The sequence below is a fragment of the Zalophus californianus genome, chromosome 16 (genome assembly GCF_009762305.2).
Source record: "Zalophus californianus isolate mZalCal1 chromosome 16, mZalCal1.pri.v2, whole genome shotgun sequence".
Lineage (NCBI taxonomy): Eukaryota > Metazoa > Chordata > Mammalia > Carnivora > Otariidae > Zalophus > Zalophus californianus.
In genome coordinates, this window is record NC_045610.1 from 36,569,481 (window position 1) to 36,710,122 (window position 140,642).

At 48.2% G+C, this 140,642-nt stretch overlaps 4 protein-coding genes and 2 non-coding genes across 31 annotated transcripts; 3 read left to right on the plus strand and 3 right to left on the minus strand.

The window, feature by feature from the left end:
- Nucleotides 1–15,781: 15,781 nt before the first annotated feature.
- PHOSPHO1 (phosphoethanolamine/phosphocholine phosphatase 1) lies at nucleotides 15,782–23,406 on the plus strand. 12 transcript variants are annotated; one of them, XM_027625625.2, is made up of 6 exons: nucleotides 15,784–16,651; nucleotides 17,768–17,866; nucleotides 19,740–19,869; nucleotides 20,703–20,821; nucleotides 21,555–22,419; nucleotides 22,856–23,406. In XM_027625625.2, exons 3-6 carry the CDS (start codon nucleotides 19,825–19,827, stop codon nucleotides 23,270–23,272), a joined length of 1,446 nt encoding a protein of 481 aa, XP_027481426.1. In that variant the 5' UTR covers nucleotides 15,784–16,651; nucleotides 17,768–17,866; nucleotides 19,740–19,824; the 3' UTR covers nucleotides 23,273–23,406. The 12 variants fall into 12 exon arrangements, with proteins under 12 accessions (XP_027481431.1, XP_027481426.1, XP_027481425.1 ...); XM_027625624.2 differs by having other exon boundaries at nucleotides 15,784–16,540; nucleotides 17,638–17,866; XM_027625620.2 differs by having other exon boundaries at nucleotides 15,784–16,540.
- A 612-nt stretch (nucleotides 23,407–24,018) lies between these two features.
- ABI3 (ABI family member 3) lies at nucleotides 24,019–32,791 on the minus strand. Of its 8 annotated transcripts, none has more exons than XM_027625632.2 (9): nucleotides 32,649–32,769; nucleotides 31,155–31,272; nucleotides 28,405–28,572; nucleotides 27,203–27,379; nucleotides 25,771–25,856; nucleotides 25,544–25,639; nucleotides 25,197–25,351; nucleotides 24,533–24,670; nucleotides 24,019–24,208 (listed from the first exon to the last, which is right to left on the minus strand). In XM_027625632.2, exons 3-9 carry the CDS (start codon nucleotides 28,537–28,539, stop codon nucleotides 24,045–24,047), a joined length of 951 nt encoding a protein of 316 aa, XP_027481433.1. In that variant the 5' UTR covers nucleotides 28,540–28,572; nucleotides 31,155–31,272; nucleotides 32,649–32,769; the 3' UTR covers nucleotides 24,019–24,044. The 8 variants fall into 8 exon arrangements, 5 of the variants coding, with proteins under 5 accessions (XP_027481433.1, XP_027481434.1, XP_035580467.1 ...); XM_027625633.2 differs by having other exon boundaries at nucleotides 31,155–31,236; nucleotides 32,649–32,763; XR_004819693.1 differs by lacking the exon at nucleotides 31,155–31,272 and adding an exon at nucleotides 26,632–26,704 and having other exon boundaries at nucleotides 24,043–24,208; nucleotides 25,197–25,348; nucleotides 32,649–32,791.
- A 115-nt stretch (nucleotides 32,792–32,906) lies between these two features.
- Nucleotides 32,907–37,413, plus strand: GNGT2 (G protein subunit gamma transducin 2). 4 transcript variants are annotated; one of them, XM_027625637.2, is made up of 5 exons: nucleotides 32,907–33,048; nucleotides 33,300–33,458; nucleotides 34,472–34,581; nucleotides 34,958–35,456; nucleotides 35,859–37,413. In XM_027625637.2, the coding sequence occupies exons 4-5, from the start codon at nucleotides 35,373–35,375 to the stop codon at nucleotides 35,982–35,984; spliced, it is 210 nt and encodes a 69-aa protein (XP_027481438.1). In that variant the 5' UTR covers nucleotides 32,907–33,048; nucleotides 33,300–33,458; nucleotides 34,472–34,581; nucleotides 34,958–35,372; the 3' UTR covers nucleotides 35,985–37,413. The 4 variants fall into 4 exon arrangements, with proteins under 4 accessions (XP_027481438.1, XP_027481437.1, XP_027481440.1 ...); XM_027625636.2 differs by having other exon boundaries at nucleotides 35,351–35,456; XM_027625639.2 differs by having other exon boundaries at nucleotides 35,357–35,456.
- A 10,422-nt stretch (nucleotides 37,414–47,835) lies between these two features.
- TRNAQ-UUG lies at nucleotides 47,836–47,907 on the minus strand. The gene has a single exon. It is a non-coding gene; the product is annotated as a tRNA-Gln (tRNA).
- Nucleotides 47,908–58,260: 10,353 nt separating this feature from the next.
- Nucleotides 58,261–96,143, minus strand: B4GALNT2 (beta-1,4-N-acetyl-galactosaminyltransferase 2). 5 transcript variants are annotated; one of them, XM_027568305.2, is made up of 11 exons: nucleotides 94,909–95,009; nucleotides 80,390–80,534; nucleotides 79,450–79,587; nucleotides 73,201–73,307; nucleotides 71,926–71,963; nucleotides 70,162–70,342; nucleotides 68,925–69,011; nucleotides 64,871–65,058; nucleotides 64,008–64,148; nucleotides 60,957–61,176; nucleotides 58,261–60,476 (listed from the first exon to the last, which is right to left on the minus strand). In XM_027568305.2, the coding sequence occupies exons 2-11, from the start codon at nucleotides 80,512–80,514 to the stop codon at nucleotides 60,271–60,273; spliced, it is 1,431 nt and encodes a 476-aa protein (XP_027424106.1). In that variant the 5' UTR covers nucleotides 80,515–80,534; nucleotides 94,909–95,009; the 3' UTR covers nucleotides 58,261–60,270. The 5 variants fall into 5 exon arrangements, with proteins under 5 accessions (XP_027424106.1, XP_027424102.1, XP_027424105.1 ...); XM_027568301.2 differs by lacking the exon at nucleotides 94,909–95,009 and adding an exon at nucleotides 83,745–84,065 and having other exon boundaries at nucleotides 80,390–80,578; XM_027568304.1 differs by lacking the exon at nucleotides 94,909–95,009 and adding an exon at nucleotides 96,057–96,143 and having other exon boundaries at nucleotides 60,271–60,476; nucleotides 80,390–80,578.
- Nucleotides 69,453–69,559, plus strand: LOC113908433. The gene has a single exon (XR_003515495.1). It is a non-coding gene; the product is annotated as a U6 spliceosomal RNA (small nuclear RNA).
- Nucleotides 96,144–140,642: the final 44,499 nt, after the last annotated feature.

The window sequence follows — 140,642 nt, forward strand, 5'->3', positions numbered from 1 at the left end:
GCGGGGCTCCTCCCGACCCCGGGGCCGCCGAGAGGGCGTCGCGCCCGGGGACCGCACCCGCGCCGGGACGTGGCGCCCGCAGAGGCGTGCCCGGGGCTGGGCGGGGGCCGCTGCCCGCCGGACGCCGGGTCCCCTCCTTCCCGAACGTGACCGGCTCGGCGCCCCGGGCCACCCGCCCGGCGGGGGGGGGGGGGGGGGGGGGACGCCCGGCGGGAGCCCGGGCCGAGCGGGGCCGGGACCGTGCGGGCCGCGCGCCGAGCCGAGCGCCGGGAGGAAGGGCGGCCGTGGCCACCGGCGGGGACGGGCCGGGGGGCTGCGTGCGACACGCGCCTTTCTCCGCCCTGCGCCGCCCGCCCGGCCCCCCGCCCCCGCCGTCTGCAGAGCTGCTCTGATCCCCGCGTCGGGGCTGCTGATTGTTTCCCTCCCAGACTGGCTGGCTCGGTGCAATTTCCAGACGCCTCTTTGGGCCGGGCCCTGGGGGAGCGGGGAGGAACCTATTTCCCGGCAGCCAGGCACAGAACCCCTCCTCCTAGGCCCTCCTGGCCCGCGCGGTGGGGCAGCGGCGGTGACCCCATTTTGCAGGTGGCAAGACTGAGGGGCGAAGGCACTTGGCCAGAAGCACATCACGAGAACTTAACAGAACTAGCAGAAATGGGAGAACGCCTATCCGCCCCTGTCGTTCCTCGGCGTGAGGATCTGGGCTCAGGAGTGGACAATCTCCCTCTTTGGCCGCCTGCGTCCTCCGGTGAGGAAAGGGCAGTCTTCAAGGATCTGCACGCGTGAGGGAGGGAGGACCGAGGTCCTGGATCCTGTTCTGGGCTCCCGGCCCTCCTTTTGTAGGATGACACCACCCTCCCCCTCCTGTCTTGTCCCCCAGGCTCGACCTTTCCCTGCTTCACTCCGTTAGGATTGGGCTAAGAACCAACACTCCTATTTTCTCCTTAATAAATCCCATTAAAGATCGCTGGAGCCTTCCGACTGGTGGAACCTGGGCAAGCCCCTTCCGAATCCTGGCCTTAGTTTTGCCATCTATATGAGAGAAGCCTTCCCGCCCTCATATCCCTGGATACTTTCTCTGCAGGCAACGGCCTGCCATAAGGAGTTAAATGTTCTTCCTTTTCTCTGTATCGTCATTATACTTGCCTGCCCAGCACCTGTGGCCACAGGAATATGCTAAAAAAAAAGGTTATTAAATAAGCATGAAGGTATACCTTTGCCTGTTCCTCTCTCCTAACAAATTCCTAATAATAACCAAAGCGCCAGGAGAAAATAAGTGGGTTTATCAACCCTTTCCGAGTATCTCCGCATCAGTGATAAGGAGCAGCCGGCCACCTCCCCAGGATGATGGGGCAGCAGAAATATTTCAGTTCAGAAACTGGTCTGAACTGGGTCTCTGCCCCTCCCTTACTGCCTCTTTGAACCCCTGGATTCTTAGGTGTTCCCTGGCCTGTGGCTAAATCAGAAACCAGGGCTCCCCTTTGACAGATGACAAAACCAAAGAGGTGAAGTGGCTCAGCCAGAAGGACACCACAAAATACAAGATGGTAGACGCAAGACCGTTCCCTCAGGGTGATCGGGAGCCCAGTTGGCATGGAAAAGGCCGTGTGTAAGCCGTAAGCTGCAGGTGACCAGGTGCTGTTGGCCGCAGCAGCACCCCTCTGCTGGGCCGGGGGGCACGGGGAGCCTTCTCAGGCCTGTGCATCGGGGCGCAGGTGCTGGACACACAGGAGGAGCAAGACACGGGCTTTGCCTTGGAGGGACTGACACTGGAGGGAGGGAACAGCCCAGCGAGCAGATTAGCACCAACGCCTGGAGGCAGTTGTTCTGAAGTATATGCCTCAGGAGCCCGGGTGGTTTGCTGGTGTGCCTGTTCTGTCGTTTAGCACCTCTGCTATGGTTGGCAGCTCCCTCAGGGGAAACAGGATCACCCTTCTTGCCCACCTTCTGCTACGCCTGAGGGAGAGGTTGGTTGGGTGACTCCCCCGCCCCTCCTCTCACGATCCCCCCGTCACTGTCCTCCCAAAGGCCTCGGGAGCCAGTTTGCTGGCTTTCCCCGCGCTTCATTCCAATCTGCAGTGGGAACAAGGCGAGGGCTATATTCAGGGTGTTGGTTTTTTTACCTTGTACTTGAACCATGCTTTAAATGTTTTAAATTTATTTTTCAAAGAAACTTACATTTATTTATACATGTATGTGATTCAACTACACATGCATGTGGTACAGAATTCGAGAATACAATGGGAGTAAGTCTTCCTGCCTCCCCTGCCTTCAAGCCTCCCAGCTCTCCTCCCCAGAGGTAACCGCCCTTACTTGTTCCTTATAGAGCCTTCCAGAAATCATTCTTTTTTTTTTTTAAGATTTTATTTATTTGACAGAGAGAGCACAAGCAGAGGGAGAGAGAGGGAGAAGCAGGCTCCCTGCTGAGCAAGGAGCCCGATGTGGGACTCGATCCCAGGACCCTGGGATCATGACCTGGGCCGAAGGCAGCCGCTTAACCAACTGAGCCACCCAGGTGTCCCCAAAAATCATTCTCTTTTAGGAATTTTTTAAAAAAGCAATATTTGTCTCCCATCCAAGTACTAACCAGGCCTGACCCTGCTTAGCTTCCGAGATCAGAGGAGATCGGGCGCGTTCAGGGTCAAGACGTGGTGTACCGGTTACCTGAGTCAGAATCACCAGAGCGTCTGCTCCCCAGGTCACAAACATTAAAGTCAGAAAATCCTGCTTTGAGGAACATGACAGCTACCATCCCATGGTTGGAGAAATATTTCCATATGTTCCTCCTGTTTCTAGATGAGGAGGAGGCCAGCCCTGGTCAGATAACGCCAGCTCTTAGAGCCAGAGTCTCTTCTTTTCTTTTCTCTTTTCTTTTTTTTCTTTTCTTTTCTTTTCTTCTTTTCTTTTCTTTCTTTTTCTTTTCTTTTCTTTCTTTCTTTCTCTTTTTCTTTCTTTCTTTCTCTCTCTCTCTCTCTCTCTCTCTCTCTTTCTTTCTTTCTTTTCTCCCTTCCTTCCTTCCTTTTTTTTAAAGATTATATTTATTTATTTGAGAGAGAGAGAGAGAACAAGCAGGGGGAGTGGCAGGCAGAGGGAGAAGCAGGCTCCCCGCTGAGCAGGGAGCCCGATGCGGGGCTCGATCCCAGGACCCTGGGACCATGACCTGAGCCCAAGGCAGATGCTTAATGACTGAGCCACCCCGGCGCCCCTAGAGCCAGGGTTTCTATCACTTTCAGCTATATCGATGTTTTGCTCTGTGTGTGTGTGTGTGTGTGTGTGTGTGTGTGTCCTTAGAAGGAAATCATCTTTTGAAATGAAACCATCCCTGGAAACACACATGTAGAATAAATAAAAGCAGAGTTCCTCCCCCTGTCAGAGTGGGAGCGGGACAGAGAGATCTCACTGAGCCTCCCCTGCCCTACAGCAGCCCCTGGGACACCTTGGAACCCAGGGGTTGAAAGACCACAGTCTCATGTTGTGGGACATCCTAGAGGTGACAGGAATTTAGTATGCAGACGGTCAAGTCCAAGGTGGGGGAAGGGAATCAGAAATTCCAGCTCAACTCTCCCAGTGTGAGCCCCAGATCCCGCCCCCACCATGCTTGGTAACCTCCAGCCCTTCTTACATCCCTCAAGCCCATGGCGGGGGGGGGGGGGGGGGGGGCAGGGGGGGCTGCTGTACAAAGAAGGCTGCTTGGAGCCCATGCGTCCCCAAGAAGAGAGCTGGCCCGCGCTGAGCATCCACAGCCGAATCAATTCAAGCGTATTTATGGAGACCTCTGCGGTACCCAGTGCAATAAACTCCAAGCACTTAAAAAAATGAGTCCATCCCGCCCGGGCTCTCAGTCTAGCTGAGAGAGAAGATGCAGAAGAAGTGATAAGGACATTAGGTGTGTGTGTGCTGGGAGGAGTTAAGGCAGGTGGGTCAACCTTGGATGCAGGGGGCCGGGGGGGGGGGGGGGGGGGGCGGTAGCGGGAAAGGGCAGGGTAGGGGGCGGTGTGGAGAGGCAGAAGGAAGGCAGGGCCTGGGCAGGCACTCAGGAAACACTGCCTTCCAGGGGAAACTCAGCCACTCTCCCCAGAGATGTGAGATGAGGTTAGAGTCAAAGAAACAGCAAATCAGCACCTGAACCCTTAACCCAGCTTAATTAAACTAACTGGCTTGAGGGACTTGAGTTAGACTTTAGGAAAATATTCACAGCACTAAACTTCATGCTTCAAACCTGCTCCTCCCTGGATAATACCTCAATCCTTCCAGCCCTCCCCCCACCCCCCAGCTCACTCAATTCCATGCACACACTGGCCTCGGGCTGCTGCTTGTTTTCCTCTGCTGGAAGGCTCTTCCCCAGCTATCTGCACCACTGTGCCCTGCACCTCATCAGTGAGGCTTCCAACTGCCCTTGATTAAGGATCACCCCTCCCTCCCACTCAGTACCCTTCCCTGCTCTCTCTATTCCCTGTAACACATATCGCCTTCCGGGACTTGATATATTTACTTGTTGGTTGCCTCTCCCATTAGATGTGAGTTCCACAAGGGCAAAATTGTCTGTGCCCCTGGTGCCTAGAATAGTTCCAGATACATAGTAGGAATGCAATAAACATTCATACATGAACGAATAAGTGCGGGAGGGACCCTGTCTTGGTGATTCTCCACGGAATGCTCCCTAGGATAGACCTAGGAGTTGGCCAGGAGCTGTGATTTTGTGCATCGTGGTAGGAGCCAGCTACATCTGGTGCAATTTCACCATGTCAAGAGCAGTCCTAACAGCTCGATCATAAACCTCACCAGGAGGTACAGCGGCCAAGTAGACGTTGACGCTCCCAGAGCAGGGGAGGGGAAGACCCGACCTTGGAAAGGGACCACTGCAGGGCTGGGGATGAGCAGGTAGAAGGTGTGGTTCCCCGCTCCCTGCATGGTGCTTGGTCTCCACAGACACTGAGCCGGGGAGAAAGAGAGAGGAGACAGTCAGGCATGAGGGGAGTGTTGGTGAGGCTGCCAGACAGGTGTCACTTCCTTTTCCGGGACTCAGTCCCCTTAACCTGCCCTTGGCTCTGCAGATGAATCAGCAAGTTCTGGTCTCTGAGGTTCCTTGCGGCACTTCCCCTGGGGCAGACCAGGGGATCTTGTACGACATTAAGTAACACATGTGGGAAGGCAGGAGGCTCAGAGAGCCAGCAGTAGCCTGGGGACAAGGGTCATCCAGCCCAAACCTATGTCTCTGTATGGAAACCCCCCAGCCCAGGAAACAGCTGGTGCTGGGAACTTGGGGATTAGTCCTCAGCCTCAGCTGAAAATCAACACCTTGGGTACACCAGTTGAAGAAATACAGTTTCAAGGCATCAAATCTTCACCAATAAATACATAAATAAATAATAAAAAATTTTTTTAAATGCAGGTGTGCCTTGCTTTAAGCCACAACCTATAGGAAAACTGAGTATCTACCAAGGATAAGCAAAGGGATGATTCCTCATTTTATTTTAATTTTTTAAGTTTTTATTTATTTATGTAATCTCTACACCAAAAGTCATATGTTCCTCCAACCGAGCCAACCAGGTAAGCATCCCTGATTCCTCATCTTTTTTTTTTTAAGATTTTATTTATTTATTTGAGAGGGAGAGAATGAGAGACAGATAGCACGAGAGGGAAGAGGGTCAGAGGGAGAAGCAGACTCCCCGCTGAGCAGGGAGCCCGATGTGGGACTCGATCCCGGGACTCCGGGATCATGACCTGAGCCGAAGGCAGTCGCTTGACCAACTGAGCCACCCAGGCGCCCCCTGATTCCTCATCTTAAAGGAGGGTGTTCCAGGGGCACCTGGGTGGCTCAGTGGCTTAAGCATCCGACTCTTGATTTCAGCTCAGGTCATGATCTCAGGGTCGTGAGATCGAGCCCCACAATGGGCTCCACGCTCAGTGCGGCATCTGCTTGAGATTCTCTCTCCCTCTCCCTCTGCCCCTTTACCCACTCACTCTTTCTCTCTCTCTCTCACTAAATAAATCTTAAAAAAAAAAGTAAAGGAGGATGTTCCTTGGAGACGTTGTGAGCCCCCCTAGTGAACTGGAAATCATTGCCTTTGTAAATATTCTCCTTTCACATATTAATCCCTTGAAATGTGTCACTTTCCTGTCTACAATCTGCCTTCAAAGATATGAATACTTTCACACATATATATTCTCATTAGATTCTCCGAGGACCCTCTGAGTTACCTACAATGATCCCCATTTTACAGATGAGGAAACAGAGGCCTGCGGCAGGTAGACCACACAGTTCAGCCAGGCCTTTCGACTTGCAGCTCTTCCCAGCACACACACTGTCCCCATGTGATCCCTACAGCTCTGGGAGGCTGGTTCGAAGCAAGAGGCTGTGATCCATGAGAGAGATGAGAAAACCGAGCCCAGGAGACTAAGGTTTCCAACAGCCTCCCTGACGCTGAGTCCGGGTTTTGAAGTCAGACAAACCTGGGCTCGCATCTTAGTTTAACACTCCCTAGCTCGACTTGGCACATACTTGACCTCAATGGGCCTCGAGGTCCTCCTCTGTAAAATGGGTCTCATAATACCTACGTCACGGGGAGCCATGAGGGTGAACTGAAGTGATACATGTTATGGCTCAGAGCAGGGCCTTGCTCAGAGTTGCAGTGCTGATGCCCGCCATTCTTGGTGTTTTGTTTTTCTTTTAAGACTTTATTTTATTTTATTTATTTATTTGTCAGAGAAAGAGAGAGAGCACAAGCAGGGAGAAGCAGACTCCCTGCTGAGCAGGGACCCTGGGCCCATGACCTGAGCGGAAGGCAGATGCCTAACCGACTGAGCCCCCCCCCCCAGGCGTCCCCATTCTTGTTCTTTGTACAGGATCTCTCAACTTCTGTGAAATACTCACAGAGGTGTGTGACGGGGAGTCTCTTCCAGGGGCAGGCAAGACGGCACCCCCGCCCTCAGCCCAGCCCTGCCCTCCCCTCACCGCCCTCACCCCTTCCAGAAGGTCACACCGCGCTGGTTCTCTCCCAACCCCCAGGAGCCTCCCTGCCACCGCCTGGCTCCACCTCACAGCCGCGGCCCCGGGGCCACCCCAGCGCTGCCTGCGGCGCGGCCTGGAGCCCGGACAGGCCTGGCCCGCCGCCAGAACTCCCTCCGTAGGACGCCCCGCCCCTCCCTCTGGGCCCTTCTATTCTGGGAGCTGTAATTTAGACAGGCTTCCCGCCCCAATTGCTATATCTGTGGCAGCAGTCACGGTCCCCCGCCCCGGGCCTGCCCACCCCCTTTTCATAAACAGCTCCCAGGCTGCCCTGTTATCTTGGGTTCCGTGGCTCTGGGGCGGAGGCCCTGCCACCCTGAAGATACAAATAACCCCTCAGTCCGGGGGGCAGCCGGCCCAGTGTGGACAGAGGCGGGCTGGAACCCTCACCCACGAGAGCCCAATATAGCAGCGCTCAGAACCTGACCCTGAAGTCTGCTGAGGTGGGATGGGGTGCCGAGGAGAAGAGCCTGCCATTATCCCCCCTACACTCTGAGGACTGGGCTGGCCTGGGCTGTGGTCTCCCCACAGGCCCTTCTCGGCCACAGGGCCATGAAAAGAAGGAGGGGCGGCCAGTAACAGCAACAAAAGTGATCTTTCTAAAACACAGATGTGATTGTGTCAATCCTGAGCTCCAAACATGCAGTGGTTCCCCGTGGCCCTTAGGGATGAAGCTCACAAGACCCTCCGCCTTCTGCTCTTTCTACCACCTCTCTCGCCTTAAGGACCTTTGCACAAGCTCTCTCCCTGCCTGGGCACAGTTCTCTTCTTCTTCTCACTCCTACTCATCCTGCAGGTCTTGGGTTAGAAGGCACTTCTTGGGGCGCCTGGGTGCCTCCGTTGGTTAAGCGTCTGCCTTCAGCTCAGGTCATAATCCCAGGGCCCTGGGATGGAGCCCTGGGTCGGGCTCCCTACTCAGCGGGGAGTCTGCTTCTCCCTCTGCCTGCTGTCTCTGCCCCTTCCCCCACCTGTGCTCTTTGTCTCTCTGTCTCTCTCTCTCTCTAATAAATAAATAAAATCTTAAAAAAGAAGAAGAAGAAGGAGTCGCTTTTCATGGAACCTTCCCCTGACATCGACACACCTACACACTCCTCTCTGGTCCTCCCCTTGAACTGGGATGGGTGTCCCTCCCATGTTTACCAGAATCACCAGGCCCCTGCTGATGCACCTGTCTGTCTCCCCAGCAGACGAGAAGCACTCCCAGGGCAGGAACTCTGTCTTGCTTATATGGTTTCTCCAGCACCAAGCCCAATCCTGGCATACAGTAGGTTTAAGAAAAATTTGTTGAAAGAATGCATGAATGAATAAATGAACAATTCCTCTGCCCGCCCACCTCCCCCCCCCCCGCCCACCGGGGATGAGTGGGTCTCTTGGAGAGGTATTTGCTACTCTCTGCCCTTCATTCTCCCAGAAAGCCCCATCTTCAGCTCTTGTGTCTTTGTCTTCTACATATAACTTGAGGCTCACTGCACTGATCTGGAAAATACGGTTGCTATGGCCATGGGCCTACTCGTGGGGAGCCCTGAGAGGCTCTGAGGACGCACTCTAGGACAAGGCAGGCATCCCTGGGTTGAGAGGGAGGAGGGCAGAGAAAGAGGCAGTCCTCAGGCCTTATTAAGTAATAAATCTGTTACCAAGAAGCAAGGTGGCTGGGCATATCAAATGGGCAGCTTTGGGCACCTCTGCTATGACACAGAGACACACTTTGTATTTTGCTTGCTCCAAACTGTAAATGGCAAAAAATAACCCACGATTACAGCAACAGCATGGAGTTAGATGATTCTACCATTAAGCCAGGTACATTATCGGAGGACCTTTGAAATTGGAGTTTCTGGGTCCAAATTGCATTTCCTCCGTCATTTCTCTCATCCTGCAGTCTCACTTGGATTTGTCCCAGATCACCTGCCCCGACTGAAGGCTGGGAAGATCTGTCACTGTGGTCACTCCCCGGAATACAGCCATGGAGCCCAGGTCGAGGGCCCAAGCCTTTTAGGGAGAGAACAAGAGAGCAGTGGGGGCTCAGCGTGCCACCTCCCCACTCCTGGAGGCCGTAGGATGAGACGGTCAAAGACAGGCCTGGTGAAGACAATCAATCTAGTGGCCAAATAGACCAAGACTGTGCTCTGGGTGGGTGACATGATCGAGACATGCTTCCACCTCAGGGCCTTTGCATGTGCTGTTCATGCTGCCTGATGTTCTCTCCCCTCTGATTTCTATATGGCTCGCTCCCTCACGTCTTTGCTTAACTGGCCCCTGCTCAGTCAGACTTTCCCTGGCCACCCTTTTTAAATCGAAGCTCCCTCCCCCTCCCATTTCCCTGCTTTATTTGTCTCCATAGAACTTCCTGCTATCTGACATACTGAGTTCTTTCCCTCTCCCCCCACTCCCTTCCTTCCTTCCTTCCACTGGCTGCCTCCTTTATAACGGAATATGAGAACCATGGCAATTGTATTTACAGATCCATCTCTGGTTCTCTCTTGCTGTGTAAGAGATCACCCGAAAAACTCAGCAGCTTCAAACTAGCATTTATTATCTCCACAGTGTCTCTGAGCCAAGAGTCCTAACAAGATTATAGTCATCTCAAAGCCTGACTGGGGCTGGAGGGCTGCGCCCAAACTCACTCATGTGGTTGTCCTTGACGGGCCTTGTCTGCACCGGCTGACAAGCCGGCCTGAGGCTTCAGTTCCTTGCCTGTGAGCTTCCCCATGGGGCTGTCCACAGCCCGGCAACTGAGGGAGTGACCCCCAAAAGGAGGAGAGCAAGAAAGGGAGAGAGCGCCCAAGACGAAGTGCAGTCTGTCATAACCCACACGGGAAGGGATGTGCCTTCGCTTCTGCACCACACCACGGGTCACTCACATCCACCCTGGCACAGTATGGGAGGGGCCCGCAGGAGGGTGTGGATGCCACAAGGTGGGCAGCATCGAAGCCATCTCGGAGGCCAGCTACCAAGCCCCCACACACCCCTGGCATATAGAAGATGCTCAAGAAATCGTAGAAAGAATGAAGGTAGGAATGACTCCAGCAGAATGCGTCTAGGCTTCGTACCCACAGGGAGCTAAGAGCCCTGATCACTGCCCCATCCCTGAAGGATCTTAAACACATTGAGCTTTCCTCAACCCTCACCCCACATCCATGTCCATCTCTCCCCAGCCGGGTGACCTTGGGCAAGTTCCTCAACTCAGGGGCTTGCTCTGGGGATTTGAAAAGACAAGGAGGGGGGCACCTGGGTGGCTCAGTCGGTTGGGCGACTGCCTTCGGCTCAGGTCATGATCCTGGAGTCCCGGGATCGAGCCCCGCATCAGGCTCCCCGCTTAGCGGGGAGCCTGTTTCTCCCTCTGACCCTCCCCCTCTCATGCTCGCTCCCTCTCTCTCAAATAAATAAAATCTTAAAAAAAAAAATAAAAAGACAAGGAGGATGTTAACTAGCTAGAATTTAAATACAAATTTAAAAAATAAAAAAAAAGATGAGGAGGTAGGCATCATAGAGTCTGACACACACAAGTCCTCAATAAATGTCACCATTGTGGGCAGTACTGTGTGTTACTCATATTGGAGGGAAAAAAAAACCAAAGTAGCTCCCTGGAGTCAGGAGCAGTTTTAGAGCGGGGGATGGTGTGTGTGTGTGTGTGTGTGTGTGTGTGCGCGCGCGCACGTGCGTACGTGTGTGCACATGTGTGTGTTTCTATAGGGTTCTGTCCCAGGTTGGCGGTGCCAGCGGATGACTCATGTGGTCCAGACACCAGGTTTACCACTTGGGCCAGAGATGGTCACGTGCTGGGGCCTTAGTCACCCAAACGGGCAGGACTAATGAGCCCGTGGGCCACTGCCCATTTACACTGAGTTAGCATGTATGACCCCAGTGGTTCTTAAACTTTTTGCAGAGAGGGGAGGGAAGGATAGGTGGTGTCAGGGAACCTTTTGAAAGTTTACATGAAAAACGCACATTTACATGTAAACACAAAAGAGTACCTACAGCAAGCTCAGGCCGTTCACGGGAGGACCAGGGCTCCAGAACATTAGCTTTCCACTGCGGCCTCCCAGGAGGCAAGGCGGGGCCTGCGTCTCCTGAACAAATGAATGAATGCGTGCATACATGGACGAACGAATAAAAGACTGAAAGCCCCAGAATCTTGGCATCTTTGCTGGCTGGCAGTGCATCCTCTCCCCCTGTACAATGGCTTCAGAAAAACTGGCTGGTTTCGAAAAGAGCCGTGTTCAAGTTCTGCCTTAGCCACCTTGGACTTGTCCCCTGACCTCCCTCCGCTTCGTTTTCCTCATCAGGAGAATAATATGAATTGCAGACACTGTTTTGTAAGCTACAAAGCCTGCGGAACACACAAGGGACTCTCATTTTGGTTGGACTCTTATTCTGAGGGTGCTTCTCCAGCTCCCAACCGCACAGACCTGCCTTGGGGATGGGAAGGTTCCTCCGTGGGGCCAGTTGCTCAAGGGGAAGCTGTAAAAACCGGCTGAGCTGCCGGCCCTTCCTTCGTTAGCATATCCCCAGTGAGACAGCCCAGATTAAGCCAGGAAGCTTGCTATGGTGTCATTCCGGGCCTAAGGCCACACCCCACACAAGTAGCCGAGATTAAGAGTCTTGCAGTCATTCAGGTAACAAATATTATTTGAGCAACTACTTCAGATCAAAGCCTGCAGTAGGTGCTGGGGACACCATGGGAGCAAAGCCACTCTGGTCCTTATTGTCGCGGAGCTGACAGTCTGAGGGAAATAGATATTAATCGATCAGCCAGGAGGAGCCCAGGGTGCTGTGGAGGTGTGTCATGAGAGGGAGGGTGTCTGGGCAGGGCTAGTTTCCTTTTAGAAGTGACAGATGAGCTGAGCCCTGAACTCAGTGGGATGGATGCGGTGGGAAGTATGCTGGAAAGAGGCCATGGCAAGTGCAAAGGGCCAGTGGTAGCACATTTGAAAAGCTGAAACAAGACTTACACAGAGTGAGCAGGAGAGGGCTGCAAGAAGTAACCAGCGACACAAGGCAGGCAGAGACGAAATCACCTTGTTCTCTTTAATGTGACATTTGCGAAAAACGGAGGAAATGGAGTGGCAGATTTCAAGACTCTGAAAGCCATTACACAGGAGGGTGCCTTAGAAGCCAAATGAGAGGAAATATCCCAGCAAGTGGGATTTGAGTCAGACTGTAAGGACTTCCTGGCCCAACTGGGACCTTGGGGTGGGGAGGGGGTGACTTTCTCAACCACCTGCTGAGGGTGTCTGCCAGGTAGCAGAAAGGATGTCTGCACATTCACCTCTTTACCCAGTTCCCTCTGCCACATGACTCCCCATCCTTGCTGCTTACTGAGGGGGGACAGCCCTGTCTGGGTGAGTCTGTTGTGGGAGAGGGGCTGGCTTGGGGAAGGCAGGGAGGGAAAGTTGCAAGGGTGGGGAGGAGGTTGCTCTCAAGTGTCTCCAGGCTGCTCAGGGGATGTGGAGAAAGAAGGGAGGGGAACCCAGCAGCAGGCAAGAGCAGGAGCTGAGGTGGGACAGGGAAGGAGAGTGGTCAGGATGGGGGCATCTCTGGGGGGGTGGACCTGACCCCCGGATTATGAGTCTCCTCCTTAGCCCGGAGGCACCTCAGGTCCCAGCTGCTTTACCTGCTTAAGTCCAAGACAGAATGGTCCCGGGCCGAACAGATCTGCCGGTCATCTGACACTCTTTTGGGAAAAGCTGTTGGCTCATCTCTGTCTCCTCTCTAGACTGTAAGTTCCCCGAGGGCAGGGTCTGTGTCTTCTTCAATGTCTTATCCCCCAGTGCCTGACACAGTTAACAGTTGTCCAATGAAGGACAGCACAAATGAGTACTGTATTGTAAGGAGGACCCGGAGAGCGGGAGACTGTCCACAGCCACCGGTGGAGCACAGCTCTGAAGATCTGAACCTCCATCTATGTTATTGCCAGATTCTCCCGAGCACCGGCGTGGGGGGGACGCGGCCCATTCCCATCCACAGAAGGGCAACTCAAAACTCATGCAAATCCTGCGCATGCCACTTCCCAGGTCTGGGATCTTGGACAGGTTGCATACCACTCTGTGCCTCATCTTTCTCATCCGTAAGGTGGAGGAACAAATAGATCCTAGGGTTGATGTGAGAATGAAGAGAGCTGAGCCTTTAGAACACTGCTTGGCACAGAGTAAGCGCTCCATCAATGCCAGTGACTGTCATCTAGGAAGGGGATGAGAGACCTGAAAAGTCCCGACGCCCCAGCACAAGGCCTTAGGCCCAGAGCACCTCCGGCAGAACCCGCAGAACTGCCCGAACGAACGGGGTCCTCCCAGTGGCCTCCGGCACTAAGCCCACCTGCATAGGTCGCCAGGTCACTGAAGGCCCTCAGCCTCCTCCAGACAGAGAAGTGCAGCAGACCTCAACATCGGAGCTGACCGCCACTTGCTGCACAGCGTCCTTGGGCAAGGCACTTTCTTAATGTCCCCAAGCTTCTGCTTTTTCGTTTGTAAAAAGGAGAATACTAAAACTCATCGGCCAGGGTTGTTGTGGGGATTACGTGCCTGGCACAAAATCGTCCTTCCCGGAGCTGGAGTGTTCAGAGGAACCAGGGGATCTGCCCCTCCCCTTCCGCCACTGCCCCTCCCCCAGCAGGCCTGTCGCAGAGCCAGAGTCCCGGGTCCTGATTCCTGGCCTCCCGGGCTCTAACGCCAAAGAGGTGACTCTTGCCTAAGGTGCCAAAACCTTAGGCGAGAGTCACACCCTCTTGGTCAAGGCCAACCGGAGAGCCCCATCCCTGGCCACCTGAATCAGGCTTTCCCAGAAACTCCTGTGTCTGTCGCCTCAGATGACCCCAGCCCCACAAGCTCTCTACCAGACTGACTGACTGACTGACGGGAATTCTAAGGTGAACCCCACAGGAAGAGAGGAAGTTCTGCAGCCGAGTGCTGGGCAGAGGCCTCACCCTGCTGGGGCCTGGGATGGGGTGAGGTGGGAGGTAGGACTCCCCTCCCCTTTCTGTCCCCCTCTTTAGACACATGGCTGATCGTCCAACTGCCCAACTGTGTTCATTGGCACAATGAGGTAGGATTGTGCCGTGAAAAGTTTAGCGTAGGGGGAACTGGGAGTTTCTAGATTTATTCCACAGAGGTGCTTTGCACAGAGCCCCCGTGGCTCTGATATCCGCAAGCCTGGAAGGCAGAGGTGGGCAGTAAGAACTGGCTCAGGCCGCCACAGAAAGTTACCGCCCGCCCCACCCTCAGCCCCATCGTTGGAAACCGGCGGAAAGGGTGTTCATCGGAAAGGGTGTTCATCGTCAGGATCCGGATCTGCATCTAGTGCCTCCTTGGGGTCATGTGACCCTGGGCAACTCATTTGATCTCTCTGAGCCTCAATATCCCTGTTGGAAAATGGGGATAATCCTGCAGTGACCAGTTAGTGAGAAGATAAAATGAGGAGACACAAACGGAGTTGCTAGGTCGAGCTGAACACAGCAGGCGACGTGTTTCATTCAACAACAAACATCTAAGGCCTACTGTGTGCCACAGTCTCCGTGCTGGGGTGGACGGAACACTACCGCATAAGGCAAACGTGGTCTCTGCCCTCCTGTTGTTGACAGCGGTGGCAGACGCTGAAGGTGTGGGGTAAAGGTTAAGGCAACCAGGCTGGGGGACACGTGGGTGGCTCAGTCGGTTAAGCTCAGGTCATGATCCTGGGGTCCTGGGATAGAGCCCCGCATCAGGCTCCCTGCTCAGCGGGGAGCCTGCTTCTCCCTCTCCCTCTGCCTGCCGCTCCCCCTGCTTGTGCTCTTTCTCTCTGACAAATTAAAAAACAAACAAACAAACAAAAAAACCTTAAAAACAAAAAGGCAACCAGGCTGGAAGCCCAGCTCTACCATTCACCTGCTGGATGACCCTGGGCAAGCTCAACTCTTTGTGCCCCGATTTCCCAACAGCAGAAGGAGCCACGCAGCGTTTCAGAGAGTGGTGAGGATTATGTGAGCTGACCCACGGAAGTGTACTGACAGCACTTCCCACATGTTGTGGTGGCACACAGGTGATCGGTGTGATAGAAGGAGCTTCAGGATGTGTGACAGAGACCGAGCTCACCCAGCAAATGGGGCAGGTGTGTTCCTGAAGAGTGAAGTCCCCAGGAAACATCAGAGGTGCTGCAGAGCGGGAAGAGAGGGTGGGCAGTGAGGACAGGGGCGTGAGCAGCAAGGCGGTGAAGGAGCTGGGGAGCTGGAAGTTACGGTCAAGGGTTTTAAGCAGCTGTAAAGCGTTCGTTCTCCTTTGTACATGTGGAAAGACGGCACACACTTGTCCTGTTCACCCTAACCCCCAGCACAGGGTAATTCCTTGCTCACCCTCCTTCCCTCGCCGGTTTCCAGCACCGCGGGCTGCCAGATCACACAGGGCCTTTCCACCTGCCGGCTCTCTTGGAGGAGTGGAGCAGGGGGAGACTTACACCCCGGCTTGGGGGCGCCTAGGCTCTGCATCCACACAGCTCCTTTGTGACCCCATGGACCAGGTGTGCCTAGGTTTGAACTCAGGCAAATAATTTCTCCTGTTGTGAATGTGCAACTGTCAAGTGCAGCAACCTAGTACAGTGCCCTGTTCATAGTACGTTCTCAGTATATATAAGTTTTGGCTCTCTGCTGTTGAAACATAAGCTTCTCCTCAGCCATCAGGCTGGAGGGCAGAGGAAGCTGGGGGGAGGGTTTTGGGTTGGGGGGAAGGGGGAGGCAGGGGAGTGTGGCTAGTCACCAACTCTTACGAAACATTAGAGAAAGTGGGTTTTTTATTTACAACACCACTTGCAAAGGGCAAACAGTTGGGTCCTTAAATCAGTGTTCACGGGGTAGGGGAGTGGGAGAGCCCCTTCCCCGACAATCCCCTGTAACCTTAACCGAGGAAGGATCCCAAGAGGCGAGGTGCCGCGACTCCGCGCGGAGGGCAGAGCTAGGCGCACGTGGGGGAGGAACTGCTTTTCCTGGGCTGGGTCCAACGGTGCCTACCGCTGGGCTTAGGAGCGAAGAAGGGCATGGGGGCTGGCGGTAGGGGTGCATTTCTGCAAATCTCAGGGCTCAGAGCCCTGGAGGCACAGCCCTGCCACTTCTGGGTGTGCGGGCGGGGACTCACGCAGAGCCCCGCAGCCGCTCCAGCGAGGGTACCCCCCACCCACGCTCCTCCGCAGGGATGCGCTCCCTCTTTCCTTTCTCCCTGCGCGCAACCCCACCTTCGCTCGCTCTCGGGGAGCCTGCAGGGCAGCCGGGAGGCGTGGCCCGCAGGTGGCCCGCCCCTTTGATGTGCGCCGGCGCCGCTGTGATTGGACAGTCGCTTGTGACGTGTGGGGACTGCGGTGGGTCCGGGTGCTGCGGCAGCCGCAGCGCCAGCCGCGGCTCGGGCTCCGGCTCCCGGGCATTTAAAGGGGACGCGGCGGCTGCCCGGGGGGATGGGGGGCAGGTGGAGGGGGCGGCCCAGACGCGCATCATCCACGGCCCCTCGGGACTGGAGGGACTCGTGAGCCGGAGCCCAGAAATCCGGGGGTGGATAAGACACCGCGTCCCCTCCAATTCCCGTAAGCACCCCTTGCCCCATCCCGCGCCCAAATACCTCAGCTAGCCCCTCTCCCCCATTCTTTACACTCCAAACTAAGCCGGGACAGACCTCTACCGCCGCCGCTCCCCACGTGAGTCCTGGGCTTCCCTAGGTAGGGGAGGGCGGGGGTCCCAGTGTGGGGTGGGGGCTGCGTGGAGTTTGAGGGCACTCCTTCACGTGTGTCAGTGGGGGAGTCCCTGGAGCGGAGAAATGAGTCCTCCTTCTTTCTCCTACCCCAGGAACGTGGTGCCCGGATAGTCCTCTGTCCCCGACTCGGGCAAAGCGAAGGAATCTGTGCCCCCTTGCTCCCCGCCACCCACCAGTCCCCTGGGCTCCCCGAGCTGCGCACCCCCTTGCCCCGCATTGGAGCGAAGCACCCGCCAGCTGGGGGTGTGCCAGAATGCCTGCTTTCCAGCCACCTCTAAAAATACCTCTCCCCCCGCTCCACCGGCAGTTGCCACCTCCCTGTCCACTGAGGATCCCCTTCCAGCTTGTCCACCCAGGCAGGGCGAGCCCAGAGGGGACTCCTGGTCCCAGCTTCTTCACTGACACCAGGGCTCCAGGTCCTCAGGGCCAGCTTACTCACAGCCCAAGGGGGTCTCCAGGGCAATAGGGGGAGCTCTGGCTGCAACTTCGCCAAGAGGCATCAGGAACTCCTGAGTTCTGATCCTGCATCTGATGTTGTGTGACACCCCCCCCCCCCCCCCCGCCCCCAGGGATGCTAGCTTGACCTCTCTGGGCCTCCGTTTTTCCTATTTGCTGGTGGTGGTGGTGAGAAGGAAGAGACCATGGTGAAGCTGGAAATACAGTCTTGGGGAGGGAGAAAACTTCAGCTTAGTTGTGGGATCCAATTCCTAAGTGATTGATAGAAGACCACCTGGGCTTGGGCAGGAGGCTTGTTCTGCGGGGTCCTCGATCCCCACTTCCATCCCTATCCTCCACATTTCCTGGGGCAAACTGTCCCCGAACTGTCCTGTGGGATCCCAGTCCCCTCATTAAGGGGGGGGGATTTCAAGCTGTTTCTCCCTCCCCCATCCCCATTCCCACAAATATCATCTGAAAGCATTTTTGTCAAAGGCAGGAGGAAACAAGGAGGAATCCGGTGATCTGATGTGGAATCAGGGAGGCGAGCACCACTTTTAGGTGGGACTAGAATATGAACTCCCGGCCACCCCAAAGAAACCCCTCTTTCCTCTCTCTGCTCTAGCCATCTGGAGAAGCTCCTAGACCCTGTCCCCCTTTTCTCTGAGGGACTCTTTTTGGTGACCACAAAAGGATTTGGTCACTTAGGACAAAGCTGCCAGAGGTGAGTAACCTTTCTGAACGTCACGAGAACCAGATGCCAGAGGGGCCTGGGGTGCCACTGACTACTGTGGGGGCATGGGTGCGGTGGCAGCAAAGACTTCTCTTTCTGGGGGAATAAACTCAGGATGCCTGGCTTTCTGCTCTGGGGACTAAAAAAACAAGGGCAACTCACTAAACAACAAATGTTGAACCGATTTCCCTAAATAGTATTATTAGATGAAAAAATATACCATGTCTTTTGCTCTAATGAACGAGAAGTTTTGTACATGATTGAAAATCAGTGGACCATTCCACCAAATTTTTAAAAGGAAAAAGAAACAAGGGCAAAACCAGGAGACCCTTTTCTATGGGATGAAAGTTGGTCTCTGGGTGGCTGCTTGAAGAGCCTCTGTGTCTTTCTATGTCCGGCTCTCTTCTCCCCGAGCCCCGCACGTGTCTGTCTGTGTGTGCCGTGGGGCTGTTTGCTTTTATCGCAGAAGTGGCATCCCCTGACCTTTCTCCACAAACTCGCTAGGCCTGGGGGCAGACATGGGATATCAGGCAGGATCCTGGAAGTTTGGAACTCCTCCAGATAGGGCCTGGGAAGAGCCCTTCCATCCTCCAAAAACATGCTGTTCCAGTGTCCCCATGTCTTCTCTCCCATCTTCTCCTTGACCCCTCCCCTAGCCCCCACCTTTTTCTGCCCCCTGCCCCATTCAGCTTTGGCTACCTTTCCCAATTCCTAGATTAAAAGTTCCTCAAAAAAAAAAAAAGTTCTTCAGCGGAAAGGCTGAGACCCACCTCCATCCATATCAAAAGGGCTTAATGCACATCTGGTTAGGGCGTGGCGAGGGGTGGGGTAGCTCCAGGTGATAGGGGCCCTCCCTCTGACCCATGCCCTGTTCCTGGGAGGTCCCAATCTCTGTCTCGGGGGCCCTCAGCTTCTCCCTGAGGGTCTGGGATGGTCTGGGGAGCATGTCACCTTGACAAAGTCAGGGGTTTCCAGTGTCATCCGCTGTCACCACCAGAGGGCAGCAACCAGCCAGGACTTTGCTCCTTTCCCGGTCTAGTCCCCTGGTTCTCAGTAGCTTTCCAGATCTGTCCCAGCTGCTTCTAGTCTCTCATTCAACCGCAAGGTGAGGGGGAGGGATGGGGCATGGGGAGGCACTGGGAGCTGTAGGTGGTGTCGTCCTCTGTAGCTGAGTTGGTGAAGCCCCCGCGAAGCCAGCCCCTGTCCCCAAAGCCACACAGCAAAGCCCCGCAGAAATTTCAAACTGACTTCCAGCCGATTGCCAGCCTCTGAAAGCACCAGGGAGGCCAGTCCCAGATCATCTGTGATGCTCAGGGGTCCCGGCCCCCAGCTGTGGTACAATGAGCCCGGTCATCTGCCCCTTCCCTTTTAAGGGCAGAGAGCATACAAGGCTGTGGCCAGGTGTTCATGAACCAGGCTCCCTGGGGACACAGCACAGCCTCCGGCAAGTTAACCTCTCTGGGCCCTTACTGGTGAATTCATGGGACTGCGATGAGCAGTGGGAGAACACCGGTGCCGGTGTTGTGTAAACCATGACACAAGAAAGGGGCCAGGATCATACTGGAGAAAAAACCGCTGGTCTCAGACCCTAAGTTCTGGTTTTGAGATCTGTCTTTGCCACTTACCTTTGAGTAAATCGGCTAACCGTTCTGGATCTCCAATTAATATCACCTATAACCTCTCGAATGTCCCAGGGGGTGGGTAGGAGGATACCTAGCAAGGGCTTTGCCATCTGTGAGCGCTGTGCCTATTTGAGGGGTTTTCACTGAGCCCCTGGGAGTGGTTCCCGGGGCTCAGCCAAGGAGATAGAATCAGGTGCGCATTAGTAGTGGAAACAAAGCTAGCTGCTGGCGCTCTCCAACAGAACTTGTGTGGTTGTCAGGAGCTCTGCACGACGGCTGGAGACCGACAGAGTCCCTACAGGTGGTACCCAGGGTGATGCACTGACAATGAGCGGGTGTTTTCCAGTTGCTGGCCTCCGATGCCTGTCTAGGGTAAGTGGGTCCCTCCAGGGGTCCCTTAGGATGAGGCCTCAACCTCCTTCCCATCATGGGGTGGAAGGAGCCCTATCCAGCCCCCTTTAGGCCTACCCTCATCTCTACTGGGCCTCCACTAATCCCTGGAAGCTTTCATCCCAGGTGTGGGGTCCTGCTGCTTTACATACTCCAGGGATCCTGGGCCACTGAGACTCCCAGATGGATGTCGATGAGACCAGAGGGTGACTCTAGGGATGAGCTCGAAGGGACAGAGCTATTAGGGAGGCAGAGAGCTAGGTCCACACCCCAGCTCTGAAATTCGGAGCTTGGACTTCTGTTTCACAAGGTGGGCCAGACCACAAACATCACAGGAATATCAGAGAGCGAGTTAGAAAGAAGCCAGAAGGAGGAGTGGTTCCGTCTGGACTGACTGAGGTGGGAGGCCAGGAGGGAGAAAGGCAGTGTGGTGGGTATTCTGAAGCTGGACGTGATTCGCTCTCTGCCCGTCCACCGTGTATGGCAGCCGGCAGAGGCAAAGGTGGCGGGACAGGCTGCTGAGGGCTTCTGTGGCCTCCACTCGCTTGCCTTTCTTTGTGCCTCACACTTGCACTCTGTCCCCCATCCTGTCCCACGTCCTCTGTGGGTGGGACTCTGGCCGAGGTCTCCACTTCCTGGAGCCCCCCCCCCCGCCCCGTCCCCAGTCTGTCCCCCTGTGCAGTCTATCTCCAGGCGCCCCTGGCACGACCTCCTCCTAGCCTCTCCTTCCCCACCCTGTGCCCCCTCCCTGCTCCCTCCGCCTCTGCCTTTTCAGCCACTGCCGCTCTCTTTCCTCTCCCTCACCTGTCTCCCAGGTATGTCGTGGCCTGGCGCGGGAAGCTCCTACCTCCCCAAGCCCCACTGCTTCTGCTGCCCGCTGCCTTCGGACTCTGGCAGAAACCCCACCCGCTGACGTGTTCCTCCCAGGGAATTGGCAAGTGATTAGTTATGAGCTGTCAGCACAGGGCCCGAAAACTCCCTGGAGAAGCAGTGTTCCATCCTGGGACCCCATCTGGCTGGAAGCAGCTTCCAGAGAGCCTTCCTGGGTCAACCCAGCGACGTGGTTATTCCAAGAGCTAAAATCCAGTTCTCTGGCCAGTGCGGAGGCCCAGGCACTTAGCTCTCCAGGCCCAGCCCTTAGTTAACGATCCAGGCCCGAGGACCTGGCATTCACAGTCCACATGCCTTGGATGATACCAACGAGTGTTCCCTGGAGCCTGGCCTACTGGCCACAGTCCCATCGGCTGGGCTTGGCTCAAAAAGGGAATGAGGAGGCTGCTTCAGTTGGGTGAATGCCTGGTTTCCCTGGCCTACGTTCGTTAGGGAAGAAGGGGGTGGAGAGCCCCAACAGTCCACACCAACAACAAGGGTCGCTGGAAGTCTCCAGAACGGCCTAGTCCAGAAACCTCCCCCAAAGGGGTGTCCCCTTGGAAGCTGCGTTTCCCCTCCGTTAAGCTGACCCTGTTAAGCCCCGCGGCCCCAGAGGAGAGTAGCAGAAACAGGGTGCCAAGGAAGCCCCTCTGGGTTCAGGAGGAGGATGGTCTTCTGAGGATAAACCCGAGCACAGTTCACTGAGAGCCGCCAACGGGGTTGGGCAGGGAAGGCTGGGGTGGGGGCGGCGGCGTTGGGTCCTCCGCCCAGCTTAACCTGCCTTGGGTCCTCCTCAGGTCTTGGATGTGCCAGCGCCTCTGGCCATGGCCCGCTAACCAGCCTCTCCCCGGCCGGCCCGCGCCGCGCCCCCTCTCGCTTGCTCCCTCCTCCTCCTCCTGCTCCTCCCCCCCCTGCTCCCAGGACGGCGGGATGGCCGCGCAGGGCGCGCCGCGCTTCCTCCTGACCTTTGACTTCGACGAGACGATCGTGGACGAAAACAGCGACGACTCGATCGTGCGCGCCGCGCCGGGCCAGCGGCTGCCCGAGAGCCTGCGGGCCACCTACCGCGAGGGCTTCTACAACGAGTACATGCAGCGCGTCTTCCAGTACCTGGGCGAGCAGGGCGTGCGGCCGCGGGACCTGCGCGCCATCTACGAGGCCATCCCCCTGTCGCCCGGCATGAGCGACCTGCTGCAGTTCGTGGCCAAGCAGGGCTCCTGCTTCGAGGTGATCCTCATCTCGGATGCCAACACCTTCGGCGTGGAGAGCGCGCTGCGCGCCGCGGGCCACCACGGCCTGTTCCGCCGCATCCTCAGCAACCCGTCGGGGCCCGACGCGCGGGGGCTGCTGGCACTGCGGCCCTTCCACACGCACAGCTGCGCGCGCTGCCCCGCCAACATGTGCAAGCACAAGGTGCTCAGCGACTACCTGCGCGAGCGGGCCCACGAGGGCGTGCACTTCGAGCGCCTTTTCTACGTGGGCGACGGCGCCAACGACTTCTGCCCCATGGGGCTGCTGGCGGGCGGCGACGTGGCCTTCCCGCGCCGCGGCTATCCCATGCACCGCCTTATCCAGGAGGCGCAGAAGGCCGAGCCCAGCTCCTTCCGCGCCAGCGTGGTGCCCTGGGAAACGGCCACCGACGTGCGCCTCCATCTGCAACAGGTGCTGAAGACGTGCTGAGGACGGCGGCCTGCAGGGGGCGCCCGGGCGGAGGAGGGGGTGGGGTGGGGGGAGAGCGGGAAAGACAAACCTAGTTTTATTACTCCCTTTTCCCTTTGGCTTCGGTATGTCCCTCCGGGAATTTCGGGGATTCCGGGCTCGTCCCCCCGGGGGCTGGGGGAGGGAGTTCGGAGCCGTCCCTATCTATGCAGTTAACGCAGCGCGGCTGCCTGCCCCCTTTGCACTGCAGCGTTTAATTCTGGAGTCTGGCCCCACCGAGGGGGGTGCGCATACCCGGGAAGGCAGCGGTGTTTCCAAAATCCTTGTCCTCCGAATTGGGAGGAAGGGGTTCCCTGGCAGGGGAGAAAGGAACATCTCCCGCTGCTTTAACTGCTCCCTTGAGCTGCGGAACCTTCCCATCCCCCTTTCTTCTGTTAAGGGAACTCCCGACCCCGAAAGCCTCCGGGTCGCGCCGGAATCCCAGCGGAGAGAGATGAGGCTCTCCACCGACAGCCTCAGGCCTAGGTCTTGCTTCACCTACCGCGTCTCCACACTACACCCTTTTTCTTCTTGCCTCCCTTCCCGCGCCCCACCCCACCGCCCACCCCCATCAGCATCCCCAAAGTGGGGCGTGGGGCGGGGGGGAGCCGGAGGGAACAGTCGCCTCCTGGCGGTGGAACGAGGTAGCACATTGTCCGGCTGGGGTCCATCCAGCCTGGGACGTCGCAGCGCGCGACGGTGTCTCCTCTCACCCCAGCCTCGTCTATGGAGCAAGAGACCAGGGACTTTACCAAAGTCGCCCCGCGGGCTGGGCTCTCTGCGCCCCCCTCCTCCAGTATGGAACAGAAAGCCATGATGTTTTAAAGCAGAGCCAGCGAAAGCCAAGCCCCTCCTCCCTCTTTGGTGTTTTAGAGCTATAAAGGAGGTGAAGGGGGGAAGCGCTGACTGAGATCTTTCGCGCCGATGTCTGAAGGGTGAGGACGAGGCGATCCCTGCCCTCAGCCCCACATAAATGGGGGAGTTGGTCCCCCCCCGTCGGGGAAGAGTGCCCAGCTTGAGGAACCAAAACGAGCATAACACGGCAAGCAACAGGCAAAAGAACAGGATGCAGTCAGTCGGTGCCGAGCCTCAGGGGTCTAGTATAGAGGGCACTTAGGACGGAAATGATGGGGAGAGGAGGCTGCTGGGGCAGGCAGAGGGGGCTCAGTAATTAGCAGGAACCTTTCCCCCCTTTTCTCTCTCTCTCTCTCTCTCTCTCTCTCTCTCTCTCTCTCTCTCGGACCCCATAGCCCTGCAGGGCAATCACCAGGAGGTCATCAGAGTTTTATTCGAAGTTGGCACTTGCAGCTGGAGACCCCATCCTGCGTGGAGTAGGGGGTACTCTGTGGACAAGATCACCAAACTCTTTGACTTCCAGTTCTCTCCTGTCCACGGCAGGCCTTTGGGTACATGCTCTCTCTCCCCAGGACCCCTTCCCACCAAAATGAGGGGAAGGGACAGGCCCAGCTCACAGACCAAGAGGTGGGCAGGCCTAGTCCAGCCTTGACTGTGGAGCTGGCTTTGTGCTGGAGCTCAAGGGCCTCGCTCGGGACAGTGCCTGGATCAGGAGCTCAGAGAGCCCCAGGCTGTCAACAGCTGGGCTCCACATAGTTCCCCGGGAAGAATCCAGTGCCCTCGGAGCTGACGCCCTCGCACCAGCCATCTGAGTAGCGGCGTGTGATGCAGATGATGGTGCCCTCAGAGAAGGAGAGCTCGTTGTCCTTCTGGCGGGTGTATGGGTACAATGTCACCACTGCAGGGCGGGAGGAGAGGTAGCCATGAGACGTGCCTCCCACCCTACTATGGGGATGTCAGGGAACATCTAGGGGGACGGCTGCAGGGAGTGAGGCTCCGAAGCTCTTGGGACCCCTCCCCAGCTGGGTTTAATAATATTCAGTGCCAGGCCAGCTGCTGTCTTTCCAGCTTGGATCCCCACTCCTGGATAAACGTTTGGTCAGTTCATCAGAAAATAGGGAGGGGTGTGTGGGGGGGTGTAACAGGCTCATACCTTTGCAGAGTCTAGAGTAGAACCCGGGGAGGGGCGGGAGAGGGATCCCTAGTCCCAGGAGTCAGGTACCTTTCTCCAGGTACGCAGCAGGGACCCAGCTAGGCTCTTCAGGCCCAAAGTCTGGTGGGGGCAGAGGCGGCAGCCCCAATTCATCTAGATCCAGGGGCGGGGGAGGGGGCAGGTCCAGGGGTGGAGGCAACTCTGGTGCTGGCAGGGAAAGAGAAAGCCTGCAATGTGGCACAGCGGACGCCCGCCAATGGCCCCCAGGAAACTTCGCTGTTCAAAGTGGGGGCTCCGGCATCTACCCGTTTTCTGTAATCTTTCTCCAGCCCCAGCCCATCATGGCCTCCACCACGAGGCTTCTAGAACGCAGTTCTCTTAGCAAACAAATGTTGAGCAGTGTAGGGTAGTGAGGCTCTGCCATTTAGCTGGGTGACCCTCGGGCAAGTCACTTAATTGAACCTGTCAGCCTCAACTTCCATCTGTTAAATCAGAGTGTGAAGACCCCCTTAGGGTTGTTAAAGTTTAAGTGCGAAAATGGATGAGAAGCTTGAACACAGCCTGGTATAAAGCAGGCGCTAACTTGAGTTGTTAGCTCACTTTCTCTGGCCCCTTCCTCTCCGTTACCCCCTACCCGGACGAGGCGTTCACTGAGGCGGGCCCATCGGAGGGAGAGGGTGGGGAGGTGAGAAGAGACCCCGCGGTTGAGCCAGGAGAGGGCGGAGCTCCTTACCCGGCAGGGGCAGGGACACTTCCTCCGGCAGAGGGGGCGGCAGGAAGACCTCGGAGGCCGGTGGAGGGGGTGGGGCCGTGGGGCTGGGGAGAGGTGGGGGTGGGGGTGCTGCCTGCCCCTTGGTCGTGGAGACCCCACCGACACCTTCGGCGCTGCTGAAGACCAGAGAAAGCGGGGCTCGGCTAGGTTGGGGGACACCTTCCCTAACTCAGCATCCCCCCCAACCCGTCCCTCCCCTTCAGTCGTGCGCCCCGGGCCTGTGATTGAGCGTCCTCCCGACCCTAGTAGTCACCCTGACAACTGGCGGGAGGCCCCCTCAACCTCCCACTTGGACTCGTGGGGCTCACCCTGCAGAGGCCAGGGAAGAGACCGATGAGGCGGCGGAGAGTTTGCCCTCGGGCACCACGGGGAGCTGCACCGGCTCGGGGATCCGGGGTGGCCTCCTGGGGGGGAGGGTGTCGTCAGTGGGGGGAAGGAAGGCTTCGGCGAGCAAGGGTCAGGTGCGGGCAGGAGGAAGTTTGGCTTCTCTGCGTTGAGGGTGGGGGAGGCGAGTTGCAGGAGCACGAGGCCTCACCCCAGCGTGGCGGAGGCCGGTGCGACAGGCGCCTTGATGCTCTTGCGCGAGAGGGTCCCGGTCCGCGACAGCTGCGTGGTCAGATCCTGCGGGGGGGCAGGGGGCGGGGCTGACGTCTATGGCCCCCCTGCCCCCCTCGTAACCCCGCCCTGGTCCCAGAAAGGAAACGAGGGAGAGGCGGCCACGAACTGGGAAGGAGAGCGCGGGGACAGCAAGTTCCCACTTCCACTTCCCAGCCCCCTCTCCCACCCCACCCCACAGCCACCCCCTCTTGCCGCCTGGGACCCGGGCCTCTGTGGTCGGCCGGCTGCAGGCCCGACGGAAGCCTGGAGCAGACACGGTCTGAAGGCCACTTCCTCCGCACAGCCTGGCATCCGCCCCTCGCGCCCAAAACATCTCAGTGGCCAGCTTGGTGGTCTCTAATTCTGATAGAGCCCGACCCCAACGCGAGGCTGAGGAGGTGGGGGCAGCGGGGAGGGAGGAGAGGACCAACACACTTAGAAGTATCCCACCTGCCGTTTGGACGGGCCTGCAGAACCGGATTTAGGAAGCTCAGGTCAGAGAGGGGCAGAGCATTTAAAATGCACAAATGGCTAGGCCAAGCCCACAGGCAAGGGAGCACCTGCGTTACTGGTGGGGTGCCCCCAAGCATGGGGGACATGGGGAATGCTGTCCTCTGCTATTGACCACTAGGACAAGACAAGAGGGTCCTGAGCTGAGTCATAAAGAATAGAAGCTGGGCAATGAGAAGAACTTACTGGTGGGGAGGCCTGGTGCCTGAAGGAGGGAGTGTGGTCTGCATGTTATGGGATGGGAAGGGTTTCCAGGGGTCGTTGAGACCCAGGGGAGGTGTAGTCTAACCTGGAATGTTGGCCTGTGGGAACTGAGGAAATGGGGTTGGGGACGTGTCCTCTCCCACCTCTCCTGAGACAAGCTGAGAAGGAAATGGCAGTGTCAGGCTCCCCGGTCTTCACCAGGCCCCCTTTGAGTGGCTGCATCCCCACCGGTTCCCACCCACCAGCAAGCGGCTCTGGGGTGAGTGCTCCGGTGCGGTGACCTCAAACCTCCAGACAGAGGAAGTTGCCGTTCTCATGTGGCTGGGGAACCATTCTCATGCACGAACTGACACCTCCCTTCTCCTCTTCCCCTTCACACACACCCAGCCCCCACAGAAGGGGGTGCTCAGATGCACCCTCAGCAGATCATCTGAGGACAGGGTAAAGGCCAGCTGTGGAGGGAGCGGTCAGGAAGGACTTTTAGGGAGGGAGGCTTGGAGAATTAGGGTGATGGCTTCAGGGAGTGAGGAAAGACGGGGGCGGCAGGTTGGGACACGGAGGGATGTGGATGTGGAAGAGAACTGGGGGCCCGAGGAGAAGGGAGCCATGATGAGGAGAGGGTGGGTTGTGGGAAAGAGGAGGGGCCCTCTCTCTACCTTGATCCCATGGCCAATGTCATCCAGGCAGCCAAAGTTAAGCGGTCTCCTGTAGTAGGGCGTGAGGGGAGGGAGGCTGTCGGGGGCGATGACTTTCTGGCCAGGGGACAGCCTCTGGACAGTGGCCAAGGTGCCAATCTCCCTTCGGGCCACCTTCTCCATGTGCATGTTCACCATCTGCCATGACAGGGTTTGAGGTGACAGTGGGGCAGTCTCTGTCCTTCCTCTTACAGGAGGAAGAGATTAGAGACTTTGGGGTGGGGGTAGGGGCCAGGGGAAGCCGTGAGGTCCAGAGACAGAGTAAATGCTGTCTCCAGGGTCACACGGCATTTGGGAAGAGTTGCCAGGGGAGGATGGAACCACTTTGGAGCAACTTCCTGGTGGAAGAGAATGAGGGTTATTATTAGCTGAGCAGGAACCGGAGGAAAAGAGAAAACACAGCACCCCTGGGGCTGCTGGGAAGAGAGGGGAGCGCTGGGCTGGCTGGGAAGCAGAGGTGGAGAACGCGGAGGTGGTGGAACACCGTGGCTGGAGCGACTGTCTCTCTTGGGGGGACAAAGAAGGGCGTTCACTCCCTCTTGGAATGTTCTGTGGGGAAACTCACAACACTGGGCGGGTGGGAACCCTGGTCTGCTGGGGTGAGAGGAGAAAACACAGCACGCAGTGAACGTGCAGGTGATGCCGGGCTGATGTGTCCGTGGCTGTGTGCACGTGGGTGATGGGGCAATTCCTCAGCCAAGGATCCAGGAAGGCAGGAGGAGGGCACGTGTGCTAGACGGGTGGGGGCACGGCGTGGTGGTGGCCGTGCTTCCAGGGCTGAAGATGACCTTGCCAGGCAAACAGTCCAGGACGAGGACACTTACTAAGTCACTGCCTGTGTTTAGCTGGAAACAAGATCCACTTGCCTCTTTCCTGTACTAGGCAGCCACCGCGATTGGTAAGTCCTGCTTCCTACCATGCAGGATAGAATTCAGATAGAAGTCAGAAAGGAAAAGGGCCGCCTTCAAGGAGTTCCTAGTCTGGGAGGGCAGCAAGGCCCAGCATGGAGATATAACCACAGAGATACGGAGGCTCAAAACCCTTGGGAAATGGCAAGCTCCTGTGGCGAAGTCAGGCGTTTGGAGGAACTTACTGCTGGTGAACATGTCCGAGTGGGCCAAAGAATTGGGAGCCAGTGCAAGAAGCCCTCCCACAGCCCTTACCTGGCCCAGCGTGTTCACACGGGCTTCCACCTGCCGCAGGGAGGCGGCCTGTAGGTCTAGCAGACGCAGAGTGTGTCCGGCCAGACTGCCGACTTGGTAGGCCACACTGGCCAGTGCCTGGGTGGTAAAGGCCATGGTCTCCTCCAGCGCCTTGCTCTTGTCTGTGGCCTGAAATACACACAGCTCTGTTCGGAGGCCAGCCCCTTCCACTGGATCCTTGCCTGGGTGGGTAGGGGTGGAGAGGGAGGGCGTGGGGGCTGAACTGGGAGAAAGTGGTAACTCTCGATGTTTGACGTGGTTTCCGTGAGAATGAAGTTGTAGTAAGAGGGACTTGGGAACGTTAGGAGAGCAAATCTGTTACCCTGAGGAATGGGGGTGCGAGGAGGGGGGAAAGATCTCCCTCCTCAAAGACTCAAGCTGAGGGTTGACCTGACCACCTCCAGAGGACCTTTGGGAATAAAGGGTGAATAGTAGAGAGGAAAGAGGAAGGCAGTACTTTCAAACTAAAAAACCAACCCATCGACGCCCGGCCCCCTATCCCAGACCTTCTCATCAGAACCCTGGTAGGATGGGGGAACGGAGGACGGAGGACGTGCGAGTAAGGAGTAAGGTCGATGAATCTGTGCCTTTAAAACTCCCCAGAGGACTCCTGTGCTCCCATCTTTCTCCAGTCTGCAGAGTAGTGTTTAGGAACCAGTGATCTAGTCCATTTTATAGATAAGGAAATTGAGGCCCAGAGAAGAGTGACTTCATTCATTCCCTCCAGTAGCTTCCCAATACACGGAGAATAAAATCTAGACTTCCAATCGTGGCCAATATAGGGCCCCACAAGGCTGGCTCTGCCTTTCTCTCCCAGCTGTCCTCTACCACTCCCTCTCACTCCCCTCCAGGCACATTGGCCATTAGGTTCCTGTTTCCAGATCAAGCTAAGATTGTGTCTAACTCAGGACCTTTGCACTTGCCATACTTCTTTCTAGAATCCTTCTTATTAAGTCTCAGCTCCTCAGAGACACATTTCATCACCACCTTCAGATTCTCCTAGCTTACTTCTATATTGACTCTACCATATTTACCCTGTTCTCTTTTCTTCATAGCATTTAGCACTATCTATCAGAAATTATTTATCTATTTACTTCATTATCTATTTCCCCCCACATACTAAAATGTAAGCACTGTGAGGGCAGAGAGCTTGTCTGCTTTGCTCTGTATCCTACCCTGGAATAGTGCCCAACATACAGACAATATTTAATACATACGCATTTGTGAGTTAATTAATGAGTTTAATATGAACCCAAACACTTGCTGGGTATCTCCTTACTGCATGCCAAGCACTGCGCCAGGTGCTGGCCGGAGTCACGCTGGCAGTCAGGGATGGAAGGGTGGGCAGGGAATGGCTGAACACAGAAGAGGGTTGTTTGTTTGTTTGTTTGTTTTTCAGTTCCAGATGAGACCATGGGGCTAGAGCAAAACTCTGGTCATTTGGTTCCCCGGGCAGCTTCCTCATCTTGCTTGGATGAGGAGCTGCTGCCGGTTCGGATCATGGAGCCACTGCCACTTAGCTTGTAGCCTTCTCTAGGGGGTAGGGGTGAGTCCAGGACAAATCTGGGCCAGGCCCCACGCGTGGACAGACAAGGCCGCACCACGCAGTCTCCTTGCTAAAGGCCCCTGGGTGCTCCCCAAGGTCTGTCAATGGAGAGCAAGCAGACCTGGAACCTCTCAGAGCAGGATGCCTCCAGTGGAACCTGAGCCAGGCTAGAGTCAAAGGGCAGGCCCAGAACCTTCTGGGCAGTCCTTCCTTGTCTTTGTTCCAACAGTTAGATGCTCATTTGCGTGCAGTTTACATCTCATCAGCCTATGTAACCAAGAGCCTTGAAAAGGCAAAGAAATCAACCGAGGATGTTGAAACCAGAAAGGAGAGCAGGTCTTGTTCTAACTCAAGACCTTTCTTTAATAGACGAGGAAACGAAGGCCCAGCACAAAGCAGTTACTACTCCTTTGGTCTGCACCCAGATTTCCTAGCTCACCTCGCCGGCACTGTTCCCTGTTTGGCCTGCCATGTGGAACTGTCAACCCAGACAGGAAAATGTCTGCTTGGGTCCAGCTCCGGGAGGCTGCTGACCCTTGGTTTGGGGCTTGGCCCAAAGTTAGGTCCGGAAGTACAAAGGTATGAGATCCATTGTCACAGCTGACTGCTTATTCATCATGCAAATTACCTTGTCTGTAAACTCAATGGACTTTGACTGAGAACTCTGCAGTCTGACCCCAGCCTGCCCTCCCCCAATTCCCCATGGGTTTCCTGACACCTGGTTAGGATGCTGGGAGGGGCTGGGGGAGGGACAGAGGGCATGGGAACCAGGCCTTGTTTAAGGGCAGTTCTGAGAAGTCATCCAAATCCTTTGCAGGCATTTGCTCCCCAGACCGAGATCCTCAGAGAGGCCGGGAAAGGTAACTAAGGTCAATTAGTTAGTGTTCTGCATGAAGGAAGCAGGAACCCAGGGACTCTGACCTGGGTGTTTTTGCAAGGGCTGCCTCGCCTCGCTAGAATTGACTTTCATTATCTCTATGTGCCTTTCATCCTTCCGGCGGAAGATGATGATGATGATGATGATGATGATGATGACAGTAATGGTAATAGTTTCCATGCATCCTGCCCCTCCTAAGGGACAGGCACTGGGCTAAGTGCTTTAACGCATTCTCACATTTAACCCATGGGACCCCCGTGAGGAAAGGTTTAAGAATCAGAGGGTCACCTTGCCATGGGTCCTGTAGTTGCTAGGCGGCAGAGTTGGAAACTGGACTCAGGTCTTTGGGATCCCAAATCCTGTGTGCACACTGTGCATACGACAAAAGAGAACCATCTGGAAGAGGCTGAAGGTGTGCAGAGGTTACTGGAGGAACGTGCAGAACTGCTTCTCTCCTTGTCCCTAAGAGGAGCCTGCCTTCCAGCACTCTGAGACCAGGCTGGTTTACAAGCCACGGTCCATCTCATCCACAAGTGGGTCCCTCAACATCTACACGAATGGCAGTTATTCAGCTAGAGATTTGGGGGTGGGCTTGGGAGTCAGAGTTCTGGGTTCAAATCCAGATTCTGCCACCAGCTTAGAAACCTGGGAAAGTGACCTGATCTTTCTGAACCTCGGCCTCCTGGCTGTGGAGTGGGAGTGGTTTTCTCCTCTCAGGACCGGAAGGAGGACTAAAAGAGGCCAAGTGAGGACAACATGCTGCCCAAAGGAAGGGTGCAGAGCATTCTCCGTGGTGCACCACCGACTCTCTTGAATCTGCCATTTTCCCATAAGCACTTGCTACTTCCATTATTTTTTTCAACGCTCCTACTGAGCCAGGAGCTTCCTGGGCCTGCCAGGGCAAAGAAACTGTCTTTTAGTCTTAGGGCCTGGCAGGGGAGGGGAAATGTGGAGAGGAGAGAGCCCGGCTTCAGAAGTCAGGAGGCTGATGCTCAACTCTGCCACGTCCAAGCTGTGTGACCCTGGACAAGTCACCTTGCTTCCCTGCGCTGCTGGTTCTTCATCTATGAAAGAGGAATAATAATACTTGCCTCATAAGGTGGTTATGAGGATTAATGGAAAAAACAGAGGTGCTCAGTCATTGCTAAGTTTCCCTCACTCCTCTTCCCTTGATCTGAGAATCCATGTTCATGGTCCTGGAACAACTACACAGTTTAGGAGACTGCTCTCAAATGCCGCGGTTGTCATCTTTTGGGGGTGGACTGCTCCCAGCAATCATGCTGTCCATGCCCCTGCCTCTGCGCCAGACCCAGCCTAGCGTGATGTCTCTCCACTCTCACTCAAATATCGGGGAAAGGATTCTCCCCCTGGTGCCTCTCAAGTTCACAACACTGTTCTCGGGAAGTTCTCAAGTCTCACCCAGAGTCAGCGTGCAAGTAATGATGCCGGTATTTGTGTGAGGACAAGTCTGGGCCCCTGGATCTACACGGGACCAAGGAAGGAGACAAACGTCGGGTGAGGCTTGCTGACAGGACGGAACAGTGCGGCCTGCCTGGGCGTCTCTGGGGCTCCAGGAGAGGGAAGGGGCACGCTGGGGCTGGGTAGCTTGGGGTCAGGGCTGAAGTTTGGGGGGGGGGGACTGGAATGGAGCTGAGGCCTGGGGTGGAGGCTTTCCCAGGTGGGCCCAGGACGAGCACCTGTCAGGATGGCTGTCACGGTCCTGCCTTGAAGGTGGGCTCCAGGGAGGGCCGGGGTGTCGGGGCGGGTGCCCATGCCGCCTACCTGCACGTAGTTGTCCACGCAGTAGTCTGCGACCCGCAGCAGGGAGCTGTGGTTGCCCCGCAGAGCCTCCCGGCCCGTGGGGATCTCGAATTCCTGCAGTTGCTGAAGCTCCGACATGGCCCCCTGCCTCTGGCTGGCTCCCCAGGGAGCCCGCTGGTTTTGTGCCTCACCCTGCTCTTGATTGGTCGCTCTGTCTTCCCCCCCTCACCGCTTTTGGTTTCCTCTCCGTGAGAGACCCAAACCTGCTTGCAAAGGGCAGGCAGTCTCATTCCGGGACAAGAGGAAGTCAGTCTCCACTCCCTGGGCCCGCGCCTCTCTGCCCCCTGCCCAGAGGAAGGGGGAAGCCAGGGCCCCCTCTGGGGGCCCAGGCCCCCAATCCCTCCCAGCAGAGGAAGCCAAGGTCGGGGCGCTGTGATTGCTCCCTGGGCCTGGAGAGGAAACTGTTTGGGGGGAGGGGAATGGGGTGGGAGACTGAGGAGGAAGGGGGCTGGCCTGCTCTGGGTGGGTGGTGGAGGCGGATTTTCCACTCATGGAAGGGGAGGAAAGGGCAGAGGGTGGGGGCTTCCTTGGGAAGCTCAGGGATGAGTCACCAGGGGCCCAGGGAGTGGAGGGTGGGTAGGATATGGAGACCAGTCGTGCTGGGGGCTGTAGGGTGGCGCAGAAACCATGGAAACCAGCCAAGGCAGCAGCCAGAGGAATCAGCTCAGACAGCAGGAAGACACATCCAGAGGTCCCCTGAGAAGTGTGAGCAAGCCTCGGAAGGGCTGCGTGTGAAGAAGCCCTGGTGCACATGCTCTGTGCCTGGTGGAGGTAAGCCCAGCTGTAGCGCCACGGGTTCGGATTAGACAACAGGAAGGAATTGGCTTTGAGAAGCACCAGGTTCAAGTTCCAGGGTAACTGGTCGGTCTTAGGAAGCAGCGGTGGACAGAGCACCGAGCTGGCCTCTAGAGGTCTGTGCTCTCCATCCTGCATTTACAGCGCAGTTGGACTAGAAACCTCCAGGCTCCTCTCCTTATCCTAAATTCTTCGCGCTCCCAGCTGTGAGTGGGACTCGGACCCTGGAGCAGGGGAGTCAGGACGGGCTCCAGGCCTCCTCCCTTCCAGAGCCCCTCCTGTCAACCTAGAGACAGGACAAAAAGAGGATCCCTAACTGACCGTATTGATCTCTTAAGCATCTGCTTCTTGGGAGGGTCCCCTTGCCATGGGACAGGTATCAGCCTGAGCAGGAGCTCAGTGTCTATTAAACAGCATAGCCCTTGGGTGGTCCTGGAAGGAGACCGAGAGAAATATCAGGATGTGGGCCCTGTGTTCAGCGATTGGTGAGGGAGACCCACACTCAAGGCTCAGAGAAGGCATGGAGGCCAAGAAGCATGGACACAGGCACTGGAGGTGGCGATGGCCCCAAGTGTTGACAAGAACAGCATCCTAAGTAAGGAGTCCATTTTTATTGAATGAGAAGGAAGATTGAGCTAGGAGAAGCTTGTAAGGTGTAATCACGGGGCTCCGATGGGAGACACAAAGGCTTCTTGGGTGAGGGACGTTAGGAGCTGGTCTAGGACTTGCTTCACTGAGAAGAACGGTCTCAGAGCAGGCTCAGAGGTAGAGGACGGGAGGGCTTGGGAGACAAGGCACGGGGAGGGGATTGTGTCGGGCTGAGGGTGAGAACTGGCTATAAGCCAGAAGGGTCTCGAAAGGAGCAAGGTGGACGTAGGGGGCAGGGTGTCCGCTCCAGTGGCAGTGAGGGCTCGGAGGCTCAGGCCAGCGGACGGGCTTAGGACCTTGAGCCCATGATCAGCTTAGGCATCAGAGATTTTGGCTTTCAGACCATCTGCTTTATCTGAAGACTTTCAGAAGCTGAGGAGCCGGGAAGCTCAAACACCATCTTGTCTGAGTCAGGGACAAGTGACTTGAAGTGCACGCTCTTTCTTGGCAGGTGAGAGGGGCTGAGTTTGCACTGGGCTGGGATTTAGTCTTGGAATTATTAAAGCTGGGCCCCCGGCAGGCCTTCCTGATAGCCCTGTCCTGATGATGATGATATCAATACTATAACAATAATAATAATATTCATGATGTGCCATACAGAGGGTTAAAGTATTTTATACGCATTATTTTCTTAGGATTCACAAAAATCATACAAGGTAGGTACTGTTATTATACCCATTTTGCAGACAGGGACACTAAGACTCAAGGAGGTTGAGTGACTTGCCTAAGCCTCACAGCTTGGAAGTGGCAGAACCAGGATCAGAACTGGAGTCTGGCAGGCTCCAGAGCCTTTCTCTTAACCACTAGGGTACACTCTCCCCTGACAGGACCTGCTGTTTCCCAAAAACATCTACCTGTGCCATTATGTGAAACAATAACCTGGCTTCCAGAATTCTGTTCACTGAAAGAGGCTCCTTTTCTCTCCCTTCCCCATGCTCTGATTCCTGTTCCATCCGTAGACAGATCCTACTCCAAGGGCAGAGCCTGTGCCTCCCCCATCAGACTGGGGGGGGGGGCGGGCTGTGCCTCCCCCATCAGACTGGGGGTACCCTCTCCTCCAAAGCCTGGATTCGTGATGGGGTGGGGTGGGAATGAATCCGTGGTGTGAAGTGAGGGGCTGGGCAGGGAGGAGGGTGGAAGTTGAGGTGTGGAAAGTGCAGGAGGGAGCTTCTGTGGGGAGCCCAGGGGATTTGCAATCCCAGCCGCGGAACCCTTGCCAGGAGCAGGTCTCTCTGGAGCAGGATGGCCCAGGAGCTCAGCGAGAAGGAGCTATTGAAGATGGAGGTGGAACAGTTGAAGAAGGAAGTCAAGACCCCACGAACCCCGGTGAGCCCCCTCTTCCCTTCCCTGCCCCTGTTCGCCGCCGTGGCATCCTGGTCCTCACAAAGCCGGGCCCCAAGGGGAAGCGACAGGTGGAGGGCTGGTGAGGCCTCTGCAGAACAGCAGAAGGGGCAGGAGGCGGAGGTGCCTCTGGGCCGAGCGAGGCTGCAGAGGGAGGCTGGGGCTTAGCCCCACAGAGGTGCCAGGAGCGAAGCCCCGCGGCAGCCTGGAGGCCGCAGGGGGCCTGGCCCAGTGCCCCTCGGAGGTAAGCACTCACCCCCCACCCCCGCCTGCCCCTTTCTCTTTCTCTTCCCCAGCCCCCTGTCCAGGCCCTGTTTTCCGGCCCCGAGCAAATCATGGATGCCCACAGACAAACGAGGGCTGGAACCACCCTTTGTTTTCTCACAGATTTCCAAGACAGGAAAGGAAATCAAGGATTATGTGGAGGCCGAAGCAGGAAACGACCCTCTCCTCAAAGGCATCCCTGAGGACAAGAATCCCTTCAAGGAGAAGGGCGGGTGTGCGATAAGCTGAGGGCCCTGGGGCCCCGCCCCCCGACCATCTGTCCCTCCTCAGCCCCGCTCTTCACCGGGAACCCAGTGTCCGGGGACACCCAGGGACCCGGGGACTCTCCACCCTCTCTCGGCCACAGCAGTAGACACCTGGCCCGTGCACTGGGGAGCCGTGCCCCACTCCCACCTTCAGTTCTCCTCTCCTCCACCCGCTGGGTCACTGGGAGGCCCTCAAGGACAGCTTCTCGGGCTCAGCAACTGGCACCTTCCGTGGTGGGGTCCCAAGAGCTGGCCACGCCCTGAGACCCCGGACAGCACCCTTAGAGACCTTTATCCCTCCCTGGAGCCGTCCCGTCTTTCCCTCCGCTCTCTTCCTAGGAGCCAGCATTCCTACTCAGAATAGTTTGGGTTGGGGGCCAGAGTGGGGGGGGGGCCCTTCTTCCCCATCTCACGTCTGACCCTGTGGGCCTCCTCCTTAGACCACTCCAGAGGGCCTGACGACAAAAAGAGTTTGTAAAGTCATGATGTCAGGATGTATGTAATGTTCCGGAGGGTCTGTTCCGTGCTGGGTCCTAGGGAGGGAAGAGTAGCAGCGCGAACATGGCGGGAACTGAGTTTGCAATGAAGTCAGTGAACTCTACTCTGCAGAGGGACCGGCAGTGGTGTGGGGCACACAGCAGACAGACAGACGCTCAGGGCCACGGGCAAGGTCCGTGTGAACTGTTGCAGGCCAGTGGCCCGTGGGGTGGGACGGGGCAGACAGAGGCCCCAGAGGGAGATGCGTGAAGCCTTGAAGGACCTCCCGTGAGCCCAGTTAAGAACTGTGTTCCCCACCCGCTGCAACAGGCAGGAGGCAGCCGAGGGACAGGATTTGATTAGCAGGAGGGAGGCTGGTTCCTGCTAAGGAGGATGCGGATTCCTGGGCTTTGTTAGCAAGGAGATTATAGTTTTTAACGGAACCACAGAAGTGATGAGGATGCAGAAGGCAAGCTGAGGACAGAGCACAAGGGGACAGCCTGCAGCCTGCCCCCCCCCCCCACCACCACCGAGGGAGCTGCGTGACATTCCTCAGGCACTCCCCACTGCCCTAAAGCTAAGGGAAGGAAAAACAAATGGTTAACTCATAGAGATCCCAGTCCTGCAAGACAGGAGTCTCCCTCAGTTTACAAAGGTCTTAGTGATTTACCAAGAAAAAAAAAAAAAAACACCATTCTTATCAATAACCTAACTTCCAGAAGGAAACTCCCAACTGTCTTACTGTTAATGCTTTACTAGAGGGAAAAACGACAATGGCAGGCCTCCATTATCTTGTAGGTCCTCTTTAGCATACAAAAATTCTTTTGAAAACCTCACTTTTTCCTTACCCCCAACTCCCAAGTATATAATCAAGTCACCCGTCACAACCCCGGGGCAACCCCTGTCCCTGTGCTTTATTAAAACCACCAGTTTGCACCAAAGACGTCTCAAGAATTCTTTCTTGCCTGTTGGCTCCGGACCTCTCCCCACCAAACCTCACCTACAATCAAAAGCTACATCAGGGGCGCCTGGGTGGCTCAGTGGTTAAGCGTCTGCCTTCGGCTCAAGGTCATGATCCCAGGGTCCTGGGATCGAGTCCCGCATCGGGCTCCCTGCTCGGCGGGAAGCCTGCTTCTCCCTCTGCCTCTCTCTCTCTCTCTCTCTCTGTCTCTCATGAATAAATAAATAAAAATCTTTAAAAAAATTTAAAAAAAAACTACATCAGAAGGACTCACATGATACAATGCATTCAGTTGGGGGGGAATCAGGGGGACCCATAGGAGGGCAGCCTAATCCAGCCAAATGGGTGAGTTGCGTCCTGGGAGGGAAAATCCGTAAAAGCCTCTAGAAGGACGTGATATCCAGAGCTGAATCCTAAACACTGAAGTTGTAAATGGGCGGATGCATGGCAAATCTGGCTGAAGTGGCCGTATAAACAGAGGCATAAATATGAGAAGGGAAAAAGGTAGGAACCAGGGTTTGAATACAAACACCGACCGGGTTGGAGTGGGACTGTCCAAGGAGAGGCCTAGATCTTTGGAATTCACTGCTAGAGAGGTGGGCTTGGAGATGAGCAGAAGGGTCTTTGTGTCATCCACCTCCATCTGGGCTGTGAGTTGGCAATGTTTGCATTTAGAAGGAAACTGGCTTTTGACCAGATTGAAAAGAGAAAGAATCGAGGCGGAGAGACAGTTAAGGAGACGATCCTTAGATTGGGGGAGTGGGCGTCTTAAGTCTAGAGTGGGAGGTGGGGTGAGGAGTTCTTTGGGAAATGAAGTTTTCCGATCTTGACATCTCGCGGAGTGATGGGTGATGGAGAGGGAGTCGTCAGGGATGATGAGCTTCTGGCTTGGGAGATGACTAGAGAGACGGCAAGTAGGTGAAAATAAACCTAAAATAATACAGTGATCCCACTAGAGCTGCAAACTCGCCCCCCCCCCCCCCCCCCCCCCGCCTCAGCAGGCCCCACCTGGAGGGCATGCCCTGGGCCTACTGGAGAGGTCATGGGCCCCTGGTCAGAATCCAGGATCTCCAGGGAAGTGTCCCCTCCTTTCCCAACTCCCTCCTGAAAATTCCATCCTGACCCCCAACTCACCATTCTGCAACCTTGAATAAGTTCAGCCAATCTCGTTATACTTGAGAAGGAAAAGAAGAGGAATGAGAAAGAGAACATTTAAATACAATAATTCTTATTTTTTTTAAATAGGGAAGGGTAGGGACGCCTGGGTGGCTCAGTTGGTTAAGCGTCTGCCTTCAGCTCGGGTCAGGATTCCAGGGGCCTGGGATCGAGCCCCGCATCAGGCTCCCTGCTTAGAGGGGAACCTGCTTCTCCCTCTGCCGGGCCCTCCCCCTGCTTGTGCTCTCTCTGTATCTTCTGACAAATTGATAAAAATCTTTTTTTAAATTTTTTTAAAGATTTTATTTATTTATTTGAGAGAGAGAGAGAGAATGAGAGATAGAGAGCACGAGAGGGAAGAGGGTCAGAGGGAGAAGCAGACTCCCCACTGAGCAGGGAGCCCGATGTGGGACTCGATCCCAGGACTCCAGGACCATGACCCAAGCCAAAGGCAGTCGCTTAACCGACTGAGCCACCCAGGCGCCCGATAAAAAAAAATTTTTTTTTAAAGATTTTATTTATTTATTCATGAGAGACAGAGAGAGAGAGGCAGAGGGAGAAGCAGGCTCCCAAGGAGTAGGGAGCCTGATGCGGGACTCGATCCCAGGACCCTGGGATCATGACCTGAGCCGAAGGCAGACACTTAACCATCTGAGCCACCCAGGTGCCCCCGATAAAAATTTTTAAAAAAATAAAGGAAAAGCAGGTGTGGGCCACAGCCCTACGGCGACAGGCCACAGGGCTACAGCTTCCTTCTTCCTGCCACCCAGTCCTAGCATCGCGCTGACCGGGCTGCCTGGCCCAGCGGGGACTCTAACCATTATTCCTGAGGTGTTTGAACCCTGGACCCAGCTCTGCTGCTCACCTTTTCTCAGCGAATGGCACCCAGATGCTCCAGAGGTTCTGTTGGCTCCTCCCACACCCTTCTTGTCCACCCCAAGGTGTGGTAACAATCACAGGACCCCTAAGCCTCAAAGTCAGTCATCAGCCCAGGGCTCTGAACCCCTTCTTCTGTCTGTTTTCCTAGTGCCCGAAAAAGCCTCAAATGGCAGAGGGCAATCTCAGCTTCCACCCCAAGGGAATTATTGTGTGCCCTGGTGGTCCCATTCCTTCCTTGCGTGCCCAAACCTGCGCCTTAGCCAGTTCAGAGGCTGAGCATGATGATGCGGAGCAGGTCACGGGTGTCATCTAAGCCGCCCAGCCCCAGCCCTGTCCCATAGATCCTGGGGGTTCATACCCATGAACAAAAGCACCATGTGTTGTTAGGGGTTCACAGCATGGGCAGCAGCCTCACCTTTGACGACAGCACCTCGTCTTTGCAAAGTGTCTCCCCGCTAGCTCCCCACTGGGGCTTGACTGGGCCAGTCCTTCACTCTGTAAAGCCAGAAGCTTCCAGATGAGGGACTCATGGCGAGGTCAGCAAATCCTGTCAGCATTTACCCCTTGCCTTAGATGCACAGAAGAGTCGCAAAGCTAGTACAGAGGGTTCCCTTATCCTGCTCACTCAGCTTCCCTGGATGTTAACATTTCATTAACCACGTACTTGTAGTAAAGCTAAGAAATTAACATTGGGACGATACTATGAACTAAACTCCAGACTTCAACTTGGATTTCCCTAACTTTTTCACTAGCGTCTTTATTCTGTTCCAGGACCCACATTCCACTTAGTGTCTTACTTATTTTTCAGGGAAGGGCTGCTGCTGCTGCTGCTGCTGCTGCTTCTTCTTTTCTTCCTCTTCTTCTTCTCCTCCTCCTCCTCCTCCTCCACCTCTTCTTTCCTTTTCTTCAGATTTTATCCGGGCGCCTGGGTGGATCAGTCGGTTAAGCGTCTGCCTTCGGCTCAGGTCATAATCTCAGGGTCCTGGGATCGAGCCCCACATTGGGCTCCCTGCTCAGCGGGGAATCGGCTTGTCCCTCTCCCTCTGCTCTGCTTGTGTTGTCTCTGTCTCTCTCTCAGATAAATACAATATTAAAAAAAAGATTTTATTTATTTGAGAGAGAGAGAACAAGAAGGGGGAGGAGCAGAGGGGCAAGCTGAGTGGGGAGTCCCATGCTCAGAGGGGAGCACCACACGGGGCCCAATCCCAAGACCCTGAGATCATGACCTGAGCAAAAGTCAGATGCTCAACTGATTGAACCCCACAGGCGTCCCCAGGGAAGGAGGGGTCTAGGACATGATGGCACACCTAGAAGACATTTCATGGGTCCATAGGTGGTAGCATTGACAGAGACATGACAGGCAGGGAATTCAAATCCGATTCCCAAATAAGTGCCTATTCCAGTGACTCTGTCCCCTCCATTGACGTGCCACCAGAGAACTGGCTGGTTGTCCTTGAGGTCTGGTATTGTACGAGGGGCTCAGGGTTGTCACTGTTGCTGGCTCATTGACAGACCTGTGCCGACCCTGATGAAAGAAAGCCCTGACTGTTCCGCTCATGCATAACCTCTGTTCCTGCCTCTCTGCTGCTTTGTTTCGTGAGTGCCAGTCAGCCCAGGGGTCACCCTGTCTAGGGGGCGATAAAGAGCCTCTTCTACGGGGCGGCCTTCTGGTAAACCTGTTCATGACACTTGAATATTTTCAGTCTCTGAACTCACCCTAAGGGGACCAGCCACATAGTTTGCCCCAGATATCCTTGTTTCCAGTCCTTTGGTTGGACTCGAAGACCTTGATCATCTGACCAGAATCTGAATTGCTTCCTAAGATCAGCGAGGAAGGAATTCCCTTCCCTGCTGACTTTTAGGTCACCCCAAGAAGCGCAGTTCCCAGAGAAAGGGGAATCACTGGGATGCAGACGTTCAGACGTGATCGGGGCCTGAATTGGGGAAGTGGAGTAAGAACAGAGAGGAGGTGATGAATTGGAGAGATAATTAAGAGGTAACATTTTCAGGGCTTAGAGATTGCTTGAATGTTGGCAGGACGGGAAGGAAACATCACACATGACTTCAAGTTTCTTTCTGGGATGACTGAAGGAATGGTGTCACCAGTCAGAAGGCCCTTCTCATCAGGTGATTCTACGTGATTCTCCGTGGCTTCTCCTCCCTCCCCTTTTGCCCTGCTGAAAACCACTGGAGGTGATAGCTGATAATATGGAAGAAGGTGAGTCCGTGCAGGATGACTTCATGGGGCAAGACAGGAAGAGGCCAAAGATGGAACTTGGAGAACATCAACGACTCAGGATTAGGTGGAGGAGAAAGAGCCAGGGAAAGGACCAAGTGGGGAGGGTCATAGTGTGAGGAGGCCAAGCAGAGAGTGGACCATTGAAATTCTGATGATCCTGAGCAATAAAATGATGCCAAGTCAGGAAAAGGGCTCCTGATTTCCTGGTCAACTAACATCAAGCCGAATCATTCTTTTTTTTTTTAAGATTTTATTTATTTATTTGAGAGAGAGAGAGCACAAGAGGGGGTAGGGTCAGAGGGAGAAGCAGACTCCCTGCTGAGCAGGGAGCCCGATGCGGGACTCGATCTCAGGACCTGGGATCATGACCTGAGCCGAAGGCAGTCGCTTAACCAACTGAGCCACCCAGGCACCCAAGCTGAAACATTCTTAAATTCTCTGTCACCTTCCTTCCACACTCCAAGTTCACCAGAGAGTCCCAGGGTGGGATCCTCGGGCCTTAGAAAGAGGGGAGGGGAAGAGGGGAACAGCTGACGAGTTAATTGGGGACTCAGCACCTGGGGCTAGGGGCTGGCCGCAGCTGGAAATCCTTCCTAGTGGATCTGGCAGCCCAGCACCCCTACCCCACCCCTGGTCTTCTGGATTTTACCCTTGCAACCTGGAGGAGTGGGGGGTGGGGAGGGGAATAGGCTCTTGTCTGCTTGGCATCTTGGTGCCTTAGGCAGAGGATGATTACCCAACCATGACCTTAGGGCCTCTAGGAAAATCAGTCAGAGCTCCCTGGCCTGCCCCTACCCCAATTCCCTCCCTGAGCTTGAGGCCTTGGAACAAGACCAGCTTTATGGGTGCTTTGGACCTATGATGTCACATAGGGCCTCCTACTGAGAAGGGTCCTGTGCTTGGTTTAACACTCTGCTTGAAATTCTTAATAACTTTTGAACAGAAGCCCCACATTCTCATTTTGCACGGGGCCCCACATATTCCGTATCTGGGCCTGTGTAGGGAGGCAGAGCCTCCAGCCCGGTGGAGAAGGCAGGATGCTTACCCAAGAGCAGAGTTTAAGGGGGGTTCAAAATAACACCCTAACCACCTTCTCCCTGCCCCCCTCTGGGATCTCTGAGGGTTAGAAGCTGAGGTGGGGGAGGTGACTCTGAAGTAGTTTCTCAACACCCCCCTGGCCCCTCTGGCTTCAGGATTCCCTAGTATGTCCAGCTATATTCCCCCGCCTATTGCTTTTCATTTTACACCCTACTGTATTTTATTATTTTTTTTTAGGTGTATAAACTATTCACAGACAAGGCCTACAGATTTATTTCTTCCTGGACACACCCCCCGGGGTACACCCTACTTTAGTCCTCAGTTTATCAGCCCGGATTTCAAGCACCCTGAGGGCAGAAGTCCAGTCTTTGATTTTTGTATTTCCAGCACCTCGAACATGGTAGGTACCCACAAGTGAGTGTTAAATGACTGTGTGTGTCCCCTAATTTATAGACTTTCTATGTGCCCAGCATTGTGATAAGTGTTGTATACACATCATCCCAGGCACAAACGAACAGACAAAGAAGATAATAAACCGAGGGGGAGAGAGAGGCTGAGGGAGGTACAGATGCTGCCCTCTGGTGCTTTGCCCTCTCCTGGTGACTCTGGTCAAGGACAACATATGACAGTCACTACCTTCTGAAAACTGCTGCCTTTGGCGGGAACTTCCTGGGAATAAAGTCCTTGGGAGGGGCCCCTCGGACTGTTGGAGGAGAGAGAGGTTCTTTCCTGAGCTAGGAGGGATAGAAAGAGATAGAAATGTGCAGAGGCTCTCAGAAAATCCGGAGCTAGGAGGGGAAGGACGGAGTGGGGTGGGGTGGGGGTGGCGAGCTTGTAAATGTTTTACTAACTGTGGGTTAAGAGCCATTAGTGAGTTATGAAATCAATTAGTAGATCAGGACCAACATTTATGAAATCTTCCCACAACTCCAGGTGACAAAGACCTTCGAGCACCCCCAGGAGACATCCAGGCCTGAGACGCTCAATATTTCTCAAGCCTGTTCTGTGGATGGACAGTGAGAATTGTTAGAAAGTTCTTCCTATTGCCCCTCTAACTTCCACCCACAGGTTCTCATTCTCTGCCTCTGTTGCTACCTTCAAGCTTTGCTTTCCTCCCCACATAGGCATGTGTTCTTTTCTCAAGAGCCTGAGCTTCTGTAGTCCTCACTATTCTGATTCTTTCTAGCAGTTACCATATAGAGCCTACCTTCGCTCCGGTGCAGAGAAAAGGACTTTTGCTTTTACTATTTTACTAGTTTTTTTTTTTTTTAAAGATTTTATTTATTTGAGAGAGAGAGAGAATGAGAGATAGGAAGCATGAGAGGGAAGAGGGTCAGAGGGAGAAGCAGACTCCCTGCTGAGCAGGGAGCCCGATACGGGACTTGATCCCAGGACTCCAGGATCATGACCTGAGCTGAAGGAAGTCGCTTAACCAATTGAGCCACCCAGGCGCCCTATTTTACTAGTTCTTGCCACACCGCTATGCAAAAGGCACCTTGTTGTCTCTTTTCCTTTACAAATGAGGCTCCTAATATTTTTTCCCAGATTTAATGAGATGTAATTGACATGTATGATTGTATAAGTTTAAGGCGTACAACATGATTTGTTTTACATGTGAATTGTGAAATGATTACCACATTTTTTTTTTTTTTTAAAGACCACAATAAGTTTAGTTAGCACATCCATCATGTCACGTAGTTACAATTTCAGAACATTTGAATTGCTTACCCAAATGCACCCAGTTAGTGTCAGGGTGATATTCATCAATGTTCTCCTGCAATGCCTAGGATTGAACCTGATTTTTCGAACGCCCTTGGGCTGGCTCAGAGTAGAGGATCTCTATCCTGACTCCCCAGTCTGAGGACAAACTCTTGATCTCAGATTTCTCATCCGTGACCAGGACAGAAACAGGTTTCTAGATAGGTACTCTTTTTTTTACTTCTTACTTTGAAAAATACACATTCAGAATAATGAATACAGGGCGCCTGGGTGGCTCAGTTGGTTAAGCGACTGCCTTCGGCTCAGGTCATGATCCTGGCGTCCGGGGATCGAATCCCACATCGGGCTCCCCGCTCGGCAGGGAGTCTGCTTCTCCCTCTGACCCTCTTCCCTCTCGTGCTCTCTATCTCTCATTCTCTCTCAAATAAATAAATAAAATCTTAAAAAAAAAAGAATAATGAATACAACATAATGTGCATTTTAACAAATTTTTGTCATGAACAAGCTATGTAACCTCCACCCAGGACAAGAAACGGAGTAATACCAGTAGCAGGGTATCTGGGTGGCTCAGACAAAAGAACATTCGACTCTTAATCTTGGGATTGTGAGTTCAAGCCCTACATTGGGTATAGAGATTACTTTAAAAAATAATAATACCACCACCCCTGGAAAACTGTTGCTGACCCTTTTCCAAACATGGCCCTCTCTCTTTCCCAGGGGTACTGGATATCCTTACTTACATGGGAATTTTTGCTTTGCTTGATAGTTGTACCATCTAAGTTTATAGCTCTAAACAATATACAGTAGTTATTTTTGCCTGTTTAGCAACTTTATATAAATGGAGTCATATATTATTTATTCTTTTGTATCTGCCTTCTTTTGCTCAATACTTTTTTTTTTTAAAAAAGACTCATCCATTTTGTCGGTGTATAATATTCTATTGTATGGCCTTACTGTAAATTATTTATCCATTCTACTGTTGGACATTTGAGTTCTTTCCAATTTTTGGCTATCATGTTGCCAAAAACACTCTTATACATGTCTCTAAGTGCTCAAATGCCCACATTTCTGTGGATATATGTACAAGATGAAATTGCTAGATCATAGGGTGTAAGCATCTTCAGCTTCAGTAATGTCAAATTAGTTTCTACTAGTTTACATTCCTGTGAGAGTTCACATTATTCTCTATTCTTACAAAGAGTCAGCTTTGTCATTCCGGTGGGTGTATAGTGGTATCTCATTGAGCCTTTCATTTGCATTTTGCTATGATTAATTACGCTTTGCATCTTTTCATATGTATATGTTATTTTTAAAAAAGATTTCATTATTTATTTATTTATTAGAGAGAGAGAGGGAGCAGGCACAGTGTGGGCAGAGAGAAACTTAAGCAGACCCCTCTCTGCTGAGTGCAGAGCCCTACAGGAGACTCAATCTCAAAACCCTGAGCTCACCAACAGCCAAAATCAAGAGTCTGAGCCTTTACCCACTGAGCCACCCAGGTGCAGGTGCCCCTTAAGATTTTATTTTTAAGTAATCTCTACACCCAATTTGGGGCTTGAACCCACAACCTCAAGGTCAAGCGCTGCATGCTCTACCCACTGAGCTACCCAGGTGACCCTATATCAGTTATTTTGGATTTCCTTTTTTTGTGCAGTGCCAGTTCAAGTAGTTTGCTATTTTTCTATTAGGTTGTCTTTATTCTTACTGATTTATTTTAAATTCTTACTGATTATTACAAGTTCTTTAAATAATCTAGAGACCATTTCTTTGCCAGTTATACATTACAAACATCTTTTCTAATTTTGAGGCTTACTTTTTCACTTTCTTTTTGGGTTTTTTTTGATAAGAAGAACATAGAGTATCATATTAATATGGTGACATAGACTAAGCTTTTAGAACTTTTTGTGTCTTGTTTAAGAGGACTTTCCCTACCCTGAGGTCATGAAGATATTCTCTTATGTTTTCTTCCAAAAGCTTTATTGCTTTTCCCTTCCCGTTAAGGTCTATGATTCACATGGATTGTATTGCTGTATTTAGTGTAAGTTGGGAGGAATTTGATTTCATATTTTTCCATTTGGACATCCAATCCTCCCAGAATAATTTATTAAAAAGTAGATTATTTTCCCTCCTGCTCTGTTGTGCTACCTTTGTCATGAATCACTTGTCCACATACGTGTGGGGCTGTATCTGGGCCCCCCCCCCCGTCCCCCTTATGTTCCATTGGCATGCTTGTCTCTCTTGCACCAGGACCACACTATCTCAATTCTTATAGTTCATAGTTGATAATAATCTTTAATGTCTGGTAGAGCAAGCCCTCCCACCTCTCATGCCTACGTATTTTTGAGGGTGGGATCTTTCGTACACACAAATTCATTCAAACGTATTTGCAGTGTGTGGGGGTGGGGGGTGGGAAGGAGGGGTGCTCAGGGGAAATAAGAGCAAGGATCCTGTTTCCATGGCATCCTCCCAAGGGGCAGGCACATAGAGCCACAGTGCCAATCACCCTGTAGGGAGATCACAAATGCGTCAATGAGCTCCCTCATCACTCATCCCAGGGGGCCAGACATCTCTCAAAACCCAGATACAATTCAAAGAAGACAACACTCCAGGCGCGCCTCTTCCCCTCTATCCCAGAGACACACCCTTTCCTGCAAATCACGCGCGCCTGGCCAGCACCCAAAACACCACCAGTCCTGGACAGATTCGCCAATAGACGTGCTCAACCCTGTTGGTGAACCCCACAGAGATTCCTACCCCCTAAGGGAGAAACATCCCATCCGGAGGGTGAGAAACGGCGAGTGGAGATCCCCTCACCCGCTGGGCCGGCCGGAAGAACAGACACGGACAACCTCACTGCCCACGGCCTGAGTGCCGGACAACCAATCAGACCCACTTCACCATCTGACCGACTCACAGACGGAATAGATCCAAACACACTCCCTTCTCCCCAGCCTGTTACTGTTTCCCGCGCTCCGCGGCTCCACCCAGCATTTCATTCCCGGTTGAGAAAGCAGCAATCGATCGCACTCCGCACACCAGCCAATAGGAAGAAGGATTCCCAGCAGCAGGGGGTGGAGGTGAGGGGGTCTCCTAATCCCGAAGGCTGCGGTCCGAAGCAGGCTCCCTGGGGTCCCTCGGGTTCCTTCGCCCTCCTTTCCAAGGTAAAGTCACTCTCGGTCTCCACCAACACTTTTCCGCCGGGCCTCTTACGCATGCGCACTGCGACTCTCAGGCCGGCCCTGAAACGAGAGGGGGAGGGACCCTAAACCGCGATCCCCTAGGTCACGGGGGTAACGGCACAGCCCGAAGTGGCCGCCGTCGCCAGCAGTCCCCAAAACAGGAATTGTAGAACCAAAAGGTTTGAAGAGGTCCCACCGAGATTTGAACTCGGATCGCTGGATTCAAAGTCCAGAGTGCTAACCATTACACCATGGGACCCACTGGCTGCTTCAAGCGGCCGGGAGACTTCTCAAGCCACATGGCGCGCGGAGCTGCCTTCCCAGAGCGGCGGCGGAGGCCCGGTTCTCCCGCCCGGCCTCTGCGCCCCGGGCCCGAGGCCGCTCGGGCGGGCGGAAGCGGGGAGCCGCAAGCGCTTCGGCGGCCCCGGCGTTGCCAGTGCCGGGTGTCATCTCCTGTCGCCGCTCTTCCTGGTCTCCTCCCGGGGTCCTGCCCTGCGCCGGGGGAAGCCGGGAGGACGGCGGGCTGCGGGGCGGAGACGGCCGGCTGCGGGGCGGAGACTGCCGGCTGCGGCCGCTGCCGGGAGGGAAGTCTCGGCGCGCGCATCCCGGGCTCCGGGCTTGTTTATTTATTTATTTCCACGAGGCGCTCCCTGCGCGGCCACTATGGCCAAGCGGGGAGGGAAGCGGACTGGCACGTGGGGGGACGGCGGTTCAAAGCCCGGGCGCCCCAAGCGCGAACGGTCGGGCGTGGACTTGAAAGCCGCCTCTCTACCGAGACCCACAAAGTTCTACTTCCGCGCCCCGCTTTACGGGAGGCTTAATGGGACTGCCGTGGGGGGTGGTGCCTTTCAACCTGCGGGTTTTGATCAGTGGGAGACAGACTCCCTCTTGGGCTTTTCCAGGTCAACTCCTTTTATAACATTTGACTCAGCAGTTTCACTTTTGTAACTTTATCCTAAAGGACTACGAGGGCCAGTGCCAAGTGTTCAAGGATGTTCTCAGCAGCGATGTTCACAATGGTAAAGAATAGAACATAAAAGCGAAAATCGATTTAGTAAATATTGACAATATCTGAACGATTAATACTGTGCAGGAATTTAGGGGATGAGTTTTTATTGTATTGACATAATTTTGATGTATTATGTATGACGCTGATTTATTGTATTAACATGAAAAGAGCGACAGGCCTAACCAAACCAACACCAAAAATCTACTTACCAGTTAGTATGTATAATAAAATCGCACTTATCTACAAACAGAAAAACTGTATGGGTGTGTAATAGACATTTCCCATTTATTTGCTCTGTGACATAGGACCGGCTGCCTTTCTTGAGGGATCCAGCACGGTGTAGGTCTGGGTGACAGCAGGGCTGTGCTCCAAGACAGATACACTCCCTCTCCAGAGTGACTGTGTGTCCCTTAGCCTGGCCAGCTGGACTTAGAATCCAAAGCGACTGATGCCCAGAAACAAGGGACATTTTAGCACTTGTTCTGCTCCTGGTGGTAGCTGTGACACCCAGTGTCTCAGGGACACTGACAGCAGAGTTCGGATCCTAACCAGACTGCCCCAGATCCTGACCTTGGCTGGGTTCCTGCTTGCCTAGTTCCCCCTCGTTCTTGTCCATTTTCTTGAGTTGCTTTCCCTCTGATGCTATGAGCTATCCGACTTCCTTCCAAGGAGTCCTGTTCCTGTTTAAATTAACCTAGAATCTGTTTCTCTTGCCTTCGGTCAAAACCCTGCTTAGTTCCAATCCTAAAAGGTCTGCTGTGGACAGATATCCCTGGGGAATACATTCTCACAGTTTCTGATTTACTGTATTGCTTGAAAAAATATTTTATAACTCTTGTATATTGTCAGAAGAAACATTACAGTTTTTCCATTTCGAGGAGTGAACCAAACTCCCACTGAGTTCCTATGGTGAGATAAGGGTGTCTCTTTATTAGGCTGGAGTAACAATATCGAATTGACTTGATATCAAATGGCTTTAGTCTCTCCGGTTTCCCATCTATTTCCTTCTGAAAGTGTATTGAAATTAAATTTTCAGAAGCTACATAGAAATCCTAAAGAGTTGTGATTATGCCCTTTGAAAGTGTACAGGAGATAGTTCCTTCTGTCCAGTAGGAGGACTTCTCCCTCCTCCCACTCCCTAGTTCTTCCTTTCCAGTACCCTCCATCTTCTCAGCTTGAAACATCTTACCAGCCCAAATGAGACCCTCACTGAAATCCCCACTCGTGAATTCCTCAAGTGACATAAGAGGATCATCTCCCTGACAGCTTTTGTCATTACTTGCTAGAATTATAGGTAATTGTGTTCTGTGGCTCAGTCTCTCCCATCATCCCTCCCCATGTCCCCTTGGTTGGACTGTGAATTCTTCTGGGGACAAGGCTCAGGACTGGCTGATTTTTAAATATGGCTAGTGCCATACCAAACACACTCAATGAACCCCCTCAGAGGGCACAGGAGAACTCAGGAGGGAGAAAGAACATTCTCTTTAACATCACATTGGTTAATTTTGAGACAACAGAGAAAAGAGAGACAATATGTAATCCCCCTGCCCTGCATCACTAGTTTCTTTTAACATAAATCCGTAATGCATGACACCCCAGGGATGGCATTGGCTTTGAGCACAGACTCTCAGCCTCCACAAGGTGGCTCCTCAAGCGCAGGGAAGTCTGGGCTCTGTGGGAGGCGGGGTTAGCCTGGCTTGAAGCGGTGGCACCTGGGATTGAGGGCTGAACTGAGGCAGAGGGTACCCCAGAAAGTTTAATGAGGTCAGAGGTTAAGAAAAGACAGCTAAAGTCCGGATTAGGGACTTTTAAGGTATTCTTCCAAGTTTCTTGTGAGCCTACAAATGGCTAGCGAATGGAACAATAGGTACAGTAATGTTTTGAGTGAAGTGGAAAGAATTCATATTCACTGTCAAGTCCAAGTCAGTTTCCTTTATCCATGCTGATGCTGCTCACAGCTAGCTGCGATAGAATCAGCCTTGCTCTGTGTCCTTGCCACCCGGGACAGGTGACATGCACCACAAATCCCCTACTTTGCCTTGGGAGCCCCAGCTATGCCAGACAAGCCATAAGCCCCACCTTGTGCCAGGTGACACGTGAGGCCCTGAGTCTCTGAGCCTGCTGCCCAGCCCCCTGCTCTGGACCTGGCATTCCAGAGGCTCTGACGGGGAAATTTGGCTGCTTACTTTCTTTGAACAAAGCAGCATCCACATTTCATCCTTTTCTTGAAGGTTTTCACTTTCTCCTTTTAAAATGATTATTTTATCTTTTCAGGTTTTAAAGGTGAAGCATTTATTATGGAAAATGTAGAAAATGCAGTGAAGTAGAAAGATTTTTAAATAACTACAATTCCAACAAGCCACTTTTTAAAAAAAGTTTCTTTTTTTTTAAAGATTTTATTTATTTATTTGAGAGAGAGAATGAGATAGAGAGAGCATGAGAGGGGGGAGGGTCAGAGGGAGAAGCAGACTCCCCACTGAGCAGGGAGCCCGACACGGGCCTCGATCCCGGGACTCGGTCCTGGGACTCCAGGATCATGACCTGAGCCGAAGGCAGTCACTTAACCAACTGAGCCACCCAGGTGCCCTAAAAAGTTTATTTTCTTTAGTAATCTCTCCACCCAACGTGGGGCTCAAACCCACGACCCTGAGATCAAGAGTCCCAGGCTCTTCTGGCTGAGCCAGACAAGTGCTCCCCAACAAGCATCTTTGACATTTGATTTTTTCCACTTCCTGTTTTAAACTGCATTTTTACATAGTCTTCACTGTATAATCGTATGTTCTGCTTTTGTGCTTAACATAATAATGACATGTGACTTAAAAACCTTGTTTCTTCGGGGCACCTGGGTGGCTCAGTCGGTTAAGTGGCTGTCTTCAGCTTGGGTCATGAGCCCGGGGTCCTGGGATCGAGCCCCACAGCGGGCTTCCTGCTCGGCAGGGAGCCTGCTTCTCCATCTCCCTCTGCCTGCCTCTCTGCCTACCTGTGCCCTCTCTCTATCTCTCTGTCAAATCAATAAATAAAATCTTTAAAAAAAAAAACAAACCTTGTTTCTTCTTTCCTTAAAACGTTTAAAATATTTACATGAGTAATACATGAGCACAATACAAACTTCACAAGGTATAAAAGGAAATGCACAGACAAATAAAACTTCTTGACTATAATTTTCTGCTCTCAGAGGCAATTTCTGATGCTCTCCTTCTAGAGATATTTTATTTTTACATAAATATACATGAATATGCGTACTCCTTTTTTTTCCTTTTTTTTTTTTTTAAAGTAAGCTTTATGCCCAACGTGGGGATTGAACTCACAACCCCGAGATAAAGAGTCTCATGCTTCACCAACTGAGCCAGCCAGGCACCCCATACTCCTTTTCTTTTAAAAAAAAGTGGAAACACTGGGGTACCTGGGTGGCTCAGTTGGTTAAGTGTCTGCCTTCAGCTCAGGTCATGACCCCGGGATCCTGGGATCGAGCCCTGCATCGAGCCCTGCATTGGGCTCCTTGCTCAGTGGGGAGCCTGCTTCTCCCTCTCCCTCTGCCTGCTGCTCCCCCTGCTTGTGCTCTCTCTCTCTCTGACAAATAAAATCTTAAAAAAAAAAAAGTGCAAATACTATTCTGCACTTTGTTTTACTCAGCACCATATCTTGAGGATTGTTCCATAATAGTACATACATCTAATTAAATGGTATTTTATTGAGATATTATTTACATAAAGTAAAATGCACAAACCTTAACTGAAGAAATCAATTAATCTTTTTTTTTTTACAAATGTATGCATAAACCTGTGTGACTATCACCTAGATCAAGATATATAGCATTTCCATCATCCCAGAAAGTTCCCTGGGATCTTTTCCAGCCATTCCCTGTCCTGCTCCCCTGAAATCACTACTCTGGTTTCTATCACTGAAAGATTAGTTTTGCCTATTCTTTAAGCATATATATAAAGAACATACCACAAAATGATATCTTTTGCTCAACATAGTGTTTTCAAGATTTATCCATGTCACTTTATATATCCGAGGTATGGTTTTTTCCTATTGTAAAGTAGTATTCCACTGTAGGAATACCAAATGTGTTGGTCCAGTTGATGGACATTTGGGTTGTTTCCAGTTTGGGGTTAATATACATAAAGCTGCTGTGATCCTTCCCGTGCAAACCTGTTTCGGGCCTGGGTATACACCGAGAATGGGATTGCTGGGTCATAGGGTAAGCGGACATTTACATTTATCAGAAATTGTCAAACAGCTTTCCAGAGGGGTTGTACTATTTTACCCTCCCACCAGCAGCGTATGAGAGCATTTCAGGGGCTTCACGTCTTAGCTAAGAGGTGATATTGTTAGCCTTAAATTTAACCACTCTGGTGGGTGTGCAATGATCTCTGCTTGTGGTTTTAATACGCATTTCCCTGGTAGCTAATGATGTTGAACTTCTTTTTTACATGCTCCCTAGCTATTTGGATATCTTCTTTTCTAAGTGCTTCTTCAACTATTTTGCCCATTTAAAACAACTGCCTTTATCTTACTGATTTATAGGAATTCTTTATGTATCTGGGATATGCATTCCTTTTTTTAAAAAAGATTTTATTTATTTATTCATTAGAGACAGAGGGAAAAGCAGGCTCCCCGCAGAGCAGGGAGCCCGATGCAGGATTCGATCCCAGGACCCTGGGATCACGACCTGAGCCGAAGGCACACGCTTAACTGACTGAGCCACCCAGGCATCCCTGGGCTATGCATCCTTTTGCCAAATATTTGTATAACAGATCTTTTTTTCCAGTCTGTGGCTTTTCTTTTCACTTTCTTAATAGTATCCTTTGATTGGCAGAAGGCTTTAATTTCAATCAAATCAAATGTATGCTTTTCTTTTCCTTTTATGATTCATGCCTTCTGTGTCCTTGCATGCAGAGAGCTGGGATCCTTTGCCAAGCACACAGGATAGGAGAGGGACAGATTATTCAGTTACATAATTAAAACTTTGATAATCGCTTGGTAAAATTTCAAGTAGGATAAGAAACATAGATTTTTATAAGGGAGACTTGTATGAAGCCGGGGCAGGAAGGCTGAAGGGCATAAGGCCCGCTGGAGCATCCAGGCAAAGGATTAAGAAAAAGAAGAGCTGTATTCAGGTATGAATCCTCTGTGAAGGTTATTCGATGTACGGTTCAGTGGAAGAGATGGGGTAGAGACAGCGACCAACTGGGAAACTGGTGATCCTGAAGCTTGCTGGTGTCCAGAACACAGACTATGTGCCTATCAAGACTCTAGAATATCAAGAATGGGAACTGGTAGGAAAAATGAGCGTGTTGGCATGTGTTAGTGATTCATCTTTAGGATGGTCCCATAAGGAAGACAAGTTTCAGGCTGAAGGTGCCCTGTTTTAAAGCAGGTGTAATATGGTTTCTTTTTTTTTTTTTTAAGATTTTATTTATTTGACAGAGAGAGACACAGCGAGAGAGGGAACACAAGCAGGGGGAGTGGAGAGGGAGAAGCAGGCTTCCCGCGGAACAGGGAGCCCGATGCAGGGCTCGATCCCAGGACCCTGGGATCATGACCTGAGCCGAAGGCAGACGCTTAACGACTGAGCCACCGGGCGCCCCTGTAATATGATTTCTTTAAGAGTGGCTTGCAATCCAAGTTTCCTGGAAGTCCTATAATTTGGAGCCTTGCAGGTCCAGAAGAGCTGAATTCTCTACCCCAAGAGAAAGCACCAACGGAGACAGGAGACTTAGCTGGAAACCAGGTTAAGCAAAAGACCAGCCTATTTACATTGCAATGTTTTCATCATTTTCTGCTCACAAAGAGGAGAAACCTGGGAGCAAAGAGCAGATTATAGTCTCTGTCCCTCAGAGGAAGATTTCGAATAGCCTCAAGGCAGAAACCATTTAACTGAGTGCCAGAGGGTAGAGGCACGGAGTCCTGTGGTTACCAGAACAGGTTTCCCAGTCTCAAAGACCATGTCTAGACAAGATGTCTGGAATTGACTGGAAATGACAGAAAACCTCTTAAGCTTTAGAAACCTCTAATAAGATTTCATTAGCAATTCAATTTCCTTAAAAATTGTACTGATAACTGCCAGTTAGTTTTACCTCCTACGGCCATCCCCAGGCAGGAAGTGGGCAGTTAAAGCTTTGACAGGCCACAGAAGGGTCACCCTGCCCGAGGACCACTCAGATGGGGATATGGACGGTAATGGACAAGGGGACCCCTCCTTGACAGAAGAACCTGGAACTGCCAGATGGGCTGAGCAAGACACCCCCCCTACTGCTGGGCTTGGAATCCCTGATCTTCCTCCTGATCATAGCATACCTGTGGTCTGCCCCGCCTCTTTACTCCACCTGAGACCATTTAAGACAAGTTTAAACTTGGGTCAAGTTTCTGGTACTTGTAGGTAAAAGCATTCTAGATAACCTTTTCATAGTGGCTTATACATATTTTTGGTCTATTAAAAGTCAAAAACAGGGGCACCTGGGGGGCACAGTCGGTTAAGCCTCCAACTCTTGTTTTCAGCTCAGGTCGTGATCTCAGCGTCGTGAGATCGAGCCCCGCCTTGGGCTATGCGCTCAGCAGAGTCTGCTTGAGTTTCTTTCTCCATCTCCCTCTGCCCTTCACCACCACTCAAACTCTCTCTCTCAAATAAATAAATCAATCCTAAAAATAAATTAAAAAAAACAGAGGGGAAACTTCCTGGGTGGAGAAGAGAGTATTCAGAAGAGCGCGGATCCCAATCCCATTTCCACTTCGGCCACGTGAAACGGACACACCCACACATGGCTGGTGGCCAACAGATTCCTCTTTGCTGAAAGGGCAGCAGTTTTCCTTTCCTGAGCAGGGGGTGTGGAATGGGCGGGGAGAGGGGGAGACAGAGCAGGCTCGAGCTCCCCCTGGAGGCCCACAGGATGATTTGCACCAACTTGTCCTGGAATTTGGGGTTTAGCCGAAGTCTTAGAAAGGATGACTTCAGTGTCTTCCTTGTCCTTCACTGTCACTTCCCTGCAAGGGATACTTCACTGTCCTGCAGTGCCCTGGAAGGAAAGCTCTGTTATCAGTCTGGCCCGGGCTGTTTGGTTATGTCTGAAATGCAAGGCTGGAGGGAGTTCTGTGTGGCTGTTATTGTCTGTGACCTGATTTTTCTTCCAAACCACCCAAGGAGAAAACTTTTTAGTTACGCTTTTCTGTTTTGAAAACAGGCAGACACACAGAATGGTTGTATTATTCAGGACACTGTGGTTAGAAGTAACAGGGGCCAACTCAAATTAGGTTAAGCAAAAAGGAAGAATTGTAAGGGTATGGTGTTTCACAAAATCCCAGGGCAGGACTGTAGCCAGACCTCAGGAAAGAACCACAAGGCTGTCAGGAGGCTCTTGTTTCAGCTCCTCTTTGTCCGTATGTTGCTTTTTTTTCTGGCCGAAGGCTCAGAAAAAAGTCCGCTCAGTGTAAGGGGCACACGAGTAGCTCCTGAGTGTGACATCTGGAGTCCAGCCATCCACAGAGCCTTGCTTGCAGACCCAATTCAAATTCTAAGACAATCTGATTGGTCGCTGGCACAGGAATCTGCCTCTCCCGGTCCGATACATTTTCACCAGGGAGTAGGGTCCCACACTCTCTGGGTAGTTGACCAGCTTGGAGAATTGGCTCACAGTTTAGGCAAACACCCTACAAGAGCTCCATTTTAAGTACTCCTCCCTGCTGGAGTAGAAGGTTCCAGATCTTGGGACAGGGAAGAAAATGTGTCTGGAACAGACTGATGATAAGCATGTCAAAATGGTCCCCACTGGGGGGGACGTTGGAGAATGCTTTAATGGCCATGAAAGTACACAACCGTATCCTCCTGGATCACGAACACAATATTTAATCAGGAAAGCAGACATTTATGTGGAACCAGGCCTGGGACAAATCAAATATCTGTCTAAATATTTAAGTATTTTATCTATATCTTAATTATTTCAAAATATTTAAAAGCTATAATACCTGAAGCCAGCAAACTGTTATAATATATGCTTTATCCTCCTACCATGACAAATACATCTTTATAATGGCAAAATCAAAAATATTGTCAAGCTGTGGTTTCCATATGACTAAAAGTTGACAACATACCAAAGCAATGGAGTTTTTTTTTTTTTAAAGATTTTTATTTATTTATTTGACAGAGAGAGAGAGACAATGAGAGAGGGAACACAAGCAGGGAGAGTAGAGAGGGAGAAGCAGGCTTCCCGTCAAGCAGGGAGCCCGATGCGGGGCTCGATCCCAGGACCCTGAGAGCATGATCTGAGCCGAAATCAAGAGTCAGATGCTTCACCGACTGAGCCACCCAGGCATCCCCATTTTTACATTTTATAGAGTTATATATTTAAAAAAAGAAGAAAAGACCTTCAGTGGCTCACAAAACCTAAAATATTTACTGTCTGGTCCTTTACAAAAATTTTGCCAACCCTTAATCCAAAGTACGCCCCAAGGTTTGGTCTGCGAGCTGTCTGCTACTAGTCCGCGTTGAGGTAAGGAGCTTGTATCAGAATCAAAACCATCTACATCCTGAAGCACACTGTTTTAGTTGAGCTGACACTTTTTCATGGCAAGACTTTCTCAATGAAGGAAGCAGTGTGTTGATTACATTTTGACGCATGCTCCTTACAGATTTGCAGACCAGCACACCGAGTAGTAATTATCTGAGGAATTAAAAAAGATGAGGGTGGGGGCGCCTGGGTGGCTCAGTTGTTAAACGTCTGCCTTCGGCTCAGGTCATGATCCCAGGGTCCTGGGATCGAGCCCCACATCGGGCTCCTCGCTCCGCGGGAAGCCTGCTTCTCCCTCTCCCACTCCCCCTGCTTGTGTTTCCTCTCTCGCTCTGTCTCTCTCTGTCAAATAAATACAATCTTTTAAAAAAAAGTTGTGTTCAAAGTGCTCAAAATTTAACTCAAGGGTAAATTGAGGCAAATGTAAAAAGTGTTTAAATTAAAATTATCTTTTATGTTTTTAGAAATTATTTTTCTTCTAAAACACTCAAAGTTGGGGCATGTGGCTGGCTCAGTCAGTGGAGCATGTGACTCTTGATCTCAGGGTTGTGGGTTCTAGCCCCACATTAGGTGTGGAGATTGCTTAAAAAATAAAATCTTTTGAAAAAATTTTAAATACTCAAAATTATCTATTAAGATTAAAAGATAGGGGGCTCTGGGTGGCTCACTTGGTTAAGTGTCCGACTGTTGGTTTCAGCTCAGGCCATGATCACAGGGCTGTGAGATGGAGCCCCATGTCAGGCTCCGTGCTCAGTGTGGAGTCTACTTGAGATTCTCTTTCTCCCTCTCCTTCTGCCCCTTCCCCCTGCTCACGCACTCTCTCTCTCTAAAACAAATAAATAAATGTATAATTTTAAAGAAAAGATTAAAAGAAAATCAAGGTTATAATGGACACATACCAAATTTAAAAATCAAATTTATTTTATTTAATCAAATTTATTTGTTTATTTAATTTTTGAAAATTTAAGACATTAAATATTTTTATAAAAATAAAAATGATTGTGGGGCGCCTGGGTGGCTCAGTTGGTTAAGCGACTGCCTTCGGCTCAGGTCATGATCCTGGAGTCCCGGGATCGAGTCCCACATCGGGCTCCCTGCTCGGCGAGGGGCCTGCTTCTCCCTCTGACCCTCTTTCCCTCTCGTGCTCTCTATCTCTCATTCTCTCTCTCTCAAATAAAAAAAATCTTTAAAAAAAAAATAAAAAATAAAAATGATTGCAACATCAGCTTTCAATGACCAACCAACTTGCCAAGTGTAAAGAGTTTGTGTCACATTTCAAGCATGATACATCTAGATCTACATATAGAAGAATTAATGCGTACAAATGGTTTACTACTTTCAAATGTCCCTGGAGTCACGAAATGCAGTCACTGTGAATACTATGCTAATTGTTTTAAGCACTTTTAGAACCCCGCATGGAGGGCAAGAGGAGACATTTGTCTTTTTCTTTTATGCAAGCAGTTGGCAGATCAAGTCTTACCTGCGCTCCAAAGCACTGCCACAGACTTTCAGTGCATCTGGATGCAGTCGTCTTTTGAAGACATAAGGTGTGGAGAAGCATTTCCCTGGGGCCTGAACACTGTGAGTCCTAAGAGTGGATATCTTGGGTAACAGGTTGTGCCGTGCTCATGTTGAGCACTGGATCCCAAGCGACAGAGATGCCCAGGTGGTCATCAGCAAGCACTCGTGTCTGTGATATACAGTGTTCTCTAGAGCCCAGGACCCAGTGAGGGGCTTCTCTGGCCTGCTTCTCAAGGCAGGACTGAATGGGACAATCCAACATCATCTTCCTGTATAGCTATGTTATTGTAGGAAAGTGCATGTACCATTGCACCAAATGATTGTCCAGGTTAGCTAAAGCCACCAAAGCTTTTGCAATAGAATCTTGATGACATACACAATGGAATGAGGTATGTGTTCAATTCTGGGTTTGGGAGTATTAAAAAAAAAATGATCGCCGGTCTATATCCATAACTGGGAAATGCTGAATTAAACAAAATTAACCCCATTTCTTTACTGTGGGACTTCTCAGAGCCTTTAGTATGCTAATGTGAATTGCAACTTTCCAAGAGGGATATACAACTTTTGGTATTTTTCAAAATTATTGGACCACCAAAACATTTTTCATGGAGTTTTATGCATGTCTCTGAGCCACATTTTCAGAGATCCTGACCTACCTAGAGCATCTTCAGCAGGAAAGAGTGGAAGCCCAGTAGTTGTGGAAGCTGCCAACTCCTGAGATAACACAGAGAGAGCCTTCCTCCACAACACGTGATGGCTCCTCTCTGCAGATGACATGGGTCTTGAGTGGTCAACAATTGCACCATTGCACTTACACTGCCTATCATGGCACCTAGCACAGGGTCGGAGTTCAATCCCTGGCGTTCTGCAATGTGTCCTGGCAGTAGCGCATCTGATGCCAGGGAAACCTCTGTTCGGGCAGACAGGGGACTACAGTGCTCCCCTCCGTCTGCCTGAATCCCATCTGTCCTCCAGGCCGCAGCCAAGCTCTCTCCACCGAGCCTCCTTCAGCTGCCTGGCCCTTGGTCACTCCTCCCTCCTCTGATCCCCTGATCCTGGCTGCGCAAGTCTGCCAGCGGACTGAACTGGACCAGGCTGCAACATCCTCAAGACCAGGACCCTGTATTATTCACATCATCTGAGTCCCCAGGGTAGCAACAAATAATCATTTGTGGAGGCTGGAGAGGATGCTTCTGACTCTGATATAATTTCTACCAAATAATCCTCAAAAACCCCCACAGCCATTCTTTTGACCAAGGATACCAACTCACACTATACTCTCTTGCAGGAGATCCAACGAGAGGAATCGAGATACCGTGTGTGTGGATGCTCCGGAAATGGTACCGCATCATACAAATAATGATTGTTATTGATGGGCCTCTGTCGCCCTTCTCAGGGAATGGTCCATTTCTAATGACCCTTAGCCTCTGATGGGTATTTCTAGTAACTGAGCCCGACGCACCTGCCCCGCCCGCTGGCTTGTCCTTTACAGCATTCGTCTCATCAGGAGTCCCACCACCAGTATCCGCTGTCTTATATACCCACCCCCCAGTAAGTCTAGAGCATTTCTGATGCCCAGGCGCCTTCATGTAGAGCACTGGAGATGGTTCTTGAAGTAGTGGAGAGCCAGCTTGAACCGGACCTGGTTCCTGGTGTTGGTCCGGAATGCGCTGTAGGTCTTCTCCAGGGTGGCCAGCTCTGGGTCGGCCGCCGGAGAACGGGCCTGGTGACCTATTATCACTTCTGGACATGACCCCACGAGCAAGCTCCCGAGCCCATCGATAAAGAACTCTGCCAAGAGAGGGAGAACACGAGCTTCAGCCAGAGACGCGGGGCCATATTCCAGGTCTGGGGGGAGAGGCAGGTGGGGAAGGGCGTGGAGCCCCCTGCCCAGGCTGACCGAGTTGGAAGGAAACAAATGAGCACATTTCTTAGAGGTGTAGCCAGAGGCAGAGAGACCCAGGTGAGCTTTCCAGCCGGACAGAACTGTGAACTCTGGAACTGAGGGGGTCGGAGGGGCACGAGGGAGGGGACAGAGCTGCAGGGGAAGGGTGTCTCACATGGGAGCAGCAGACGGGAGATAAGTTACAATGAGAGGGAGGAGGGAGGCAAGAAAGACCCTGAGCTCCCTCATGGGGGGGGGGGCGGGGAAGGGAGAGAAGCCCACAGTTGCAGGCAAGGACCACGATCAGTGGCTCGTGGCTCTTGGAAAGGACAAAGTCCTGAGGTCATTCCATGGGCCAGGACCTTCCTCACTCAGCTTGTCCCCACCTGAGTGAGCCACCCGCTGCAGGCGGGGGTCGAAGCCAACTCTCTGGAGTCGCTCCGTGTGGGCCAGGAAGAAGTTGACAACGCCACTGGTCACCACGCAGCGGGGAAAACCATCCAGGGGTCTAAAAGAGCCTGGTCTCCGGTGAAGACAGTCCCCATTCTGACTCTTCTGCAGCAACAGCTTAAACTGGAACACATTCCCAAGTACACTGCCACCTACCTAACCGGTGGGCAGAAAAACGCATGTTAGAGAACACAGACTTGATATCCATGTTGCCTCTGCCAGGAAGACTTCCTGGACTGAACCTCAGTTACAACGAGAATCACACCTGTTCTGTATCTACCCTTCACACTCTTCCTTGGATACTCTCTCGTTGCTGTTGGGGCCACAGCCTTCCGCACATCACGGCTAGGTCCCTTGATCTTTTCATCCTGCTCACCCCAGAAAATCTCCTTGGTGGGAGCAGAAAGCGCCAAGTCCAAAGGGCACACAACCCTGCCCTACTCACCTGACAGCAAGTTCCCCCTTTCCAAAAGGTAGGGCACTCCCTTTCACAAGGAGGAGCAGTATTTGGGGTGCAGGCAAGCAACAGCCTGCGTGCACACGGGGCCCTTTGTGGAGTCCCCACTGCCGGGCTTCTTGCAACGAGCCGTGTGCCGTGTGTCTCAGGCTGCCTTCCCCCCGCTCCTCTGCTCCTGGCTCTCCTCCCCGAGCTGTCTGTGCACGCACTCACCGAAGATACGTGCATTTCTATGTGTGAGCCCCAGCAAAGCAGGATGAATCCTGAGCCATCATAATCATCTAGGGTGGCTCCTTGTCCCCCATCTTCTTCCTTTAGCAAACAGACCGTCTGAGTTGTAAGTGGACTAAATTAAGATGCAGCCAGCTACGCCACTAAAGACGGACCCTCCCCACTTCCCTTGCGAGGTCTGACCATGTGTCTCAAGTCCTGGCTGAAGGGATGTGAGTTGGAAGGGATGTCTGCAACTTCTAGCACATTTTGCAAAGACAAATGCTTGTTCTCCATGTTCTCTCCCCCTTTCTTCCAGCCACGCAGCCAAGGCCCAAGAGGACGGCGCAGCACCGAGGGAAGGAGGCTGGTCCAGGCAGACGCTGGAAGCAAAGTCAAGGGCCAGCTTGGATTTTTACACGACAGGAGCTATGCTTTCTACCTCACTGATGCAACTGTGATTTGCTCTCTGGAAGAGGAGTAGCCAGAAGGTATCTCTGGGCACACAGGCTGTTGCTTGCCTGCACCCCAAACACTGCTCCTCCTTGTGAAAGGGAGTGCCCTACCTTCTGGAAAGAGTGAACAGATGCCTTGGGGACTGTCCTCCTGGAAGAGATAACTGTGATCACAATGCCACTGATTTTCTTACCCATTTCCTGTTTTTTCTTTTCTTTAAAAAAAAAAAAACAAAAACACATAGCTTTTATTGAGCTATACATTGAAACTGTACATATATTTTAAATTCTATATAAAGTGTACAGCTTGATGTTTTGATATATGTCTACACGGGGAAAAGATCACCACAATCAAGCTAATTAACATATCCATCACCTGCATAGTTATCGTTGTGCACGTGGCCAGAAGATTGAAGATCTGTTTTTTTTGTTTCTTGGGGGTTTTTTTTGCTTAGCAAAATGATTTATTTTTTTAATAATTTTTTATTGTTATATTAATCACCATACATTACATCATTAGTTATTAGTTTTTGATGTAGTGTTCCATGATTCATTGTTTGTGCATAACACCCAGTGCTCCACGCAGAACGTGCCCTCCTTAATACCCATCACCAGGCTAACCCATCCCCCCACCCCCCTCCCCTCTAGAACCTTCAGTTTGTTTTTCAGAGTCCATCGTCTCTCATGGTTCGTCTCCCCCTCCGACTTACTCCCCTTCATTCTTCCCCTCCTGCTATCTTCTTCTTCTTTTTTTTTCTTAACATATATTGCATTATTTGTTTCAGAAGTACAGATCCGTGATTCGCAAAATGATTATTTTATAGCATCCTGAGACAAACCCATGTATGGGGTGGGAGTGTAAGCTCGTAATGCCAGGTTACAATGCTGAGGCACTTCCTAAGAGCACAGGCAGGAGCAATCCCCAACTGATCTAGTCTCCAGGTTTCTGAAGCACACCATCCGTTTCCCTGTTTAGTAAGTATCCGGAAGCAGCATGTAGCTCATCCTGAAGCCATTATGATGGCTCAGGACTCATCCTGCTTTGCTGGGGCTCACACACAGAAATGCACATACCTTCGGTGAGTGTGTGCACAGACAGCTCGGGGAGGAGAGCCAGGAGCAAAATTCTCTCAAGAATACAAGAGACTATTATTAACTGTAGCTGCCTTTTGCTTTTCTATATTTCAAATGACTTTTGATGCTCTCATTCTTCTCTTTCTTCTTTTTTAAATGTCATTAGGGCTATGTGTGCTTTTATTTTTTTTTTTAAAGATTTTATTTATTTATTTGAGAGAGCGAGAGCACATGAGAGGGGGGAGGGTCAGAGGGAGAAGCAGACTCCCCGCCGAGCAGGGAGCCCGATGCGGGACTCGATCCCGGGACTCCAGGACCATGACCTGAGCCGAAGGCAGTCGCTTAACCAACTGAGCCACCCAGGCGCCCCCTATGTGTGCTTTTAAAACTTTGTACCATTCGCGTTTTTTTTTTTAATGGCGTGTGACAACCAGAGAGCACTGCTGCTCCACCTCACACCAGTCCGGGGGGGGGGGGGGTGAAGGGAGGGAGTTAGAAGTGATACATAAACACACCATTTTAAAGACAGAACAAGGGTTAATGTGGGGGGGCTGTAATTTGCTCAAAGAAAATTAAATTTGGAGGCAGAAGCAGAAACCGCATAGCTCCTGATTCCTGGTGTGATGCTCTCAATCAGAGCAGTGCTGGCTTATTCCTCTCCTGCATCAGCCCCTGGCCCTCCCCAGGACCCTCCCTCTCCTGCCCCTTCCTCTCCCCTCTCCTCCTCCCCTTCCCTCTCCTGGCAGTCTCTACAGGTTGCAACCCGGGTAAACCTGGCAACTCTCCCTTACCACGTCCAGCTCTGTTTTCTCGAGGACATCCACCAGCACCTCAATCTTGGTGTTGTTGTTGAAAAGGAAATCATCGTCCACCCAGAGCACGTATTTGGTGGTGACCTGAGAGATGGCCAGGTTCCTACCAGCAAACCAACCCTGAAGGTGGAACGAGGTTAGATCAGTAGTTGCCATCCCTGGGAGCTTTTTAAATTCCCAACAGCCAGGCTGCGCCCCAAACAGCAGTTGAGAACCACTGGGTTAAAGGAAGTCTGTGTCTCAGAGACACTGGAGGAAAGACAGTGACTCCCCTGAATCAAACGCTGAGGCAAAGAAAGGCTAGGAAGTCCTTCCTTGGTCCTAGGACCAGTGTGGATGGATTGAAGTCCTTTTTCAACTGAGTCTCTGTGGCTCTCCTTCCATTTCCGCTGTTGGTGCCTGGAAGGTGTTGGAGGGTGGGGCGCTGTGGTTCTTATAATATCCATTTCCTTCTGTGTGTCCTTGTAGGAGGGAGGGTGTGTGTGTGGGAGAGAGAGAGAGAGCCTCTAGCTTGGGTAAAATCATAGGGATCACAAGTTTCTCTGCATGTCAGGAATCCCTAGAATGTCAGACGCCTCAAGTCACTTAGGATCTCAATTAATGTCCATACCAATCACTAGGGAAGGCAGACTAACCACTTATTAATGCAGAAACGTGAGAGTGATCTGATTTCTCTGTGAATTTGGAGTCAGCAAAGGGACTCAGGGGACAGTCCCACCCCCTCTATTCCAGGATCATGCCACCCTGGGAAAGCCACTCAAGCGTCCCCATCTGGGGTGGAACCTGACTCTGGGGTCCTCTTTCCCAGGACCCAGATGTCTCCCCATCTGGGCGGGATGTACCTTCCCAAAGGGCATGGTGTAATATTCCACATGCTTGTCATTAATCTTCAGAGGTTCCTTGCTGTCATCGGCCACGATCACTATCAAGTCTGGGTAGTACTCACGAATGCTCCGTAGCATGGTCATGAACTTGTGGGGACGGAGGAAGGTTTTGGTGGCAATGGTCACCAGGTCTCTGAGCTTCCTCTCTGGGCAAGAAAGCGTTGATGTCAGAACTCTGCCTTTTGGGAAGCCTCACTGATTTGACTTGCACTGTTCTGGTGATTTCTTTATGCCGCAACCTCTCAGGGTGGGCCTCGTGCCCACCGCACTTAGTAAGAGTTTGTTAGTTGGAATAGAAAATAAATATATTTACAACGTAGCCAGCTTGTTGAAATTTTATCCGTCTTCTAGAATTTTTTTCCCTGGTACTGTTGGCCCGACTATGCCATCTCCTACTGTCTGTATGAATGCTTGGTCTTACCAGCACTTGGCTTGCATGCTGCTGCCATGTTAATCCTAGGAATTGAGATGCACAGAGCTCTGCCCATCAAGGGGTTCAAGATGGAGGGAAATGGGGCAGGGCCAGGGACTGGAGAAAGGTCTAAAGGACTTGAGACCTGACCCTGTCATCAGCTGCACTCCTAGAGAGAAACACACTTGGTCTCTCTCCTCAGGAAGACATCAGTGGTCTGTAGCTCTCCTTGGAGAGTAGAAGGTCTGGACCAGATAGTCCAGCTTAAGGCGTGTGATACCACAAAAACTTGGAAAAGGAACAGCTTTTCTGCGGAAAAGGCCTCATGATGAATCACCTGGAGCTGTGGTGTGTTTTTGGGATTCAGTCATCAAACGTGGAGCCACGTCAGCAGACTGAGCCTGTGGGATGTCTAGGTAGGGTGGGGTGGGCTCTGTTGCAGTTAATGCATGCTGAAAGCCACAACCCTACCCGTGGCTTATGGATGAGTGCTCCAGAACCCCACTGCAGAGCCCCTTCTCAGAATGACAGAAGTCAGAAGTCTTTCCAGAATCCTCGTTTTTAATACCTGTTGCACCATTACACCAGCTCCCCCTGGGTCTGAGGGCATGAGGGAAAAGTGATCAGTGGGAAGAGTCAAGTAAATTGTGTTCAAGGGCATGCCAAGTGAATCGTGTCCTCCCTTTTCTTGGGCCACATGCCAAGTTTGGTTCTTTTGTTATAGTAAAGAGAGAACCAGGGGCATGAATTTCTAGAGGATGTGGTCGAGATAGGGGGTTTCTGGCTAAGTTGGTGGTGTAGCTTTCTGTTTGAGAGTCCTTATTTTTTCCAAAGATATAGCAATGATAAAAATACAAAGATATAACTATGCTCAAAAATATACATTACTTCTAAGGAACAGAAAGAAAAAGCAGTGATCAGAGCTGGGACCTGCCACATTCTGGGATCAGAAGTAGCAGAGGAGGCTGATTCTGAGGGGTAAAGGAATTAAGGTGTCTCACGGGATATGTGGGTCCAGAGCCAGGCTTTTTGCTAGAAGCCATGGACAAGAGCTAGGTTGCACACCCTCTATCCCTCATCACTACCTGCCAGGCAAGGAACACCAGGACAGCCACCACCCCTGCCCACACCTCTGGATGCAAACAGAAATGACACCGCCTCACAGCCATGACCTGTGCCAAGCCACCCTCAGGCCCAGCAACTGGTTCTTTAATAACTCCAATATCACTGTGTGGCAGGAAGCCCGGGACTCCAGTATAAAATAGTAGACCAGAAAGCTGGGCAGACACGGAGTAGATCCAACGCTAAAGCTATGAGATGGGAAGGAGTCAGGAGAGAGAAGGGAGAGAGGAAAAAATAAGCAAGCGAAACCTCCTGCTCAAGATAAGCTCACCAACAAAAATTGCAGAACACTTAAAGAGAATTAGTATGAACGACAGCCGACGAATCTACCAAATCTATCGTGTACAGGTGAACCCATTCCAGATAGACCGAAAATAATAGAGAAATCTGAAAATGATTTAAAATGAGAATGTTCAAGCAATGGCATACATACATTTTTTCCCCTTTTTGTTTTTACAGAAACAATAGATTACTCTTCCCTCTCTTCTGTACCTGCTTATAACTTGGAAAGCATTTTGTAGCAGTATTAAAAAAATCCCTCCTCCTGTGTTTCCCCTTCCTCCTTCTGAATGCCACTGCATGGAATTTCATTATATGGATGGACCACACTTGATCTCATCAGTGCATCCCACCTGGAAGGTTTTTGTCTTCGCAAACAATGCTGCAGTAAAGAACCCCGAACAAACATCATTTCACACAGATATAAGTATCTGTACGATAATTTCTAGACGTGCAATTGGTGGGCCAAGGGAATGCACATCCCAAATGTTGATAGGTATTGCCAAATTGCCTCCAGAAAGGCTGTGCCAGTTTACATTTCCCACCAGGAGTTTATAAGAATTCCTGCCCCCCACTCTTCATCCAATACTTTCTGATATGAATGAATTTTTCATTTGCACTTTTTTTTAGTATGAGACTGAGCATATATTTTAATGGCTAAAAGTATTGTCGAATTTAATCTGTTGCCAACTGTGCGTTTTTCCATTGGCTATTAGGTATTTGGTTTTTTGTTTTGTTTTGTTTAGGTGTTTAAAAAAAAAATTGCCCACCTGGGTGGCTGAGATGGTTAAGTGTCTGCCTTCAGCTCAGGTCATGATCCCAGGGTCCTGGGATCGAGTCCCACATCGGGCTCCTTGCTCAGCAGGGAGCCTGCTTCTCCCTCTGCCTGCCCCTCCCCCCTGCTTGTGCTCTCTCTCTCTCACTCTCTCTGGCAAATAAATAAATAAAACCTTTAAAAACACTTACTTATGGGGAGGGGGTGGGGGGATGGGTTAGCCTGGTGATGGGTACTAAAGAGGGCACATTCTGCGTGGAGCACTGGGTGTTATGCACAAACAATGAATCATGGAACACTACATCAAAAACTAATGATGTAATGTATGGTGATTAACATAACAATAAAAAATTATTAAAAAAACCCACTTACTTATTTCAGTAATCTCTACACTCAAGGTGGGGCTTAAACTCCTGACGGCTCAGTCATTAAGCGTCTGCCTTCGGCTCAGGTCATGATCCCAGGGTCCTGGGATCGAGCCCCACATCGGGCTCCCTGCTCCGCGGGAAGCCTGCTTCTCCCTCTCCCACTCCCCCTGCTTGTGTTCCCTCTCTCGCTGTGTCTCTCTCTGTCAAATAAATAAATAAAATCTTAAAAAAAAACAACAACTCCTGACCCCCAGATCAAGAGGTGCATGCTCCACTGACTGAGCCAGCCCGGCATGGAGGCCGACCTATTAGGTGTTCTTATGGATTCATAGGTACTTTCAAGTAAAAGTACACGTTTGACTTTAGTGTGTGCTGAGATATTTTTTCCCCCAATTTGTCCTTTGTCATTTGTCTTTCCTTTTGGTGGTTTTCTGCCCTAAAAACATTTAAAAATTTTATGTATTTTATGTGTGTAGTCTTTTCTTTCTGGTCTTTGTGTTTTGTGTCATATTTAGAAAGGTCTTATACTCTAAGATTATGTTTTGAACTCCATGGGTTTTGTTCTAGCACCTAAAAATATGAGATATTTGATCAATTTGGAATTTATCTTGGTATGAGCTGTAAGATAGATTCAACTTTTTATCTTCCTTTATCAACACAGTTGTCCCATGTGATTTCTTGGATCATCCATCTCTTCACTCTTTAATTTGGAAAGCTACCTTGACCGCATGGTAAAGCTCCAACATATCTGTCTCTGGGTTTCCAATTCGACTCCATTGATATATCTAGCCATGGTCCAATACCACTCTTTTTATTACTATTACTTATTAAGATGTTATAATTGTTTTTTTCCAAAATAAGCATAACCACATAATAAGTTAAATACAATTAAGCAATATTAGGAGAATATTAGAATTTTCTTTCTTGTTTGTCAGGAATCATATCAGAGCAATTATTTCCATCAATTCTCCTCCTGCGCCTCAGAGCTGGTCCCTTCCGAGTTGCACCAACTAGCTACAAGATCCCACCCTGGAGCCCCAGGAGCAAGGGCCTTACCTGGTCCAGGGTCATATAACTTAGGGATGACAGGATAGCAGATGGTCACTGGAAACTTGACCACCGAGGACTTGGACTCCAGACTCACTGGAGGGAGAAATAAGGTCAAGGTGGGCAGCACGGAGTCTAGGTCACTCTCCACACTGCCCCCAAGAAAGCCGATTTGCAGCAGGGGTAAAGGCTCAGTAGAGAATGTCCTGCCTGGGAGGAGACCCCACAGAGTTGACAGCATTCTGCCTCCTGACTTGCTGTGTGTCTCTGGGGTAACTGGCTGAATGCCTCCTTCCTTTTTTTTTTTTTTTTTTAATTAAGTAATCTCCATGCCCAACACAGGGCTTGAACTTAGGACTCTGAGATCATGAGTCACATGCTCCACCGATGAGCCAACCAGGCGCCCCCTGCTGAATGTCCCTTAACTCGCATTTCTTCCACTGTGAGAGTCTGGTGGGGTGGAATGGGTTTGGAATCATAGGGTCTGGATTAAGTTTGACTTTACCATTTATTACCTGAACTACCTTGGGTAAATTAGCGCTTGTTTCAGCAGCACAAATACTCAAATTGGAAAGATACAGAGAAGATCAGCATGGCCCCTGCACTGGGACTACATGCAAATTCGAAACACCTTGGGTAAATCACTCTCCTCCAGCTACAAAACCAGGATAACACCACCTGCCCTGTTTTATCTCACAGGGTCATTTGGTGAAAGGAAATGTTTGGGAATCTGAGAGTAGAGAGAGCACTCTCTTTAGTTTGTGGTCATGCATAATCTATCCTGTGTTTCATTTTTCTGTTGGTGTCCTGGGAATGCCTCCTGGGTAGCTAGTCAAAAGAGAAAAGAGTGACTTTAATTCCCCCACATCTCTCTTTCCCTGAAGGTGCCCAGGACAAGATACTGATGCACAGAATGGGTTCCTCCTCTCTCGCAGCTGAAGGCTTCAGCTCTGAGAGCTACAGATAATGGGGAACAGAGCCGGGTGGTTTCCAGGTGCATAGCATGAATGATCTGCCCTCACAGAGAGATGCATGTTCTTTCCTTCAAGTCACACCATGGGGTCAGGGGCAACATGGGGGTAATGTAGGGGACAGTAATTGAGAAGTTAGAGGTCTAGGGTTAGAAACAAGAGCAAGGGAAGCATCCTAAATGCTGGCAGCCTTCCTGGAGGAGGAAGACTTTGAGAGGGCCCGGTAGTGTTTTCCCACTCCCTAAGCGTTTTGCCATCCAAGGACAAGTTCTCACCGACATCCACCCTGTGGTGCAGGTACACCGTGCCGGTGTATGTCAGGTGCTGGAGGATGAAATTCAAAAGCTTCCGGTCACTGGTCGAAATGGTCAGCTGCTTCTGGCCTCTGCCCTGCACCACACTGTCTGGGATGTCAGCGAGGGTATTCAGTGTCCCCAGAGAAGCTGTCAGGGTGACCTACGGTGGGTGAGGTAGAAAGACGCTAAATGCAAGGGAAAGCACATGCCCCGGACCGGCCAGCAGGGGGCAGAGCGCGTGAGGCTGAGAGGAGGCGCCGCCGGATGTACCTGGAAGCTGGGGTCTGGCTCCAAAGCCGTTCGCTGCTCTATCCCCGGCGAAGTAGAATCGAGTCCTGGGGACTCGTGTGTTCAAGGGCCATTGCTCTCCTAGGTCTTGGCTTACAGGATCCCATTCTAGATTTCGTCTTACTCCCTCTGACCGCCCCTTTTGATTTCCAACTGCCTCCCACCGCCTCCGCCTCCGCCTCCGTCTGACCTCCCAGTGGAGTTTTTCCGGGTTAGTTCCGCGCCCTTTTCTCTGACTATTCACCGTCACACTAAAGGAAGCGGCTTTAAATACCATTCAGATGCTAATGGTTAAGAATTTGTGTCTCTAGCTCCCCGCCTTTCTGAGACCCAGTTGCCTGGCTGGTTGCTCTGCTAGGAAGTGCCACAGGCAACCGAAATCTTTAGAACTGCTGATTTTTCTCTATAAACTTGTTTGCCACTCTCTCCCTGGTTCCCCCTGCCTCGTGAATGGCACCTTCATCCATTCAACCGTTGAAGTCCCTAAAGGAGGTCATTCCTGTTCTGAGGGAGTCTTGTTGGGTCTACCTTCAACATGGAGCTAGAACTGGTCCCCTTCTCTCCATGCCATTGCTACTCCGTAAAGCAACTCTCCTCTCCTGCCTTCTCGTCCTCTGGGCAGACGGGTATTTTTATGAAAAGTACACTGGGTTATGTCACGCCTGCTGAGAACACTTTGGTCAGTCAACAGGTGTTTTCTGAGATCCAAATTATAGGTCCTGGGAAAAGAGTAGTGAATACAACCAACTCCCCACCTTCAAGAGGCTTATATTCTAGTCGGGGAGAATGGCGGTAAGCATATCATGGTGCATATAAAATAATTCAGCTACAGGAAAGCACCACGAAGAGGCTAACACAGAGCACCTGGCAAGTGGCAGAGGTGGGGGAGGGAGGGGTGCTTTGCTGGGAGTGGGGGAGGGCAGAGCAGGCTGTTGAGGATAGAGTACTCTGTTGTGCAGATTTGCTCACTCATCACCCAGTCCAACATCTGGCATGCAGAGTGGGAAAACTAAAACTACATTTCCCAGACTCCTTTTTAGATTAGGGTTCTGGATGCAGTTTGCCTCCCGGCCATCGCTCTATGGGCACAAGGGCTGGATTTGGAGCTACATTAAGCGGGGAACAAAAGGCAGGGCACGGAACCCCAGTCTTGCTGGCTGGCACTAAGCCTGGCGGAGGCAACATGTACCAGCAACATGCAATTCCTCTTGCAGCAAAACCAGCAGCATCTGTGCTGGCCCGGGTCTCCGGAAGTCCTTGGAACTCCAGCCATTGAATGGCTGGAAAAATCATGCCTTCTGGAGGCATCCTACCCCCTCTCCCCACCTTGGACTCGTGTCATATTTAATCTAGATGAGCACTCTGTCAAAATCCGAGACCCATGACCACTGGGCATGACCAGCCATCATTGGGCAGTGATGCCCAGTGCAAAAAGGGGCTGGGAAGGGGACTTGCCTCATAGATGGGGGCCTCTGGTCCTTCAAACCGGAGACCTGGGGGACAGAAAAAAAGATAAAAAATACCATTTGAGAGGATGCCAAGGGCTCCCTGATGCTCGCTACCTTCCTGATGACTTTTACACATCCTTCCAGAATCCTTTCCGGGGTCACCTTTTATTTTATTTATTTTATTTTATTCACCTTTTATCCAGGGTGTTTGCTGACCACTCCCCTCTTCCTGGGGTCCTGTTACGGGGTGTCCCATGGTCCTTCTCAAATTCTAGTGCATCTAAAGCCTCTGATGCCCACCCTCAGCATTGGACAGGTTCTGTGAATTAATCCAGCCCCTTTCAGGATCTCTGTTACTGAAGGGAAAGCAGCAATGGATAAGCAATGAATCATCTTTATATGAGGTCCCTAGAATAGTCAAATTCATAGAGATGAGACAAGACATTCTACTGAATGGTGGTTGCCACAGGTGGGGGCTGGGGTGGGGGGAAGGGAGTCAATGTTAAGTGGGTACAGAGTTTTCAATTGGGGAAGATTATAAAAGTCTGGAGCTGGATGATGGTCACAGTTGCAGAACAATGAGAATATACTTAATGCCACAAAACCGTGTGCTTAAAAATGATTAACATTGTAAATATTATGTTATGCATATTTTACAATAAAAAAGGAATCATCCAAAATGGCAAATCACCTTTTTAAATGACTATTCAAAAATACTAGCAATTCCTCCAAATGTATTTATTTTAGAATCTATCTCTGTTCTCATAATATGACTAATTCAAGTTCTAATTCAAATATAGCCTCCCTATGGGGTCTTAGATAACTTAAGTCATCTGTGAAATTGGCAAAATAACATTTACCTTACAGGGAGGTGATGCTGAACTAGAGAAGTGTGTAGAAATCCCTTGTGGAGGGGGGGGTTTAACCAACATAAATGTTCTTTTCAATATACTCTCCCAGGAGATGGGCTCATTTTTGCCTGGGCTCATGATGCTGGAGGACACCAAAAAGCCAATCATGTCCTACGATTCCCTGAGGCACACAGATTTCTGTCCTCTTCTGTGTTATCTCAGATCTCCAAGGAGGTCACATGGGCTAAGGGCGGTTCCCAGTGGTGGAAACACTGAGACTAACCAGTAAGTGAAATCATGTCAAGCTTCCCGCATTGTGCTGAGTACACAGCAGGTACTCAATGAATGACTATTTGCTTCCACTCCCCCATTTTGCTTAAAGAAGGGTTAAGAAAGTTGCCTGGCTCCTCTCCACATGGAGATGTACCTACCTGGGATGGGAACTGTGTGCAGGGGCATCACCTCTACCCCATGGACGGGGTACCCAAAAGGGAGGTTGGGCTGGGCCAGCAGCGGCGGTGGACGGGGCAACCCTTCTCTGCAGGGAACAGAACCAGAACCGTTAGCAGCTGCTCTCATGCGCCCTCCTGGTTAGTTCCGAAAGTGGTACCTGTGCCCGGAGCTCCTTGCTGCCAATGGGGAGAAATTGAAAGTAGATTGTCCCGTTCACCCCTCCATTCCCTCCCTCCTTTATTCACCCCTCCATTCCCCTCCCTCCAGCCTTGAATTTTGCAAAGGAATTGAGGCAGTTTACAACAAAGCACATACAAAATTAAAAACACAACCTGGGAGAAAGAAGAAACAAAATAACAAGACCATCTGGGTGAACCCAGAGGCAGCAGCCAAAGGCCAGGGTCACAAGTGAACTTCCTGGTAGTCAGGGTATAAAGCGATGGACAGTCAGTACTCTGGTCTTATTATCAACAGGACAAAGCAACAACTTCTGAGGCAAATAAACCTTTTCCTGGCACTGAACTCAAAAAGAAAATATATCACAAGAAATGTGATTTGTTGCCTCGGTATTTTCAGAGCAAACACGGTGATGATTTTCGTATGATTTTGTTGTTATAACAGCCTCAGTCAAGGGCAAGCACATAACAAGCCAGCGAGATGGATTCTTTGGGGGACTATGGTAATATGGTTGAAATGCAGCCTTTGGGGATCCAGTGTAGCCAAGGGTATCATTTAGATCACCTGGAAGAAAAATTAGACTACTATAGTGAATATTTATGAGAATACGAAAGAGACAAAATTTAAAAGTGGGAAATGATGTAAATAGGCAATTAAGAGGAAGTACAAATGGCTAATGCATAAATGAAGCGTGCTCAGTTTCAAAATTAACCAGGGAAATGCAACTTTAAAAACAATGAACTGGAGGCCCTGGCTGGCTCAGTTCATAGAGCCTGTGACTCTTGATCTCAGGGTTGTAAGTTCAAGCCCCACGTTGGGTGTAGAGATTGCTTAATATAAAGTCAAATCTTAAAAAAAAAAACGAACAAGGAAATACCTTTTTCATTAATGTTTCAAAATGTAATGATAAGGAGTACTGGTTAGGTAGGGGGTATCTAAGGTACTACCCTTACGCACTCGTCACGAAAGTGTGAATTAATATAGGTGCTCTTGAATGCAATTTGTCAGTATTTATTAAAAGTAGAAATAAGCATATCCCATGAGTGAGCAATTCAGATGCTAGTTAAGGGGAGAAACACCTCCCTGTGTAAACAGCGACATGCATAAGGAGGTTCATTTCAGCACTGTTTGAAATGAACATCGCATAAGCATCTTAACAAAATAAGGAAAGAATGTAAATATAATGTAAGATTATTATTATAAATTATGTAAATGTAATAATGAAAATTTCCCTCAAATCTGAATATCATTCAATAGGATAATGGCTTAATAAAATTCAGTGTATTCATATTCATAGCTAAATGGCATTTAGAAGGGAAGAACTAGATATATAGAGAGCTCTTAAAAATGTGCTTAATGAGGGATTCCTAGGTGGCTCAGTCAGTTAAGCCTCCAGTTCTTGGTTTTGGCTCAGGTCATGATCTCAGGGTTGTGAGTTCGAGCCCCACGTCAGGCTCCAAGCAGCCCACTTAAGATTCTCTCTCTCTCTCCCCCTCTGCCCCCTCTCCTTCTGCCTCCTGCCTGTGCTCAAGCACTCTCTCTCTAAAACAAAAACAAAAACAAACTTAAAAAAACATACTGAATGAAAAAAGCGATTTTTCTAGAGTGATTTGTTCTTATAGTATCAATTACATTAAAAACATACACACAGTTGGGTGAAACAGGTGAAGGGGATGAAGCACTGAATCATGTATAGTATTGTTGAATCACTATATTGTACGCCTGAAACTAATATAACACTGTGTGTTAACTACACTGGAATTAAAATAAAATTTAAAAATACACACAAAAACCCAAGAGTATATGTTTATGTGGATATAGATACACATACATATGTATGTGATTATGTGTGTTCATCTGTGTGTATAGCAGTATAAAAAATTGTGTGGAATAAACTATACCAAACTCCTAAGGGCAGACTGGGTTGGCAAGAGAGCATATCGTATAAGGAAGGGAAGCAAGGAGAGTTGAGAGGGTTGGTTCAAGTGGACTTTTTTTAAAAGAGCATTATCCATATACTACTTTTTCTTTAAAGATTTTACTTATTTATTTGAGAGAGAGAGAATGAAGGAGAGAGAGCACGAGAGGGGGGAGGGTCGGAGGGAGAAGCAGGCTCCCCGCTGAGCCGGGAGCCCGATGCGGGACTCGATCCCGGGACTCCGGGATCATGACCCGAGCCGAAGGCCATCGCTTAACCAACTGAGCCACCCAGGTGCCCCATGTACTTAACTTTTTAAGTGAAGTATAATATGAAGCTAATCAGACTCCAATGAACCAGAGATTTTACCCAATATCAAGCTCCACTCATGATTTCAAGGATACAGACAATTATGTGGCAGAGACAGAGCACCCAGAGGTCCCGGCCACGCCTTCCCACATCAGATGCGTGCTCTCTGGCAGAGGATAATAGGCGTGATCTCCAAATGGGGTTTTGTCGGATTCCCTCACACAGCGGAGAGCATGTAAGTTACGAATCATCTCCATTTTATACCCACAGAGAGTAGTCCAGCTCCGGTGACACTTGCCAGGGGCTGAAGATTCTGGGTTATTTATTCTATGTGATCCCTTTGGCCCTGTGCTAAAGTGGGCACAAAGACACCAAGAAAATCCCATTCCTGCAGGGGGAGAACCCAGACTGAGACACCAATAACTAGAATACTAGGTCACCTGTTCAGTAACAGGAATGAGGCCAGCTCTGAATGCTATCTTCCGGAACATTCCTTTCGCAATTCTCAGAATTGGAAACTGCTCTCGCTCCTAAGGCCTACCACAGCACTCCCCCTGACTAGCATCGTAACACTGAACTCCTGAGTTCCACACCGTTTGCTGAACACACCCGGTGGGCCACAGAGCACCCACGGTCATTCCACGCTGAGCTGGGGCTCTGTGCGTGATTATGGCAGGGGCAGAGACGGTGAGGTGGCGGGTGGAAGGGACGTGGAGAGGGCACGCTGACTGTATCCTCTCTGGTCTGCTGTGAGTTCCCTGGGAGCAGGATCTAGGTCAGCTCTGTCTTTGTACCTAACTGAGCGCCTTGCTCAGAGCAGTCAGGGTGTTTCCTGGGCTAACAGAGAAAGAGTTGAGGCACGGGTGGGAGCTGAGCCTCTTCTTCCCTGGCTACGGCCATGACGACAGGAGACCTGGGTCACGTCACTGATCAGTACTGGGCTCTGTTTGTTCTTGTACCAGCGTTGCTGGCTATGATCCCAGCAGAGCCGGGCATTTCCCCAGGTGAAGGAGGGGCAGGTGAGGACACGGCCAGCTCCTAGCCTTCCCTGTTTGGAGTCAGTTCCTTCTTATAATTAATTCCTCTGCCCAGCTCCCTCGGGACCAGCACCCCCTCCTGGGAGTCCCCTGCCTCACATTCTCCTAGCCCTTTCAGTTCCCCCATCTTACTCTCTCCAGTGTCTTCAAAGCTCCCTGCCTCTTGTCTCTGCCCGCGCCACGCACGTCCTGCAGCGTGCACACCTGAGGTGTTCCTTGCTGGAAACAGCCCCACACTGCCCAGCACAGAGACGGAAGCCATCATCCTGCAGGAATCTGCCCCTCTGTTTCCCCTCACACCATCCACGTATTCCAGAGATGCTGCTTGAGCCCTCCTCTGTGTCAGGCGCCTCAAGTCCCCGACTAGCCGGACCTCCCAGGCAGTGGCCCAGAGAGACCGGGAGACACAGCGGGAACCACACTGGCAAGAGGCTATCGGACGGTGGTACTGGGGCAGGGCCAGGCACGGCTTCTGCTTGCTGTGAGAGCTTACCACATCAACCTATAGTTGTTTCTATAGTTTTTTTTTTTTTATGTCTACTGTCCTCTACATTGATCGATGTTACAAATGTGATACAGTTTTAAGCCCTTCCATGTGTCAATTCATGACATGTCACAACGACTCTAGGTACGATTACTATCCCCATTTTACAGAAGAGGGTAGGCAGCTTGCCCAAGGTCATCTGGCCGGGATGTGGAGGATGCAGGACCCGAGTGCAGCCCGTCGACCTCCCTCGGCAGCACCCTTAACTACAGAGCCCTATTGCTCCTCACACAGCTGGGTGGGGCCAAGGTTCAAATCCATGCCAGAATCATGCGTCTATCCCACTGGTTCTTTGACTTCCAGTGCTGCCTCCTGTTGGTGCCCCCATCTCTCTTCTGGGGAGTCATCCATTTGTATGTAGTTGGGGGGTGGGGAGTGGTAGCTAACTCCCCAGATCGACCCTGGAGGGACCCGACTCGCCCTTTCCCTTCCTTGATTCATGACTCAGGCTCAGCCAACGGAGCACCTGGGGACCGTTCCTCCCAGAGGTACAGATACCACTGCTCCAGCAGTAGAAGGAACATTTACCTTCCGCTTAACTACACAAAAAAGCCTGCTTCCCCTATACCTTCCCTACTATGTATTCTCCACTGAAAAGCCAGAGTGATATTTTACAAGAGTTTTCAGATAAGAACTTGCCACTTTTAAAAACCATTCAATTCTTGGGGCGCTTGGCTGGCTCAGTTGATTGGGCGTCCAACTCTTTATTTTTGCTCAGGTCATGATCTCAGGGTTGTGAGATGGGCCCCGGGTTGGGCTCTGCATTCAGCATGGAGTCTGCTTGACATTCTGTCTCTCCCTCTCCCTCTGCCCCTCCCCCCACTCATGCTCTCTCTAAATAAATAAATAAATAAATAAATAAATAAATAAATAAATAAAATCTTTAAAAAAACCCAACTGTTCAAATTCTTTGCATTACTCAGAAAGCAAAATGCACGCTCCACCTCCCGGCTTACAATGGCCATCATGACTGACCTCTCTCTGGGCTCATATCCGACCAGCCCTCCCCTGAGTTACTAGAGCTCCAACAGCCACCACCTGCTTGCTTGTCATTCAGCCATCACGAAAGCCCCCTGCCATGCCTGAGGCTCTGGGCCCTGGATTAACTCTTCCTTCTGAGATGCTCCTTTACAGGAGATGGTGGGGACTCCTGCTTGATATACAAATCAGAGTTCAAGGTCACCTTCCTTCATCATCCCATTAAATTTTATGCCACCAAGTAACATTCTACCACACTATTTTAATTTATTCCTCCATAGAGCACTTATAACCATCTAATATTTAGGTGATTTATCTATCTCTTAATGAATTATGTATCTCCTAGAAGAACTATAAGAGCAATAATATTAATAGTAAACCACAGCAATAGCAGTAGGTGATATTTTTGTAGTGCTTGTATATGTCAGGCCCTTCATGAGTTACTAACTCTTTGTATGTTAATACAACGCATATCACAGAGCCTTCATAAGTCTATGAAAGAAGTATCTTTATTATAATTTTTCATATGAAGATACTTAAGCGCTGGGAGATCAAGTAACTTGCCATCCAGCCTATTCTAGAGTTCAAGTCCCTAATCATGGTGCTCTTATTTGTATTTTTTATTATAGCATGCCTTTTGCCATAACTCATAAATGATTGCTACAAGAAAGGAAGAAAGGAAGGAGGGAGGGAGGGCGGGTAGTCCTGTCCAGCCCTTCTGTGCTCCCTTGGTTCTTGATTTCTTAGCCTGGTCATCCTATCACCTATGGTTTTGAGGAGGTTCCAACATCCTTCCCACAAATACCCTTTTGATATAAGCCCATCAGAATCAATCACTGCTCTTTTCACAATCCTGGCCCATACACCCCAAGTGTGTAATTCTGGGCCCTGCACATAGCAGGGGGAAGTATGTTCTCAGCATATAAATGAATTAGAGATGCACCTTGCTGTAAAATCACCTGCTGTGAGGGCCTGGGTGCCTGGAGGCTGTACCACCAACACCACACGGCTGTCCCAGACTATTTTCATTCCTTTGCTCTGTTCTTACTCTGAAATGCTCTAGACACGCAAAGTTTGACAAATCTTCATTTATGGGTTGTTTTCCTCCATTCTCTCTCCTTGCTTTATTCTTAACAGTTCCCCCTCAGGGACTCCTGCAAGAGAGGAGTTCCTCCCTGTTTTCTTGGGACCCACACCCTCAAGACACCGTAGAGAGAGCTTTTGCTCTACCCCAGGATCCAAGAGCCCTCATGGTCTGCATTACCTCCTCTGAAAGTGTTCAAATTCAGCCTGTCTCCTCGCTTTCACCGCAGGGAGCTCACTCAGGTCATAGGCATCCTGAAAGTTATAGCTTTCCTGCCATGTGGTAGCTTCGCATTTGCACTGGTTTTTCGGGAACAGTCTAAAACCAGAAAAGAACTGTGAGCAAGGAGTGGGTGGGTGGGCTGGTAGGTGAGAGAAAACCCGGGGTCTAATTGGTGTGTGGTTCACCCTGAGCATCTCCTTTCCATATACCCACCTGTCCTACTTGGGAGGAGATTCTGGAATCTCAGCAGCGGCCCCTCCCAGAGATACAGGGGAGGGGAAGAAAGGGGAGGGGGAAGGGGAAGAAGGCCCCCCTCTCTGGAATTATCTCCCACACCAAATGTCTTTAAACTTGAGTCATGTGAGGGGTGCCGGGGTGGCTCAGCCGTTAGGCGTCTGCCTTCGGCTCAGGTCATGGTCCCAGGGTCCTGGGATCGAGAGCCCCGCATCGGGCTCCCTGCTCGGCGGGAAGCCTGCTTCTCCCTCTCCCACTCCCCCTGCTTGGGTTCCATCTCTCGCTGTGTCTCTCTCTGTCAAATAAATAAATAAAATCTTTAAAAAATAATAATAAACTTGAGTCACGTGAATGCCAGTGGCATCTGGGCCCCACCAGAAGAGGAGGCCAGCAGGACAGAAAGGCAGCATCTTTCTTGCGATTTAGCCAAAGAGGCCCTCCAGAGTTTTCAGGGACCTTGCTGGGTGCTGTAGAGAGCACACTGCACCCTGCAGAACAAATCTGTTCCAGGTCCCACAGTTTGGATCACTTGAACAACAAGCACAGGTTCGGGAAAGCAGGGAACTGGCTATAAAATGGGCACAGTAAACCGTAGGAGGAGCAAGGGACCTTGGACCCTTGCTGGGGTCCACACTGGACCAACGTGGAATAACTTGACTCTCACCGGATTCCATCATAGGTAAACAGGTTCTTGAGACATTCCTCGGGTAGAAGCTTCAGCATCTGGTCAGCCAGAGCAGAATGAGGGCGCTCTGGCATGGGGCTACTGAACTCCACACTTCTGAACATAAATACAACAGTGCCAAGTCCTAAGAGGAAAACTGAGATCATGAGGAGCCGCAGAAACTCAGACCTATTGGAACACGAAAGAACAAATTCCATTAACATCTTTTTTCTTGATTACATAATAAATGACTCGATTGTGTAATATACATGGGAATAATAACTTGAAGAAAAATATAAGTGAAATGGTGTCTGATTTTATTTTTATTTATTTATTTTTTTGGGGGGTTGTCTGATTTTAAAAAAAGAGTAAAGAATCAAGCTGCAACAAAGAGACTTAGAAAAATCACAAAGCAAAGAATGGGCAAAAACATCCCAAGGGGGACAAAAAAGAACGTAGCAATATTTATGTCAGCATAGTTGAATTCAAGGCCAAAAACTGTATTAAATAGGACAAAAAAGATCACTTGCAATGACCAAATACGTGAACCACAAAACAGATGTAGTGGTCATGAACTTTATCCACTAAATAATAGCATTAAAGTACAGAAAGCAGGGCACCTGAGTGGCTGAGTCGGTTAAGCATCTGACTCTTGATCTCAGCTCAGGTCTTGATCTCAATGAGTTCAAGCCCCATGTTGGGCTCCACGCTGGGTGTGGAGCCTACTTAAAAAAAAAAAAAAGTACAGAGAGCAAAAAAAGAAAAAGGCAGAAGGATTACAAATACAAAGAGAGTCATAGATTCCAACATTCTTACATATAACACCTAACACTCTCACAACTCAGTGCTTCACAAATCAAGTCTCAAAAATATATAAATGATATAATTCATATTCTGTTAAAGAGCTCTTAGAACACTTACAAAAATTGGCCCCGCAAAGAAAACTGTGATCAAGTAGAAATAGTTCAGATCATGTACTCTGACAGTGCAATCGAAATATAACCTAATGAAAAGCCCCCTTCCCCGACAGCATGGAAATTTTAGGAAAGCTTTCCAAAGCAACCGTCAAATCAAGGACAGCAGAACAAGAATATAAATATGATAAAGACAGTACATTCCAGAACTATGTAACACACTCAAACGGTCCTGAGAGATAAAAAAATTGAAGGTTTAAATACCAATTTCTAACTACAAGACATAAAATTAATAAATTATGCAATCAAATAAGCTTGAAAAAAGGACAAAGAAAAGCAGAAAGAGGAACTTAACAATGCAAGGAGAAAGTGGTGAATTAGAGAAACCTAAAATGGAATAATTGCTAAAGCTAAGCCCTGGGTAGACAGCTTTTGTGATATCTGCCAGTTTATAACCTCTCTTCTGTAAGACTTTTCTCCTGACTCCCACCGGTGACACCTAAGATCCCAGCTCCGTGCTACATGATACTCCCCTGGCAATGGGGATTGGACCAAGGATGAACACCTTGTCTGAGGTGGGCTAGTCAACCACAATTTCTTCCCCAGTAATTAGAAATGAGATCAGGTTATCCTGGTCCCCTGAACCAAGAAGAGAAGGGGGAATAGAAAGTGAGAGACAAAAAGCGAAACCTGGATCTTGAACACCCCGATGAAAGGGATGACTTTCTAGAAAAACGCAAATGACCTCAACAGACCTGTGAAAGTCTTTGAGGAAATTGCAAAGGCCTATCTACTCTCCCTTTCGACAAAGTCTCAGATCTATGTTTCAAAAGTAAACAATTCTCATTTATAAAAAAAAAAAACTTTAGGGGCACCTGTGTGGCTCAGTCGTTGAGCATCTGCCTTCGGCTCAGGTCATGATCCCAGGGTCCTGGGATCGAGCCCCACATCGGGATCCCTGCTCTGCAGGAGACCTGCTTCTCCCTCTCCCACTCCCCCTGCTTGTGTTCCCTCTCTTGCTGTGTCTGTCAAATAAATAAATAAAATCTTTTTTTTTAAAGATTTTATTTATTTATTCATGAGAGACAGAGAGAGAGAGAGAGAGAGAGAGAGAAGCAGAGGGAGAAGCAGGCTCCCCGCTGAGCAGGGAGCCCGATGCGGGACTCGATCCCAGGACCCTGGGATCATGACCTGAGCCGAAGGCAGACGCTTAACCATCTGAGCCACCCAGGTGCCCAATAAATAAAATCTTAAAAAAAAAAAGCTTTACAGTAGTACAAACATAAGTACTTATGAATAGTGATATAAATATGCTAAATACGTAATAGTGACTAGAATGCAATGGTATGTTACATGAACGATTCATCATTAACAAATGGAGTTCTTTCTAAGAGTGCAAAGATGATTCATTATTATGGATAATATTATGCATAATATTATTACGCAATATTAATAAATTTCACTAGGTGAAAATTCAGAATACTATTTTATTGACAGATGATCTTAGAAGCATTTAATAAAATCTGACATCTATTCTTCATTTGTTAAACATTCCTCATTTAAGAAAGGACCCAGAAGAAATGACACCACACTAATAATCACAGGTACATCTAACACCTAACACCTGCTTCTTGGTCTCTGAATATTCTTCCCCTCTAAAGGAAACTAGAGTGCCTTGGAGAACTGGCCAATTCTCAGTTTGGGGTAAGGGAAATGTAAAGTGAGTCTAGGACATCCCGTAGTGCCAGAAAGGACAGGAGCTATCCGCGCTCAGTGCAGGGTCTGCTTGGGATTCTCTCTCCCTCTCCCTCTGCCCCTGCCACTTGTTCTCTTTCTCTAAAATAAATAAACCTTTAAAAAAAATCCATGAGTCTCATGATACTTCAAGAAAAAAGTGCACTTTTTAAAAGATTTTTACTTATTTATTTGAGGGGGGAGGGGCAGAGGGAGATAATCTCAAGCAGAATCCCTGCCGAGCGCAGAGCCCGACGCAGGGCTCTATCTCACCACCTTGAGATCATGACCTGAACCAAAACCAAGAGTCCGACACTTAACCAACTGAGCCACTCAGGTGCCCAAGAGGAGCATTTTTAACTTTTTAATTATAGAAAAATTCTAAGCAGATACAGAAAATAGAGAGAGTAGTCAAATGAAGCTCCAGGTACCCATCACCCACTTTCCGCTCAAGGACAAAATGCATTTATCTATTTCTTCCCATTCCCCTTACTTTCCAAATCATTTTGAAGCAAATCTTGACGTCGTATGATTGCATCCATGACTATTCTTTTATTTTTTTTAATTTTTTTTAAGATTTTATTTATTTATCAGAGAGACAGAGGCAGGCAGAAGGAGAAGCAGGTCCCTCCTGAGCAAGGAGCCCGATGTAGGACTCGATCCCAGGACCCTGGGATCATGACCTGAGCCGAAGGCAGATACTTAACCGATTGAGCCACCCAGGCGTCCCGCATCCATGACTATTCTTGTAGATAGCTCTGAATGGTACTGGGGTAGCTTTGTACTCCACGTGACTGAGCTGGACCCACATTTCCAGGAACTCCTTTCCCTGTATGATGCCAGATGAGGGATGGCCACGAGAGAAATTTACATAAAATTTGGGAGGCAGGAGTGGAACTGGAGCAATTGTGCCCCGAAGGGTGTCCTGTCCTGTCCTTCGTTAGGGGCAGTGGGGGACAGCAGAGGCACGGGCAAGTCCCATCCACTTGGTCTGCTTCCCCCCACGCCTCATCCAGCCCTCCTGCCCAGTGACTGGTCCTGCTGGCTGACAACCCTCAGGTCATGATCAGAACTTCCTTTGTGAGCTCACAGTAGTAGCCACGAAGAATGAACGATCTTCCATAACCATCTCCACCAGCTTTTTCTGTGGTTGTCCTCCAGAAGACAGATGCTTCTGGATTCCTATAAGTTCCAACTCATTCACTTTGCCAAGGTTGGTTCATGAGTTTTCTCTGGTCCCTTTTTGAGCCTTTACTTCCCCAGCTTGTCCCACAAGTGTACCAATTACTGTAATGAATTTTTTTTAAAGATTTTATTTATTTATTTGTCAGAGAGAGAGAGACACGCAGAGGGAGAAGCAGACTCCCTGCTGAGCAAAGAGCCTGATGCGGGACTCAATCCCAGGGCCCTGGATCATGACTCTATAATGAATTTCTTATTCTATAATAGTCATAGTAGTTCTGTTTCCTTGGACTGAGGCTTGACTGATACAAAGCTTCTTACATTACCCCTGCCACACACCCACACGATACTGTTATCACACCTGAACAATTAATAATCATTCCTTAATACTATCAAATGTCCACAGGGTTTAAAACTCCCCATTGTCTTTTTTTTTTTTTAAGGATCAAATCAGGATCCAAAGAAGGTCCATACATTGACTGATATGTCTCCTAAGTCTTTTTTTTTTTTAAAGATTTTATTTATTTATTTGACAGAGACACAGCAAGAGAGGGAACACAAGCAGGGGGAGTGGGAGAAGGAGAAACAGCCTTCCCGCTGAGCAGGGAGCCCGTTGCGGGGCTCGATCCCAGGACCCTGGGATCATGACCTGAACCGAAGGCAGATGCTTAACGACTGAGCCACCCAGGCACCCTCCTAAGTTCCTTTTAATACATAGGTTCCCCTGCCTCTTTTATTTTTCTTGCAACTTACTTATTGAAGAAATCATGTTGTCTATCCTACACAGTTTGGGTTTTCCACATCTGAATTTCACTGGTTTCAGCCCCCTGGAGTCATGTGCCTTTGTCCCCAGTATTTTCTATAAATTTGTAGTTAAATCAAGAGGCTCGATCAGATTCAGGCTTGACTTTCTGAGAAAACTGCTTCCTAAGTGATGACGGCCTGTGCCCCCCCCTTGAAGAGGCAGGGCGAAGAATAGCTCTTAGCTGATACTAATGATGATTGCCTTACTCGGCGGTTCTCAATATTTTTGGTCTCAGGGCCACTTTACAATTTTATTTTATTTTTAAAGGTTTTATTTATTTTATTGAGAGACAGAGCACGAGTGGGGGGAAAGGCAGAGAGAGAGAGCGAGAATCCCAAGCAGATGCCACGCTAAGTGCAGAGTCCGACGAGAGGCTCCATCTCCCGGCCTTGAGATCACAACCTGAGCTGAAATCAGGAGTCAGACACTCAACCGACTGAGCCACCCAGGTGTCTCTACTTTACAATTTTAAAAATTACTGAAGACCCCCAAAGAGGTCACTGCACTGGTCATATGGAAAATATTGGTGCCCTGAGTTATGCCAGTCTTCCAAATGTTAACGCATCTCATTATGCAACATCAAAAGCCCATATTCATTAATATCAACACCACCCTCATCAGAGAAGTCTCTACAAACTAAGAAGCTGTCAAGTTCATTGAAGGGGACAGAAGTTGTACAAAGTTCTAATTTTTTTGAAAGCTTGAATCTTATAATTGGCAACAAATACTGCCAGTTGTTTTGCTGAGGGAGGTAACAGGATCACTTGGTCCATTTTTTGAGAAGACATCTACCAAATACCATGGCTGATGAGTCGTACTTTTAAGTTAAAAAGCTCTCCATTAAAAACAAACAAAAAAACAGCTAGTTCATCTCGCAGCTCAAATTGCACAACTGTTTTCTCTTGAGACAATGACCACTGTACTTCAATGTATAGCAGGAGTGTTTTATGGGTACATTTCATCAAAAAGATATATTTAGGGGCGCATGGCTGGCTCAGTTGGTAGAGCATACGACTCCTGATCTTTGGGTTGTGAGTTCAAGCCCCACATCGAGTGTAGACATTACTTAAAAATAAAATCTTTTGGGGTGCCTGGGTGGCTCAGACAGTTAAGCATCTGCCTTCAGCTCAGGTCATGGTCCTAGGGTCCTGGGATCGAGTCCCACATCCGGCTCCCTGCTCATCAAGGAGCCTGCTTCTCCCTCTCCTTCTGCCGCTCCCCCTGCTTGTGCTCACTCTCTCTTTGTCTCAAATAAATAATAAAATCTTAGGGGTGCCTAGGCGGCTCAGTCATTAAGCATCTGCCTTTGGCTCAGGTCATGATCCCCGGACCCTGAGATTGAGCCCCACATTGGGCTCCTTGCTCAGTGGGGAGCCTGCTTCTCCCTCTGCCTGCCACTCCCCCTGCCTGTACTTTCCCTCTCTGTCAAATAAATAAATAAAATCTTAAAAAAGAAAAAAAGAAAACCTCCGTTTGGAAGGAAGCACAATCGTAAAGTCTTCAGACAAAAGCCGTACAGTTCATTGAATGTTTGCATATGGTATGCAGCTTAACAGGGAAAACCTGAAAAAGAATGAAATGGCTATTCATATTTTTAAGAAAAGGTCGTCTTTGTCTTGTGCAGAACATGTAGAATATATCCTTTAATTTAGTAACTATTTTTTAAAAGGCAGTAATGCTTTGTTATTGAAACTAAAACGAATTTTAATCATAAAATTTCTGAACATCTCATAATTTTTATATACCTATCAGTTGTTTACCACTTTTATTTTTGTTTGAAGCGCAATTTTTTCCTTTTATTCCCAACCTCTCTTTTAAAAAAAAAAAAGGAAGTGAATTTCTAGCAATGAACTGAGAAGTCTAATATGACAGGTTTCCGCCACTCTTTGAAACTAGAGCGATCATATGAGACCTTTCCTAAGGCAAAATGGTGCAAAGCAAAGAAGCAATTACCATGAATTTATATAGAAAATTTTTTAGGGCGCCTGGGTGGCTCTGTTGGTTGGGCGACTGCCTTCGACTCCAGTCATGATCCTGGAGTCCCGGGACCAAGTCCCACATCGGGCTCCCTGCTCAGCGGGGAGTCTGCTTCTCCCTCCGACCCTCCCCCCCCTCGTGCTCTCTCTCTTTCATTCTCTCTCTCTCAAATAAATAAATAAAATCTTTTAAAAAAATGTTTAAAAAAAGAAAATTTTTTAGTGTTCCCAGACCCCCAGATTAACCACACCTAAGTTTTTCTGATACCTCAGGAATGTCTTGCTAAGTATGCACAAAATAAATTGAGATAACGCAGTTGTTAGCAGACACAGTGCAAAGGTTTGGGGGCTTGATTTTGAGATGCTGAGTGTAGTTCCTGGGAAAGGTGCTTGGTGGCGCCACTGCGTCTGCTCAGGGTGCACGCCGCCTCTATACAGAGGGCTTGCAAAACAGACCAGGGGCGCTATTTTTGCTTTTCACCTTTTCATCTTTTTTCGCAAAAGCAAAATTCCTCTTTGGATTTCGTCTGGTTAACAAAAGCAAATACTAATGTAGGTCTTTTGTATAAGTGAAGAGGTGTTACGTGAACTTGCAAAAAGCAGGAGATACTTGCATGTGACTTTTGAGCTGTGTAACCTACTTTTTTGAATACTTGATAATTTGTTTTATTATCATAGTCTTTGTTTTATTACTTGACAATCCGTTTATAAAAAATTATATGTGTTGATATTATTTCTATTATATATTTCTGTTGTCTGGGAATGTATGTTACAATTCTTTGGGAGAAATAATTTGTCAAATGTTCACTGGCTTGCAAAACCATAGTGTGAGAGTTCAAACACCTAAATAAATATTGAAATGCATTTTTTTAAAAAGCAAATTACTGAATAGACATAGTATAAAGCCTTTAAAAAACTAAGACCTTATTGGATTGGATACAACACTACATGTCTATTTAAAGTGTGTAGTCTCAGAAAAAAATATCTGAAATGACATACACCAAATTGTTAATTATAGTCAATGCTAAGAATCAGATTACAGTGAGGAATTTTTCTTTTTTTTTTTTTTTTATTAAAAGATTTTATTTATTTATTTGAGAACGAGAGAATGAGAGACAGAAAGCATGAGAGGGAAGAGGGTCAGAGGGAGAAGCAGACTCCCCGCTGAGCAGGGAGCCCGACGTGGGACTCGATCCCGGAACTCCAGGACCATGACCTGAGCCGAAGGCAGTCGCCCAACCAACTGAGCCACCCAGGCGCCCCTACAGTGAGGAATTTTTCAATCAATGTGTTCTTATATCAACATATTCCTATACTCTCTCTTAACTTTTTGCACTGATCAAGAATTAATTTTGTCCATGAACAAATAAAGAATTAAGAAAACCACCAGGATATTAGAGAAATATGAATAAATGGAGATAAATTCCTTATTCTTAACTAGAATAACTCCATATTTCAGAGATGTAACTTCACTCTCTATTAATCTATAAATTCAACATAATAAGCACACCAATGAATCTACAACAGGATTTTGTTGTTGTTGTTGTTCAAATGACTCTAATGGGAACTAACATGAGAATAGCAAGGAAAATATAAATAAGAGGGATGGTTGCTGTACTTTTACTAAAGAATAAAGTTATTAGAAAGCTACAGTTATTAAAAAGCATGATACTGATTCCAGAATAAGCCAATAGGTAAATGGAATAAACCAAAGCCCAGAAATATGTGCGTATGTATAAAAAGTTTATATGGAATGTTCACTACTTTGTTATATATTTCTGTAACATCTGCATTTTCTAAAATGGCATTCAGACAGGACGGATGCACTTAAACTAATCAAGTTACAGAAACACATGCAGAAATTCAGCCTTTACTTCCTCTTACTCACGTTGGACCGTGTGATCAGACCTGCCTCAAATTTGGGGTTCTGATTTACGAAACCTGGTTCCAGCTAGCGACAGTGTTTGGGACGCAGTCATGGACAGGAATTTGTTTGGTAGGAGATTTCCAATAAAATATTAAGCAGCTGAGTTTTTATCAGATAAGTATAAGCATTCTACACTGTTCAAACTGTGCTGTTTGTGTCCTTCTGTGGGGACTGGTTAAAATTATAATCACATGAGCCTGCTATTCTGGTTGGACCGTATTTAAGAAACATTCAAGAAAAGGCCAAAATGCAATTTATAAAGTCAGTGAGAAATAAGGACAGGAGCCAGTCATCTGTATCAGCTGGTGGCAGCCTGTCCCTTCAAGTTGGGTGAAGCTGCTTAACCCCGCCAAGCAGTTCTCATATTCCAGGTACAGAACTCTGGGACCAGGCAGAAACTGCAGGAGCAGCCTGAGTACTGGGTCAGAAGACAGGGACACTCATTTCCCTGAGGGGCTCTTGTACCCTAGCAGGGATGATCCAGATGTCCACGTGTCTCAGCAGACGATGGAAGCTGGTTAGGCAGGATTTTCCTGTTGCCTGTGAAAGCAATCTCATAATTTCTGTTTATCACACCAATCCCTTTGTGAACCAGAACACTTTACAGCCTAGAAACACTTACAAGGGGAAAGACCAGTGCTTAAGTATGCATCCAACTTTTAAAATATCTACACAGTGTTGGGATGCATGGGTGGCTCAGTCAGTTAAGCATCCGCCTTTGGCTCAGGTCATGATCCCGGGGTGCTGGGATCCAGTCCTGTGTTGGGCTCCCTGCTCGGCGGGAAGCCTGCTTCTCCCTCTCCCACTCCCCCTGCCAAATAGACAGAGAGAGACACAGTGAGAGAGGGAACACAAGCAGGGGGAGTGGGAGAGGGAGAAGCAGACTTCCCGCCGAGCAGGTAGCCTGATGCAGGGCTCAATCCCAGGACCCCGGGATCATGACCTGAGCCGAAGGCAGACGCTTAACGACTGAGCCACCCAGGCGCCCCTAAAATAGCCTTTTATACTTGTTAACAACCAAAAAGTTCTGGTGAGATTTTTAGGCAAATGTGGTATAAATACACTGCTTTTGCATCCTATAGTTAGGAATTTGGGGTTGCAAATATCACAAACCCATTCAAATTATATACCTGATAACTATGAATTGTTATAGAACAACACAGGTTTGAACTGTGTAGGTCCACTTATATGCAGATTTTTCTCAATAAATATATTGGAAATATTTTGGAGATATGCCACAATTTGAAAAACTCGCAAACTGTATAGCCTAGAAATACCAAAAAAGAAAAAAGAAAAAGTTAGGTATTCGTTAAGATACATTATATAGGGGCGCCTGGGTGACTCAGTCGTTAAGCGTCTGCCTTCAGCTCAGGTCATGATCCCAGGGTCCTGGGATCAAGCCCCACGTCGGGCTCCCTGCTCCACGGGAAGCCTGCTTCTCCCTCTCCCACTCCCCCTGCTTGTGTTCCCTCTCTCGCTGTGTCTCTCTCTGTCAAATAAATAAAATCTTTAACAACAACGACAACAAAAGAATGAAAGTGAGATAACATTTTCAGATGAACAGAATTTGAGGGAATTTGTCACTAGCATACTCACGCTTAAAGGAGCTACGGCAGGCATGTTATCCCTGATGGAAGGTCAGAAGGAAAGAATGAAGAGAAATCAAAATGGCAAGGAAGTGGGTAAATCTAGGTAACTGTTGACTACATAAAGCAGTAACACTGTTTTGTATATCATAGAAAAACAACAACAAAAAAGTAAAATAAGTCAGGAAAGGCAGTAAATAGACTGAAAGTGTTGTAAAGTTTTCGTGTTGCCCAGGAAGAGAATTAAAAATATCATGTAATTTTAGACTTTGATAGGTCAAGAATAATGTTATGATCTATAGTGTAAATACCATGGAAATAGCATGAATAGTGAATAACTTTCAAGCTCATAGACAGGAAAATGGAATGATAAAAAATAATCAGTACAAAAAAGTACAAGATAAGAAAGAAGAATATTTGATCAGGTAGAACAAAGAGAAAGCACTCAATGAAATGCTAGATTTAAACCAATGTAAATGAGTTAAATGTTCCAGTTAAAATACAAAGATAGACTGGATGGAAAAAAGAAGCCCAATTATATGCGGTGTTGCAAGGATCTAAAACATCTAAAACACACGGATATAGAGATGTTGAGAATAAAAAAGGAAGATAAATACACCAAGTAACCAAGATAAAGTTGATATCTCTATATTAATATCAAATGAGGTAGACTTTATTTTTTTAAAAAGATTTTATTTATTTGACAGAGAGAAAGTGGGTGAGAGAGAGCCTGAGCAGGGGGAGGAGGGGAAGCAGGCTCCTCTGCGGAGCAGGGAGCCCGATGATGCGGGGCTCCATCCCAGGACCCCGGGATCATGACCTGAGCCGAAGGCAGACGCTTAACAACTGAGCCACCCAGGCGCCCCACTAAGATAAACTTTTTAAAGTGAAAAATTTATTGCTTTTTAATTTTTTTAAGATTTTTTTTAATTTATTCATTTGAGACAGAGAGATACAGAGAGAGAGCATGAGCAGGGGGAGGTGCTGAGGCAGAGGGAGAAGCAGGCTCTCTGCTGAGCAAGGAGCCAGATGTGGGACTCGATCCCAGGACCCTGGGATCACGACCTGAGCCGAAGGCAGATGCTCAACAGACTGAGCCACGCAGGCGCCCCAATGAGGTAGATTTTAAAGACAAAAAAGCCAAACCACAGATACCTCAAAGTTGTAAAATATTCAGTTCACAAGAAGAAATTCTTTTTTCTAATAACATTGTCTCAAAATATATAAAACAAAATACTGAAAGGATCACAAGGAGAAACAGACAAATCCACAATCATGGTGAGAGATTTTAACATACTACTGTCCCTAACTAACAGAGTAAACAAACAAGAAATTAGCAACCATTTAGGTTATGTGAACCAGACAATCAGCAAACTTGATATAAAAAACATACATAACATTGGCTGTAATGACTGCAGAGTACACATTCCTTTCAAACATACACAGAACATTACAGATGCTGGGTCAGAAATGAAGGGTCCAAAACGTCAAAGAATTTAAATAATATAGAATATATTTTCTGGCCCCCATGCAATTAAGCTGTCAGCAAGCAACAAAAACGTGTAACTAGAATATCCCTATTTTGGAAATTCAGAAATTGGGCGCCTGGGTGGCTCAGTTGGTTAAGCGACTGCCTTCGGCTCAGGTCATGATCCCGGAATCCTGGGATGGAGTCCCACATCAGGCTCCCGGCTCAGCAGGGAGTCTGCTTCTCCCTCTGACCCTCTCCCCTCTCATGCTGTTTCTCTCTTTCTCTCTCTCTCTCTCAAATAAGTAAATAAAATCTTTAAAAAAGATAAAATAAAATAAGGAAATTCAGAAATACACTTCTAAGTAACCACGGGTCAGAGGAGAACCGACAACAGAAGTTAGACAATGGTGTGACACAAACGAAAACAAAAATACCACATATCAAAACCTCAGGGAAGCAGCTAAAAAAGCAACAGTTGGAAAGAAATATACTATTGCAACATCTTCCATAAAATCCCCTAGTGACCTGCTGATCTTAACCCTCTGTTTTGTCAACCATTTCCTTAAAAATGCATTAAGACGTCATAAAACTGGCATTTTAACACGACCGTTATGCCCTCCCTTAGCTTCTTCATTGTAAGTCCAGTTCCACCACCTGTCCACCAGGGTCAGCCATGGTGGATCAGAAATGTCGGCCAAGGCTAACGTGAATGTCAGGAAGAGGCCATGCACGTGGGTAGCCCACAACAGAGAACCCTACCAGGCTCAAGATGGCACACTGGAGCCCCTTTGGCTGAGAGGGTGGGCTGTGTGGAACAGTGGACCTTACTGGTTGAGGTGGGGCAGTACACTTTTCACGTCCCAGAGAGAATCTCTGAAGGCAGAACCTGAGCCAAGGAACAACACATTTAATCAAAGGTTCTGTCTCTAATCTCTTTCTTCATAGAATGAACTTGCACTCATTCAACCATCAGTGCCAACTGCGCCCGGCCCTTGGCTAGGCAGCGAGGAAATGGAAATAAACCAATTGTGGTCCCCTTTCCTCGAGGAACACATCATTTAATAAGGGGGGCTCATCATATAAACAAATATGGTCTAGGTGAGAAAGAGAGGGGAGAGAAGGAGGGAGAGATGCAGAGAGAGAGAGAGAAAAAGGAGAAAGACTTTCTAAAATTTGAAAATGTCCATATACAAAGGTAATTCTGGTCACTGATCAGAACTTTTCATCACTGGACGATGGATGCTAGGATCACTTTTAAACCTTGCTCATGGCGTTTCATATTACTCACCCACTCTGTTTGGCAAAACAGTACAAGTCATAGAGCTGGATTTTGGTCAGAGTTCTTTTGGCTTCCAGCTGAGTCATACCATCTCTCTCCGCAGCTCACCTCTCTGTCAATAACGGAGTATGCTCACCACACGGCTGGGAGGGTGCTTTCTCCTCCAGGAGAAGTGAGGAGTTCTCTAAGCGATGACTATATTCCTCACTACAGGACCTTTCAGCTGGATGAGCTCTAATTTTTCCAGTTGTCCATTGCACTTCCAGGAGAGCAAATGATCTGAGCCTCGGTCCATGGATTAATGATCGGCTCCCAAGCTTGGAGTACTCGCTAAAATCATTTGTGAAGTTTGGGTGTATCCCACAAGCACATGTTCCTAGTTCCACAGTCTTTGTGGGGTTCTCAAGGGGACCCATGGGTGCAAGAGAGGCTAAAAACCGCCGGTCTGGACAGAGGAGTTTGGGAGGTACAGAGGTGCCTGATTACCTTTGTTTCCCAATACCTGTGTCACAGTGCCCTGCACCCAACAAGGGACTCCTAAACTCGTTACATTAAAAAATATCAACATGGGGGCACCTGGGTGGCTCAGTCAGTTAAGCGTCTGCCTTCGGCTCAGGTCATGATCCCGGGGCCCTGGGATTGAGCCCCGCATCGGGCTCCCTGCTCGGCGGGAAGCCTGCTTCTCCCTCTCCCACTCCCCCTGCTTGTGTTCCTGCTCTCGCTGTGTCTCTCTCTGTCAAATAAATAAATAAAATGTTTAAAATAAATAAATAAATAAAAGAGGAAATATACGCTATAAAGAATCATCAAAGCCAAAAACTGTTTATTTTTAAAAACTAATAAAATAAACTCATTGGCAGGATCAAGAAAAAACAAAGAGTAGGCACACATCGCCAGTGGCTGGAACATTGAGAGCAGCACTAGAACCTTACAGCCACTAAAGAAGTAATAAGAGAATATATATTTTTTTAAATATAAAGTCTGCTTCTCCCTCTGATCCTCTTCCCTCTCGTGCTCTCTATCTCTCATTCTCTCTCTCTCTCTCACTCAAATAAATAAATAAAATCTTAAAAAAAAAAGAAAAATACAAAGAAAACAAACTTCGGGGGTAAAAGGACACAGAATGTATTTTGATCCTTTTTTGTGGGCTATAAAAATTAAAGTGGACTTCCACGTCTACTTCCCCCGCGGTGATGATTTCGCTAGTCCTGGGGCTCCTCAGCGCCCCGGCGACTGAACGGACGGTCACTCTGCCTGGAGGCTGCGCGCCTGGGCGCCTGACCCCGACTTTCCAAACTCTCCGAGTTGTTTTCTGAGCGCCCTCGGCTTCCCGTCGGCTCAGAGCCCCCGGGTCCCAAGCCGCGCCCCGCGGGCCGAATCCCACGCTCAGGACATCCGAGCGACACCTTCCCCGGGACCAGAGGCAACCTCCACGTCCAGTTTTCCGACTGGAAAAGCAGGGTTCCCTGGGGGCGCTGCGTTCGAGAAAGAGCAGGGGCTCGCCACGGCTTCCCGTCCCCTTCCCGCCGTCCTCACCTACGTGGAGGGGGGCAGGTAGGGCTCAGTCCGGAGACCGCGGCGGCCCCGGGGCTCGCCCGCCCGCCAGGGCTCCCCGCCCACTTTCCTCTGCTCCCCCGACACTCACCTGCACCAAGTCACCCCGAATCCCGCCGCCCCGTGCGGGCCGCAAGGTCGTGCGGGACGGCTTCGGGGCCGACTGCCCCAGGCAAATTCCTGGGAGCCGGGCAGGTGGAGGAAGCGGGAGAGTTCGGGTCTGTCCCCGCCCACGTCGCCACCAACCCCCGCCCACCGCCGGCTCCCGCCGTGCGCCCATCCAGGTGCCGGTCCGCCCCAGCGTCGGTGTCGTTGTTTGGGGACCCCCGAGCCCCTCACGAACAGACCCGCCACGGGCCCACGCCCTGGGGAACTGGGGAAGGTATGGAGAAAGCCCACAGCTGCCGCTGGTGACACTTCCTAGGTACCTGCTGGGAGCTACACGCTTTATTTGCGTTGTGCCATTTATTTGTCACAACGGCCCTAAGAGGAGAATACAGTTATTAGCCCCACTTTTAGGACGGGGAAACTGAGGCAAAGTGGGGTGATCAGCCAGGAGGTGGAGGGGCTGGGCTGGGAACCGCGTCGGCGGGGGTTGGGGGGGAGGGGGAACTGGGCAGTCCCCGGCGAGTGGAGCATTTTTTGTCCGAGCGGGCCAGCCTCCGCCGCGTCGGTGGTCGGGGTTGACAGAGCGGCCCTCTCTGCCGGGGACCGCGTGGATCGAGCGCGTGAGCCGAACGTCCGAGCGCCCAGGGGTTGGGAGAGGCGGGACAGGAGCGCGGTCACGGCATCGCGCGCACCGCCTTCCTCGCGAGGCTGCCGGGGCCGGTGTTCGCTCCGCGCCGGGAGCCCCGAGTGCTCCCCACTCCAGGCTGCAGTCCGACCCCCGCCCTTCTCTCGCCATCTCGCAGCCTCTATCTGGGACCTCTGCTCCTCCTCGGCTGGTAAAGGGACTTCTGTCTCCCCCTTAAAGAGCGACACAATCCATGCGGTCACCTAGTCTAGCCTCCCGACCACCGCAGCCCCTCCCTCTTCCGACCACCGCAGCCCCTCCCTCTTCCTCCCGTGGAAGCTGGGTGCAGGCGAACCCCGAGCCACGCCGCCCGCAGACAGCTCACACATCCATTCGCCAAGTTTGGCCTTTGCCCCGCCTCTATCCCCCACCCCACACTCCACGGGGCCTGTTCCGGCAAAAGACCGGGGTGGGAAGCTGGAATGGGTTGAATCCCTCTAACATACCTGTGTGGCCACCCAGTGCCTCTGTGCCTGGCAGAGTCCAGTGCAGTTCAGATGAATATATGGCAGGACACTTTTCACAAGCCAGGCGCAGTGCTGGGCAGCTTTCTGTGGTTTGGCTCCAGTGGGACAGTATTGTTTTTACCATGACCTAGCTTACATTGTTTTTAAAAACAGAACAAGCATGCAAATGCTTGCCAAATGACTGGTGTTTCTATTTTGATATAGTATGTACTTAATTATACCCTGCAAGGTTTTAAGACAGATGCATACAAGAGAAGGCAGTGCAAATAAAAAAATTAAAACAAAATGATAGTCCAATCAATCAAACCAGGTAACGTCCAGAAACAGTAGAAGGAAATGCTAGAAGGATCTACAATCTTGGTGAAGGTGAGTCCCAAGTTCAACTCCCAGCTTCTCCGCAGCCAGCAGAAAAGAGAAAACCTTGCTGGAGGGGAGTTCTAAGGTAGCAATTACAGATGACTGCTTTCTAAGAAAGAGCTGGAAAAGGGATGTTCTGCTTTCTGCTTTCCTGGACAAGACGAGTCAGTAAAGCCTTGTACTTACCATGTGTGAGTAGTACAGAGACCTCATTGATTACAAAAGGCTGTCACATACATTATCCTCCTTAATTCAACCCTTGTGATAATGCCGTGAGCTACCTTTCAGATGTGAAAACCCAGCCCAAGAAAGATTTCATGATTTGTTCAAACTTTTGTGGCCAGTGACAAAGCTAGGACCTGCTCCCAGGAATGGGTCCATAAAGGTGGGTCCGGGCTGGCTCCCCTGTACCCCCTGCTTCACCAGCTCTGCCTAAACAGGAGGACTTTTCTCGGGACTCAGAAGTGGGGACTGGGTTCATTCAACCATAACTTCTGCCTCATGGAAGCATTGTGACCTGTGATTTCCTGTCCAGGATGAATCCTCTGTGGTTGGGAGTCTCAGCCCACGCTGAGGGTGACTAGGAGGAAGGGAAAGTTAGCTAAGCGAGGTCGTGTTTGCTGGTTTTTAGCCTGACCAGCCAGGAGCTCTAACACCAAGCTCTCCATGGCGGAGGCGGGCTGTGGTCCCTGGGTGTGGACCCAGAGCCAAGCAGCGGGGTAGAGAAGAAATGGCCACTGAAGACTACTCGGAGCTCGGATGGGTGGCTAGGCCTGTGCATATCCCACTCCAGATGCTGCCTGGGGTCGATCCAGAGGTGGCCTCTCCCTGAGCCAAACTCCCTCAGGCTTTGTCATCGTGGCTGGTTAGAGTTTACCACCAGGACGTGAAAACCACTTCTCCCTGGCTGTGGACCCATAGCTGTCTGCCACCTTAACAAACAGGCAAGTTGTTAAGTAATTTAATCACCGCTGCGCTTGGTCATTCCATCCGCTCCCAGTGTCCAAGACAAACACCTAGGCACTGGTGTCACTTGGCCAAGGGTCAAACTCTTTATCTTTGATAATCAGGTTCTTTTCTACTTGTCCCCTGGCAGAGAAGCTTGGAGTGGCCCACAACGAACTCACATGCATCCAGTAGATCCTGGTGCCATAAGTGAGCCTTCTAAATGTGTTCTTTGAAAGACTGATTCAGGCAACTTGGCATCCTGATCCAAGAAAACAGTGCTCTTGGCCAAGAGGAGGAGTGCTCAGCGAAGAAGGAAGTCAGATGATTTCTGACACCTTCCCAAAGCGCTGGTGCTTGATAGCCACTTCTTAGCTCCAGAGGAAGAAGATCGTCTCCTATTCATTTTGTTACTCCCAGAGCTCCACACATGGCTGCCCAGAGTAGGAACTAGTCGTTGACTGGCTGAGTGAATGATTGCCTTGAGCAGTGGGACTGTTTTCTCACCCGCAGGCACAACCCGCCCCCCTCCCCAAATCCAGCCCTTGCTCATGCTCAATAAATGGATGTCGGAAGAAAAAGAACTTCTGGTGTTCAGGGGACAGAAGGGGTAGGGACAAAACACTCTGACGTTCGTTCCCAAACTGGCCCCCAAACATGAGAGACGAGGAGAGACGGAAGAAAAAGCGGACCATTCCAAATGGGCAGGTGGCAGTTCTAATAAGTGACGGAACTTGCAGAAGTCCGGCCACTGCAGGCAAGCAGCTCTCCGCATCTCCTTGCCAAGCTCTTCAAGTTTATACCACAGGGACCTTAACTGGGTTTGGTCACATGCACTGTCCAGATGGTCTTCGGAATGGCTCTTGCTGTGGGGGCAGTGGGCAGAGCATACATTCCAGGGCCAGGGGAGAGGAGAAGGAACCTCTAATTGCTCCAGTTCAGCCTAAAGGTCAACCAAAGATCACATCCTCTTGGTCACCTACCTCCTCCAACACATACTTGCCATGATCCCACAGGAAAAGGAAGTGGTGTTATTTGCTTGAGAATAAAACTTAAGCTCTGGGTGCACGAAATTAGACCCTCCAAGGGGTAAGGTCCTCAACAGACTGAGCTAGGATCTCAAGGAGCTGGGAAGGCTGTTCCAAGGCTCACAAGCCTTTCCCTCTACCTCAAAGACTCCTCCTCCACACTCCCATGCTTCTGTTGTCTGGCTTTTACCTTCAGCCTCTGGTTAAATGTCACTTCCTCAAAGAGGCTTGTTCCAGACCCGGTCAAGTTCCTCTTTTGGTGTCTCCGTAGCACCCAGTACTTTCTCATACTCGTGCATTCATGTGTGCGTGCGTGTGTGCGCCTGCTGCTGCCTGTTTCCCATGTTCCCTGAAGGCAGCACCCCTTGTTTTGCTCACCATTGTGTGAGCAAAACTCTCAGCCCTAGCTGGGCTCTTTGCTCAGCCCTAGCACAAGGGCTGGCTCGTAGTTGATATTCAAAAACCGTCTGCTGGAGAAAGGAAGGAAGGAATTTTATCACCCTGCAATGCTCAGGACAATGGTGGGCCTCCGGTGTTGGTCTGTCTCACTCTTATATGCGGGAGGTGAACCTCAGAGCCTTGTGGAAGGATCCAGAGGGGCTGGTGCCACCTCTGCCAGCTAGGAAGCCCTCCAGCTGCCCTGCTGCCTGGTGTCCAGGAGAGTCCTGGTGAGAGACAGAAAGAAAGTCAGGAAGGAGCAAAGCCACGTCTGGAACAGTGAAGCCAGGACAGAAGTCGAGGATGCTGCCCGACTGGCTTCAGCTTGACCCTGACTTTGACCTTGACACAGGTGGACCAGGGCAAAGGGAACACAGACTTGAAAGGCTGCAGATCGCTTCTCAGTTGTCTTCTGAATCGTCTGGATGCCTTCACGAGGCAGTATGGCATACTGGTCAGAAGATGAACTCTCGAAAATAAAATAATAATAAAAAAAATTTTAAGGATGAACTCTAGAACCTGACTCTGCTCCTGCCCCTTACCTGCTGTGTATCCTTGGACAAGTTATTGAACATCTCTCTGCCTCAGTACCTTCAGTTGTAAAACTGTAGATGATAGGGGCGCCTGGGTGGCTCAGTCAGTTAAACGTTCGGCTCAGGTCGTGATCCCAGGGCTTGCTCAGCAGCTCAGCATTCAAATGCTCAGCATTTTAAAAAAATGTAGATGATAATAGCACCTGGGTTTCAAGGGAAACTTTGATTAATATTTAAACTTCCTTCAACAATGTTATGTGTCAGTCAATGTCAACTTCACCGGCCAAGATACATGACTTCCTCAAAATGGCTGAAGGGAGCTTGACTAAGGAATGATTTACACTGCTGTGGTAGGGTGAGGCCCTCAGCAACTAGCAACAGCAGGAAGCTGCTACCACCTTGGGCTGAGGGCCAAAGGGCGGAGAGAGAGAAATCTGAATCCAGTCAGCCCTGTGGCCTTATGTGGAGGAACCACAGCCCCTGTCAACCATGGGGAGGGAGCTCAAGGAATAAATACCCGAAACTGCTTGCTAGTTTCTCTCATTGGCTAAACCCAACTGGAAGTAGGAGGACAAGGGAGCATGAGTAGTTATAGACTATAGACATCTTGCTGGAGCACAGGAGAAGGCAGTGAAGGGTGGCGGATAGATCTGGAAGAACAGAATAACTAGGACACAGTCTCATTTACAACTGGATCCGTCAGTGTACCGTCATAGCTGTTATGAAGCCATCCCCAAATCGTGGGGCTCCCTGATCTCAGGGTCCTGGGATCGAGCCCTGCGTCTGGCTCCACGCTCAGCAGGGAATCTGCTTGTCCCTCTCTCTCTCCCTCCACTCATGCTCTCTCCGTTTCTCTCTCAAATAAATAAATAAATAAAATCTTAAAAAAAAAAAAGGAAGAAAGAAAGAGGGAAAGAAAGAACCCCCAAATCTTAGTGGCTTAATGCAGTAGAAGTTTATTCCTTGCTCATGTAAAGACCATTGTGAATGTTCTTGGGGCGCCTGGGTGGCTCAGTTGTTAAGCGTCTGCCTTCGGCTCAGGTCATGATCCCAGGGTCCTGGGATCGAGCCCCACATCAGGCTCCCTGCTCAGCGGGGAGCCTGCTTCTCCCTCTCCCACTCCCCCTGCTTGTGGTCCCTCTCTCACTGTGTCTCTCTCTGTCAAATAAATAAATAAAATCTTCAGGCTCCCTGCTCAGCGGGGAGCCTGCTTCTCCCTCTCCCACTCCCCCTGCTTGTGGTCCCTCTCTCACTGTGTCTCTCTCTGTCAAATAAATAAATAAAATCTTAAAAAAAAAAAAAGTCCTCTGTGGATGTTCCTGTTTGGGTCGTTCTGTTGAGTGACAGAGTGATTCAGGGACTTGGGTTCTTTCCATCTTCTAAAGCATTCATCCCCAACATGTGAGTTCTAAAGTCACCACTCCATAGAAAGAAACTCATGGGAAAGACAAGCCGGATATCTGGCCTCTTTGTCCCGAAGGGGACACATAACTTCTACTCCCTTCCACTGATGACAGCTGGCTCCTGGGCCTGGGGAATGTAGACCCAGGCTGGGAAGCCAGCTCCTGGCAACAACCCTACAACAAGCTATAGGAGATGTCCCACTGTACAAGGGAAGTCCAGCTCTTTGGATGGTCAGATAGTCTTCTTTTCCACAACAATCTTATTTAATTGAATTCCCTAAAACATTTCTACGGATTTTCCTCAACATACAATGGGGTTCCATCCAGTAAGCCCATCGTAAATTGAAAATATCATAAGTCAAAAATGCATGTAATGTACCTAACCTACTGAACATCATAGTTCAGCCTAGGTGAACTTAAACATCCTCAGAACACTTGTATTAGCCTACAGTTGGGCAAAATCATCTAACACAAAGCCTCTTTTATAATAGAATGTGGAATATCTCCTGTAATTTATTGACTACTGTACTGAGAGTGAAACTCGGAATGGCTGTATAGGTACAGAATGATTATAGGTTACTGGTTGTTTACCCTCACAATCAGGTGGCTGACTGGGAGTTGCTGCGGCCCAGCATCACAAGAGAGCGTTGTATTGCATATTGCTGGCCCAGGCAAAGATCAAAATTCAAAATTTGGAGTATGATTTCTACTGAGTGCATATTGCTTTTGTACCACCGTAAAGTCAAAAAATTGTTAAGTCAAACCATTGTAAGGCAGTGACCGCCTGTAGTTGCATTCTGAAGGGTAATATATTTCTATTCCTTTTTTTCTCTCTTTTAAGCACTTCTGATCAGACAAGCAAAACGTCTCTAAGTACTTTACTCAGGAAAACCCTAATCAACTAAACGGGTTAAAATACAGTAAATCTCAAGTTCTCTTAAAACGTCTTGTCACTTTATAAACTTAATTCAGTCTCATACATTTCTCTTAAATCTCACAAGTCTAGGGGCGCCTGGGTTAAGCGTCTGCCTTTGGTTCAGGTCATGATCCCAGAGTCCTGGGATCAAGCCCCATGTTGGGCTCCCTGCTCAGCAGAGAACCTGCTTCTCCCTCTCCCCCTGCCCCTCCTCCTGTTCGTGCTCTCTCTCTCTCTCAAAATAAATAAAAATCTTTGAAATAAATAAATAAATACCACAAGTCTAGAATCAATAACCCCATTGCTTACTAACATACAAATTATTCCTGAGTATGGCACCAAAAATATAATTTGAATACAATGGGTGTGATTTATTTCATTATTTCATTTCTGTATTTAACTCTGAACTACCCAGGAATTAAAATAAACTTCATTACTAAGAAAACTAGTTCACTCTCCCCAGAAATAATAGGGTTACCATCTCAGTAGGCTGAGTTGTTTACCAGCTGGAAATTTTTCACTGGGATCCGAGGCTTCACCGCTCCCTGATTTTTTTTTTAAGATTTTATTTATTTATTTGAGAGAGCGAGAATGAGAGAGAGAGAGAGAGCACATGAGAGGGGGGAGGGTCAGAGGGAGAAGCAGACTCCCTGCTGAGCAGGGAGCCCGATGTGGGACTCGATCCCGGGACTCCAGGATCATGACCTGAGCCGAAGGCAGTCGCTTAACCAACTGAGCCACCCAGGCGCCCCCTCACCACTCCCTGATTTAAATAAACACTCAGCCAGCTGGGACTTGCAAATCCGTATCCTATAATTAGGGAAACCTCATAGGACCTATCCCTTTAAGTCCACACTACACCATTATTTAATCCTTTCATTAAATTTGAGTATACTGAAAAAAAGAGAAAATTAAAAAAGAAAAAAACTAGAAAAAAATTGAGTATACTGAAGTCTTCACTCTCACCAAGATTGCAGCTCATTTTTTTTCTTTTCTTTTTCTTGAGGTGTAGTTGACACACGGTGTTGCACTAGTCTCAGGCATACAACACAGTGATTCCACAAGTCTCTACCTTATGCCATGCTCACCACCAGTGTAGCCACCACCTGTCACCATGCAATGCTATTACAATACCATGGACTATATTCCCTGTGCTGTGCCTTTCATCCTCAAAGATCTCATCTAATTTCCTCACTGCTTGAGAGGAATTTGCGTTTCTTTCATTTTATTAAGGAGAGGTAAATTAAGGTAATCGGGAGGATAAAAGCATAGACTCTGGAGCCAAACTCCTGGTCTCCCTTGTAGCTGTGTGACCTTGGGCAAGTCCTTTAACTTCTCTGAGCTTCAATTATTTCATCTGTAAAGTGATCATGATAATAGGGCCTCATTCACAAAGCTGTTGAGAATATTAAAGGTTATTACAAGTAAAGCACTTAGAACAGTGCTTGACACATGAGTAAATACTATCCACTTATTTATACTTAATTCACTAACATCTGTAAGATTCTAAAGTCTCTTTAATGTCATTTCTTTTTTTTTATTAAAGACTTTTATTTTTATTTATTTGAGAGAGAGAGAATGAGAGATAGAGAGCATGAGAGGGAAGAGGGTCAGAGGGAGAAGCAGACTCCCTGCTGAGCAGGGAGCCCGATGTGGGACTCAATCCCAGGACTCAGGATGATGAGCTGAGCCAAAGGCAGTCGCTTAACCAACTGAACGACCCAGGCGCCCCTCTTTAATGTCATTTCATTCACTTCTTCACACCGTTCTGTAATTCCATCAAAACATCTTTACGTGCTGTCTTCTGTGCACATTCTCCCTCTCTCTTCAGGTGTAATTGTATCTGAATATACCTCTGGGGCTGTGTGTGGCATTACACGACACACAGAAAAAGCATGTCCTTGGGCTGAGCAACAGAGCACAAGAGCTCAGTGGCCCTGATCTCAAGAACATCATTCTAGACTCCCCACTAATACTCATTTCTAGAGTAAACAAGGAAAGACATCTTCCTCAGAAACAAAGAAAGACCCGCGTGGGGATACCGACTCCAGATTTCCCACAACACCATTTCCCCTTGAAAGCCAGCACCACCAGTTCTAACCTTGGCTCAGAATGCCTGGGATTGTTTGGAATCTGCGTTGACTTACTTTTATGTGTCAACTTGACTAAGGCCACTGGGTGTTAAAATATTGTGTCTGGTGGGGTATTTCCGTATGAGATTCACAGCTGAATCCATGGACTGAGGCAAGCAGATGTGGGTGGGCCTCAGTCTGTTGAAGGCCTGAATAGAACAAAAAGCCTGAGTGAAAGGGTATTTCCTCTCTCTGGCTGTCTACAAGCTGGGACAGCAATCCTCTCCCACCTTCAGACTCAGACTCAGACTGGAACTTCCACCACCGGTTCTCCTGGGTCTCAGGCCTTCAGACTTGGACTGGAGCTCCCCCATCAGCTCTCCTGGGTCTCCAGCTTGCCGACTGCCAATCATGAGACTTCTCAGCATCAATAATCACAGAAGACATTACTCCTTGTAATGAGTCTATCTACAGAGAGATAAAGGTATCTGCATCTCCTATGGGTTTCTGGTTCTGTTTTTTCTGGTGAGCCCTGACCAATACAGAGTCCTAGCTTGGAACATCCACTCTTAGGAAGGGGATTTGAAACATGAGGCTTCTGTCTCTGTACCACACACTTCTACAGCTTGGCCTGGGGCTGGGGCTGGGGCTGGGGCTGGGAAGGAGCTTGGAGGAAGTGTGTTCCGGGATGTGAGTGAGACAGGTAAGAGGAAGAGTGCCTGCCCCACTCTCCGCATTAGAGGAGCTGCAGCCCACGTCTTTCTGCCACAAAGACAGACAGTAGCAAGGACAGTGGAGGAGGAAAACAGCACGAGCTTGGATCCTCAGCGACACCGGGGAGCCAGACTCCCCTGGCTTCTGGTAAAGGTCACCCTCTCTCCTGGACCCTTATAGGCAATGTTTAAAACATGTTCACACAGGGGCGCCTGGGTGACTCAGTCGTTAAGCGTCTGCCTTCAGCTCAGGTCATGATCCCAGGGTCCTGGGATCGAGTCCCACATCGGGCTCCTTGCTCAGTGAGGAGCCTGCTTCTCTCTCCCTCTGCTGCTCCCCCTGCCTGTGCTCTCTCTCTCTTCCTCTCTGACAAATAAATAAAATAAGAATCTTTAATTAAAAAAAATAAATATGTTCACATATCATTAAGAAAAGAAAAATTCTCCCCAGTTTTTCCTTTAGCCACTAATCTCCTCCCTCCTTTTGAAGCCAGATTTCTCTGAAGAGCTGTCTGCACTCATTGCCACCATCCGTCCACCAGCCACACTGGCCTCAATATCTCTGTTACAGATCCTGCTCCACGGTGTCACAAAAATGGCTTCTGCTAAGATCCCCATGACCTTCGCGTTGCTAAATCAAATGTACACTTTCAGTCTTCAACTTTTTCGTGCTCTCAGCAGTGCCCTAAGTCTAGAGAGTGGGGTTATGTGTACCTCCTTAAACTCAACTGCTGACGAACAGACCACATATAGTAGATCGCATTATTGTTCTCAGTTATTCACCCTCTGTGACCTGTACCTGCAGTTCCTCCCACTGGAGGTGGAGTATCCTACCCCACTCTGCTGGTGTTGGGATTGGCCAGTGGAGTAGGGGCAGAAGTGAGGGTGTGCGAGAATGAGCCCGGGACTTCTGCCGTGTTACATGTGTCTACTCACATTGCTGGGCTGCTACCATTGTCATGAGAAAAAGATGCCCTGGTTCCAGAAACACGAGAGACACATGAGCAGAGCTGCTCCAGCTGCCCCACTGACCTGTGAACGTGGGTGTGATAATTAATGCTTACAGGTTTTTTTTAAAGATTTATTTATTTATTTATTTATTTATTTATTTATTTATTTGAGAGAGACAGACAGAGGGAGCATGAGTGGGGGGGAGGGGCAGAGGAAGAGGGAGAAGCAGACTCCTTGCGAGCCTGATTCGGGGCTTGATCCCAGGACTCTGAGATCATGACCTGGGCCGAAGGCAGACACTTAATGACTGAGGCTCCCAGGCACTCCAGTGCTTACTGTTTTATGCCACTGAGTTTGGGGCTGTTTGTTATACAGCATTTTTGTAGCAACAGTAGCCTGATACACTGTGTCCTCCCCACAAAACAGTCATAAGCTTCAAAATTGGTCAGTGTAGAAATCAAAGCTATTCACCAATGGCTGTCTTTGGACTCTTCTTGCATTTCTCCTCTTCCAATATCTTAGCAATGGAAGAAGAATGGAAGGTTCTAGGAATAAGACATATCAGCTCTTGAAATTTTGTGAGGATCTGACATTTCCACATCAGAATTTGGGATCTGGGAATCTGTGGGTTTGGACCTCAGGGGAGGTGACCAAATATTAATATCACAGAATTCTGGTCCAGGAACCACTATCTGGAAATTAACCAAATTTCATTTCAGTTTTCTACCAATGGGTATCCATTTTTTTCCTTGGTTAGGAAATTTGATCACAAATTCCCAGTGGTCAATATTTTTACCATAAATATGAACACAGTTTCCTCACTTCTGAAAACAATAAAATGCTCCTTGAATTCTGAAACCCCTTCCACAATTTCTATTGTTTTCTTTTTTTTTTTTAATTCATTTGAGACATAGAGATACAGACAGACAGAGAGAGAGAGCATGAGCAGGGAGAGAGGCAGAGAGAGAGGGAGAAGCAGGCTCCCCGCTGAGCCAGGAGCCTGATGTGGGGCTTGATCCCAGGACCCTGGGACCATGACCTGAGCTGAAGGCAGACGCTTAACCATCTGAGCCACCCAGGCACCCCTCTATTGTTTTCTGAGTCATGTACCTGGCACTGGCCCTAGAGCTTCATCAACAGCAGTAGTTTTAGCCATATTTCATGGCTAAGTGACCTGTAAAAATTTCATTTGTAAATTATTCCATCTCTATGTTGCCAAGTTAATGCAGTTTCTTAGTGATCTTTCTCTAATCAGTGTGGTCCATCCATGAAAAAGTGTGAGGGGAATTGAACTGTCTCCATAAATAAGTACACTTTGTATATATGAACTTGAACTATCTGGCTTTTATAAAGGGGACTGTCTTACAACACAAGAAACAACAGGTGTTTGTGGAGAAAAAGGAACTCCCTTGCACTGTTGGTGGGAATGCAAACTGGAAGCCACTGTAAAAAAGAGGATGGAGGGTCTTCAAAAAGTTAAAAATAGAACTACCCTACAATTGAGTAATTGCACCACTAGGTATTTCCCCAAAGAATACAAAAACACTAATTCAAAGGGACACATGTACCCCTATGTCTATAGCAGCATTATCTACACTAGCCAAGATATGGAAGCAACCAGAGTGTCCATTAATTGATGAATGGATAAAGATGATGTGGTACAGATCTACAATGGAATATTACTCAGCCATAACAAAGAATGGAATCTTGCCATTTGCAATGACAGGGATGGAGCCAGAGGGTATTATGCCAAGCAAAATAAGTCAGTCAGAGGGGTGCATGGGTGGCTCAACCGTTAAGTGTCTGCCTTCGGCTCAGGTCATGGTCCCAGGGTCCTGGGATTGAGCCCCGCATCGGGCTCCCTGCTCCGCGGGAGGCCTGCTTCTCCCTCTCCCACTCCCTTTGCTTATGTTCCCTCTCTCGCTGTGTCTCTCTCTGTCAAATGAATAAAATCTTAAAAAAAAAATAAGTCAGTCAGAGAAAGACAAATACCATATGATTTCACTCATATGTGGAACTTAAGAAACAAAACAAATAAGCAAAGGGAACAAAAAGGGGGAGAGAGACAAATCAAGAAACAGACTCTTGGGGCACCTAGGGCCACACACATTTTTAAATGGGATTATCCTAGTGCCATCTACCATGTGGCTCTAATCATTAGCCAGGGAACCAGATCTAACACCCCAACCAGCGCATGCAGGTCTCTCACCCACCTCCAGTTTTGTGCTGTGGGACCACACAGTCTTTATACCATTGTGCCCATGAATTTCAGGTCCATTGTCTGGATTGGGAATATTTATAAACTACCTCGTCAATTCATAAATCCTCTGCTGTCCATATACCACTGACTCCAGGTTCTACTCCTATCTCTCAGACAACTTAAGAAAATCTGGTTTTTCAGAGCCCAGCCTTACTTGGGCAGCTCTCTTCTGCCCTGTGCCACTGGCCCAGACAGAAACCAAGGGCAGAGATGGTTTAGATGTAGTTTTTTATCCCCTGGACCTGACATTCTCCTTCCAGAGAGGGAGCATGGTATTAAGTGAACCAGTACAATTATCACCAAAGCTGCATAAGAGGCTTCCATCTGTGCTTAGAGCCATTCATCCATTACCCAGTGCACCCCCACTGGCTCCCAACTTCTCTAGAGTTGCTGTGCCAAGGAACAGAATGACCTCTCACTCCAAAGGACACCCTACTAGTACTGTCGGCCTATAATCTGACTCCCCTGAGAATACTTACCCAGTTGTGTTGGCCCAGTAGCTAATTTGGAGGCTCCATAAAGACCCAGGTAGCCAGGTGACCAGTGTGTAGAGCTTGTTTGCAGTTCACTGTGAGTGTACTTTCGATCTTTACATTTTATAAAGGTGTTTCATTCAACCAGGTGGCATTGTGCAAACCTCAGGTTACCTGATACCATAGGGTTTAGTTGGCTATTTGGTGGCAGTGTTGTAAGGTCCCAGGCCTGAGAGCAGCAGAAGGACCAAACAGAGGAGGTAAGCTGAAGTGGGGCTCTGCTTTGGTCTTCAGATTTAAGCATAGGTAAAGCTCTGGGAGCTTCTGACCACACTCCTTTATCTAGGATAGATTAAGTAAACGAGGGCTAAGCTGCCCCATATTCAGTGTTGTATATACCTGGTCTTAGCCTACATACATGACCTCAGGAGCCTGAGCTCCTTCCAGCATTCAGGCACTTACAAGAAAGCTGCTGGACCCCCAGACACGCTGTTCATATCCTGGATAACAGGAAGGAGATACACTGAGTATCTGTTAGGAATTGAAATCTCCAAGAAACAGAGACTCTCAAAAGCGTGGCATGAATAACTCAGAAATCTTATTTAGCTTGGGGGGCACCTGGGTGGCTCAGGTGGTTGGGCATGTGCCTTGGCTGGGGTCATGATCTCGGGGTCCTGGGATCGAGTCCCACATCGGGCTCCCTGCTGGGCAGGGAGTCTGCTTCTCCCTCTCTGCTCTCCTTGCTTGTGTTCTCTCTCTCTCTCTAAAATAAATAAATAAAATCTTAAAAAAAAGAAAGAAAGAAAGAACGAATGAAAGAAAGAAAGAAAGAAAGAAAAAGAAAGAAAGAAAGAAAGAAAAAGAAAGGAAGAAAGAAAGAAAAATCTGATTTAGCTTGTATAACAAAAAATCTAGAGGAAGGTAATTCAGAGCCAGGCTGGCAGCTTTACAACACCCAGGACTCTGTTCCTTTAGCTCCCGGTTCTCTGGTATTCCTAGGATGAGGCTCATCCTCAGGCTTACAGAAGGACTGCTGACGTTGGAGCCATCAACTCCACATTGCGAGGGGGCCTGATGGGAAAGGACAAAGTCAAAAAAGCAGAGACTGGGAGTTGCATCTGCCCCTCATTAGCAGGTGACTTCCGCTGACATCTCATTGGCCAGAATTGTGTCACGTGACCACCCCAACCTTTACGATAGGCTGGGAAATGTGGTCTTTCCTCTGAATTTACTGAGGCCCTGAGTATATTGACAGACTATTATGAAAACACAAAGGGAGAATGAATAGGAAGACCCCAGCAGTCCCTGCCACACCCAGAAGAGACTTTGCCACTTGGACTTGGGTGGCTTAACGTACACTGATTCCCTTGAAATACCTTTTTTTTTTTAAAGATTTTATTTATTTATTTGACAGAGAGAGATAGCGGAGAGCAGGAACACAAGCAGGGGGAGTGGGAGAGGGAGAAGCAGGCTTTCCGCAGAGCAGAGATCCCGATGCGGGGCTCGATCCCAGGACGCTGGGATCATGACCTGAGCCAAAGGCAGATGCTTAACGTCTGAGCCACCCAGGCACCCCTTGAAATACCTTTTATCTAAGGCAGGGCTTGAATTTTGACCTCACCCTTTTATCTGTAAAGCCAACTACATAAATTTCTTTGATTAATAAACTTGAGTTTGCAATGCACACCTGCCAAAAGCCCTAGCTGAAAAACTAACATAAAAACTGATTCGGGCGCCTGGGTGGCTCAGTTGGTTAAGCAACTGCCTTCGGCTTAGGTCATGATCCTGGAGTCCCCGGATCGAGTCCAGAATCGGGCTCCCTGCTCAGCAGGGAGTCTGCTTCTCCCTCTGACCCTCCCCCCTCTCATGTGCTCTCTCTCTCTCATTCTCTCTGTCTCAAATAAATAAATAAAATCTTTAAAAAAAAAAAAAACTGATTCAAAACAGGTGGATCCCAAGTAACTCCAAAAGAGGCAACTATAGGGGCACCTGGCAGGCTCAATCTGAAGAGCATGTGACTCTTGATTCTGGGGTTATGAGTTCGAGCCCCACATTGGGTATAGAAATTACTAAAAATAAATAAACTTTAAAAATAAAAAAAAATTGGGCGTGCCTCAGTGGCTCAGCTGGTTAGACGTCTGCCTTTGGCTCAGGTCACGATCTCAAGGAGCCTGCTTCTCCCTCTCCCTCTGCCTGCCACTCCCCCTGCTTGTGCTCTTTCTCTCTCTGTCAAATAAATAAATAAAATCTTTTTTAAAAAATAAAAATAAATTAGAAGAATTAAAAGACACCATAATATGACATATTCATAAGCCAGGATAATAATGGGGCTCCCACAAGAAGGAACACCCAAAGAGATACTCTTCCAAAAATAAACTCCTAGATAAATACTGTAAAGTGTATAAGGAAACCCAACACCATGAGAGCTAGCTAGCAGATGCAACAAATTGTGAACTAGAAATGGTAAGACAATTTGGAACAGACTTTAAAATGAGTATGGATAAGATCCACCTACAAAAATCAGTATCATTTCTTTTCTTTCTTTCTTTCTTTTTAGTATCATTTCAGTAGCACTGTAATACCCACTTAAAACATAACTTTAGGGGTGCCTTGCTGGCTCAGTCAGTAGAGCATGTGACTCTTGATCTCTGTGAGTTTGAGTCCCACATTGGGCATAGAGATTACTTTTTAAAAATTCAAATAGGGGCACCTGGGTAGCTCAGTGACTTAAACGTCTGTCTTCAGTTCAGGTCATGAATCCCAGAGTCCTGAGATTGAGCTCTGTGTCAGGCTCACCACTCAGTGGGGAGCCTGCTTCTCCCTCTCCTCCCAGCTTGTGGTCTCTCGCTATCTCTGTCTCTCTCTCTCAAATAAATAAATAAAATATTTCAAAAAAAATGGGTGGAGCAAGATGGCGGAGGAGTAGGAGACCTGGACTTCGTCTGGTCACAGGAATTCAGCTGAATAGGGATCAAACCATTCTGAACACCTAGAACTCAACAGGAGATCGAAGAAGAGAGTAGCAACAACTCTGAACAGAGAAGCGACCACTTACTGGAAGGTAGGACGTGCGGAGAAGTGAATCCGAGGCGATATTCGGGAGGATAGACGGCGGGGGAGGGGCCTCCGTCGGCCGCTTCTGGCAAGTGCTAGAGCCGCGGAGCACAAAATCGGACCTTTTAGAAGTCGGCTCCGCTGAGGGACGTCGCTGCAGTGGCTAAGCGGGGGTGGAACCCTCGCAGGACAGTGTGGTCTCAGGACCCTCGGGGTCACAGAAAGACCGGGGGTGCCTGAGTGCGGCAGAGCTCCCAGGTATCGGAGCGGGGAAGCCGGCTGCAGAGACGGAGCCGAGGCGCGGGCTCTCAGCTCGGGGTTGCCATAAACTGTGATCCGCGGCCCAGTGGGGCCACTGCTCCTCCAGCAGGGACCCAACAAGGGGCAGAGCCGGGGAGACTCCCCTTCCTCCCCAGGGAGGAGCGGCGCCGGAGCGCACCGCGGGGATCTGCTGGGTTTGGAGACTCCACACGGGGTCGGGTGCCAGAGATACAAACGCTCGGTCACGGGCTGGGTGAGCACGGAGTGCGGCCGGAGACCAGGGACACGGGAGTGATTGACTGCTTTTCTCTGGGGGCGCACTGAGGAGTGGGGCCCCAAGTTCTCAGCTCCTCCAGGCAGAGAGTGGGAGGCCACCATTTTCACCCTGGTCCTCCAAAGCTGTACCGAGAGCTTGCAGGGAACAAAAGCTCCTGAGAGCAAACCGGAGCAGCTTGCTTAGCCCGGACCGACAAGGGCGGGGCAATTCTGCCTCCGGCAAAGACGTTTGGGAACCACGGCAACAGGCCCCTCCCCCAGAAGATCAGCACGAACAGCCAGCAAGCCAAGACCAAGTTTACCGATCAAGGAGAACGGGAGAACTCCAGCGCTAGGGGAATACTGCACATAGAATTCATGGCTTTTTTACCATGATTCATTAGTTTTTCAAACTTAATTTTTTTAACTGTTTTTTTTTTTAATTTTTCTTTTTCCCTTTTTCAACCAACATCTTATCAATCCCTTTTTTAAAAAAACATTTTTTATTTTTCATTTTTAGAGTCATATTTTATCCTTTCATAGTAGTTACCCTTATTTTTGGCATATATATATAAGTTCTTCTCTCTTTAAAATTCTGAGACACAGTTTCTTCTAACAGATCAAAATATACCCTAAATCACTAGTGTATGGCTTTGTTCTAGTCTCCTGCCTGATCACAGTCTCTCCCATTTTTTTTCTTTTCTTTTTTCTTTTTTTTTAAATCGTCTTCTTTCCTCTTTCAAACAACTTCTTATCAATTCCGTTTATAAAACCTTTTAGAAGTTTCATCTTTACAGTCATCTTCCATCCCTTCATTGTATCAACCCTTATTTTGTACATATATAAGTCTTTCTTCCTTTAAAATTTTAGGAGGCACTTTCTTCTAACAGACCAAAATACACCCAAAATCCAGTGTGTGGCACTGATCTATGCACTAGCCTGATCATATTTGATCATATTCTGTTTTTTTTTTTTGTTTTGTTCTGTTTTTGTTTGTTTTTATCTTTTTTTTTTCTCTTTCTTTTTTCTTTCTTTCCCTTTCTTTTCCCCTGGTTTCAGGTCTTTTCTGATTTGTATAGAGTATATTTGCTGGGGACGTTGTTAACCTGTTAGCATTTTGTTCTCTTATTCATCTATTCTCCTCTGGACAAAATGACAAGACGAAAAAAATTACCTCAGCAAAAAGAACAAGAGGTAGTACCGTCTGCCTCAATACTGACATTAGTACGATGTCGGACCTAGAGTTCAGAATCATGACTTTAAAGATACTAGCTGGGCTTGAAAAAAGCGTGGAAGTTATTAGAGAAACCTTTCTGGAGAAATAAAAGAACTAAAACCTAACCAAGTCGAAATCAAAAAGGCTATTAATGAGGTGCAATCAAAAATGGAAGCACTAACTGCCAGGATAAATGAGGCAGAAGAAAGAATCAGCGATATAGAAGACCAAATGATGGAAAATAAAGAGGCTGAGAAAAAGAGAGAGAAACAACTACAGGATCACGAGGGCAGAATTCGAAAGATAAGCGATACGATAAGACGAAACAACATTAGAATAATTGGGATCCCAGAAGAAGAAGAAAGAGAGAGAGGGGCAGAAGGAATATTGGAGCAAATTGTAGCAGAGAACTTCCCTAATGTGGGGAAGGAAACAGGCATCAAAATCCAGGAGGCACAGAGAACCCCTCTCAAAATCAATAAAAATAGGTCAACACCCCGACATCTAATAGTAAAACTTACGAGTCTCAGAGACAAAGAGAAAATCCTGAAAGCGCTCGGGAGAAGAGATATGTAACCTACAATGGTAGAAACATTAGATTGGCAACAGACCTATCCACAGAGACCTGGCAGGCCAGAAAGGACTGGCATGATATCTTTAGAGCACTAAATGAGAAAAATATGCAGCCAAGAATACTATATCCAGCAAGCCTGTCATTGAAAATAGGAGAGGTAAAAAGCTTCCAGGACAAACAAAAACTAAAGGAATTTGCAAACACAAAACCAGCCCTACAAGAAATATTGAAAGAGGTCCTCTAAGCAAAGAGAGAGCCTAAAAGCAGCATAGATCAGAAAGGAACACAGACAATATACAGTCACAGTCGCCTTACAGGCAATACAATGGCACTAAATTCATACCTTTCAATAGTTACCCTGAATGTAAATGGGCTAAATGCCCCAATCAAAAGACACAGGCTATCAGACTGGATTAAAAAACAAGACCCATCAATATGCTGTCTGCAAGACACTCATTTTAGACCCAAAGACACCCCCAGATTGAAAGTGAGGGGGTGGAAAACCATTTACCATGCTAATGGACACCAAAAGAAAGCTGGGGTGGCAATTCTTATATCAGACAAGTTAGATTTTAAAACAAAGACTGTAATAAGAGATGAAGAAGGACACTATATCTTACTTAAAGGGTCTATCCAACAAGAAGAACTACCAATTGTTTTTTTTTTTTTTAAGATTTTATTTATTTATTTGACAGAGAGAGAGAGAGCACAAGTAGGCAGAGCGGCAGGCAGAGGGAGAGGGAGAAGCAGGCTATCCACTGAGCAGGGAGCCTAACGTGGGGCTCGATCCCAGGACTCTGGGATCATGACCTGAGCCGAAGGCAGTCGCTTAACGGACTGAGCCACCCAGGCGCCCCAAGATCTACCAATTGTAAACATCTATGCCCCTAACAAGGGAGCAGCCACTTTTATAAGGCAATTAATAACAAAAGCAAAGAAACACATTGACAACAATACAATAATAGTGGGGGACTTTAACAGCCCCCTGACTGAAATGGACAGATCATCTAAGCAAAAGATCAACAAGGAAATAAAGACTTTAAATGAAACACTGGACCAAATGGACTTCACAGACGTATTCAGAACATTCCATCCCAAAGCAAGAGAATACACATTCTTCTCTAGTGCCCATGGAACATTCTCCAGAATCGATCACATCCTAGGTCACAAATCAGGTCTCAACCGATACCAAAAGGTTGAGATTATTCCTTGCATATTTTCAGACCACAGTGCTTTGAAACTAGAACTCAATCACAAGAGGAAAGTCGGAAAGAACTCAAATACATGGAGGCCAAAGAGCATCCTACTGAAGAATGAATGGGTCAACCAGGAAATTAAAGAAGAATTAAAAAAATTCATGGAAACCAATGAAAATGAAAACACAACTGTTCAAAATCTTTGGGATACAGCAAAGGCAGTCCTGAGAGGAAAGTATATAGCAATACAAGCCTTTCTCAAGAAACAAGAAAGGTCTCAAATACACAACCCAACCCTACACCTAAAGGAGCTAGAGAAAGAACAGCAAATAAAGCCTAAACCCAGCAGGAGAAGAGAAATAATAAAGATCAGAACAGAAATCAATGAAATAGAAACCAAAAGAACAGTAGAACAGATCAACGAAACTAGGAGCTGATTCTTTGAAAGAATTAACAAGATTGATAAACCGCTGGCCAGACTTATCAAAAAGAAAAGAGAAATGACCCAAATCAACAAAACCATGAATGAAAGAGGAGAGATCACAACCAACACCAAAGAAATACAAACAATTATAAGAACATATTATGAGCAACTCTATGCCAGCCAATTAGATAACCTGGAAGAAATGGGTGCATTCCTAGAGATGTATCAACTACCAAAACTGAACCAGGAAGAAGTAGAAAACATGAACAGACCTATAACCACTAAGGAAATTGAAGCAGTCATCAAAAATCTCCCAACAAACAAAAGCCCAGGGCCAGATGGCTTCCCCGGGGAATTCTTTCAAACATTTAAAGAAGAATTAATACCTATTCTCCTGAAACTGTTCCAAAAAATAGAAATGGAAGGAAAACTTCCAAACTCATTTTATGAGGCCAGCATTACCTTGATCCCAAAACCAGACAAAGATCCCATCAAAAAGGAGAATTACAGACCAATATCCTTGAACATGGATGCAAAAATTCTCACCAAAATACTAGCCAATAGGATCTAACAGTACATTAAAAGGATTATTCACCACGATCAAGTGGGATTTATCCCTGGGCTGCCAGGTTGGTTCAACATCCGCAAATCAATCAACGTGATACAATACATTAACAAAAGAAAGAACAAGAGTCATATGATCCTCTCAATAGATGCAGCAAAAGCATTTGACAAAGTACAGCATCCTTTCTTGATCAAAACTCTTCAGAGTATAGGGATAGAGGGTACATACCTCAATATCATAAAAGCCATCTATGAAAAACCTACAGCCAATATCATTCTCAATGGGGAAAAGCTGAGAGCTTTTCCCCTTAGGTCAGGAACGCAGCAGGGATGTCTACTCTCACCACTGCTATTCAACATAGTATTAGAAGTCCTAGCCACAGCAATCAGACAACAAAAAGAAATCAAAGGCATCCAAATCGGCAAAGAGGAAGTCAAACTCTCACTCTTTGCAGATGATATGATACTGTATGTGGAAAACCCAAAAGACTCCACCCCAAAACTGCTAGAACTCATACAGGAATTCAGTAAAGTAGCAGGATATAAAATCAATGCACAGAAATCAGTGGCATTCCTATACACCAACAAGACAGAAGAGAGACAAATCAAGGAGTCGATCCCATTTACAATTGCATCCAAAACCATAAGATACCTAGGAATAAATTTAACCAAAGAGGCAAAGGATCTGTACTCAGAAAACTATAAAATACTCATGAAAGAAACTGAAGAAGACACAAAGAAATGGAAAAACGTTCCATGCTCATGGATTGGAAGAACAAACATTGTGAAGATGTCAATGCTACCTAGAGCAATCTGCACATTCAATGCAATCCCCATCAAAATACCATCCACTTTTTTCAAAGAAATGGAACAAATAATCCTAAAATTTGTATGGAACCAGAAGAGACCCCAAATAGCCAGAGGAATATTGAAAAAGAAAAGCAAAGCTGGCGGCATCACAATTCCAGACTTCCAGCTCTATTACAAAGCTGTCATCATCAAGACAGTATGGTACTGGCACAAAAACAGACACATAGATCAATGGAACAGAATAGAGAGCCCAGAAATGGACCCTCAACTCTATGGTCAACTAATCTTTGACAAAGCAGGAAAGAATGTCCAATGGAATAAAGACAGTCTCTTCAACAAATGGTGTTGGGAAAATTGGACAGCCACATGCAGAAGAATGAAACTGGACCATTTCCTTACACCACACACAAAAATAGACTCCAAATGGTTGAAAGACCTAAACGTGAGACAGGAGTCCATCCAAATCCTAAAGGAGAACACAGGTAGCAACCTCTTCGACCTCAGCCGCAGCAACTTCTTCCTAGACACATCGCCAGAGGCAAGGGAAGCAAGGGCAAAAATGAACTATTGGGATTTCATCAAGATAAAAAGCTTTTGCACAGCAAAAGAAACAGTCCACAAAACCAAAAGACAACCAACAGAATGGGAGAAAATATTTGCAAATGACATATCAGATAAAGGGCTAGTATCCAAAATCTATAAAGAACTTATCAAACTCAACACCCAAAGAACAAATAATCCAATCAAGAAATGGGCAGAAGACATGAACAGACATTTTTCCAAAGAAGACATCCAAATGGCCAACAGACACATGAAAAAGTGCTCCACATCGCTCGGCATCAGGGAAATCCAAATCAAAACCTCGATGAGATACCACCTCACACCCGTCAGAATGGCTAGAATTAAGTCAGGAAACGACAGATGTTGGTGGGGATGTGGAGAAAGGGGAACCCTCCTACACTGTTGGTGGGAATGCAAGCTGGTGCAACCACTCTGGAAAACAGTATGGAGGTTCCTCAAACAGTTGAAAATAGAGCTACCATATGATCCAGCAATTGCACTACTGGGTATTTACCCCAAAGATACAAATGTAGGGATCCGAAGGGGTACGTGCACCCCAATGTTTATAGCAGCAATGTCCACAATAGCCAAACTGTGGAAAGAGCCAAGATGTCCATCAACAGATGAATGGATAAAGAAGATGTGGTATATATACACAATGGAATATTATGCAGCCATCAAAAGGAATGAGATATTGCCATTTGCAATGACATGGATGGAACTGGAGAGTGTTATGCTGAGTGAAATAAGTCAATCAGAGAAAGACATGTATCATATGACCTCGCTGATATGAGGAATTTTTAACCTCAGGAAACAAACTGAGTGTTGCTGAGTGGTGGGGGGTGGGAGGGATGGGGTGGCTGGGTGACAGACATTGGGGAGGGTATGTGCTATGGTGAGCGCTGTGAATTGTGCAAGACTGTTGAATCACAGATCAGTACTTCTGAAACAAATAATGCAATATATGTGAAGAAAAAAAAAGAAGAAGATAGCAGGAGGGGAAGAATGAAGGGGAGTAAGTCGGAGGGGGAGACGAACCATGAGAGACGGTGGACTGAAAAACAAACTGAGGTTTCTAGAGGGGAGGGGGTTGGGGGGATGGGTTAGCCTGGTGATGGGTATTAAAGAGGGCACGTTCTGCGTGGAGCACTGAGTGTTATGCACAAACAATGAATCATGGAACACTACATCAAAAACTAATGATGTATGGTGATTAACACAACAATAAAAATTTTTAAAAAATATTTCAAAAAAATAAATAATAAAATGAGTATGTTTGCGTCTTTCAAAGATAGTAAAGTCACACTCAATCCTTAAAACAAAGCCAGAACATTACAGAAAAATGACGGGCAGATGTGAAAAAGATTTCAATGGAAAGTCCCTAAGTGGAAAAAAGCATTAAAATGAAAGCCAGTGGAGAGATTAAAAACAATTTGGACTTAGCTGAAAAGAGACTTCATGAACTGGAGACAGAAGACAGATCTGAAGAAATTCCCCAAAATGCCAGATAGAGAGTTAAAGAACTCTGGGGAAAAAATGACAGTAGGTTAAGGGGCATGAAGGTTAAGTGAGAAAGTCCAGAAGTCGTGAAATGGGAATTCTATCAGAAAAGAATAGCAAAAGTGGTGGGTCGCAATATCCAAAGAGTTAATGGCTAAGAATTTCCCAGAATTAACGAAAGGAGGATGCATCCTCCACTTGAAAAGCACACACCAGGGGCATCTGGGTGGCTCAGTCAGTTAAGCATACAACTCCTGATTTTGGCTCAGGTCATGATCTTGGAGTCATGAGATCAAGCCCCGATCTTGGGCTCCATCCTCAGTGGGGAATCTGCTTGAGATTCTCTCTTTCCCTCTCCATCTGCCCCTCCCCACCCCTCTCTCTCTCAAAATAAATAAATAAAATCTTAAAAAAAAAAAAAAAAGCACACACCAAGTTCTGAGCAGGAAAAATAAAAACAAATTAACCTATTGTGGTGAAGCTGCAAAAGAGCAAGGGTTCAAATGGAAAATGGAAAATTACCAGAAAAGGAGACAAATACTATGAGATTTCTAACAAGGGAATGTTGTCCAGACTGGAAGCAGCCTGTTTATTACCAACGAGAGGTCAGAAGGCACTGCAAGTATATCTTGGAAACTCCTAGAGACCTGGGGAGCGCCAGGGGAAAGTAATTGTCAATTTAGAATCCTACATATAACTTTTAAGAGTGAGGTGAAATAGGCATTTTCAAACGTGCAAAGTATAAAAGGGGCTTTTCAGCCCCCAGATCCACTCTGAAACATCCATCAAAAGATGGACTTGAGTGAAGGAAAATATACCCAGAAGGAAGTTAGTGGAATGCAGTGAGATACAGTAAGATTAGAAATCAGTAAAACAGGGGCATATGACTGGCTCAGTTGGTAGAGCATGGGACTCTAGATCTCAGGGTTGTGAGTTCAAGCCCCACACTGGGCATGGAGCCTACTTAAAAAAATCAATAAAATAAACTGATGTGTCTAAATAATTATTGTTATAAATACTGGATGATATGTAAATATTTATAAATTTAAATATCAGAAAACAAGAGCATAAGATATGGAGAGGGAAAGTTTGGAATATAGTAAAAAAAAAAAAAAGTGCCAAGATTCTTGTCTTGCTCAGAAAAGGAGGAGAGGTGTTTTGATGAGTCACCATTAGATTTTGATGGGAAAAATTAAAGATAAGTATGTGTGTTAAGAATGTAAGAGTATGGGGACACCTGGGTGGCTCAGTCGTTAAGTGACTGCCTTCGGCTCAGGTCATGATCCCAGGGTCCTGGGATCGAGCCCCACATCAGGCTCCCTGCTCGGCGGGAAGCCTGCTTCTCCCTCACCCACTCCCCCTGCTTGTGTTCCCTCTCTCACTGTCTCTCTCTCTCTCTCTCTCTCTCTGTCAATTAAATAAATAAATAAAATCTTTAAAAAAAAAAAGAACTAGAGGGTATTGTGCTAAACAAAATAAGTCAGAGAAAGACAAATACCATATGATTTCACTCATATGTGGAATTTAAGAAACAAAACAGATGAGTATAGAGGAAGGGAAGGAAAAATCAAGTTAAGACGAAAACAGAGAGAGAGAGACAAACCATGAGACCCTTTTTTTAATTAACATATAATGTATTATTTGTTTCAGAGGTACAGGTCTGTGATTCAACAGTCTTAACACAATTCACAGCGCTCACCATAGCACACACCCTCCCCAATGTCCATCACCCAGCCACCCCATCCCTCCCACCCCCCTCCACTCCGGCAACCCTCAGTTTGTTTCCTGAGATTAAGAGTCTCTTATGGTTTGTCTCCCTCTCTGGTTTCTTTTTGTTTCATTTTTTCTTCTCTTCCCCTATGATCCTCTGTCTTGTTTCTCAAATTCCACATATCAGTGAGATCATATGATAATTGTTCTTCTCTGATTGACTTATTTCGCTTAGCATAATACCCTCTAGTTCCATCCACGTTGTTGCAAATGGCAAGATTTCGTTTTTGATGGCTGCATAATATTCCATTGTATATACAGACCACATCTTCTTTATTTATTCATCTGTTGATGGACATCTAGGCTCTTTCCATAGTTTGGCTATTGTGGACATGGCTGCTATAAACATCTGGGTGCATGTACCCCTTCGGATCCCTACATTTGTATCTTTGGGGTAAATACCCAGTAGTGCAATTGCTGGGTTGTAGGGTAGCTCCATTTTCAACTTTTTGAGGAAACTCCGTACTGTTTTCCAGAGTGGCTGCACCAGTTGCATTCCCACCAACAGTGTAGGAAGATTCCCCTGTCTCCGCATCCTCGCCAACATCTGTCGTTTCCTGACTTGTTAATTTTAGCCATTCTGACTGGTGTGAAGTGGCATCTCATTGTGGTTTTGACTTGTTTTTCCCTGATGCCGAGTGATATGGAGCACTTTTTCATGTATCTGTTGGCCATTTGTTTTTTGTTTTTTGTTTTTAGATTTTATTTATTTATTTATTTGAGAGAGCAAGAATAAGAGAGAGAGAGAGAGGGCACATGAGAGGGGGAAGGGTCAGAGGGAGAAGCAGACTCCCCGCTGAGCAGGGAGCCCGATGCGGGACTCGATCCGGGGACTCCAGGATCATGACCTGAGCCGAAGGCAGTCGCTTAACCAACTGAGCCACCCAGGTGCCCTCTGTTGGCCATTTGGATGTCTTCTTTGCAGAAATGTCTGTTCATGTCTTCTGCCCATTTCTTGACTGGATTATTTGTTCTTTGGGTGTTGAGTTTGATAATTTCTTTATAGATTTTGGATACTAGCTCTTTATCTGATATGTCATTTGCAAATAACTTCTCCCATTCTGTCAGTTGTCTTTTGGTTTTGTTGACTGTTTCCTTTTCTGTGCAAAAGCTTTTTATCTTGATGAAGTCCCAATAGTTCATTTTTGCCCTTGCTTCCCTTGCCTTTGGCGATGGTTCTAGGAAGAAGTTGCTGTGGCTGAGGTAAAAGAGGTTGCTGCCTGTGTTCTCCTTTAGGATTTGGATGGACTCCTGTCTCACATTTAGTCTTTCAACCATTTGGAGTCTATTTTTGTGTGTGGTGTAAGGAAACGGTCCAGTTTAATTCTTCTGCATGATTTATTTCTAGGTATCTTATGGTTTTGGGTGCAATTGCACATGGGATCGACTCTTTAATTTCTCTTTCTTCTGTCTTGTTGTTGGTGTATAGAAATGCAACTGATTTCTGTGCATTGATTTTATATCCTGCCACTTTACTGAATTCCTGTATGAGTTCTAGTTTTGGGGTGGAGTCTTTTGGGTTTTCCACATAAAGTATCATATCATCTGCAGAAAGTGACCATAAGAGACTCTTAACTATAGGGAACAAACAGGGTTGCTGGAGGAGAGGGAGGTGGGAGGATGGGGTCACTGGGTGATGGGCATGAAGGAGGGCACCTGATGGAATGAGCACTGGGTGTTGTATGCAACTGATGAATCACTCAATTCTACCTCTGAAACTAATTAAAAAAAAAAGAATGTAAGGGTAATAATTAAAAACATAGACAAAGGTGCATATCTTCCACATAAATAGAGAAGTAAGGAGAAGGAAAAACATTTTTTTCTTAATCCAACAAAGGCAGAAAAGCAGTAGGGACTGAGGGAAGTAAAAAAAAGAAAAAAAAAAAAAGCATGAGTGGGGGCCTGGGTGGCTCAGTCGGTTAAGCGTCTGCCTTCGGCTCAGATCATGATCCCAGGGTCCTGGGATCGAGTCCCACATCGGGCTCCATGCTCAGGGAGGAGCCTGCTTCTCCCTCTCCCCGACCCCCCCGCCCCCCAAAGCTCATGCTCTCTCTCTCAAATAAATAAATAAAATCTTTTTAAAACAAGTATGGGTATCAGAAACTCCAAAAAAAATGTTAGAAATATGCCCAACTACTTTAGAAATCATGATAAATATGAGGACAAAATTCATATATAAAAGACAGCCTATATATTTGGATTTTTAAAGATTTTATTTATTTATTTGAGAGAGCGAGAATGAGAGAGAGAGAGAGAGAGCACATGGGGGGAGGGTCAGAGGGAGAAGCAGACTTCCTGCTGAGCAGGAATTCCCCCCCCCCCCATGCAGGACTTGATCCCAGGACTCCAGGATCATGACCTGAGCCGAAGGCAGTCGCTTAACCAACTGAGCCACCCAGGCGCCCCTATATTTGGATTTTTAAAATGAGCTCTATGATCTTTGTCAGGTACACTGAAAAGCAAATATAACAAAACAGAAAGGACACAATAAGGTTAAACATGAAGAGATGAAAACATAATTAGTAGGCAAACAGCTAACTAAAATAAAGCTGTAGAGCAATACCAAATCAGACAAAATAGAATTTTAGACAATGAATTTAAACAGGAATAAAGAGTAATCTTTTATAATGATAAAAGGAACACTCTTACAAGAATAGACAGCAATCAGGAAATCATCTGTCCCCTTATAAGAGAATCTCAAAAAACAGACTCATAAGGAGAAATCGGCAAGTGTCCAAGTATTTTGGAGATTTTAACATAATAATAATTTCAAGTAGACAAAATTCTAGGGTTTAGTAGAATTGAACAACCCAATTAACAACTGGTCAAATGTCGGTATACATACACAGACATATATAAACATATACATATATATATCCCAAAGATTGAGAGTTGGCATTATTTTTAGGCACACAAATGAATATTTACAAAATGGACCATTTACTGTACCAAAAAGAAATCTCAAAAAAACCCAAAACAAAACAATAGTTTACAGACCACATTCTCTAGCCACACAATGCAGTGCAGTTAAAATCACACGCACGCATGCACACGCTCGTGCCAGAAACCTTTATTGATTTGGAAATTGAGACATATACTTCCAAATAATGCACAACCTAAAGAGGAAATCTCAGTGGGAATTGCTAAATATTTAGAAACAAATTATGGCTGAGGTCCTGGTTTTTACCAATATGCTGAACTAACTCTAGAGGGGAAACACCATGGAAGGGGAAAATTGTGAAACACCCCATGGGTGGAGGGTCGGTGCAAGGTATAGGGTAGTAGCTTTGGCTTGAGGCCGGGAAACTGTGGGTGCATTAACATGGAGAGAAACTACTAGAGTTATGCCATTGCTTTGGGACAAACAGTGCCGGCCCCACACTGAGGGTGACTCAGAGCTGGTCCAGGTGCCCTCGGGAGTAAAATCAGGGCAGTACAGGTACAAGTGTGTGACTAAGGAAAATGAGGGAGCCAACCAACTTTGATATGTGCTCATCTGCCACCCCCCACTTCTCTCTTTCTGAACCTCCAGGAGGCAGTTTCAGCTGCTAATTCAGTGAAGCCATGACCATGCATTTTGATGAAAACATTCCTCTGTGAGCACTAGGGCCTTCTCAACCCCAAACTCAAGGTCATGGGAGATGGGAAGCAAAAAGTATTCAAGCAGGTTATCATTTGTAATAGTGAGGGGGCTATTTCATTCTTCATCTCGTGGTTTCCGCATCCATGCATCCACACTAAGGAGAAGAAGACACCATATATTGGCCACTGGTTTGAAGTGTATCTTTTTTTAATGTTTTTTTTTTTTACATTTTTTAATTGAATTATAATCGACATACAATATTTTATATTTTGGGTATGCAAGAGAGTGATTTGATATTTTTATACAATGTGAATGATCACCAAGATAGGTCTAGTTAGCATCTGTCATCATACAGTTATTGTATTATTGACTATATTCTCTATGCTATAACGTTATAGCCCTGTGACTTATTTTATAACTGGAAGTTTGTACCTCTTAATCCCCTTCACTTATTTTTCCTGTCCCCACCCCCCCTCCCCTCTGGCACCCACCAGCTTGTACTCTGTAACTATGAGTCCGTTTCTGTTTTGTTTTGTTTGTTCCTGTGTTTTGATTTTTAGATTCCTCATATCAGTGAAATCATATGGTATTTGTCTTTCTCTGATTTCTTTCATTAGCAGAATACCCTCTAGGTCCATCCACGTTGTCACAAATGAAAAGATTTCCTTCTTTTCTATGGCTGAGTAGTATTCCATGATATATACCATATCTTCCTTATCCACTCATCTTATCAATGACCACTTGGTTTGCGTCCATGTCTTGGCTATTGTAAATAATGCTGCAGTGAACACAGGGACGCATATCTCTTTTTGAATTAGTGTTTTTATTTTCTTTGGATAAATACTCAGAAGTGGAATTGCTGGATCATAGGGTAGTTCTATTTTTAATTTTTTAAAGGAAACTCCATACTGTTTTTTTAAGGAATCTCCATACTGTTTTCCATAGTGGGTGCACCAATTTACATTCCCATCCAGAGCTCACAAGCATTCCCTTTCCTCCACATCCTCGCCAACACTTCTTATTTCTCATCTTTTTGATAATAGCCATTCTGACAGGTATGAGGTAAGGCATATATATACTTTTTAGACCCAGGCAAAAAGGCCCCTGAGTTGTGCCCTGAACTTCTGAGGCCCTGCCCTGTTTCTCCTGTGGGAACACCCTCATGGGTTGAGGAGTCTGGGCCAAGGGGGTGTAACAACCTGGAGCCCACACACCCCCAGGCCACTCTCTGGATGCCCAGGGCCCTGGAATTCCCTGCTCACTTCCAGAGCCTACACAGGCCTCTTACCTAGGTCTGAGCCACTGCCGTCAGCATACACACTTGAGGCTCTTGGAATGGCTGTGGGCTGGCTGTTTGCAGGGTATGTGAACAGAGTTTGAGACATGCTGGTTTGGATTTCTATACAAATTTATGAAAAGATAGTGGTTGGAAAGGGAAGGGGCTAGTCCATAGGCTATAGCTGGGAGCCACCTTGCCTGGCACGACAGAGATCCAAAAGCTCTAAATTCAAATTTGTTTCCATTCATTATGGAGATGGGAAGGCAGAACATATTGTATTTGACTGTTAGCCTGATTTATAACTTTTTCCTTTTAAGATTTTATTTATGTATTTTAGAGAGCGTGAGAGAGCACGCATAAGCAGGGGGAGGAGCAGAGGGAGAGAGTGAGGGAGATAATCTCCAGCAGACTCCACGCTGAGTGCAGAGCCCGACATGGGACTCGATCCCACGACCCTGAGATCATGACCTGAGCTGAAACCAAGAGCTGGACACTTAACCCACTGAGCCACCCAAGCTCTCCAAACCTGATTTATAACTTTAAAAATATTTAGACATACGGATGTCTGCCTCTACTTATCTTCTTGGCTTAGCCTTGCAACTGTTAGGGGTGGGCCCGTGTACTCTATGCGTAGGATAGAGCCCCAACGGCACAGGTGTTGTCCCCCAGCTAGTGTGCAACTGAGCCTTCAGCAGATCCTTTTGCTGCTCTGTCAAGTAACTGAAGCTACTTGTTAAGACCAGGAATTATGTATGAGCCTATTGTCATATTCACTTCACCATAAAATATGTCCCCTTGTTGACATTCCACATTTTATGGAGGACACCATGGTGATGGATGAAATATCCTATAAGCCTATGACAAGGGGTGCTGGCAGAGAAGACAGGCAAATCCAAACCCAGAAGATGTTTCTATCCCCCTGTGGACAAAGCATTGCCCCTCCATGATGGGAAAGCATCCAGAGAGGTCCACATGCCTCCAGGTAGCCAGCTGGTTCCCAGGGAATTTATTCCAGGAGCTTAGTATTAGTGTCCACTGTTGGCAGGTTGGGCAATCAGCGGAGGCAGTAGTGAAATCAATGTTGGAAAGGGAAGAACATGTCTCCACTATAACCACTTTGTTCCTGGGGCCACTGAGCAAGCACTGGGGTGCCTGGGCAGCAAAAGCAAACCCATGCCTAGAATATATATCAATCCCAGTTAAGACAAATCAAGTCCCCCTCCAGGGTAGATAGGGTCTGATATAATCAACCTGCCTCTGAGTGGTAGATTGGTCTCCGCAAAAGATGGGACCTTATTGAGATCTTAGCCATGGTTCCTGCTTCTGACAGGTAAGACATTCAGAGGTAGTAGCAGAAAGTTGATCAGAGGCTGCCTGACATCCCCTGAATGAGTTAGTGTATCCCCCTAGTGGATTGCCTCTGAGGTGGATGCGCCCTGATGGTTATTGATGGAAAACACAAATATACGCACACCAATGCCTGCTCCCATAGATCCATCCACAAGCCACTTCTCCAGTCCTCCTTTCTGCAGTCTTTCAGTCTTGCTCCTTCTGGGCCCAAGAGCATCCAGCCCAGAGAGAGCTACTCTTCACTATTCAGAAGTTCATGTATATCTTAACCTTTGACCACCTTTCCATCTGCACGAATTTAATGAGTATGGGAAGACTCAGAAAAAAAACCATGATGCTGCCATTAAGATCCAGCCTGTATCAGTTAGCTGTTGCTGCATATAACAAACCACTCCCAAACATAATGGCTTCAAACAACAAGCATTTATTATTTCTCATGATTCTGTGGGTTAACTGGGCAGCTCTTCTGGTCTGGACTAGTTCAGCTGGAGCTGGGGCTGGATGTTCTAAGAGAGTTTCACTGGCATGACAAGCTGAGTGATCTAAGGAAACCTCAGCTGAAATTGCTGCTCTCTGCTCCATCTGGTCTCTCAGTTTCCAGCAGCCTTCTTCCCATAAGGCAGAGGGTTCCTAAGTTCAGCAAGAGAGGGCTAACCCACCTCAAGTCTCTGCTTTCATCACTTTTGCTAATGTACCACTGCAGAGAGAAAGGCACCTGGCTAAACCCAGATGGAAAGGGTGAAAAACTGATGTCTGTCTCTTGATGGGAGGATTGGCAATGGCAATGCAAAGAGGCGTGCAGACAGCAACTGAAGGAATTTGTGGTCATTATTGCTCTCTACCAGGAAGCTTTAGGACAAAGACTAAATCAAGTGTATGGCCATCACACCCGTTTTTAGACTTCTGAAAGGATTAAGATGGGGTCTGTAGATCCATTCAGCTAGACAAAAGGTTTCCTGGAATGATTAACTGTAAAGCCACAGAAGCCAGATAATGCCTGTTCTTAAGTATCTGATACTAGGTCTAGAGAAAAAAATCCCTGAAAGAATTGTGGGCATTGCTTTTGACCCATGAAGTTGTTTAAAATCCAAAATCTAGGGGCGCCTGGGTGGCTCAGATGGTTAAGCGTCTGCCTTCGGCTCAGGTGACGATCCCAAAGTCCTGGGATCGAGGCCCACATCTGGCTCCTGGCTCAGTGGGGAGCCCGCTTCTCCCTCTCCCTCTGCCTCTCCCCCTGTTCATGCTCTATCTCTGTATCTCAAATGAATAAATAAAATCTTTAAAAAAATAAAATAAAATCCAAAATCTATAAAGAACTTATCAAACTCAACACCCCAGGAACAAATAATCCAATCAAGAAATGGGCAGAAGACATGAACAGACATTTCTGCAAAGAAGACATCCAAATGGCCAACAGACACATGACAAAGTGTTCAGTATCACTCGGCATCCGGGAAAAACAAATCAAAACCACAATGAGATGCCACCTCACACCAGTCGGAATGGCTAAAATTAACAAGTCAGGAAATGACAGATGTTGGCGAGGATGCGGAGAAAGGGAAACCCTCCTACACTGTTGGTGGGAATGCAAGCTGGTGCAGCTACTCTGGAAAACAGTATGGAGAGGGTGCCTGGGTGGCTCAGTTGGTTGGGCGGCTGCCTTCGGCTCAGGTCATGATCCTGGAGTCCTGAGATCGGTCCCACATCGGGCTCCCTGCTGAGCAGGGAGTCTGCTTCTCCCTCTGACCCTCCCCCCTCTCATGCTCTATCTCATTCTCTCTCAAATAAATAAATAAATAAATAAATAAATAAATAAAATCTTTAAAGAAAAAAAAGAAAACAGTATGGAGATTCCTCAAAAAGTTGAAAATGGAGCTACCCTACAACCCAGCAATTGCACTCCTGGGTATTTACCCCAAAGATACAAATGTGGTGAAACGAAGGGGTACATGCACCCCAATGTTTATAGCAGCAGTGTCCACAATAGACAAACTATGGAAAGAGCCTATCAACAGGGCGCCTGGGTGGCTCAGATGGTTAAGCGACTGCCTTCGGCTCAGGTCATGATCCTGGAGTCCCGGGATCGAGGCCCGCATCGGGCTCCCTGCTCAGCAGGGAGTCTGCTTCTCCCTTTGACCCTCCCCCCTCTCATGCTCTCTAGCTCTCATTCTCTCTCTCTCTCAAATAAATAAATAAATAAATCTTAGAAAAAAGAGCCTATAGACAGATGAATGGATAAAGAAAATGTGGTATATATATGATAAGGAAAATCTGTGTCCTAACATGGCCGACTGAGCCAGCGAGAGGGTCCCAGTCCTTGCCCCGGGACTCTTCCAGGTTCTTCTCCCTGTTCTGCTTCTCACACGCGCCAAAAGTGCCAAGTACATGGAAGTGTAAGTGTATAAACTGCCCCCTTTGTTTGTGCTCGGGGCTCAGATCTTTGGAGACCACACTCCTCTGAGACCGCCGGCATTAAATAAACCTCCTATCCTCCAAGATCTCTGAGTGCCGCTTGGTTCTTCCATCTGGCGATCCAGTCCAGGTTCCATAATATATATATATAATGGAATATTATGCAGCCATCAAAAAAATGAAATCTTACCATTTGCAATGATGTGGATGGAACTAGAGTGTATTATGCTAAGCGAAATAAGTCAATCAGAGAAAGACAATTATCATATGATCTCACTGATATGTGGAATTTGAGAAACAAGGCAGAGGATCATAGGGGAAGAGAGGAAAAAATGAAGCAAGAAGAAACCAGAGAGGGAGACAAACCATAAGAGACTCTTAATCTCAGGAAACAAACTGAGGGTTGCCGGAGTGGAGGGGGGTGGGAGGGATGGGGTGGCTGGGTGATGGACAGTGGGGAGGGTGTGTGCTATGGTGGGCGCTGTGAATTGTGTAAGACTGATGAAATCACAGACCTGTACCTCTGAAACAAATAATACATTATATGTTAATAATAAAAAATTTTTAAAAAAAATCAAATCAAATCAAATACAGGGGCACCTGGGTGACTCAGCTGGTTAAGCGTCTGCCTTCAGCTCAGGTCATGATCCCAGGGTCCTGGGATCGAGTCCCACGTCGGGCTCCCTGCTCAGTGGGGAGCCTGCTTCTCCCTCTCCCTCTGCAGCATCCCCTGCTTGTGCTCTCTCTCTCTGTCAAATAAGTAAATAAAATCTTTTAAAAAAAATAAAATACATAGGAAATATTCAGTTTTGAGAGAGCTATGTGGGCAAACTGCCCCCCACCTGGACTGAAAGGGTCTGGAGATGTAAAAGGTCCTCTCTGCCCCCAACTTTCTACAGGTAGGAAGGAGGCTAAGAAAGCTCTGCCGAGGGGTAATGATTCCCATTGCCTCTTCCACTGAGTCTTTCTAAGAGTCCATTCCCCTTTTGGCTTCTACCCCACAACATCCTTCAAGTTTCCTTCCTATCCCTGCCAGCCACTTTCTAGTTTCCTTTGCTGGCTCTTTTTCTGCTCAAACTCAAATTGTTGGCCCGCCCCAAGGTCATTCCTGAGATTCCTTTCTCCAACTATACACTACCCCTAGGAAATCTCACTCAGACCATGGCATTAAAGACCATCTCCATGCCAATGACTATCAAATCTAGATCTCTGCCATGTCGCTAAACTCCTGACTTGCTGCAAGACTGCAATCCAATTCTAACACTCACCACTCAGCGTTAGCACAGACTCCAGAGATTTAAAGGCACAGTCCTCAAAACTACCTTCACCTCACACGCCAAGTTCAGGACTACCCACACTTCTGACCAATGAGTTACAAATTCCGGGCTTACAACGCACCCTTCCCCCTTGCCCCGCCTCGCTCAGAGTTGATAATTTGCTAGAATGACTCAAAAAATTCAGGAAACTCTACACTTATTATTACAGTTTTGTTATAAAGGATACAAATCAGGATCAGCCGAATGAAAAGACCCCTGGGGCCAGGCCTGGAAAGGTCTTAAATGCAGGGAGCTTCTGCGTCCTCTCCCCCACAGGATCAGGACACTACCCTCTCCGCACATTAATATGTTCACCAATCAGGAAGCCAACTCAATGAGCCTCGGGTTGGCAGAATTTTCACTGAGGTCTAATTACATGGGCATGAGTGATTGACTCATTGATCATGTGGCTGAACTCATGATTCAGCCTCCCCTGCCTGGAGGTCAGGCTGACATCATCTGGCCCAAAGCTCCAACCCTCTGATCACATGGTTGGTCTTTCTAGCCAGCCCCCATCTGAGTCCTCTCTCACTTAATTCAGGAATGGTTCCTACCACTTAAGAAATTCCAAGGATTTCGGGATGACTCCCGGGAACAAGGGCCAAAGACCAGCCAAATGCTTTATTATATAACACTTGCATATCCAGTCGTCTACCTGACACAGCTAATTGTCCACCTGACATCTGAGAGTCTAAAAGGCATCTCGAGCTTCACATACAGAAAGCTCCTGAATGTTCCCCAAACTGGATCATACCCCAGTCTTCTTGGATTCAGTAAAGGACACGATCCCCACACGAGTTTCTCCAGGCAAAAATCTGGGGATCATCCTTTTTTTTCCTACCTCTCCCTACTCCCTGGTGTCTGACCCGGCATCGAGTCCCAATCCACAGGACGCATATCCTCGCATCTCTTCACTGTCACAGGTGCCACTCTTGCCACAATCACCAGCATTTGTTTACTGTCCTGTTTACAAAAGTTTCCTTGTTGGTCTCTCTGCTTCCGCTCCTACTCTACAAGCCATTCTTCACATCACACATCAGACGATGAGACTTCCCTGCGTAAAAACCATCCAGGATATCTCACTGACTCGGAATAAAATAAGACTTCTAACTATGGCCTACGAGATCTGGTCTCTGGCTGTTTCTCAGACTTCAACTTCTTTTTTTTATTTATTTTTTAATAAAGATTTATTTATTTATTTTGGAAAGAGAGAGCGCGAATGCGAGCTGACACCTGTGCGAGCAGGGGGAGGGGCAGAGCGAGAGAAGCAGACTCCCCACTGAGCATGGAACCTGATGTGGGGATCGATCCCAGGACTCTGAGATCATGACCTGAGCCAAAATCAAGAGTCGGATGCCTAACCGACTGAGCCACCCAGGTGCCCCTCAGACCTCAACTTCTATTTCCCCGCCACCCTCACTCCACTCCAGCCCCACAGGCCTTATCTGATTTTTTTCAAGCACATTGAGTTCCTTTCCTATGAAGCCTTTTTTTTTTTTTTTAAGATTTTATTTATTTATTTGTCAGAGAGAGACAGCACAAGCAGGGAGAGCAGGAGGCAGAGGGAAAAGCAGGCTCCCTGCTCAGCAGGAAGCCCGATGTGGGACTCAATCCCAGGACCCTAGGATCATGACCTGAGCGGAAGGCAGCCACTTAACGACTGAGCCACCCAGGCATCCCTCCCTATGAAGCCTTTATACCAGCTGTTCCCTGGCCTACAATATTCTTCCAGGTCACTTGGCTGTCCCTTTTTTCTCATTCAGGCCTCAATTTAATGTCACCTCCCAGAATGTGGGAGTAGTTTTCCAGACTAATGTGTTCCCCTAATCATACCCTATTTACTTTTGGACAGCACTTACCGCTACCTGATTTTTTACTTGTTAATCACTTTCTTGGTTTATCGCTTCCTCACCTCCTGCAGGTTGTAAGCATCAGGAGAGTGGAGATTGCATTTATTTTGTTCAATGCTATATTCTCAGTACTGATGTGGGAAGCAGAGGCAAAGAAAAATTAGGGGCTCAAGGGTGGCTCAGTCAGTTAAGCATCTGCCTTCCGCTCAGGTCATGGTCCCAGGGTCCTGGGATCAAGTCCTGCATTGGGCTCCCTGCTCCGTGGGGAGCCTGCTTCTCCTTCTCCCTCTACCTGCTGCTCCCCCTGCTTGTCCCTCTCTCTCTGTCGAATAAATAAATAAAATCTTTAAAAGAAAAATTAGGAATGCCAGGGTGGCTCAGTCATTAAGTGGCTGCCTTAGGCTCAGGTCATAATCCCGGGGTCCTGGGATCGAGCCCTGCATCGGGCTCCTTGCTCAGCCAGGAGCCTGCTTCTTCTATGACTCCCCCTGCTTGGGCTTGCTGTCTCTCTCTCTCTCACTCTCTCTGTGTCAAATAAATAAATAAAATCTTTAAAAAAAAGAAAAATTAAATTTCCTGGGGCACCAGGGTGGCTCAGTCTGTTAAGTGCCAACTCTTGGTTTCGGCTCAGGTCATGATCTCAGGGTCCTAGGATTGAGCCCCAAGTCAGGCTTCCACATTCAGCAGGGAGTCTACTTGAGGATTTCTCTTCCTCTACCTCTGTCCCTCCCCACCCCCTCTCTCTCTAAAGTAAATAAATAAATCTTAAAAAAAAATTAAATTTCCTTAGTACTTACAGCCCACTTGACAAGTCCTGGAAACAGGTAGAGTGACCTTCCTCTGGGAGCTCAGAGCCTCAATGTTGACACTTTGCTAAAAGCAAAAGGCAATCTTAGCCCAACCCACCCAGGATCCTGTGAGTCTACTTTAACAAATAAAAATTCCTTTGGAAATTTCCTTTATCTCTACCCCACTAGATACATGTTAGCGATCATCCTCCAAGCATATGGCCCACTGATATACACCTGAAGGGTCTCATGACTCAGGGTTTACTAAACAGTAATAAATGACCATTTCACGGGGCGCCTGGGTGGCTCAGATGGTTAAGCGTCTGCCTTAGGCTCAGGTCATGATCCTGGGGTCCTGGGATCGAGCCCAGCGTTGGGCTCCCTGCTCAGCGGGGAATCTGCTTCTCCCTCTCCCTCTGCCCCTCTCATGCTCTCACTTTCTCAAATAAATAAAATCTTTTTTTTTAATTTGTATAATAAATAAATGACCCTTTACCAACAGTAGCTAGCCCCCTCGGGGTCCTATAAACCTTGCTTCCAAAATTCCTTAGAGACTTACACTATCCTTAACCCCCTCCCAACTTGAAAGTATATATATCTGGCCATTCCTCGTGACCCCAGCACAGCTCTTTCTGCCCATGGGTCCTGTCCCCATGCTTTAATAAAACCACCTTTTTGCACTGAAGACATCCCAAGAATTCTTTCTTGGCCTTTGGCTCTGAACCTCAACACTTTTTACCTCAGTACCAATACAAAGCCTGGAACATAGTAGGCATTCGGTGAACGAATGAAAGTAGATGAGTTATTCTTATCCAACTTAAGGTTGAACTAGTTTGCCCTGTCGAAGGGTCTTTTTGTTCTGGAACAGCATGGTTACATATATTAATCAGCTAAGGCCATTATAATAAGAAAATACCATAAACTGGGTGTCTTAAAGAAAGTTCTTTTTTGGGGCGCCTGAGTGACTCAGTAGGTTAAGCATCTGACTCTTGTTTCCACTCAGGTCATGATCTCAGGGTCCTGGGATCCAGACCCACGTCAGGCTCTATGCTCAGCATGGAGTCTGCTCTCATCTTATTAGGGCACTAATCCCCTCATGAGGGACCCCGGCTCATGATGTCATCTAAACCTAGGTACCTCCCAAAAGCCCCATCTCCAAACACCATCACATTGGAGGTTAGGGCTTCAACATACAAATTTAGAGAGGAAACGATTCAGTCCATAGTTTTGTGTTCTTCTGTCATCTTGTTTTTCTTTAAGACCTATGTATCTCACAGATATCTTGGTGGCTTATGATCCCCCCCAAAAAAGCATGTTCTAGGTAACTGAGGAAGGACCTGGATATCTTGGACTTCTTTGATATTTACTTGGGTTTTCTTTCCTCTGCTGTATCGTAGCCTTTGTCATTATTACAATAGCTTATATAAATATACTTTGCTGAGCCTCTGAGTCCTTTGGATCATCTGACCCTGTGTAATTGCTGCAGCCCCCTCCTGCTGAGCCACCTGTTTGGCTTCTACTGCTTCTGTGAACTCCTTCCCGAAGGTCAGATGCGTCTAAGGGGAGAGAGGGCGCGAGATGAGGCGGCGTGACTGCTCAGGCAGCGCGGCCCTGAGGCCCCCACATCACTGGGAGGAAGAGGCCAGGAATGGCTCCAGCAGCTGGAGGCCTCTGTGAGGCCAGAACACCCTTCCACCTCCACATCCGTGTCCAAACTGAGCTCCCACCCCCAGAAGCCTCGGCTGCCTCAACAGTGCCCGCATGTCAGTGTGTCGCCCGTGGTGCGGCGATCTCAAGCAGAAAACAGCCCGTGGGCACCAGACGGTACCCGCTCAACTGACCACCTCCCCAGGGGAGGAGACTGTGGGTTCTAGGACCCCCACCGCCGACTAGTGCTCATCCAAGGTCCTTTGATGGCCTGTTCGGAGCCCCCAGAGAGGCCAGATGGAAAACTGAGCCCGTGAGAGGGAAGGATGCAGCTGGTTCTCAGGGATTCGAGGGCGTGCTGCTCTTTGCTTATGGCTTAACCGGTCCACTTCTTTCTCACAGCAGCCTCCCCATGAAACAGGAAGAAAATTCGAGAAAAGATTTCCAAATCATGATTTCGCAAATTTTGCAAATTGTGGTATTCCTTATCTGTGAGTGGTACTGGTGAAGAATTTAAAAGAAAGAGAAAGTAGGTAAAGCTATTGTTTAGGATGAGGATTTAAATTTCTGATTATCTACAGGTCTCCCCTAACAACATGCATAACTGAGACTTGGCTGAAATAAACATCCCTGATGATAGTGCAAACAGTGGGAATAGATCTGACAACTCTTATTGCCTAGCTTACAGCAACTTACCGACCAATCCAATTTTTTATTAAAAAGGAAGAAGTAAAGGGAAAAATAGCATTTGTTTTTCTATCAAATTCTATTTGTTTAATTTCTTCTTCCACTCTCCTAACTTCTCCATTTTTTTAATATAAACTGCTCATGACTTCCACTGAAGACTAAATCTTGGCCCCTCTTTTAGAATCTTTGACACCTTTAACCCCCAAACTATGCCTGTTGTGTTCTATCTGCTGTTTCTAGACTGTTGTTCAAAGTCTGAGGAAGAGAGGTGCCTGGGTGGCTCAGTCATAAGCCTCTGACTCTTGATCTCAGCTCAGGTCTTGATCTCAGGGTCCTGAGTTCAAGCCCCACATTGGGCTCCATGTTGAGCATTGAACCTACTTAAAAAAAAAAAAGTCTGAGGAAGAAAATCTAATCCTGAGAAATGAAAAGTGAAGTATATTATTAAATAAAAATTCTCTCTAGAAGAGCCAGCTGAGGGCAGCAGGTTTCCCATAAACTCTGATTTTATTTTCATGCTTCTTAGATATGGTTTTTTGTGGTCAGCCCAGATTTCCCTGTACAGAATGAAAGGAGCTTGGCAAACAATCTGAACTTTTCTAGGAGTAAAGCTACACACACTCTAGGGATAAAAGCAAAACTGAAGCAGACCCATTGTAACAAAGCCTAAAAGCAAGCCTCAACAAGACAGGGTTATCTATTAGTAATTTAACTGCCTGCCAGAATAAAACATAACATTTTTATGGAAAGATACAATAATCCAGAACCTCTACAACATATTATTGCAATGTCCAACATACAACAAAAAATTACTGGACATGAAAAGAAGGAAAAATGTAACCAATAATCTGCAAATAAAGCAGTCAATAAAGCAACTTCTTTTTTTATTTGTAGCTACTCCAGACAATTTCTAACTCCATGATACCCTACAGCTTCTTTTTATACTTTGAGTTACCACCTTAACAACTTTATACCTGGTTAACAGGGTTTTTTTTTATTATTATTGAAGTATATTTGATATGTAACATTATATTACTTTCAGGTGTACAATATAATGATTAGATATTTATATATATTGTGAAATGAGCACCACAGTAAGTCTAGTTAACATCTGTCACCACACATAGCTACAAAATTTTATCTCTTCATCCACTGATGGACATTTAGGTTGTTTCCACATTTGGCTATTGTAAATAATGCTGCAATCGCACACATACACACACACCCCCCTTATTCGGCCATGAAAAAGAAGGAAATCTTGCCATTTGCAACAACATGAATGGACCTTGAGGGTATTATGCTAAGTGAAATAAATCAGACAGAGAAAGACAAACACCATATGACCTCACTTACATGTGGAATCTAAAAAAAATCCCAAACACACACACAAAAAGAAACTCATAAATAAAGAGACAGATTGGTGATTGCCAGAAGCAGGGCATTGGTGAAATGGGTGAAGGTGATCAAAAGGTACAAACCTCCAGTTATAAAACTAATAAGTCATGGGGATGTCATGTACAGCATGTGACTATAGTTAATAGTACTGTTTTGCATATTTGAAAGTTTCTAAGAGAGTACATCTTAAAGTTCTCATTATAAGAAATATTTAATGAATTTCTAAGTGATAAGAAGTAATGACAAGATGGGCGCCTGGGTGGCTCAGTTGGTTAAGCGACTGCCTTCCGCTCAGGTCATGATCCTGAAGTCCCGGGATCGAGTCCCACATCGGGCTCCCTGCTCAGCGGGGAGTCTGCTTCTCCCTCTGACCCTCTTCCCTCTCGTGCGCTCTCTCATTCTCTCTCTCTCAAATAAATAAATAAAATCTTAAAAAAAAAAGAAGCAATGACAAGATGCTTAACATCATTAGCCATCTAGGAAACGCAAATCAAAATCACAGTGAGATACTGCCTCACACCCACTAGGATGCCTATTAGCAAAAAGACAGCCAATAATTACAAGTACTGGTGAGTATGTGGGAAAAGAAAAAGGGGGAACCCTCATACATTGTTGGTGGTAAGGCAAAATGTGCTGTTGCTTTGGAGAACAGTCTGGCAGCTCCTCAAAAGTTAAACATAGAATCACCATATAACCCAACAATTCCATTCATAGGTGTATACCTAGAGAAACAAAACTGTATGTCCACACAAAAACTTGTACAGGAATGTTTCTAGCAGCATTATTTATAATAGCCAAAAAGCCAAAGAGTCAAAAAGTGGAATCAACCCAAACATCATTTGACTTATGAATGCATAGACAAAATGGTATATCCATACAGCGAATATTATTTGGTAAGAAAAAGAAAGTACGTACTCAAGAGGTATACAAATATCAAATCATTATGTTGTACACCTGAAACTAACATAATGTTCTATGTCAATTACATCTCAAAAAAAAAAAAAAGGCAGTACAGGCATACCTCAGAGATATTGTGGATTTGGCTCCAGACCACCATGGTAAAGTGAATATTGTGATAAAATGAGTCAAATGAATTTTGGGGTCTCCTAGTGCATATAAAATTATGTTTACAGTTTTTTGTAGTCTAATAAGTGTGCAATAGCATTATGTCTAAAAAATGTACATACCTTAATTTTAAAATACTTTAATGCTAAGAAATGCTAACCATCATCTGAGCTTTCAGCAAGTTGTAATCTTTTGCTGGTGGAGGGTCTTGCTTTGATGTTGACAGCTGCTGACTGATGAAGGTTGGGGTGGTTGTGGCAATTTCTTAAAATAAGACAACAATGAAGTTTGTGCTGCATCAATTGACTCTTCCTGTCACAAACGATTTCTCCGTAGCGTGCGATGCTGTTTGAGAGCACTACCCACAACAGAACTTCTTTCAAAATTGTAATCAATCCTTTCAAACGCTGCTTTCACAACTAAGTTTATGCAATATTCCAAATCCTTTGTTGTCATTTTGACAATCTTCACAGCATCTTCACCAGGAGTAGATTCCATCTCAAGGAACCACTTTTTTTACTCATCCTTAAGAAGCAGCTCCTCACCTGTTCAAGGTATCGTGAGATTGCAGCAGTTCGGTCCCATCTTTGGGCTCTACTTCTAATTCTCATTCTCTTGCTATACCCACCATATCTGCAGTGACTTCCTCCACTGAAGTCTTGAGCCCCTCAGAGTCATCCATGAGGGTTGGAATCAACTTCCTCCAATATCATGTTGACATTTTGACCTCTTCCCATGAGTCACAAATGTGATGAATCCTTTCCAGAAGGTTTGCAATTTACTTTGCCCAGATTCATCAGAGGAATTGCTGTCTATGACAGCAAAAGCCTTGCAAAATGTATTTTCTTAAATAATAAAGCTTGAGAGTTAAAATGACTCCTTCATCCATGGGCTGCAGAATGGATGTTGTGTTAACAAGCATGAAAACCACATTAATCTCATTGTACATCTCTACCAGAGCTCTTGGGTGACCAGAAGCCTTGTCAATGAGCAGTAATATCTTGAAAGGAATCCTTTTTTCTGAGTAGGTCTCAATAGCAGGTTTAAAATATTCAGTAAACCATATTGTAAACAGATATGCTGTAATTCAAGATTCATTCCATTTACACAGCACAGGCTGAGTAGACTTAACATATTTCTTAAGGGCGGTAGGATTTTCAGAATGATAAATGAGCATTGGCTTCAACTCAAAGTCACCAGCTACATTAGCCCCTAACAAGAGGGTGAACCTGTCCTTTGAAGCTTTGAAGCCAGGCAGGGACTTCTCTCTAGCTCTGAAAGTCCTAGATGGCATCTTCCCAAATAAGACTGTTTAAAAAATAGTAACAATAAGGTTGTTTTGCCTACACTGAAAATCTGTGGTAGAGTGTAGCCATCTTCATGAGTTATCCTAGCTAGACCTTCTGGAGAACTCGCTGCAGCTTCCATATCAGCACTCGCTGCCACCTTGCACTTTTACATTATGGAGACGGCATCTTTCCCATGAGCCAGCTTCTGCTAGCCTCATATTTGTCTTCTGCAGCTTCCTCACCTCTCTCTGCCTTCATGGAATTGAAGACATTTAGGGCCTCGCTCTGGATTTGGCTTAGGCTTAACGGAATGTCATGGCTGGTTTTATCTTCTATCCAGACTGCTAACCCTTTCTCCATATCAGCAATGAGGCTGTTTCACTCTTTATTCTGGTGTTCACTGGAGTAGCACTTTTAATTTCCTTCAAGAGCTTTCCCCTTGCGTTCACAACTTGGCTGCCTGGCACAAGAGGCCCGGCTTTCAGCCGGTCTCAGCTTTCGACATGCCTTCCTCGCTAAGCTTCATCATTCCTAGCTTTTGATTTAAAGTGCGAGACATGCGACTCTGCCATTCACTTAAACACTTAGAGGCCATGTAGGGTTTTTTAATTGGCCTGATCTCAATATTGTTGTGTCTAAGGGACTAGGGAGGCCCGAGGAGAGGCAGAGAGATGGGGAACAGCTGGTTGGTGGAGCAGGCCAGAGCACACACAGCATTTATGGATTAAGTTCGTTGTCTTATGTGGGTGCAGTTCATGATGCACCCAAACAAGTACAATGGTAACATCAAAGATCACTGATCACACATCACCATAACAAATAAAATAACCAAAAAGTTTGGAACATTGCAAGAGTGCTCGCTTCAGCAGCACATATACTAAAATTGGAACATTGCAAGAATTACAAAAAAGTGACACAGAAACACAAAGGGAGCAAATGCTGTTGGGAAAATGGCACCACTGGCTTGCTCAATACAGGGTTGCCACAAGCCTTCAATGTGAAAATGTGACGTCTACCGGGGTCGCTGGGTGGCTCAGTCGGTTGAGTGTGTGGCTCTTGATTTCGGCTCAGGTCATGAGCTCAGGGTCCTGGGATTGAGCCCCAAGTGGGGCTCTGTGCTCAGCGGGGAGTCTGCTTCAGGACTCTCTCTCCCTCTGCCCCTCCCCCCACTCGTGTGTTTTCTATCTCTCAAATAAATACATATATATTTTTTATTTTATTTTTTAAAATGAATTCTTTTTATTGCAAACAAACGTCTTAAATTAATTTCTCCACCCACAAATGTGATGTCCACAAAGTGCAATAAAATGAAGTACGCCTGTACTGGTTTGTAATCTACAACATGAGCAGACCTTGAAAACATGATGCTAAGTGAGAGAAGCCAGTTATCAAAAGCCATATAGGGTATGATTCTATTTATATGGAATGTCTAGAATAGGCAAATCTATGAAGACAGGAAGAAAATTACTGGTTACCAGGAGCTGGGGGAAGGGAGCAATGGGGAGTGACCACTAACGGGGTTTCTGTGGGGGGAGGGATGAAAATGTTCTAAAATTAGGTTGTGGTGGTAGATGCTCAACTCTTGGATATACAAAAACCATGGGATTACATACTTCAAATGGGTGAATTT

What these genes read in the sequence shown, in the direction of transcription:
- PHOSPHO1 (XM_027625625.2), top strand. Translation starts at nt 19,825, where the DNA reads ATGAGCGGGTGTTTTCCAGTTGCTGGCCTCCGATGCCTGTCTAGG. An exon ending in GCCTCCGATGCCTGTCTAGG is followed by an intron (nt 19,870 to 20,702) that starts GTAAGTGGGTCC and finishes CCTGTCTCCCAG; the next exon opens with GTATGTCGTGGCCTGGCGCG. An exon ending in GTGTTCCTCCCAGGGAATTG is followed by an intron (nt 20,822 to 21,554) that starts GCAAGTGATTAG and finishes GGTCCTCCTCAG; the next exon opens with GTCTTGGATGTGCCAGCGCC.
- ABI3 (XM_027625631.2), bottom strand. Translation starts at nt 32,765, where the DNA reads ATGTCGGAGCTTCAGCAACTGCAGGAATTCGAGATCCCCACGGGCCGG. An exon ending in ACATTGGCCATGGGATCAAG is followed by an intron (nt 25,857 to 27,202) that starts GTAGAGAGAGGG and finishes GCCCCCCCGCAG; the next exon opens with GATCTGACCACGCAGCTGTC. An exon ending in CCGGCCTCCGCCACGCTGGG is followed by an intron (nt 25,640 to 25,770) that starts GTGAGGCCTCGT and finishes CCTCCCCCCCAG; the next exon opens with GAGGCCACCCCGGATCCCCG.
- GNGT2 (XM_027625637.2), top strand. Translation starts at nt 35,373, where the DNA reads ATGGCCCAGGAGCTCAGCGAGAAGGAGCTATTGAAGATGGAGGTGGAA. An exon ending in TCAAGACCCCACGAACCCCG is followed by an intron (nt 35,457 to 35,858) that starts GTGAGCCCCCTC and finishes GTTTTCTCACAG; the next exon opens with ATTTCCAAGACAGGAAAGGA.
- B4GALNT2 (XM_027568301.2), bottom strand. Translation starts at nt 83,848, where the DNA reads ATGTGGGTCCAGCTCAGTCACGTGGAGTACAAAGCTACCCCAGTACCA. An exon ending in TTTACCTATGATGGAATCCG is followed by an intron (nt 79,588 to 80,389) that starts GTGAGAGTCAAG and finishes TTCTGGTTTTAG; the next exon opens with ACTGTTCCCGAAAAACCAGT. An exon ending in GCAGCGGGTGGCTCACTCAG is followed by an intron (nt 60,477 to 60,956) that starts GTGGGGACAAGC and finishes CTCTCTTGGCAG; the next exon opens with AGTTCTTTATCGATGGGCTC.